This window comes from Heterodontus francisci, chromosome 18, assembly GCF_036365525.1.
Source record: "Heterodontus francisci isolate sHetFra1 chromosome 18, sHetFra1.hap1, whole genome shotgun sequence".
Taxonomy (NCBI): Eukaryota; Metazoa; Chordata; class Chondrichthyes; order Heterodontiformes; family Heterodontidae; genus Heterodontus; species Heterodontus francisci.
Window position 1 is genome coordinate 40005146 of NC_090388.1, and position 144179 is coordinate 40149324.

At 41.7% G+C, this 144179-nt stretch overlaps 2 protein-coding genes across 6 annotated transcripts in view; both read left to right on the forward strand.

The window, feature by feature from the left end:
* bmt2 (base methyltransferase of 25S rRNA 2 homolog) overlaps window positions 1-39940 on the forward strand; it is a 177508-nt gene extending 137568 nt beyond the window's left edge. Inside the window, exon 5 of the mRNA XM_068050577.1 lies at window positions 35314-39940. Coding sequence (XP_067906678.1) covers window positions 35314-35943 — 630 coding nt within the window. The 3' untranslated portion in view covers window positions 35944-39940. The remainder of the gene's footprint in view (window positions 1-35313) is intronic.
* Window positions 39941-57651: 17711 nt separating this feature from the next.
* On the forward strand, window positions 57652-116788 carry tmem168b (transmembrane protein 168b). 5 transcript variants are annotated; one of them, XM_068050574.1, is made up of 6 exons: window positions 60838-60899; window positions 76300-76319; window positions 77484-78738; window positions 81031-81173; window positions 87262-87536; window positions 113288-116788. In XM_068050574.1, the coding sequence occupies exons 3-6, from the start codon at window positions 77602-77604 to the stop codon at window positions 113833-113835; spliced, it is 2103 nt and encodes a 700-aa protein (XP_067906675.1). In that variant the 5' UTR covers window positions 60838-60899; window positions 76300-76319; window positions 77484-77601; the 3' UTR covers window positions 113836-116788. The 5 variants fall into 5 exon arrangements, with proteins under 5 accessions (XP_067906673.1, XP_067906674.1, XP_067906676.1 ...); XM_068050572.1 differs by lacking the exons at window positions 60838-60899; window positions 76300-76319 and adding an exon at window positions 57652-57725; XM_068050573.1 differs by lacking the exons at window positions 60838-60899; window positions 76300-76319 and adding an exon at window positions 57736-57874.
* The last annotated feature ends 27391 nt before the right edge of the window (window positions 116789-144179 follow it).

Below are 144179 nucleotides of genomic sequence, written 5' to 3' on the forward strand. Positions count from 1 at the left end.
TTGAACGCCATCTGCCACTTCTCAGCCCAGCTCTGCATCCTGTCAATGTCCCGTTGCAACCTACAACAGCCTTCCGCACTATCCACAACTCCAGCAACCTTCGTGTCATCGGCAAACTTGCTAACTCAGCCTTCCACTTCCTCATCCAAGTCATTTATAAAATTCACAAAGAGCAGAGGTCCCAGAACAGATCCCTGCGGAACACCGCAAGTCACCGAGCTCCAGGCTGAACACTTTCCATGTACTACCACCCTCTGTCTTCTATGGGCCAGCCAATTCTGTATCCAGACAGCCAACTTTCCCTGTATCTCATGCCTCCTTACTTTCTGAATGAGCCTACCATGGGGAACCTTATCAAACGCCTTGCTAAAATCCATATACACCACATCCACTGCTCTTTCTTCATCAACGTGTTTTTTTCACGTCTTCAAAGAATTCAATAAGGCTTGTGAGGCATGACCTGCCCCTCACAAAGCCATGCTGACTGTCTCTAATCAAACTATGCTTTTCCAAATAATCATAAATCCTGTCTCTCAGAATCCTCTTCAATAATTTGCCCACTACCGATGTAAGACTGACTGGTCTATAATTCCCTTTCTTGAACAAGGGAATAACATTTGCCACCCTCCAATCATCTGGTACTACTCCAGTGGATAGTGAGGACGCAAAGATCATCGCCAAAGGCGCGGCAATCTCTTCCCTCGCTTCCCGTAATATCCTTGGGTATATCCCGTCTGGCCCCGGGGACTTATCTGTCCTCATGTCTTTCAAAATTTCCAGCATATCCTCCCTCTTAACATCAACCTGTTCGAGCATATCAGCCTGTTTCACGCTGTCCTCACAAACGACCAGGTCCCTCTCACTAGTGAATACTGAAGCAAAGTATTCATTTAGGAGCTCCCCTACCACCTCCGACTCCAGGCACAAGTTCCCTCCACTATCCCTGATCGGCCCTACCCTCACTCTGGCCATCCTCTTGTTCCTCACATAAGTGTAGAACACCTTGGGATTTTCCTTAATCCTACCCACCAAGACTTTTTCATGTCCCCTTCTAGCTCTCCTAAGTCCATTCTTCAGTTCCTTCCAGGCTACCTTGTAACCCTCTAGAGCCCTGTCTGATCCTTGCTTCCTCAACCTTAAGTAATCTTCCTTCTTCCTCTTGACTAGCTGTTCCACCTCTCTTGTCATCCAAGGTTCCTTCACCCTACCATCCCTTCCTTGCCTCATTGGGACAAACCTATCCAGCAGTCGCAGCAAGTGCTCCCTAAACAACCTTCACATTTCTGTCGTGCATTTCCCGGAGAACATCTGTTCCCAATTTATGCTCCCCAGTTCCTGCCTAATAGCATTGTAATTCCCCCTCCTCCAATTAAATATTTTCCCATCCCGTCTGCTCCTGTCCCTCTCCATGACTATAGTAAAGGTTGTGATCACTATCACCGAAATGTTCTCCCACCGAGAGATCTGCCACCTGGCCTGGTTCGTTGCCAAGCACCAAGTCCAACATAGCCTCCCCTCTAGTCAGGGAGTTGTGATCACCATCACTGAAATTCTCTCCCACCGAGAGATCTGCCACCTGGCCTGGTTCATTGCCAAGCACCAAATCCAACATAGGCCGACTGGAGGGGAGGCCATCTACATATTGAGTCAGGAAACCTTCCTGGACACACCTGACAAAAACTGCTCCATCCAAACTATTTGCACTAAGGAGGTTCCAATCAATATTAGGGAAGTTGAAGTCACCCATGACAACAATCCTGTTACTTCTGCACCTTTCCAAAATCTGCCTCCCAATCTGTTCCTCCGTGTCTCTGTTGCTGTTGGGGGGTCTATAGAAAACTCTCAACAATGTGACTGCTCCTTTCCTGTTTCTGATTTCCACCCATAATGACTCAGTAGACAAACCCTCCTCGACGACCTCCTTTCTGCAGCTGTGATACTATCCCTGATTAGCAATGCCACACCCCCACCTCTTTTACCTCCCTCCCTCACCTCTTTTACCTCCCTCCCTATTCCTTTTGAAACATCTAAACCCCAGAACATCCAACATCCATTCCTGCCCCTGTGATATCCAAGTCTCCGTAATGGCCACAACATCGTAGCTCCAAGTACTGATCCATGCTCTAACTTCATCACCCTTATTCCTGACACTTCTTGCATTAAAATAGACACACTTCAACCCATCATACTGGCTGCAACTTTGCCCTGTCAACTGTCTAACCTTCCTCACAGACTCTCTGCACTCTGTATCTGCCTGTTCAACAGCTACCCCATCCACTGATCCGTAGCTCCGGTTCCCATCCCTCTGCCAAACTAGTTTAAACCCTCCCGAAGAGCTCTAGCAAACCTCCCGCCCAGGATATTGGTGCCCCTCCAGTTCAGATGCAACCCGTCCTTCTTGTACAGGTCTTGATAAGGCAGTGAATGTTATCTGGCTAGATTTGAGAAAGGTATTTGACCCTGTCCCAAATAGCCAGCTAATTCACAATAAGAGTGCCCATGGGATAGATGGTAAAGTATTAAGCTCGATTGATAGCTGGAAGGTAAGCAACAAAACTGATAGTGTGTGGATAATTTTCAAAGTGGAAACCTGCTGACAGTGGAGTTCCACAGAGTTTAGTTTTGGGGTTATTGTTGTTTATAAATTTAAGAAATCAACTTGGAGGATAGGATATTATCCAAGGTGTTTAAATTTACGGATGCCACCAAATTGGGTGGAATGGCAAATTATGCTAATTAATCAATGTGCAATAATCCAAATGACAGGCCCTGAGCAGTGGGTTGGAAAAAAGAATTCAACACATGTAAGCGTGAAGAATTAGTTTGGTAGAGTATTGGTAGAGTTTCTACTTTGGGCGCAACCAGCAAGCCAGGCACAAATTACACACTCATAGTTTCCTGATGTGATTTTTTTTTGCCCACGTTTACACTCAAACTCATTTGCATATTGCTGAACACAACATCTTCCATGAACCAGCACAATTAGGTGGTGTTTTAGAACATAATTTTTTGTATTAAAAATATTCCTTGATATATTTAGGGGTGGTAACTTGGTGCAGTTTTATGAAGATAGTTGAAAATGGGTTTTTCACAATAAATAAGCATTTTTAATCAGTGTTTAGTCCACCACCTGTGAGTACCCCGATTTTAAATAACTGACTATACAGGACCACTTACTAGTTTCATTGGTGTACCGTACTCAGTTTCTTAGTAAATTATCTTTTTAAAATATTTAAAAGCTTTTAAAAGGTGCCTATTAGCATCTTTGCGTTGAAAACAAAAAGCTTAATTTTTAAGAGCCTCCTCGAAGACCCGTAAACAGGTGCAATTAGCAGAAACTCACCATGATGATTAATTCCATCTGGGAATGTGGCCACTTTTGTGGGCAGGGCCAACTTCTAGAGAACTTTTTTTAAACTAGTGCAAAAGATTGTAGAAATTCGATTTGTGCTGGATGTAATTTGCACTTACAATTTCTTGACCTTTTGCACTGATTTGGATGATATTGAGCATGCACTCTTGCAGAAACTTGTTTTTTTGCCTTCCCGATAGTTCGATAGTAGAGGTCAGAAAACAGCAAGCCTCAAACATCCCTATGGCTGGGCATTGACCATTTTCTAGCACTTCCTTCCAGGTCAGATTCTCTTCTCATAAAGGCACAGGTTTGGCACCCTGACTTTAAAATCTTCTGTTTTATGGTATAACTTGTATACTTTGTAAGATGGATGGCTAATCTTGCCCTCTGGAATGAAACAAAAATCCAATGTCAAACAGAAAGTCTTCCATTTTTAAGGCTTTCAGTGAAAAGTTGAACAGATTAACTCTACGTTTTTCCACCAGTTTTCTCCTCTCAGTTCTGAAGTTAATGACATTGCTGGTGTATAGTTTCATGGGCGACAGCAGCCATTTATTTAAAGTAATTGGCAGAACGACGCGGGGGTGGGGGGTGGTGGTAGGGAGTTGAGGAAAAATGTTTTCTCCCAGAAGCTGGTGAAGGTCTGGAACTCACTGCCTGAAAAGGTGGTAGAGGCAGAAACCGTCATCACATTTTTAAAAAATACTTGGATACATGCTTAAAGTGTCGTAACCTACAGGCCTTCTGATCAAGAGCTGGAAAGTTGGTCTGGGATAGCTCATTTTTTTGTCCAGTACAGACACAATGGACTGAATGGCTTTCCTCTGTATATTTTCTATGTTTATATCTAATAGCTTACCCCTGTATGAATCTAGGTAGCTATATTTGAATCAGCAAGCTATTTGAGTGTAGGGACATCAGATCCAAGTCAAATTAGTTCTCAACTCAACTCATGTCTGTTGGACTGTTCCTGTTCTATTTTGTTTCGTTACTTTAAACATGGACATCAGTTGTAACAAGGGCAGAATCAGATCTTTGTCTTTAACGGGCGAATGTTACACAATCCAACATGAGTACTCAGTCATTAAGAACTTGGGTACCATGTTTCAAAATTCCAGCATGGCCACAGCTTTACTCAAAACACTTATACCAGTTCTGCCTTTTGATCTCTGCATTCTGTGCATCCTAACACTAAACCATAATACATCAAAAGACACACAGTGCAGACTGCAGATATACTTGGAGCCAGAAAGATACACTTCAATCCTAAATCTCTCCCTATGATTCTGTTACCATGGTTATATGGTCCACTTAAGCTCTTCAATCACTTTATTACACTAAACAGTAGCTAACAACATGCCAGACCCTCAAGACATGGATGGGAGACCTTCCCATTCCTTCAGTCCTTAGCCTTGCCTTAGGTTTACTTCACAAAGCATCCCTATTCAGAACTGAAAGTTTTAACTCATCATGCGCTGATCTCACAAACAGCCGAAGACATTGAGATACATGGATAGGTGAACCCACATTTCCACAATGTCCATATGTGATATATTCCAGAAGGGATCACTGGATAGCAACCAGAAATGAAACACCAGTTGATGTCCCAGGGGCACTGATGCTAAATTTCGTATCTGACTGCCACCTTGGCTGTGATTAACTAACTCAAGTTAGACACAGAGTTAAACCCAAGACATTCTAATGTGTTTGTCTTAGTTACTCATTGGCTTTATAAACTCAGCCATTGAAAAAATTCAGTTTGTTGCTTTAAGCCTAAGTATCTGTGCAATCTTCCTGAATTTTCAATTCCTACAGAAATTCTGCCCATCACTTTGGGGTCAGTATTAAAATTTGAAAATGTGTCCCTAACCCATCACGTATGCCCTTGCTGCCATTATTACAGTGGTGGGTAGCATGGTGTGTGTCTTCATTATGATTTTTAAATCCGGCTCCCACAGCGCACCAGGGAGCCTTGTTTAAATTTAACAGCTGCCGGCCAGGTTTCCCAGGGCTCAGTAAACTCAGCAGCTAAATATAGAAGTGAGCGGCTACTTCCAGCTGGTAAGCATATTTTAGAATATTCCTTGTGAGCCAGGAGGAGCAGGAGTGCTCCCGTCAGCCTGTCAAGAAAACCTTCGGCCTCCCTTCTTCAGATTGCGACCTCCCCTCGTTGCCACAGGCAGTCAATGCCCTCAACCCTGAATCTGTTGCTTTCCATTGCTAGACTCTGACTGTCCCACCAAGCTGCAGTCTTTCCCTCACTACCCTCCATTGCCATGCTCTGAGGCTTTTCTATGGCACCAAACCAATTAACAGCCCTTTAAAGATGGGGATCCCGCCTCTGAGAGCTGCCAGCCAATCACAGGGCCAGCAGCTCGGGAGCAGTAGTCACTGCCAGTACTGCAGAGGCCTTGGACCCAAGTCCAGCACTGGAGACCCAGACCTCAGGTAAGTGAGGCAGGATCACTGGAGCCAGTCTGACAGGTTCCAGCGAGGGGGCTGGGGGAGGGTGGGCATTGAGTGAGGGGGTAGAGGTGTCCAGGGAGTTGGTTTGTTGGATGGCAGGGGCCCTCTGTCCATGGAGGAGGGGCCCCCCCACAAACCAGCAGGGAGGTCGCCTTGTTTTACTGGGCAACCTCCCCGTATGGCGGAGGCACTGCCCCCACCCCCCCCCCCCCCCCCCTGCCAGCCGTAGGTTCAATCCCAGTGGCGGAGGGAAGAGGCCCTTAATTGGCTCTTAAGGGTCTCAAGTGGCCTCTGGGTGGGAAAGCTGTCTTCGGTCTATCATGCCCCGACAAAATTGCATTGCGACGGGCCCTCCACCCGCCCATCGTAATTCTGTGGCCTCCACCACCCTGCCCCCGGCCTCCTAGCTCATCTCCGGGGAACCCATGAAATTCAGCCCATAGGGCTGAGAATTTTCTAGTTCTAGGAAACCAACAGTTTCTTGTGCTGATAAAACCTTAGCGTGAAACTCATTTCAAGGCAAAAATTTCAAAATTGATGTCAGAAAGATACTTGTTGTCATTTGGGCTGAGAGGTTGGGAAAGTCAGACCCCTATCATGACAATCTTAGGAGCCAATTTCAAAAGAGTTACCTGATAATTGATCTGTAAGAGAGCTGCATGGAGGAATTTCGAAACTTTTACCAAGCCAAGTTTGGGAAAAATGGTCCCAAAAAAATGCCTTTAGGCAGACCATAAACTGTGAGTTGCCCAGCTTGAATTTTTGCACTAAGTTAGTAAGTGTGTGGAAAATGAAAATAAATAAGTGAAAATGTTCTATTGCTTTCTTTCAGCAAGTTCTTTCTATTTAATTAATTTATCATCTGCACAGCTTGAGTTTGGTCCATCATCTTCCAGGGAGGACAAATGATGCCAACAATATCCTTTAAAGGATTTTACTCATGACAGACTTATGAGGGTCACATGGCGTCTTTTTCATGTTGCATATTGCTGATTCCTGATTGAATTGTCCACCTCTCCTCCTCTTTTCATTCTTGCACTGTTGATCTTTGCCTATATTTCTCAATTTAAAAAAAATGTGTTTATAAGTACTGTAGCAACTAACATTAAATTCTTCACTGTTGACGTAGTGTGAAGAGTTAACAATGCAGATACATTGAGGAATAATTTTTCACAATATATAATAAATTCTCTGCACTGCACTCAAAGCCAGAAAGACATTGATATAGAAATTCCAGAGGTAGTGTATGTAGGATTTAAAATTGCAAATTAATAACATACATTTTACGGTAGCATGCCTTCAATTTGGTGAAACCAAGGTCATTAAAATCCAATGCACATATCAGCGTGGTAGTGTTTATGACTGCACACTGGGGAAAATAGCCAGCTGCAAGTGGGTGGGAACCTGCAGCCCAGAATCCCTGCTGATGCAAAGCCAAGACAGTGAATTTAAAGCACTTCTGGTGGTTTGAATAGAATTGCTGTAATAGACAGTTCTACCATAAACAGCTCATCCAAGAAACATTGAATCTGTAAACTAAAGACCCACAGTTTGGGTGTTATAAGTTTGGGTTATCAGATCACATCTGGATAAATTTAGTATGTGTGTGTGATATAAAATTGGACAATAATAGTATGTATTTTCAGAAAATTCATATATCTAGCACTGTTCTGCTTCTGCACATTTGGATTTAAATGTAATATTTATGGCAAAAGTCATTAAATATTTCATTATTCATTCTGTTGCAGCCAATACTGAGTATCATCCACTATTGCTCCTAATCAGTCTCTCTTGTGTGTTTGTTACAGAAGAAGTTCTGTCAGAACACTTTAATCTTTTAAACTTATTATTGGCAATGAACACTCACGGGTGTAAATTCATTGAGCAAAACATAATTCTAAACACAAGAACCCCTGCTATTCCAGGATACAAGACTTTTATTGCTTTGGGAATTATCAGTAATTTTTACAGTGAACATAACATAAGAAATAGAGGAGGAGTAGGCCATTTGGCGTCTCGAGGCTGCTCTGCCATTCATTAAGATCATGGCTAATCTGATTGTGGCTTTACCTCCATTTTCCTGCCTGCCTCCCATAATTTTTGACTTTATTGTCAATCAAAAATCTGTCTGACTCAGCCTTGAATATATTCAATGCTCACTGGGGAAGAAAGTTCCAAACACTAACGACCCTCTAAGCAAAGAAATTCATCTTCATCTCCGTTTTAAATGGGAGAACCCTTAATTTGAAACTGTTCCCCCTAGTTCTAGATTTCCCCATGAGGGGAAACATCCTTTCAGCATTACCCTGTCAAGCCCCCTCAGAATCTTTTATGTTTCAATAAGATCACCTCTCAATCTTCTAAACGCGAATATGCCCAACCAGCTCAACCTTTCATAAAAAGACAAACCTCACATTCTGGGAATCAGCCTCGTGAACCCTTCTCTGAACTGCTTCCAATGCAAGTATATCCCTCCTCAATTAAGGTGGCCAAAACTGTACACAGTACTCTAGGTGCAGTCAAATCAATGCCCTGTAAAGTTGTAGCAAGAATTCCCTACTTTTATTCTCCATCCCCTTTGCAATAAATGCCAACATTCCATTTACCTTCTGTTACGGCCAAGTGGTAAGGGGTGTGGGTTGTCCCCACTGTACAACTCCAAATTGATTGCAGCAAGTGTTTTTGTTACTAAAGTTTTAATCCCTTTGTGTTTTATTTTTCAAATAAACAGACAGCGACAGGTTTTCTTGTAGTTTAAAACAGAAGATGAACTATTTATTGAGCAATATTCATTCCCGAAATGGTCGCACCACACCCATATACACATTCGCTCGCGCACGCACACATACACGCACACACGTGAGAGATAGGTAGAGAGGAAAAGGGGTAAGTGGTTTGAAGTGAGGTAGGTTTTCAGGGTTCACGGTAAACCTGTTGAATCTTCTCAGAGGTCAATTTCTCTTTTAAAGTTGCAGGCCTGGGTTTTATATATTTCTCTGGTAGTTGGGACTTCAGTCTGGAGACAGGGGATCACCTTCTGTTCTCTGCTGCACAAGTTGAAATGTAGAATTCACAGCAGGGCACCTTTTACTTTTTCTGGATTTCTCCCAGCTCTCAGCTGGACAGGCTTTCATGATGATTGTCCTGGGTTCCTCCCTCTCTCTCCAGAGAGCTACTTTTAAGGCCAAAATGGTGCCTCTGTTCAGAGATACAGATTTCCTTCCCTGTGGTGACCAACAATGGATCAAGATGTGGCTACTTCACACCTTCTTTGTTTCAGAGAAGCCCATTCAATTCAAAAATGTCCCTTGATAGGTTAAGGATGGGTGTAATTGACACCTCTTAGCTTGGATTGTATCCTTTTGTTTGTACCAGATAGTAAGACAGTTTGAATATACAGGGCCAGGTCTTTTGACTTTCGGTGGCCATTCATCGAGCACATTGTCCACTTTTTAAAGGAAAAGTCAATTTTTATAACTCTTCTGTTTGGGTTCAGTTTTGGAGCATAATACCTCCCCCAAAAGGAAAAAAAATGAAATTCTTGGATTTCATATTTATGTTTGGTTTTCTTTTGGTTTAGAAAGAAAGTAGGAAGGTATAGAAGTCACACCACTGCACATATGATATGCACACCTCAATCTTACAACTGCTATAGCTGGCATTGTCTGTAACAGCAATTACTTGTTTAAGTTTTAAATCATACTTTCTTTGGATGAGGCACAATTATAATTGGAACGTTCCCTTTTGAGTGTTGAAGTTTTGCCCCAGGAAAGCTTCTGTTTTGAAAATGTTATGTTTTTTTTTAATGTTTCCCACTTTTTCTGTTCCACGCTTTTAATATGCAAATTTCCATGACTGTATTGTTTCTGGTTGTTTTCAAATTGCACTGTGTACAGGCTTTAACCCCTTAAACTGTTGCTTCCACAACGTATGGGTTGAATAGTTCAGGTTCTGGCACATTAATAATTCTTATCTCTAGGGTGATAGTGGGTGATAAATTGTTTTTTAGCCCCTGTGAGACATCTGTGTTCTCCTCCTCCACTTTGTCCTTGGGAAATTCTGAATCTGTTTTGCTGGGTTCAGTTGGCTTTGGATTTAGAACCTGACTGTTTGATTTATCAGTGGGAACATCCACACTGACCTCAATTTTAGTTTTCTTGTGGCTTTCACAAGTGTTGTTTACGTTCGGGTATTTTACCTTCCTTTTTCCTTTTACTTCAGGGATGGGTTTTTCCCTGATCTGCCTCATGTCCTCTGGGACACTAATGTTTGCAGGTGGTTGTCCAGCTTCCACAGCACTCCCCTGTGGCACTTCAACTAGGTGAGGCACTCCCTCACTCTTGGCTTGTCTGTTTGGGAACTTCCCTTGTCCCTATTTAATCTTTAGTGAAGGTTTCGGCTAACCATTTAGCTGGTGTTTTTCCTTCACCCTCTGCCGCTTTTAAATTTTAGCTCCTTTAAATTCCTCTTGCTCCATATTGGCCTTTTTAAATTCTACAGGTTTTACTTCAGCCTCTTTAATCTTTACTGGCCCTATCATCCCCTGTGGGATTTTTGGGACTTCCTCAGCCCTCTGCAGCTGTGCAGAGTTTTGTTTGTTCCCTTCAGTTTCTCCAGTCTCAGTGGATTGCTCTGGACCTTCTGGATACAATACTGTGCTTCCTGCCAAGTCATTGCCCAGCAATAGGTCAACCCCTTGCATTGGTAATCTCGGAATGACTCCAACCATCACTACCCCGGTGACCAAACTACTTAGTAGGTCAACTTTAACTAAGGGAACCATCAAGCAATTGCCAGAAAACCCTTTTACCAATACAGTGATATTTATTCTGCTTTCGGGTGACATTTCTGTAAACTTGGCTGCCAGTAGTGTTTGAAAACAACCCTAACAATGGTTATCTCTTTGCCTGGTGCCTGGGATACAAAAGGAGTCATTTTTCCTTTTTGTAAAAAGTTCTGTTGGAACCAATACTTACTACTTTTATAGCTACGGATATTGGTTTGACTGCAGTGCCCCGTGTTGGTTTTTTGGAATGCCAACAATCTGTCTTGACATGCCCAGATTTTCCACACTGGAAACACATCGGGACTACCCCTTCTGGTTTATCACTTGGGTTCCTTTTAAAATTTGGAGACTGATCTGGTTTTCTTTTCCTACTCTCCTTTTCTCTCAAGCCCATTTCTGCTTCATCTGCATCCCTATATCTCTTCTCTAGACTCTAGGTAAGAGTTACTAGACTCAAATTTATTCTCTGAGTTAGGGGATTGTGTATTACCTCCTAAGTCATCAGCCATTTTTGCTGCTTCTCTTATCCTCATAACTCGTTTCTCTTCAATATGAGTTCTTATATTAACTGGGATGCTATTTTTAAAGTATTCCAGCAACGTCACTTCTCTCAAATTTTCATATGAGGGCTCTAGCTTCAGAGGTCGTATCCAGTGAGCGAAAGCAATATATTTAATTCTTTCAAATTCAGTGCAAGTCTGTATGGGTCTTTTTCTGGTGTGCCTGAATTTCTGTTGATGGACTTTGGGTACTAACTCATTTGCATTTAGAATTGCAGTTTTAGTTTGTTCATCGTTAGAGGAACACTCTTCTGATAACAGAGAAAAAGCTTCATGAGCCCTACCCAAAAGGGCAGGCCCTTTTAGCCTGTTAGCTATTTTCTCAAATAAGATAAAATATGACTCAACCTCCTCCTCATTAAACCTTGGCATTAAAAGTGAATGTCTCAGTATATCAAAGTTTTGCTCTGAATTGGGGATGAGGTTTGAGTGGTTAGTGGCATTTTCACCTTGTGCTTGTAGCCTTTCTAACTGAAACTTTCTTGCTGCTTCCTCTCTTTGCATCTCTCTCTTCTCGTTTTCCATCTGAAACTTCATCTCTCTTTTCAACTGCAACTGTATTTCTTCCCTTTTCTCTGCAACTGAATTCTAGCTAGAGCTACCTTTTCAAACTCAGATTCCATGCTTTTTTCTTCTGGTTCAGGGTAAGTTAGCTAGACTATTCACCAATTCAGGTTTCCTTGCTTTTTGTTTGAAAGTCATTCTCACCTCTAGCTCAACTTCTTAAATCTTCAATACTTAATTTATTTAACTTATCATGAGATATGTCTCCCTGCTATACAAACTCCTTAGTATTAAATGTGGTCATCTCTTTTGTCTCTATAACACCATAGAGAAAAACAGAAGAACACAAGAAAACTTGTTTGTTTACTTTTCCACAATTTTAGAGGTCAATTTTCCTCCTGTTTTCAAATCTCTCACTTTTTTGATAGTTCAGATCGCAGCTTCGAGCCCCCGTTTGTTACAGCCAAGTGGTAAGGGGTGAGGGTGGTTTCTCACTGTTCAACTCCCAACTGACCACAGCAAGTGTTTTTGTAACTAGGGTTTTAACCCCTTTGTGTTTTATTTTTTAAAGAAACAGACAGCGACAGTTTTTCTTGTAGTTTAAAACAGAAGATGAACTTTTTATTGAGCAATATTCATTCCTGAAATGGTCGCAACCGCACCCACATACGCATTGACTAGCTTATAACAAACGAGGTAGGTAGAGAGGAAAAGGGTTGAGATTTGAAGTGAGGTAGGTTTTCAGGGTTCACGGTAAACCTGTTGAATCTTCTCAGAGATCAATTTCTCTTTTAAAGTTGCAGGTCTGGGTTTTGTAGATTTCGCTGGTAGTTGAGTCTTCAAATTAGAGATGGGGGAATCACTTTCAGTTCTCTGCTGCGCAAGCTGATATGTAGAACTCACAGCAGGGCACCTTCTTTTGCTTTTGCTGGATTTTTCCCAGCTCTCAGCTGGACAGGCTTTTGTGCTGTTTGTCCTGGATCCCCCTCTTGTCTCCAGAGAGCTACTTTTAAGGTCAAAATGGTGCCTCTGTTCAGAGACGCAGATCGTCTTTCCTGTGGTGACCAACAGTGGACCAGGATGTGGCTGCTTCAAACCTTCTTTGTTTCAGAGGAACCTATTCAACTCACAAATGTCTCTTGATGGGTTCAGGATGGGTGTAATTGACACATCTTAGCTTGGAATGTATCCTTTTGTTTCTACCAGATAGACAGTTTGAATGTACAGGACGAGGTCTTTTGACCTTCGGCAGCCAATTTTTCCAGCACATTGTTCATTTTTTAAAGGAAAAGTCAAGTTTTATAACTGTTCAGTTTGGGTTCTGTATTTCAATTGCTGCATGTCACATAAGTGTTACACTTCCTAATTACTTTCTGTACCTGCATGCTGACTTTTTGTGATTTATGTCCAAGGACGCCCAGGTCCCTCTGGACCGCAGCATTCTGCAATCTCTCTTGATTTAAATATTACTCAGTATTTTTTGTTCTTCCTGCCAAAGTGGACAACCTCACATTTTCCCACATTATACTCCATCTGCCAAATTGTTGCCCATTTTCTTAACCTATCTATATCCCCTTGCAGACTCTTTATATCCTCCTCACAGCTTGCTTTCCGACCTATCTTTGTATCGTCAGCAGATTTGGCTACAATACAGTCAGTTCCTTCATCCAAGTCATTAATATAGATTGTAAATAGTTGAGGCCTTAGCACTGATCCTTGTGGCGTTCCACTAGTTACCTTTTGCCATCCTGAAAATGGCCCATTTATCCCAACACTCTGTTACCTGTTGGTTAGCCATATCACCCCCAACACCATGAGCTCTTATCTTATGTAGTAACCTTTTATACGGTACCTTATCGAATTCCTTTCGGAAATCCAAATACAGTACATCTTGTGGTTCCCCTTTATCCACCCTGCTTGTTACATCCTCAAAGAACTCTAATAAATTTGTCAAACATGATTTCCCTTTCACAAAACCATGTTGACTCTGCCTGATTGTATTGTGAGTTTCTAGATATCTTGCTACTACCTCTTTAATAATGGATTCTAGCATTTTCCCAACGATAGATGTTAGGCTAACTGTCCTATAGTTTCCTCCTTTCTGTCTTCCTCCTTTCTTGAACAGAGGTGTTACATATGCGGTTTTCCAATCCACTGGGACCTTTCAAGAATCTCGGGAATTTTGGAAGAATACAACCAATGCATCTACTATTTCTGCAGCCACCTCCTTTAACACCTTCGGATGCAGGCCTTCAGGTCTAAGGGACCTGTCAGCCTTTAGTCCCATTAGTATGTCCATTACTTTTTCTCTCGTGATAGTGATTGTTTCATGTTCCTCCCTCCCTTTTGCCTCCAAATTTGCTGCTATTCTTGGGATGCTTTTTGTGTCTCTACTATGAAGACGAATACAAAATACTTGTTCAAAATCTCTGCCATTTCCTCTTTTCCCATTTTAATTCCCCAGTCTCACCTTCTAAGGGACCAATGTTCCACTGTAGCTACTCTTTTCCTTTTTATATATTTGTAGAAGCTTTTACTTTTTAAAAAATATTTCTTGTTAATTTTCTCTCATACTCCAATTTCTCCCTCTTTATTATCTTTTTAGTCATCTTTTGCTAGTTTCTAAAATTTTCCCAATCTTCTGGTCTACCACTAGTCTTCGCAGCATTGTATGCTTTTTCTTTGAATTTGATACCACCCTTAACCTCCTTTAGTTAGCTGTGGCATGGTGCATCCTTCTGGTAGAGTCTTTCTTCCTCAATGGAATATATCTGTTGTGAATTATGAAATATTTCCTTAAATGGCTGCCACTACTTATTTACCGTCTTACCTTTTAACTATTTTCCTAGTCCACTTTAGCCAACTCTGTCTTCATACCCTTGTAATTTCTTTTTTTTAAGTTTAAGACACTTGTTTCAGACCCAAACTTATCTCCCTTAAATTGAACGTGCAATTTAATCATGTTATGATCACTCTTGTCTAAAGGATCCTTGACTGTGATGCCATCTATTAATCCTGTCTCATTACATATTACTAGGTCCAAAATAGCCTGGTCCCTGGAAGGTTCTCTACATATTGTTCAAAGAAACTGTCCCGAGTACACTCTATGAACTCATCCTCCAGGCTATCTTTGCCCATTTGCTTTTTCCAGTGCATCTGGAGATTAAAATCACCCACAATTATTGCAGGGCATTTCTTGCAAGCCCCCATTATTTCTTGATGTATACTCTATCATACTTTGTAGCTATTGTTACGGAGCCTATAAACTACTCCCACCAGTGACTTCTTTCACCTGTGCAGAAATAAAAACTAATAATTATTAACTGTGTATTATTATTAAAATTAGTTTAAATATATGCTTAAAGAAATATTCCAGGATATTCTAATCTGGAAAGCCAATTGGTGAAGGATAGTACTGGAGTCAGTCTTACATTTATTTGCGGAGTGAAACATTACAAGCATACACCTCCTAACTCAGCCATACCACAGTTTCAATAAGTGCCTCTTTATATGTGCTCAAGTGAAACCTCAATTAATGCCTTCCACCTGCATATAATTAAATACAATTGATATGCAATTAACACAGGATAAGATGATCTTATGATTTTATCCTTAAGAATTTTTGGCTAGAATTTCTCCTGTCCACTCCTCCCAGTGTATTTTTTTTAGGTGAATTGATTTTCTGTTTCAGCTCATTATGTGATGGTCTTTCTGCCATTTGCACTGTGTATCCAAGCCATATGATATTTTGTTACTTAGCCTTGTCTCCTAACCTGCTATTTACTGTGTTTGCAGTGTGACAGTGGGGTGGGGGTTGTATGAAGGTGGGGATTGCTGAGGTCCAATGCTGAATTGAAAAACTATGCACAGGCATGGAAATTTGACCTCACTTCAGAACCTGGCATGATGTGATGATTTTTAGTGGGGGAAAAATTCTACTTAAAAGGTTAAGTCAATGGCTTCATTATGAGGGATAGTTTCATCCAGAAAGGCTGAATATCTTGCTTAGCCTATTGAATTCAAAGCATACAGCAGACTATTTTGACTCATCCTGCTGAGTCATAGCTCTTTCACAGCAATGAACAGAATTCTATTACATCACTGGTGAAACAATGTTTAATATTGAAGAGTAATTTTATTGCATGTACATAAATTTTAAAATATTAGAAGACACATCGCATCCTGTATAAATACCTGATCTCGGGACCACATTCCTGCTGTCTTTTTAACTGGAATTGGATAGATATAGCCAGAGAGCTCACCCCAAAAACAGAACAACAAGGATATTTTTTTGCAATATTCCTCCTAACCTAGTTGTGCCAGTATTTTTCCATGACAAATCTTATTATGTAGCTCCCTTTGACATTCAGCGGTATTCTTCTTCTTTGGCCTCCTTGTCTCGAGAGACAATGAGTAAGTGCCTGGAGGTGGTCAGTGGTTTGCGAAGCAGCGCCTGGAGTGGCTATAAAGGCCAATTCTAGAGTGACAGACTCTTCCACAGGTGCTGCAGAAAAATTTGTTTGTCGGGGCTGTTACACAGTTGGCTCTCTCCTTGTGCCTCTGTCTTTTTTCCTGCCAACTGCTAAGTCTCTTCGACTCGCCACACTTTAGCCCCACCTTTATGGCTGCCCGCCAGCTCTGGCGAACGTTGGCAACTGACTCCCACGACTTGTGATCAATGTCACAGGACTTCATGTCGCGTTTGCAGACGTCTTTAAAGCGGAGACATGGACAGCCGGTGGGTCTGATACCAGTGACTAGCTCACCGTAGAATGTGTCCTTGGGGATCCTGCCATCTTCCATGCGGCTCACATGGCCAAGCCATCTCAAGCACCACTGGCTCAGTAGGGTATGTATGCTGGGGATGTTGGCCGCCTCGAGGACTTCTGTATTGGTCCTGCCACCTGCTGCCAAGGATTCTCCGGAGGCAGCGAAGATGGAATGAATTGAGACGTCACTCTTGACTGACATACGTTGTCCAGGCCTCGCTGCTGTAGAGCAAGGTACTGAGGACGCAGGCTTGATACACTCGGACTTTTGTGTTCAGTGTCAGTACGCCATTCAGTGGTATTACCATTGCCTTACCCCATTAACAAGCTATGGGTCACCATTGATCAAAGACTCAACGGGACCAACCATATAAATGCCGTGGCTACTAGAGTGGGTCAGAAGCTGGATATTCTGTTGAGTGGCTCACCTGACTCCTCAAAGCCTCTCCACTATCTAGAACGCACAAGGCAGGAATCTAATAGAATACTCTCAACTTGCTTGGATCGGTACAGTTGCAACAACACTCAGGCAGTTCCCTTGATCAGCACCCATCCATCATCTTAAACATCCACTCCTTCTACCATTGGTGTTCCATTGGCTGCAGTGTGTATTATCTACAGGATTCACTGCACTGGAAGTAACTTCACCACATGTAGTCCAACAGTTCAAGAAGGCACACCATCACCTTCTCGAAGGCAACTCGAGATGTGCTATAAATCCTGAGAATTAATTTTTTTTTAAATCGCCCCCATTATTACCTGATCTTTCCTGTTAACAACAGTTTGCAATTATATAGCACCTTTAATGTAGTAAAACATCCCAGGATGGACAATAAGGAAATGGCAGACTTACTAAATGAGCACTTTGTATCCATTTGCATGGTGGAGGTAGAGGGCAAAATACCAATAGTACAAGGGAATTTATATATGATAAAATGAGGAACTTAATAGATTTAATGTAAGTAAAGTAATGATGCTTTAGATGCACCTCCAGGATCTGATGGTTTGCACCCCAGAGTATTAAAAGAAATAGGTAAGGAAATTGCAGATGCATCAGTCAGAATTTTCCAGTGCTCTCTAGACTCAGGAATTGTATTGTTGCATTGGAAAATTACAAACTCCATTGTTTCAAAAGGGAGGGAGGGAGAGAAAAATCAGGTACCTGGAGACCGATTTAGTTTAACATCAGTTGGGAAGAGTTTGCTGCAATTTATCATCAGCGTGATTGAGCACTTGGTCAAGTATGAGCTGATTAAAGAGAATCAGCATGGATTTGTGTTGAGTATGTTATGGATGACTAAGCTAGTTGAATTTTATAAGTTGATGACTCAGATGGTGGAGAGAGGAGTGTCTATAGATGTTGGATTTCCAGGAGACATTTCATAAGATTTCATACAAGATTGTTAACAAAGCTAGATCACACGAAATTGGAGGTACTGTTGTGGCACGGGTTGCAAATTGGTTGGGAGGTAGGATACAACGAGTAGGGATAAAGGGAATGTTCTCTGGTGGGATGTGGCAAGTTCCTCAAGGCCTCTGCTTTTCACCATATATGTTAATGGTGTAGTTAGTTAGAGATACAGCACTGAAACAGGCCCTTCGGCCCACCGAGTCTGTGCCGACCATCAACCACCCATTTATACTAATCCTACACTAATTCCATATTCCTACCACATCCCCACCTGTCCCTATATTTCCCTACCACCTACCTATACTAGGGGCAATTTATAATGGCCAATTTACCTATCAACCTGCAAGTCTTTTGGCATGTGGGAGGAAACCGGAGCACCCGGAGGAAACCCACGCAGACACAGGGAGAACTTGCAAACTCCACACAGGCAGTACCCAGAATTGAACCCGGGTCGCTGGAGCTGTGAGGCTGCGGTGCTAACCACTGTGCCGCCCGTAAAGATGAAGGAATAGAGAGAATTATATCCAGGATTACATTTAACAGTAAGTAGTGTAGATGGGAGTAGGAAGTTACGAAGGGGCATAGATGAAGTGAGATGTTCAGTGTGGAGTCATGCATTTTGGATTCGAGAAAGATCAATTGGAATATTTTCTTAATGGTGAGAGACTAGGAGCTGTAGAGGAACAAAGGGATTTGGGTATCCATGTCCATAGTTCACTAAAAACAACTGCATGGGTAAAAAAACAAAATTAATCAAAAGGACCAATGGAATGTGAGCCTTGATCTCAAGGCAGTTGGAATATAAAATGAGGAAATGATCCTGGAGTTGTATAAGACCTAATTAGACCCCATCTCGAATACTGTGTTCAGTTTAAGGCACTGAACATTGAGAATGATACATTGGCCTTGGTAGTGGATATATTGGGACCTGGGCATAAAGGATTAAATTATGAGAACAGGTTGCATAATCTTGGTTTGCATTCCCTTGAATTTAGAAGGTTTAATGATGATCTAATTGAGGTATTTAAAATGATAAAGGGATTTGATGGAGTAGATACAGAGGAACTATTTCCTCGTGGGAGAATTCACAACAAGGCGCATAATCTTAAAATTAGCGAGGCCAATCAAAAATGAAATCCGGAGGTCTTTTTCACACAAAAGGTAAAACTCAGACCTCTAAAAGGCTGTGGATGTTGGGTGATGAGATTTTTGTTAGGTATCAAAGGATGTGGAGAAAAGGCAAGTAAATGGAGTTGAAGTACAGATCAGCCATGATCTAACTGAATGACAGACTACGTTAGAGGGCTGAAGGAGTAGGAAAGCTGATGATCCTTTTATAAACCCGAGGCTTCCACTGCATTACTTAGAAAAGGATTCTCCACACTTAATCCAGAAAAGACAAGTTGGCCTCAGTGTCCTTCTGATTCACTTTCAGATTCAACTTTATTGAGTTGATCATCGGTAGTCCTCTGCCGAATACTGATTTCAATATCCTTATCCTGTTGGTATATTCCTATATTCATGTGTTCCGTTATAACTTTAACATGGCCCCAGAAATGATATTGAGGTACAAAATCTTTGCATCAGTTAAGGATACAGTAACATGACAGACTGCAGACAGACAGAATGCAGACTGGTTTCAATCTCATAATGAAGAGCTGGAACCTGTCATAGCCGCTAAGCGCATTGCACTGTTGAACTACAAGAAAGCCCCCAGCGAGTTAACATCTGTAGCTCTTAAAGCAGCCAGAAGCACTGCACAAAGAACAGCCAGGCGCTGCGCAAACGACTACTGGCAACACCTATGCAGTCATATTCAGCTGGCCTCAGACACCGGAAACATCAGAGGAATGTATGATGGCATTAAGAGAGCCCTTGGGCCAACCATCAAGAAGATCGCCCCTCTCAAATCTAAATCAGGGGACATAATCACTGACCAACGCAAACAAATGGATCGCTGGGTGGAGCACTACCGAGGGAGAATGTTGTCACTGAGACTGCCCTCAACGCAGCCCAGCCTCTACCAGTCATGGATGAGCTGGACATACAGCCAACAAAATCGGAACTCAGTGATGCCATTGATTCTCTAGCCAGCGGAAAAGCCCCTGGGAAGGACAGCATTACCCCTGAAATAATCAAGAGTGCCAAGCCTGCTATACTCTCAGCACTACATGAACTGCTTTGCCTGTGCTGGGACGAGGGAGCAGTACCTCAGGACATGCGCGATGCCAATATCATCACCCTCTATAAAAACAAAGGTGACCGCGGTGACTGCAACAACTACCGTGGAATCTCCCTGCTCAGCAGAGTGGGGAAAGTCTTTGCTCGAGTCACTCTAAACAGGCTCCAGAAGCTGGCCGAGCGCGTCTACCCTGAGGCACAGTGTGGCTTTCGTGCAGAGAGATCGACCGTCGACATGCTGTTCTCCCTTCGTCAGATACAGGAGAAATGCCGCGAACAACAGATGCCCCTCTACATTGCTTTCATTGATCTCACCAAAGCCTTTGACCTCGTCAGCAGACGTGGTCTCTTCAGACTACTAGAAAAGATTGGATGTCCACCAAAGCTACTAAGTATCATCACCTCATTCCATGACAATATGAAAGGCACAATTCAACATGGCTCCTCATCAGAGCCCTTTCCTATCCTGAGTGGCGTGAAACAGGGCTGTGTTCTCGCACCCACACTTTTTGGGATTTTCTTCTCCCTGCTGCTTTCACATTCATTCAAGTCCTCTGAAGAAGGAATTTTCCTCCACGCAAGATCAGGGGCCAGGTTGTTCAACCTTGCCCGACTAAGAGCGAAGTCCAAAGTACGGAACGTCCTCATCAGGGAACTCCTCTTTGCTGACGATGCTGCTTTAACATCTCACACTGAAGAGTGCCTGCAGAGTCTCACCGACAGGTTTGCGGCTGCCAGTAATGAATTTGGCCTAACCATTAGCCTCAAGAAAACGAACATCATGGGGCAGGACGTCAGAAATGCTCCATCCATCAATATTGGCGACCACGCTCTGGAAGTGGTTCAAGAGTTCACCTACCTAGGCTCAACCATCACCAGTAACCTGTCTCTAGATGCAGAAATCAACAAGCGCATGGGAAAGGCTTCTACTGCTATGTCCAGACTGGCCAAGAAAGTGTGGGAAAATGGCGCACTGACACTGAACGCAAAAGTCCGAGTGTATCAAGCCTGTGTCCTCAGTACCTTGCTCTATGGCAGCGAGGCCTGGACAACGTATGTCGGCCAAGAGCGACGTCTCAATTCATTCCATCTTCGCTGCCTCCGGAGAATACTTGGCATCAGGTGGCAGGACCGTATCTCCAACACAGAAGTCCTCGAGGCGGCCAAGATCCCCAGCTTATACACACTACTGAGTCAGCGTCGCTTGAGATGGCTTGGCCATGTGAGCCGCATGGAAGATGGCAGGATCCCCAAAGACACATTGTACAGCGAGCTCGCCACTGGTATCAGACCCACCGGCCGTCCATGTCTCCGCTTTAAAGACGTCTGCAAACGCGACATGAAGTCCTGTGACATTGATCACAAGTCGTGGGAGTGAGTTGCCAGCGTTCGCCAGAGCTGGCGGGCAGCCATAAAGGTGGGGCTAAAGTGTGGCGAGTCGAAGAGACTTAGCAATTGGCAGGAAAAAAGACAGAGGCGCAAGGAAAGAGCCAACTGTGTAACAGCCCCGACAAATAAATTTTTCTGCAGCACCTGTGGAGAGTCTGCCACTCTAGAATTGGCCTTTATAGCCACTCCAGGCGCTGCTCCACACACCACTGACCACCTCCAGGCGCTTACCCATTGTCTCTCGAGACAAGGAGGCCAAAGAAGAAGAACATGACATGTTTTACCTTCGGTCCAGTGCAAAACATTAGTTTACAACCAAGAAATAACAATGATGTTTGATGAGAGGTAGCAATCTGAAATGAGGCTTCTGGGCCCATTTCAGACCCATTTGGATAAATTTGCTTGCTCTAGTTAGAGCTTGCAATATGCAGTTTAGGCTTGGGTGTCTCTAAATTGAAAGCTTAATCATAGTAGTTGCATCGTGTTTTTCTTAAATGCACTAATTACGAGCAATTTTATGTGCTTCACAACATATAATACATTCAACAGTTAGGACCATTATTAAGCATACAAATGGTGAAAAATTGTTTTGTGCATTAAAGTGTGATACTGTTTTATACTTGAACTTTTTTCAATAGATGACGATGCCTTAGCACTATATATATCGCTAACATAAATGATCCAAAATGGAAATAATTCAGTGGCAAAATGTTAATGAGATTTGCTTTTTTAAACTGTGATCATTTTATTTTCCCCGTAATACACGATAACGACTGGATTCTTTTTAAAATAGTGGTATATGTGATTGCAAAATAAATGTTATCTAGAAAATGAGCATATGCAAATCTTCACCTCAGCTGAAAAATGCAGAATGACTTGATGCTTGGTAGTCTAGAGTGTTTAATAGGTGAATCACTTTAATTCTGCTATTAAGGAGAATTAATGTCTGGAACTGAGGAGCTATAAAGGCTGAATGTTTGCAGTGCTCTAGCAGAAGTAAATCTGGCATGAATAAGTTTCAGAATGGAGTAAACGCTGACTGCAGAAACAGCAAATCTCTTAATTTTTCTGATTCAGCAGAGTAATTCTGTATTTTTGCACAGTCTTTATTTTAAAAAAAGGTCAGAGAAAGGGGGCTCTGAGTCCAGTGTCCAATTTAGGGCTCCAATCTCATCTAAAAAGCACCAGAAACCTATCCGATGCCATGTTGATTTGGGTGCTGTAGAATATGTGAATAAGAGGCCTAATGCCTGTTTATGAATTCACATTGCAAATTTATTTTCCCTCAGTAGAGCAGGTGTTGGGCCTGCTCTGTTCAGGATTACCTGGTCTACATATAATCTAACTTGCAGTCTTCAAAGGGACCAGTGGAAGCCACCACCAAAAAGGTAAGTTTTTAAAAATTCTTCTCGTACTGTGTATCCTGGAGGAGCAGGAGTGCTAACATTACTAGAATTGGTTGTTTTATTACTGTGAATTCAGGCCTCTTAAGACGTGATCTGTCTAAAAATTTAGTTGAAATAGTAAAAAAAAAAGTTATGCAGGCTTACTTGCTACTGTATCTGCTACCAGCAAATACATAGTGGATACCATGGAATCACAGTAGAATGCAGTTGGCTGTGGCATATCAGCACAAAGTTCATTTGTTGGTGTCATTATCTTCCCAGAAGTTCGACTGCCATGGATCTCCACCTCTGTCTGTCCTGTGCTGCCCTTACACATTCTGCATAGGTCAACTGCATCCAGTCCATTATATCTGTCATCCATTTTCTTCCCTGCTTCTCTCTCCTACACTTTCCTTCAATCTTTCCTTCCAATAATGGTCTGTATCTACCTTCTGCTCTACTGATGTGACCGAAATAATGTATCTTTCTCTCTTTGATGTTATGCACTAATTTCCTCTTTTCAGCCCTTTCCAGGATTTCCTCATTCGTCTTTCCGTCTGTGTAGGATATGCGGAACATCCTCCGATATGTCTACATCTTGAACTCATTCAGTTTATCAATAGTGTCTTTGTTTGTTGTCCAAGTCTCCGAGGCATATAACATTGGTGACAAAATGTAGCACCTCAGCATTCTTTTCCTCAGATTCAGGGTCAGTTTCTTTGATATTAACAAGTCAGTCATTCTGAGAAAGCTGGTCTTGGCTATCTCAGTTCTCCTTCAGATCTCGCAATCAGATCTTCCATTTTCTGTGATTTTCACTTGTTCCAGGACTTATCCATTTACTTCAGTTTTCACTTCCAGGGTTAGGTTTCTGCTTATCACCATTGTCTTGGTTTTCTTCACATTCATTCTTAATCCATATTGCACACTCCTTGCATTCACTTTGTTCGCAATTTCCTGTAGTGTCGCTTCTGACTCTGCAGTCAGTGCAGTGTCAACCCTGTATCTCAAGTTCTTAATGTTCAACCCACCAATGTTGCAACCTGGTAGATCGTCTGTGTCTCTGAAGGTAGCTTCAGTGTACAGGTTGAACAGTTTTAGGCACATAACACATCCCTGGCGCACTCCTTTTTTTGATTTGGAAACTGTCTGACAAGCCACTATCAATTTTCATCACTACTGATTGCTTCCAATATCGATTCTGAATTACCCCTTTATCATTTGTCAATTTCTAGGTTGTTTAAGTAGTCATTATTTTCTGATGGTAGACTCTATCAAAAGCCTTCTCATAGTCTCCAAAGCATACATACACAGGTTTTTGCACTTCCGAGTACCTTTCAATGACTACTTTCAAGTTAAAGTGCCCTCTCTTGTTCCTTTCTTTGGTCTGAATCCTATCATCTATCTCTGCTTCTATAGACTTCTATAGTCATTTCTTTCCAAAATGATTGTTGAAATCATTTGCATCACATGGCTCCTGAGGCTTATGTCTTGTGCCCTGAACACTCTCGGGCTTTTGGTTCCTTTGGGAGCTTAATGAACATTGACTGCATAGGATCCACAGGTATGAATCCTGTTATGTAAATGTTGTTGCAGAGGTCTGTCAGTATCCCAATGTTAACATCATTCAGGGGTTTCAGGCATTCTGTTGGTAGCTCATCGATTCCATGTGCTTTCTTTGCTTTCATCTTTTTGATCGCTGCACTGACTTCTGCCTCTATTATCTCTGGTGCTTTTCCCTCTGGTGGTACCAATTCACCTCTGTCTTCATCGTCATACAGCTCACTAATGTACTCCACCCATCATTTCTCTACCCCTTTTTGAAGAGAAATTCATCTTCCTTGCTCCTTACACATCCGCTATTTGTGGTTATTTTCTTAACTGTCATACATATGAACATACCAACATACGAATTAGGAGCAGGAGTAGGCCACTCGTCCCCTCGACCCTGCTCCGCCATTCAATAAGTTCATGGCTGAACTGATTTCTCCACATTACCACCTACCCCCGATCACCTTTCGCCCCCTTGCTTATCAAGAATCTATCTACCTCTGCCTTAAACATATTCAAAGACTGCTTCCACCGCCTTTTGAGAAAGAGTGTTCCAAAGACTCATGACCCTCAGAGAAAAAAATTCTCCTCATCTCTGTCTTAAATGGGCAACCCCTTATTTTTAAACAGTGACCCCTCGTTCTAGTTTCTCCCACAAGGGGAAACATCTTTTCCACATCCACCCTGTCAAGACCCCTCAGGATCTTGTATGTTTCAGTCAAGTTGCCTCTTACTCTTCGAAATTCCAGCGGATACAAGCCTAGCCTGTCCAATCTTTCCTCATAAGATAGCCGGCCCATTCCAGGTATCCGTCTAGTAAAATAAAAGCAAAATACTGCAGATGCTGGAAATCTGAAATAAAAACAAGAAATGCTGCAAATACTCAGCAGGTCTGGCAGCATCTGTGGAGAGAGAAGCAGGGTTAATGTTTCAGGTCAGTGACCCTTCTTCAGAACTGGCAAATATTAGAAATGTAAAAGGTTGTAAGCAAGTAAAGTGGGGGTGGGGCAAGAGATAACAAAGGAGAAGGTGTAGAGATAGGACAAGGTCACAGAATAGCTTTGCGGCTGTTCAATTTTCAGTCCGTTAACACCCTATCTGTACTAATGCTTTGTCTTTCAATACACCATTAACATATTGTTTGTCTTTGTTCCACGACCTTCTGGTCAGCTATTCTGTGACCTTGTCCTATCTACACCTTCTCCTTTGTTATCTCTTGCCCCACCCCCACTTTACCTGCTTATAACCTTTTACATTTCTAATATTTGCCAGTTCTGAAGAAGGGTCACTGACCTGAAACGTTAACTCTGCTTCTCTCTCCACAATGCTGCCAGACATGCTGAGTATTTCCAGCATTTCTTGTTTTTATATCAGTCTAGTAAACCTCCTTTGAACTGCTTCCAACGCATTTGCATCCTTCCTTAAATAAGGAGACCATTACACAGTACTCCAGATGTTGTCTCACCAATGCCCTGTATAGCTTGAAGCATAACCTCCCTACTTTTGTATTCAATTTCCCTCGCGATAAACGATAACACTCTATTAGGTTTCCTAATTACGTGCTGTGATTTAACTTTCACAAAGTAAATCTGAACAAATAGCACGCGGTTCAAAATAATTGTTGATTTTAAGAGATTAGATCACATCAGAATTACAGTGTCTTAAAGGAAAAGGGTGGATCTGAATGAATTAATGGGAAAATTAGAATACGAAAGGGATTAGCTTTCATTGGGTCTATTCGTATGCTTGGCTTTTCTTATGTTACTTGGTTCATAATTTTTAAAAGTTTTGAAAGGAGTTTTCTGCACTGTAGTTTTCCCCCCCTCATTGTGCTTTATGGTCTAAAATAGCTACTTTGTGGCAGCTAGGGAGCAGATATTTTGTATAGGACTCTTCCTGATGTGACAGCATAAAGCTGTACTGTAATGATGTCTTCAACAGGAACAGGGGCTATTGGCAGAAATTCTGTACATAATGTCACAATAGGAGGGTTCTGCACAGGAGCTTCTCTCTGAACACCTCTAGCCCTAATGTTTGAGGCATCAGGAGGTTTGAGATTACTGTCAGTTGTAAGTTTTAATCAACAATAGAGTTGTTGCTTTTTCTCAAAATATTGCAATCAAGAAAACTGAAGTACTGACCCTCCTGCTGAGTAATGCACAGCCACATTGAAAAACAGAATAAGTTTTGCAGTCGGTTAAGTGCATTTTTGAGATTGACTCTGCGCTATACATTAGGCAAAATGGGATGTGGTAAATTCTGTTCATGCTGTTTTATACGGAGAAATTATTTTGTATGTGAGAATTTAGTAATAAAACCACATGATGTAAACAGGATTATTGCCCGGTCAAGGATTTGGCCTTTCTGTTACTGATTGCAAAGAAGCACTAGATCAGGTTTGTCCAACCTTTTTGGCAGGAAAGCCGCATTATGATTTTTGCTTGGCCCAGGAGGGCCGGTGAGAAAATTTTGAAAGATAAAGGCTGTGTTCCTGCCCCCCCCCCTCTCTCTCTCTCTCTCTCTCTCTGTGTTCCCCTCGCTCTCTTTGTTCCCTCCTCTCTCTCTCTGTTTTCCCCTCTCTCTCTCTCTCTACCCCCCCTCCGCCCCGCCCCCTCCGCCCCGCCCCCTCCGCCCCGCCCCCTCCGCCCCGCCCCCTCCGCCCCGCCCCCTCCGCCCCGCCCCCTCCGCCCCGCCCCCTCCGCCCCGCCCCCTCCGCCCCGCCCCCTCCGCCCCGCCCCCTCCGCCCCGCCCCCCTCCGCCCCGCCCCCCTCCGCCCCGCCCCCCTCCGCCCCGCCCCCCCTCCGCCCCGCCCCCCCTCCGCCCCGCCCCCCCTCCGCCCCGCCCCCCTCCGCCCCGCCCCCCCTCCGCCCCGCCCCCCCTCCGCCCCGCCCCCCCTCCGCCCCGCCCCCCTCCGCCCCGCCCCCCTCCGCCCCGCCCCCCTCCGCCCCGCCCCCCTCCGCCCCGCCCCCCTCCGCCCCGCCCCCCTCCGCCCCGCCCCCCTCCGCCCCGCCCCCCTCTCCGCCCCGCCCCCCTCTCCGCCCCGCCCCCCTCCGCCCCGCCCCCCTCTCCGCCCCGCCCCCCTCTCCGCCCCGCCCCCCTCTCCGCCCCGCCCCCCTCTCCGCCCCGCCCCCCTCTCCGCCCCGCCCCCCTCTCCGCCCCGCCCCCCTCTCCGCCCCGCCCCCCTCTCCGCCCCGCCCCCCTCTCCGCCCCGCCCCCCTCTCCGCCCCGCCCCCCTCTCCGCCCCGCCCCCCTCTCCGCCCCGCCCCCCTCTCCGCCCCGCCCCCCTCTCCGCCCCGCCCCCCTCTCCGCCCCGCCCCCCTCTCCGCCCCGCCCCCCTCTCCGCCCCGCCCCCCTCTCCGCCCCGCCCCCCTCTCCGCCCCGCCCCCCTCTCCGCCCCGCCCCCCTCTCCGCCCCGCCCCCCTCTCCGCCCCGCCCCCCTCTCCGCCCCGCCCCCCTCTCCGCCCCGCCCCCCTCTCCGCCCCGCCCCCCTCTCCGCCCCGCCCCCCTCTCCGCCCCGCCCCCTCTCCGCCCCCCCCCTCTCCGCCCCCCCCCTCTCCACTCCGCCCCCCCCTCTCCACCCCGCCCCCCCCTCTCCACCCCGCCCCCCCCTCTCCACCCCGCCCCCTCCTCCCCGCCCCTCTCTCCCTCTGTCTCTTCCCTCTCCCCCTCTCTCTTCAGTGTTTTAAAACGTTGCACTGCGTTTCACAACTGAGAGGTGCTGAAGCAGCAAAACGCTTCCCAACTTTGACAGATTCAAGGCTTTCCAGCGGGCTATTTAAAAAGAAAGTCAGACAACCTCGAATCTGTCAAAGTTGGGAAGCACGTTCCTGCTTCAGCATCTGTCAGCTGTGAAACTCTGCAATGTTTTTAAAAAGGCCACTCCGCAAGAAGACGATAAAGGGAAATTTCCCATCTCCTGTCACAGAGCCCTGGCGAGGATGACGACGACCCCGGGTACAGTTTACACCCGCGGGCCGGACGGAAACCTTTGGCAGGCCGCTTCCTGGCCCATGAGCCATATGTTGGACAACCCTGAGCTAGCTCTTTACACCTGTTGAGCTCAAACATATTGCATCTTTGAAACAACTGTAAAGTACACACAGAATATCACCACTAAATGAAGGTAGGTCTGAGCAGCTGAAATGAACCATTCTATTCAAAGCATTGTTTCTTTAAAAACTGTCAGCTCTAAGTTATAACAGATATTGAAGTCTTTTGCCAAATTATCCATATGGATATCCAAGTGACCTAAGTAGTTTGACACTTGATTCCAGTGTTATGCTTTTATCGTTGAAGCCCAGCCATCACCTTAGCATCCTAACCTTTCTTAATAATCCTGAATTTGGTATTTTGAATTCAAGTAACTTTAAACAATGACAGAAAATGATTAAGAATCTGATTTTGTTTATAGGCAAGCATGTAGACAGTAATGCAGAAGATTTTGGGCAACATGTAAATTACGAGGGTAAAGCTTGACTAGGTTATCAACATAATTTGAACTATGAGATGTAAATGCTTCAAAAAGATCTCACAACATGATGCTGAACAAAGTAAGCATCAAATAAATGTCGTCTGTCTTTACAGACCATGACCAAACTGTGAGGTGGAACTGTGTTAATAAAGGGGATGAGAATGCAGGGAATAGGGGAGAGTGGTGCTGAAGCAGGCCATTTCTTTGAATCGTGGCCCCCGAACAAAGATTCAGTGTCCCGAAACCTTCAGTTAATTGAGCTAAGCATTCGTAAACATACTCCACTTGAATGTTATTTTGTGGAAGTGAGCAGAAAGGCATGGCACTATGCTTAATGGGAAATATAGCCAAGTTAGGAATAGTAGCTTTGCTGAGCTTTGATCTTGAGTAGCAGAAACCACAATGAAATAGTTAAAAGTAAAGGCAGAGCGTGTGAGACAGTAAAGACTAGCCGACACTGGTAATTGCCAGGACATCTGTTCTTTATGGCCTGATTGTGTGACTCCCTGTGGTTTGGAACAAATGGACTCCTGTGAATCAAATGATGTCCATCCCTGTGTGAGTGATAAGGAGTGCTAGGCCCCTCTTATCTTCGTGAACTGCCACTACTTGATGTAGCTGCACACTGCACGAAACACTCAGGAATGTACACCTAATAGAGATAGCAGGATGCGCCGCAATTACTTGTCACAAGGTAGAGACAGACTCATGATCCATGTAGGGAGTGAGACCAGCATGGTTATTGATGATTCCTATGCTCTTGTTAATTAGCTTGCTTATCCAGTTTGTTTTATCTTGCTGGTACAAAACAATATTTTATTAGTAACAAGTATGTATTGAGAATGGAGTGTATTGTTAACCTCAGTAACAGATGTACTGCACCCACGTGGGTGAAGTCGAATTGTACTGCACTGATTGGTTAAACAAGGAGGTGTAGCATGAATCTTAATGTATAAACAGTAGTACCTGTATCACAAACTTCACTTACTCTGGGGGGGGGACCCGACAGACTCTGGTGGAGTCAGTGCCGCTGTTCTCAGAGTAAGTCCGCTGGCGACTGCGCAAATAAAGTAATTGATTTTACCTACACATCCGACTCGGTATATTTACTGAACCAGACTGAAGGCAAAAAGAACTGAGATTTACAATTTCATTTCCATTTTATTGAATTTTTATCAACCTTGCTATGGGATTTTCTCTACTTGGTCTAATCTTTACACATATGATTGCCAACTTACTGGTATATGGCAGGCTGAACTTGCACCATCACAAAGGGCAAAAACTGTGTCCTAAGCCAAACCATCTTCCGCTGCTTCATCAATGACCTTCCTCCATCAGAAATGGGAAGTCAGAAGTGGGGATGTTCGCTGTTGATTGGACAATGTTCAGCACCATTCGCAACTCCTCAGATACTGAAGCAACCCGTGTCCAGATGTGGCAAGACCTGGACAACATTCAGGCTTAGGCTGATAAGTGGCAAGTAACATTCCTGCCACACAAGTGCCAGGCAATGACCATCTCAAGCAAGAGAGAATCAAACCATTTCCCCTTGATGTTTAATGACATTACTTTCTCTGAATCCCCCACTATCAATAGCCTTGAGGTTACCATTGACTGAACTGCTACAAGAGCAGGTCAGAGGCTGGGAATTTTGCAGCAAGTAACTTGCCTCCTGTCTCCCCAATACCTGTTCACTATCTTCAAGGCACAAGTTAGGAATGTGATGGCATACTTTGCACTCCAACAACACTCAAGCCCGCTTGGTTGGCACTCATCCACTACCTTCAACATTCACTCCCATCACCAATAACGCACAGTGGCAGTGGTGTGTACCATGTACAAGATGCACTGCAGCAACTCACCAAGGCTCCTTCAACAGCACTTTCCAAACCCGCGACCTCTACCACCTGAAGTGCTGTAACCTGCAAGGCTACGGACCAGGTGCTGGAAGGTGGGATTAGATTGGGGGGGGGCTAGTTTTTTCAGCCAGCACAGACACAATGGGCTGAATGACCTCTTTCTGTGCTGTAACCTTTCTATGGTTCACCTTGCCACCACTGCAAGTTCTCGCCGTATCTTCACTGTTGCTGGGTCAAAATCCTGACACTCCCTTCCTAACAGCACTGTTAGAATCTTAGAAAGTTTAAGGCACAGAAAGAGGCCACTTGGCCCATCATGTCTGTGCTGGCTGAAAAACGATCCACCTATTCTAATCCCACCTTCCAGCATTTGGTCCGTAGCCCTGCAGATTACGGCACTTGGAAGTACATATCCAGACTCTCTTTGAATGAGTTGAAGGTTTCTGCCTCAACTACCCTTTCAGGCAGTGAGTTCCAAACCCCGCCACCCTCTGAGTGAAAAAGTTTCTCCTGATCTCCCCTCTAATTTTTCTACCAATCACTTTAAATCTATGCTCCCTAGTTAATGACCTCTTTGCTAAGTTGAATTGGCCCTTTACTCTCCACTCTATCCAGGCCCCTCAACATTTTGTACATTTCAATCAGATCTCCCCTCAGCCTTCTCTGTTCCAAGGAGAACAACCCCAGCCTATCCAATTTTTCCAGTCCTGGCAACATCCTCGTAAATCTCCTCTGTACCCTCTCTAGTGCAATTACATCCTTTCTGTAATGAGATGACCAGAACTGCACACAGTACTCAAGTTGTGGCCTAACCAATGAATTATACAGTTCCAGCATAACCTCCCTGCTCTTATGTTCTATTCCTTGGCTAATAAAGGAAAGGATTCCATATGCCTTCTTAACGACCTTATCAACCTGTCCTGCTACCTTCAGTGATGTGTGGACATTCACACCAAGGTCCCTCACTTCCTCTATACTTCTCAGTATTTTCCCATTAATTGTGTATTCCTTTGCCTTGTTTGACCTCCACAAATGCATCACTTCACACTTCTCCAGGTTGAATTCCATTTGCCACTTTTCTGCTGATCTGACCAGAGCATCAATATCTTCCTGCAGCCTACAGCTATCCTCCCCGCTATCTACCACATGGACAATCTTTGTGTTGTCTGCAAACTTCTTGATCATGACCCCTACATTTACGTCCAAATCATTAATGTATACCACAAAAAGCAGGGGACCCATACGGAACCCTGCGGAACGCCATGGAAACAGCCCTCCAGTCACAAAAACAGCTGTCAACAATTAACCTTTGTTTCCTGCCACTGAACCAATTTTGTATCCACCTACGTCCTAAGGACTGCAGCAGTTCAAGAAGGTAGCTCACCACCACCTTCTCAAGGGCAATTAGCCATGGGCAATAAATGCTGGCCGAGCCAGTAATGTCCACATCCCATGAATGAGTAAAAAAGACACAATAAACCAAAGGTTCACTACCTCAAAAAGAAAAATCTAGAAAATTAATTTCAATAAAATGGAAGAGTAGGACAAGGTAAATTGGTTTAGGATTGATATGATTTCTTCATACCAAACATGATCAATATACGGAATGGAGTTCAAGTAAAGTAGTGGAAGTGAAAATCCTAGAATCATTTAAGAAATAATAGTGCCCATTCCAGCCAACGTCACCCACATCCCACGAATGAATTTTTAAAAACTACATCTAAAAGTAAATGTGCTGCAAAGCACTAAACATATTTCTGCCACAATTGTACAATATTTGAAAATGAGTTCCTTTAATTTAAAATGACCTGTGTCATTGTATCCTCTTTTTGTGATATTTTAACTGTGCTTTAAAGGATTATCATAACCATTTTTTTTCTGGAAATATTCCAGAAGGAATTACATATACTATTAAGATGTACAGTGTACCTACCATTTTACAAAAATGTTTCACTTTTAGGGTGAAATTTTCTGAGTGTTTATATTCTGTGACAATCGCAAAGCAAAATACTTGATGATTAACCGTGTGAGTTCATAATCTTGTTTTTCAACCCTCTACTATAACAGACATGGTGTAACAAATGCATTGATCATCCCACTGTGTGTATGGGGGGGGAGGCGGTGGCGTAGTGGTATTGTCACTGGACCAGTAACCCAGAGACCCAGAGTATTGCTCTGGGGACATGGGTTCAAATCCCAGAATTCAATTAATAAATCTGGAATTAAAAACTAGTCTAACGATGGCCATGAAACCATTGTCGATTGTTGTAAAAACCCATCTGGTTCACTAATGTCCTTTAGGGAAGGAATTCTACTGTCCTTACTTGGTTGGCCTACATGTGACTCCAGACCCACAGCAATGTGGTTAACTCTTACATGCCCTCTGAAATGGACGAGCAAGCCACTCAGTTGTATCTAACCACTACGAAGTCAATAAAAAAGAATGAAACCGGACGGACCACTTGGCATCGACCTAGGCACTGGAAACGATAACTGCAAACCCAACCCCGTCGACCCTGCAAAGTCCTCCTTACTAACATCTGGGGCCTTCTACCAAAGTTGGGAGGGCTGTCCCACAGACTAGTCAAGCAACAGCCTGACATAGTCATACAGAATCATACCTGACAGACAATACGAAGAAACTCTGAGAATTCTCAACATTTGTTGGGGTATTGTCAATAGGAGTGCCATAGTTGCACAAGCTTACCCCAATTGAAGAATATGATTTGACAAGTAATAATTGTACTATTTGCATAAATAGTGATTGTTGTTCCATGTAACATGGCAAGAGATGACATGAAGATTTATCATATTGCCAGTAGAATGTCATAGCTTCAGTATGGTATTGTTTCTCATTTTAAACTTGTTTACTTTCTAGTAAATGAGCCATGGCCTTATCCACAGTCATGGGAGGGTTGGGAGCTGAGAAGAGTTGAGGTAGTAAGACACTCACAATGGGGGTAAAGAGGCATCAATGGCAGTCGGAGGGAACTATGCTAGCAGGATATGAGATGAGGTAGAGTTGTTGAAAGTTGCAGGAGTGGGGAACTTGAGGCATACTAGTGGTTTCAGGTCCAGGAATAGCTGAACAGGGGCCATAGGGAGTTGGGAAGCATGTGAACAAGTGAAGCATAAGCCACACAAGGTTGAAGGGCAGTGAGTGGCAGTAGAGAAGCATCAGTGGGTGAAGCAACCTGGATCTGCACCGGTCCATCCAGCTGAGTGGTAGGTAACCATGTGGAGTTACATAGCTGGTAATCTATAATGGGGTGAAAAATGAAGTCAAGCTAAAACTTTAAAAGGAGTCGTAAATTTTTTTTTTAAGAAAAGCACTTATCTGGGAGTAAGGGGATCCAACGTGGCTGACGGTCCCTTTTCATGATTGGGAAGGTAAGCAGGGGAATTGCTCTGCAGCACCATCCAGTAGTCAAAGTTTGGAACTGCAGTAGTCAGAGCACCTGCAGTAGTCAGAGCATCACAAACTGCCACATACAGTGAAAAGTTCAATTAGGCTAGCATTATCTACAAGCATCATCGCAAAAGGGTTACATAGAACTTTTCCGCATGTTCCAAACTTAATAAAAGTTTGATGTTTGTAATAAATTCATTGGCCTTAAAATTCAAAATATTCAAAATAATGCAAAATCTTATTACAGCTACTTTAGAACACCCTCAATCTGGTTGGTTGATGCATGTTCATAAACATTTGGAAAATATATTTGTCGTGTGTTAGAACTTATATATACTGCAGATGATATAAAACTTTGTTCTAAAATCAGTTGCAATCAAGTCTTAATAATGTTCAAAAATTGATGAAATTTCAACAGTTATGCAGTTTTAGTGTCCTAATTAGGATTTTAGAAAATGAAATTGTCCTGGTCAGTATCCACTCAGTCCACATCTTGTGAAGTATTTCAATGACTGCAACAGAAATGTAAGTTGTGTTTGTGGATGGTAAAGCATTTCATCGGTCAGACTGTAGGCCGGCAACTGATAATTTATTTCTGTTCTGTTTAAAGTGCTGAAGTGGGATGTTTTCCCTCCCCTTACAAACCTAAGTAAAACCAAATTATTCAGTAAGGTATATAATGATAGAAATCTTTGAAATTAACTATCATTACTACATTTACACATAGGCAGTATGTGAGCAAATCCACCATAAAGCTTACTGTTATGTTTAAAATCTATGGCCTACTTGTACAATTCTGCTTTGAGGTTAAGTGAATTTTAGCAAGCAAGGTGTTGTACCACTCAAGCCTCCGCTTACATGGTGTATGTGTTAAATGGTCGACAATGGAACTCCAAAGTAGTAAAGACTTCAGTGTGACAGATTCTTCAATGTTCCCTGTTCACTAAAATACATTAAATAGAAATTTACTTCTACAAATGGTATTATTCAAATTACTATTTCTTGATGGTAGTTTTCAGTACTATATTAGACACCATGTTTCTCCATCCATTAATATTGTGCTAAAATATTAGAACAAAGTATAGCAAGTTTTATGGAACTCTGTGCTTCATTACATGATAGTTACAAAACAGCGTCATGCACCTCCTTAGAGATTTGGCAAACAATTTTGAAACCACAATGAAATTAATCATGAAAATTCCTTTTTTGTTTTGCAGAGTGTGTACAAATGTGATTTCCTCAACCTTCAGTTGCAACAGCCCCTCCAGCTTGCTCAAGATGCAATAGATGCCTTTCTCAAACAGCTAAAAAGTCCCATTGACTCCCTTCCAGGAGAGCTGTTTCACGTTGTTGTTTTTTCTCTTCTGCTGTCTTACTTTCCTGCCCCTTACCAACGCTGGATCTGCTGTAAGAAAGCCCATGAACTGCTTACACTCCATGGTTTGCTCCTTATAATCACACCTGATTCTTCTCACCAAAACCGTCATGCCTATATGATTAAGAGCTGGAAAATTGCCATTGAATCTTTGGGATTCAAAAGGTACAAATATGTGAAGTTCTCCCATATGCATCTCTTAGCTTTTCGGAAAATTTCTCTGCAGACGACAAGTGACCTGGTCAGCAGAAATTACCCAGAGATGCTGTTTATTCCACAGGATTTCAATAACGTGGAGGAAGATGAATACTCAGACACCAGTTGCCAAGATAGATCAGAAATGGAAGATGACCAGATAGCTTACAGTTTTTTGGAGCTACCTGATGCCCCATATGACTCAGACTCTGGAGAGAGCCAAGCAAGCTCTATTCCATTCCATGAGATGGACGATCCAGTTTTGCTTTTAAGTTAACCGAGGACTTGTAGTTCATTTGCTACCAGAGCTGCTGTGTTGCCAAAATAATTCTACTGCATTATATAACTCTTGTATTGTATACAGAACATGCAGTACAGTTTGCACATAGAAAATGTGAAAAGTTTACAGAGTGGAATACTCTTTTTCTATATCTGTTAGAAAATACAAAGTGTTCAAGGGGTATATAAACAAAACAAACACCTGGTAATGTCCTTAAGGAAGCAAAAACATCGGTGTAAATTGCCGAAGGAAGCTGACTTCTTAAATGATATGGTATGCAAATATCTAATACTGCAGTATCTTTTTGTCAACTTTGTGAATTGAAAGTCAACCTAGTAACCATGATGAATTTAGATGTTTTACAAGCGGCAATGCCATTATATTCACAACTGCAGCAAAACCCACAAAATTATGACCACAACAATTAGGTTGATAGAATCTAAAACTAGGAAAATAACTGCCATAGTAAAAGGCATTTGTGGTACTTACAATTTCAATTCTAATGGGCTCCTTCTGTGCTTTATCGTTCTATGATTCTAAATTTTACTTGAATGATTACATTGTTGCATTCCTATTCAGCTCATATTAGCAACTTACTTGTTGCCAGGGACATTACTTATACGGGATACCAATTCTGGAAAATTGTTGTTGTACCCCTAATTTTGTTGCTTTGTCAAATTTGGATGGAAAAGGCAAGAAAAACTTCTTGTTTGAGAAGTTAAACTTCTGCTGGCTGCCTATAGTTAGGCTATAATTCACACGACTTCTGTGTGTAACTGTGCAGTTAGTCTCACAAAATTCAATGTTAAATTTTCTTGACAAACAATTTGCTCTGTTCAGTTTTTGAACAAACTGGCATTGGTCTTTTTGAAAAGTGTATGCCATCTTGTCCTTGCGATCTTTGGCTGATGACCTTGCAAGAAAAGAAAATCACTGTAGCGAGGTGTGTGGTCAGCATCTGTTGTAAAGTTGTGGTAAGTAAATTGAGGAACAAAACAAGAGCCTCTGCATAATTATGTGCCACAAAAGAGTATAGTTGCCTGAAATTTTTGTCTATTGTATTGTATACATCTGTGAGTAGTCAGTAAATTTTTCTTGTTAGTGTTATTTTCTAGCACGTTGAACAGACAGTTGAGTGCATGCATATTACCCAGTTATTAGCAGATGGTATTTGTCTGAAAAAATTTGCATCTGTACAGTCAAAAGATATGAAACAAAAAGTGTGATTTATTTCCTGATTGGATTATGCTCTTTAAAAATGTACAAGTTAGCTGTTGCCAGTGAAACAGTAATGGCTTTTTCATGGTCATTACAATTGTCCTAAAAAGGATTACATTCAAATTAACAAACTTACTGATGTGACACTAACCTTTTTCACTAAACATATTTTGTTTCAAAAGGCCATCACTGTCACTTTAGGAAAATTGGTCTTAGAACAAGATGACACATGGAAGCTTCAATTTAAATTGCAGCTTTTAAGTTGTGGGCACAAGGGTAAACACCTTTCCCTCTCAATGTACAAAGAATCCTCTATATTTATTGTACATCATGGCCTAGTGGATATGCCTTCCCAAATGATTGTTACCTGCTTCAGGATAGTCTGCTTGTCTTTTTTTATATAATTGACAGCATGAAAAGAGGCCATTTGACCCATAGAGCCTACCTTCACAACTCGAGTAATCTACTGTAACCTCATTTACCAGTCCTTTCCCCTGTATCCTTCTGCATTCTTCACTTTCAAATACTTAACCAGTTCGCTTTAAAGGGTGATATAGTTTGCCACAGCAGCAACTTGTGGTAAAACATTCATGCTGTAATGACTTTCTGCAAGCAAAAATGTTCTAAATTTCTCCCTTCTTTTTGTGATAATCTGAGTCTATGTTGCCTTGGTACCAATTTTTGACAAGTCTCCCATTAGCAATATTCTAGTACTTCTCCAATTACCTTTTGGTCCTGCCAACAACCAGAGTTCTTAGCTGCTCAGTACTGATGCTCATGCTTGTCCTTCAGTAGATATTCCAAGGTCATATATTTGAATGAATGCAATAAACTGCTGGTACCTTTTTAAATAGGTTAGAATGAGATGATGATTGTCCAAAAGAATATGAAAGAAATATGGATCCCTGGAGTTTTTAGTTTGGTAACCTGCCTGTGACATGCAAATCAAATAACATTCAAAATACAATTGCACAATTTCCCAAAGTTCATGTATGGATTAATAAAACAGCTATGTTTGTATTCCTGGTACTTATTATAACTAGCTAACCTCTTGACCCTTAATTCTTGACTGGCTCTTGTACTTAGCAAATGTATCTCAGAGTACATTTAAACTACAACTGTAGCATTGGTTAGCCACTGCTGCAGTTATAATGTAAATTCAGGCTGAACCTCAGGTTATGGTCTGATCTGACGCCAGAACAAAGCAGAGTGATACACCCGAGAGGATTGAATCTCATTCTGCTTTGCTTTGGAGTAGGTTTGGGACTTAAACCAAATTTATACAACACAAAATCAGCATTGGTGCACAGTCAAAACCACTTTCCCTTAATGCTACACTTGTAGTGTAAATCCACCCTAACTTTTACTTACCATCTGCAGCAATTTTCTGAAAATATCAGATCCTGAATATTTTGTAACAAAGTGTATAATCATTAAATACAGTAGCTCAAATATTCTTTCTGCAAATTAACTTAGAGTTGTATAGTACATTTTTCACTTTGACATGTTGCCCAAAGTGTCAAGCTACTGATCCCTACAATTGTGAGCCATTTTAATAACACTAATCGTAATAGATGTTTGCATTTTCATTTACTATTTTTTTCATAAGAATAAGATATTACTGCCTGTACAGCCAGCTTTATCCTCGCAGCATATGAAAAAATTAAAATACTGTAGTTCACAAATAATGTATAGATAATTCAATAACTAATTGATACTGAAATATGTTTTAATAGATCATGCTCAATTTCAATTACTATTTTAATTCATCAATAATTGATGATTTTCATCAATCATCAAAGCTGGCAGTTGAGAACAAATTGAACAGGATTATGTGTTTACTTTTTTCAGACAGTTGTTTCAATGGCAAAGATATAGCCACGGACTGACGCAATGACTCACACAAATTTAAATGGACACATGCATTCATATGGAGTTTTGGTAATTGCAAGTAAAGGTCAAAATCTGGTGGCAGATTAAAGCTTTATTTTTGATCCTACAAAATTACAAGGATTAATCTTTTTCTTAAAAATATGCAGTTTTTGTAAACGTATAATTTTATGTTAAAAAAAACACGAAACAAATAGTTTATAAAGAAAAGTGTGTGTGGGCTAAATGTAATTTTGATGTTTTTAGATTGTAAACTAAAATAGCCTTTTTAATTCACATTTTTCACAACACAATTCTGCATAATATATTTTGTAGTATAGATGTACAACAAAAGTGAAAATGTTATTGAAATGTAAAAGGATATTACTTGCTCGGTATTTCAAAAAATATGACACATTATCCTGTTCACCAGCCAAAGGTTAGCAGGTAAAATGGCATTTTGGAAATGCCACTGTGTGGAATTGTGTCTCAATCTTGCATTTTGTGAAAAGTTTACCTCATAATGAGGTTTTGCACTTGAACCTTGTGACCTGGGTTATAACTATTTTGCTTTTAAGTGAATTTCAGCTGATACTCCATCTGCTCTGATTCAGGCTTTAATCATTTAAATTCGATTTTGTTCTGGTTACTTTCTACTAGGCTAGAATTAAAACTTTGCATTCCTGTGAAGTGTTCAGCAGCCTTATTTTCCATTTTGATTTATATTTTTGTTCTATTGTATTGTTAAACTGTTCATGCTGTGAATATTGACCACTGTAGGCACCAAAGACTGAAATGGCATTTCATTTGCTTGGGTTTCCATTATAGTATGGTTAACTAGGAACTCACCAATTTATTTGAAAAGTGTCAGCATCCATTTACACCTTTCTGGCATGGCCAGACCAAATCCATCTTTGTTGATTTTAAAAACAATAATCTGAAAGTTTTTGTTTCAAAGAATTCCACGTTTTCAGAAAGTAATTACAAGTAACCATAAACCTTGTAAATGTTCATCGTTCTTGGATATTGCATTGCAGCAACAGTTAACTTATTGTAATTGCAATCTGTTAGTTTTCAGTCAAAATATAAAATGAAAATTTACTACTAGGCTGGTTAATAAGAGGTTGTAACAGTCTTCAACTGAATTGTTTACCGTTATAATCTTTTTAGTTATCCTCCTTATAATAGTGTTAGAATATGACTATAATATTGAATCTGTGATTTCCGAAAAGTTAGCAAGTTAAAATTGCACAAATCAAATTATAAGTTTGATATTAAATGATCAAGCTCAACTTAAGCTACCTAACATTGGCTAATGCATACCATAAAAATAATTGTTTCACAGAGACTATAACTTGCAATTTAACACTAAACATGGAAACCCTACTGTGTTAGCATTAATGCCTGAGTATTGATATGATGAATGGTGTGGTTGATACTAAAATGTTACAATAATTTTAAACTTGTTTACTGAGTTTGTCATTACTATAAGCATTTACATATTTCTGCTTACATGATGTATAGGTTGGACAACAAAAAATTTAACTGATGCTTAATGGTACCTTTTTTGGTTATTGCATCGTATCAGCTCTTACTAAAATGAATGTGACTTTTTCTACTGTATGTAAACTTCATTTTTCATACTGGAAGTGCTTAAAAATGATACTTGTTGAGAATAGTCACTTAAAATGGTAAAACTGCATTGTGACATATCCACAATTTTCTGAGTGTCAGCTGTGTAGTTGCTAGGGCAATAAACTGCAATTTACAAGGTACATTGTTGTGATGATTGTATTTTCTTCACTGAAATGCAGAGCTCCTATTTAATATTTGCAAACTAGACATACAAACTATTCCGAGGAGCTGAGATAGTCTGATGAATTGTTTTTGTCTTTGAAAATATGAGTCAAAATATGCAGTCTTTTGTGACGACTGTTGTGACTCACAACAGAAGTGAAATATGAAAATTCAGTCATACCTTGAGTGGATGTGCTGAATCTGTGTCAGAAATAATTTCAAATCTGGCAGTCTTGGTTTGGGAGGATTGGTTTAAATTTGACGAAAATGAATATTATTATTCAGTTAGAAAGTTCTCCCAAGATTATGATTGAAGTTGCAGTCCTGAAACTTGCAACATTTCTTTACCACTGCTCGCCTTGAAGCATTTTCCTATGGTATCATTTAGTACAGAATTCATTAATCAAAAATGTTCCTACATTCTTGAACTTCAAGAAAGATGTGCATTTATAAAGTACATTTCACAAACTCCGATGTCCCAAAGCATTTACAGCCAATTAAGTACTTTTGACACATAGAGCTGGATTTTACCTTGCCTGATCAGCCAGCAACAGAGAGGTGGCGTTGTAAGAGCATGGGGAACTCAGAAGTTAGGATTTCCCCACATGTTCTGAGGGCTTAGCTCCATAACTTGTGTGTATGATATCAGCCTGATTGACAGGCTAGGTTTCTAGTTGGGCAGGAGCATCCAAAGAGGGCTGCAGAACAAGGTAGGGCTGTCCCCCAGCGTTGGGGGTGAGTGTATGGGTGATTGGAGGCCTTGGTGGGTGGGGAGAGGTCAGGCAGCGGTATCAGAGGCCTTGGGTTGGGGGGTTGGTGGAGGGGCAGGTGCTCGGAGGCCTTGGAGGTGATTTGAATGGTTGGGGAGGGTGTCCGATAGCGTGCAGCTGCCTAGGCAGGCACACTGTATCCAGCAGGTCAGTGGAAAGGCACTCACTTACCTCCTGGATCCAATATTCTTGCCTTGGTGCAGCTGCCAGGTTTTCTGAGGTTCAGGAAACCCAATCATCCACAATTAAATTCAAAATGTTGAATAACAATGACGCTCTTGGCTTTTAATATTTGAAGTGCCAACCCTCTTCCTTGGAGTAGATTGATTGCCTCCCACCATTGCCACCCCATCCCACCTCCATTAAAACTGGAAGTGGCCGGGTTGGAGGTAGGTTACTGTTGAGATTCTGATTTTTAACACATTAACCCTCCATCTGACCCAAATACACATATTTTTTGTAGTTAACGTCTTCCCCCACCCGCCACAACCATAGTCACTGCTTTACACAGCAAAGTCCAGCAAAAGCAATGTGACAATGACCAGATAATTTGTTTTAATGTCATTAAGTGAGGGATAAATATTGGGCTAGGATATCAGGAAAAAATCCTGCTCTTCTTTGAAATACTTGTAGGTGGGTAGAACTAAGGATTGGGATTGCTTGAATGGCCAGGTAAAATAAAATTAGTAATTTCGAAAATGGTATCTCATTTATGATCATAATTGAATGATTTTTTTAAGTTTTAAGAAAGCTGTTGATTAGAAATAGTAATAGCAATAACATCAGTTGTTTATGTAGAGTTTTTGAACAGGCCACTGAATAATGTGCAAAGCCAAGAACCATGATCAATAATGATGTAACAATTGATCAAATTCAGTGACTGTAGCAGTTTAATGTTATCATATTTGACCCCGAGAAGAGCTTCTGATCACATTTCCACCTCTAACATTGCCCAACTTGGCCCCTGCCTCAGCTTATCTGCTTCTGAAACCCTCATTCATGCCTTTGTTACCTCTAGACTTAACTATTCCAACTGGTCTCCCAAATCTACTCTCCATAAAGTTAAGGTCTTCCAAAACTCTGCTGCCCATATCCTAATTCGTACCAACCTGCACTGGTTCCGGTCAAGCAACCATTTTGGTTTTAAAATTCTCATCCTTGTTTTCAAATCCCTCCATGGCCTCGCCCCTCCCTATCTCAGTAATCACCTCCAACCACACAACCCTCCAAGATATCTGCACTCATAAAATTCTGGCGTCTTGACCATCTCCAATTTTAATCGCTTCACCATTGGTTGCCTAGGCCACAAGCTCTGGAATTCCCTCCCTGCACCTCTCTGCCTCTACTTCTCTTTCCTCCTTTAAGACAGTCCTTAAAACCTACCTCTTTGACCAAACGTTTGGTCATCTGACCTAATATCTCCTTTTGTGGCTTATGTGAAGCGCCTTAGGACTTATTATTATATTAGGTGCTATATAAATTGTTGCAGTTTAAACTGGTTACATAATTATTAAATTATAATATATCAAATTCATTAATGAGTCATTCTATTGTATATGTAGTGTTACAGTCAAATGAGGAGGGGTTGAAGGGTTTCCCTCTTTTCCTTCTCCTTGTTTGACCACAACAAGTTTAATTCTTAAAGTGGATGTACTGGCCAATTCAGTAGGTGTTTTATTACTTAATTGCTATGATCATAACAAGAACCAACCGGACAGGTTTTCTTGAGTTAACAAAGAAAGATGTTAACTTTATTGTACTTAAACCGAACTAATAATATAATAAACAACGTGCCAACTTTCACTTACACATACTGGAGGTTTACACACACACAAATAGGTTACAGAGTGGGGAAAGGTAGTTTGGTTGAGTTAGAGTCCATAAAAAGGTATACAGTCTGTGGAGTTTGGTGATTTAGCTGGCTTCTCGCTGAATTCAGTGGTCCTGGGGCTTTTAGTTTGGAGAAGTAGATGACTGGTTCGGTAAGTCTCTTGGAGATAGCGATGCGGATGATTTCCTCCAGTGGGTTTTCTGATTGTAGCTGGAATAGGCAAAGGTGGTCAGTTAACAGGCAGGATTTGAAAGCTTTCAAGCTGGAATGGAAAGACAGAGAGGGACCCCCACTTAGGGTCTGCTCATATCAGAGTCCAGTTGCTTCTCCCATGCTGCAGAGAAAACACAAGCTTGAAACCACAGATGGTGAGGGCTTGTCACATGACAGTCACTCAGTGATTCAAACATAGCAGTTCACAGTATTTCTCTGCTTGCTGAAAAGAACAAGCAGTTCCTTTAAACTTCCTGGGTTTGGTTCTTGCTGGGAAGTGCACAGACATTTCATCTCCCTCCTCACAGTCCTTTGCAATGTAGGATACGGTGTTGCAAAATAGGTAGTCAACTTAAGCTACCAGCAAAATCAGCCATTTAGCTGGTCTTTTAAAAAATGCCTTAAAAAAATATATATAAATTCAGATCTCCAGTCAGTGGATTAAAGAAAATTATCATTCAACAAAGTGCATTGGTATAACACCTTCGCACCACGCAAAATGAAATGTGACAACAGGAAAATTTCATATGGGATCACAAATTAAAAAGAAACTGTATACATGCACACCCATCAGTCTCACTGTCATAGCTGTACTCTAGATTTTTTTTCATCCGGAATTGGGCACATACTCAACTGGGGAGATACAACTGCTCTGACTGGGCTCAATCAGCTAGTGACCTCGAACTCGCTGCCCTTGAGGGTGGTGGAAACAGAGACAATCAAAGATTTCAAAAGGAAATTGGATGTGCACTTGCAGAACTAAGGGGATCGAGCAGGGACGTGGGGCTGACTGAATTACACAACAGAGAGCCGGCATTGATTTGATGGGATGAATGGCCTCCTTCTGTGCCCTAAATGACTCTGACTCTATTTGAAACCTTGCCTGTATGAATGAATTATAATAAATGGGGTAGTTTTGGTAGCTGTACCCATTCTGTTGTTTACGATCAACTGCAATAACTTTATGCTTTTGCCACAAATTTCAGTATACATTTTCTTGATATGTTTCTTGATGATGATTACTTAATTTGAGTACTTGACAGTGAAGTAGATTAATGGTTTCAATGTAGGATTTATACAGATTAATAAAATAGAAGAAAAGTGCTTACATAAACCACTTCCACTTCAGCCCTGTGGACATTGTGACATTACAGATGTCCTTCTGTTCAAGAGCCAAGCTGTTCTTTAACTTGGGTCAAAGGCCATAGTGCAAGATACCAATAAGTTTGAAATTAGTAATTAATCATCTTCAATCTTATCCTACATCTCACACCTTTCATCAGCCTTTTTTTTGTTCATCTGATACTGAATGTTACTTTATGAAGAACATTCCTGATCAATCAGCAGCAACAATCATGTTTTATAAATAGCATAGGGTAACGATGGCAACAATTTTGTCACTTGAAGCAACTTAATTGGCGGAGAAAGACATACTTATGATATTACATACAGCATTGAAATTTCTACAGGTTTCTTTATTTTGTCCAAAGAATTTCTTCAACTTCCTTTAAAAAAAAACAAGGTCCTTATCTGTATCTTATGAAATTGATGAATAGTGATCCCACATTGTGACAAGGGAGGAGCTAATACTATGCCTAGTTCCTATACATGAAGGAAATGACTGGGATTTTGCAGTAGAAATGCCATTGAAACTGTCAGCATTTGCTGTCATACGCCTTTGAAACTAACAACTTCTGGAATTCACACACATGCATTTAGACATGGAAATGCAGAAGTTGCTGTCAGTGATTCCACGTTTCTGCACAAGGTGCCCCGTAGAAGTCCCACCAGACTGCAATTAGATAGATATCACTAAACTGACCACAACATGTCCTTTTATGTTATTAGTCTTGCTGTAAAAAAAACCCTTGAAAAAGTTGTACGTTGTTGAATGCAGTATAACTGAGTTAACAGCGTACTAGGTTCATAATTACTGCTGAGCAGCCTCACTGTTCCTGAAAAACTAACTTTACATTGTAGAATGTCCGATTTCTACATTATGAAAAAAAATCTAATTTTTAATGTAAAATGTTAAAATTCAAAATTCTAGCCACCGTTATCCTATGTGTATTTTTTTAAATGCATTTCATGGGATGTGGACGTTGCTGGCAAGGCCAGCATTTGTTATCTATCCCGAATTACCTTTGAGAAGGTGGTGGTGAGCTGCCTTCTTGAGCCACTGCAGTCCATCTGGTGCAGGTATACTCACAGTACTGTTAGGGAGGGAGTTCCTGGATTTTGATTCAGTGACAGTGAAGGAACGGCGATATAGTTCCAAGTCAGGATTATGTGTGGCTTGGAGGGGAATGTGCAGGTGGTGATGTTCCCATGCATCTGCTGCCCTTGTCCTTCTAGATGGAAGAGGTCGTGGGTTTGGAATGTGTTGTCAAAGGAGGCGTAGTGAGCTGCTGCAGTGCATCTTGTATATAGTACAAACTGCTGCCACTGTGCTTTGGTGGTGAAGGTAGTGAATATTTAAGGTGGCGGATGGGGTGCCAATCAAATGGGCTGCTTTGCCCTGGATGGTGTCGAGCCTCCTGAGTGTTGTTGGAGCTGCACTCATCCAGGCAAGTAGAGAGTGTTTCATCACACTCCTGACTTGTGCCTTACAGATGATGAACAGGCTTTGGGAGTTGGGAGGTAGGTTACTTGCCACAGAATTCCCAGCCTCTGACCTGCTCTTGTAGCCACAGTATTTATGTGGCTGCTCCAGTTCAGTTTCTGGTCAATGATAACCCCCAAGATGTCGATTGTGGTGGTTTCAGCGATGGTAATGCCATTGAATGTCAAGAGGAGATGGTTAGAGTCTCTCTTGTTGGAGATCAGCATTGCCTCACACTTCTGTGGCGCAAATGTCACTTGCCACTTATCAACCCAAGACTAGATTTTGACCAGGTTGTGCTGCATATGGACATGGAGCACTTCAGTGTCTGAGGAGTTGCGAATAGTACTGAATATTGTATAATCATTAATTTCATTCTCTATAAATTTAACATGATCAACATGGTGTCTTAATGGCCTGCATCCTCATGTCAGTTTGAATCAATTCATATTGAATGGAGACAAACCTACACATATTTCAACCTAGAAAGCTAACAATAGCTTCAAAAAAGGGGCTATTAGCCCAACAAAAATAATAGCTCAAAAACGCCTGTGAATATACACCTTATGGCACACAAAGACAAGGAGCTGTAATGAAAATGCAATGGGGCATGGGTTTGTCATAATTTAGACTGTTGAGTATAGTTACAATTTATCACTCTTATAGAAGCAGGATGTCCTCAGTACCTTGCTCCACGGCAGTGAAGCCTGGACAATGTATGTCAGCCAAGAGCGACATCTCAATTCATTCTACCTTCCCTGCCTCCGGAGAATCTTTGGCATCAAGTGGCAGGACCATCTCTCCAACACTGAAGTCCTCGAGGCGGCCAACATCCCCAGCATATACAACCTACTGAGCCGCATGGAAGATGGCAGGATCCCCAAGGACACATTGTACAGCGAGCTCATCACTGGTATCAGACCCACCGGCTGTCCATGTCTCCGCTATAAAGACATCTGCAAACACGACATGAAGTCCTGTGACATTGATCACAAGTCGTGGGAGTCAGTTGCCAGTGATCGCCAGAGCTGGCAGGCAGCCATAAAGACGGGGCTAAAGTGTGGCGAGTCGAAGGGACTTAGTTGGCAGGAAAAAAGACAGAAGCGCAAGGGGAGAGCTAACTGTGTAACAGCCCCGATAACCAATTTTATCTGCAGCAACTGTGGAAGAGTCTGTCACTCTAGAATTGGCCTTTATAGCCACTCCAGGTGCTGCTTCACAAACCACTGACCACCTCCAGGCGCTTACCCATTGTCTCTCGAGACAAGGAGGCCAAAGAGAGAGAGAAGAGATAGAAGCAGGAAAAATCCAAAGAACACAAAGGCACCATTAGCAGCAGTAATGGATTTAAAAGGGGGATGTGAGTGTTGATAGTATAAAATTCATTTTCTGCAGGAGTTTATGCAAACTTTGATTTCTGACGCATATGATACATTACTAGCATTTTGAGCCAACTTCTGCCTTTCAAGCCAAAAATAATTTCTCTCAAGGATTACAAATTTTAAATAGGAAAGTAACAGAGAACCTAACCCAGATATACATCATGTTAATTTCTAAACTGAAACCTTTTACAACACAGTTTTACAACCAACACTTAATACTGTATTCATAAGGCAAAACTGGTTATTGATTGTCACTTTCCAGAGGAGGGGAAGGATTACCTGTGTTGACTGTCTGCTTTTTCACTATTTTAAGTAAACCTTTTATTGCTAAATAGCTTCAAGAAAGTGAGTCGAAATAATCAAAAAACTTCAGAACTGAGTTTTGATGAAGGATTATGCCATAACATTAGCCCATTTTTAGAATGCTTTGTATTTCAAATATTTTCTGTTTTAAAAACCTGACAACATGAGGCTATAAATTACTCGTGGTCATAATAGTGAATTAAGACTAAATGCATTAATATGGTGGCTTCCTCTGTCTTCTATTTAATGGGAGCACTGACCTATTTAAAATAATCTCACCATTAAATTAGAGGATAAAGGAAAGAGAAATGAACTGTAATATCCAGCCAGCATTGTCTATTAACACAATCTACACAGTTGTTTTCTTGTGCTGGAATCATTTTTAAAAACACAAAATGTGGTTTGTATATACAGACACAGAGAGCCATACTTTGTACTCTCCAGTGTGGGATTTGAAATCTGCGATATTGTTTATTACTATAATTTCTCACATTTCGTTATGGATATTGATCACATCAATACAGATTGCATGGACTCTCTCTGCTTTGTCAACAATAGCAAAGGGATATCCATAGTGCATATATAAACAAAATGAAAACAGTTTTTAGAGTCACAGAACATAACTGTTCACAAACAAGCCAATAATATCAAACATCAAAGTATTGTTACGACCAAAGCGGGAGGAGTACACTGTTAATTCAGTCCCACTTCTCCACAGGTCACAGCATATCAATAAATTTTCCTACTTACCGAAACAGCCAATTAGATACTCTATTTGTCCTCAGAATAAAGTTCACCAACCAGGTTTCTTTCATAAACAACAACATTTTCCATTTATTATAAAACAAAGTCTTAACCAATAATGAAATAAATATATACGCAAATTGAAATATTAAAGCCCCGTATTTTTTATAACCTAGCCCTCACACAGACTCTCATACATCCAAAAACTGGTTAACTGGGGAAAAAAAGGATTTTGGTTTACAGCTGTAACAAAGAAATAGAAGGAATTTTAAAAAAAAATTTAGTCTGAAAAGATATGGAAGGAAGTCCTTTGGTTTGGCGAGGTGTCCCAAAGTCAAATAGTTGGCGGTCTCTAGGAGTCTTTCCAGGTGAGCTTGATGAACAGTTTGTTTTGGGTAGGTGTTCAAAGAAATTCAACTACAGAAGGCTTCACATAGCTTTCCATCAGGTGTGCAGCAACAGAGGCGTCAGTTCTCACACACATTCGATGCAAAGTTAATTTGAAAATGCGAGGTTTCTGCAAATATTCAGGGATTCTTCAAAATTGCAGGAGTAACAGTACCACTTCATACTGGTTTTTGCTTTTCAAGAGCAGGGATACTTTAAAGAGAGGTAACAGTTTTCTTCTGAACTCCTGACAGGTCCATAGCAAATTCCAATTTCCTGCTTTAGTCCAAATCCCAGCAACTTTTAACAGTTCAAAGTGAAACTAAACTTTTTTAAGCAATTTTCATACTAGTCATAAATTCTCACTTGTCACAACAAAGAATAGCTCTTAAGTTAAACCCACTGTGGTGTTTACTTGAAATCACCTGTTTTACAGTATTTGTATACTTGGTCAAAAGCAGGAACCACTTGTTGACCTTTTTTTTAAAGCATCCATCAAGTTCAGCTATCTCCAGATGTTTCAAAGTCCATTAAATCCTTTTCTTAGTTTTTAAAAATATAGATTCCCAAGTTTTAACACAAAAAATGGAAATTCCATAACAGTATGAAAATTCTAAATATAGGAAGCTCACTGTCATTTTTAAAGTTACTCATCACCATGCCAACACAGTTCCTATATTACCTGATTGTTTACCTTATTTCTGTTAGTAGGATCATGCTGTTTACATATTGGTTGCCATGTATGTGTTGGATGCTGAGTTTCCTATATTAGGACAGTGACCACAATTCGAAAGTACTTAATTCATTTTCCAAAGTATTTTTTCCCTGGGTTTTTTTCTGTTTGTGTCCCTCCCCTGAAATTACATGGAGGTGGGGTGAAGGGAAAAAGTGTTTTATGATCCTCCAATTGGTCTTTACAGTCCTTTGTAGATTTTGGATGTGAAGTGCTTTGAGACTCCAGGAGATTGTAAAAAGCTTTAAATAAATACAAGTTCTTTTATTAACAAACCCTGACAATTCTACAAGTACAGTGACAAGAATGCTCAAACATTAACCCATTTATACCAAGAAACATTCTCCTTATCTCAAAAAACACCTGCCATGGTAAGTCTTCAAATAACACAAATAATAATTGGGGATGCCCAAAAAGGTTTCTGAGGAAAATTAAACATTTTTTAAAGTTGCATTTTAGCAGCTTATTTATAACTTTGGTCAAACACTAAATAAACACATCTGTAATTGTAACTTTGAGAAATCATGGAATAAAAATTCATTGTGACCTGTTTTAAGGCTCACAACTGACAGCTAGTTGCTAACATGGCCAAACTGGGAGGCCCCAGGCTTGACAGAAATTGGACCATGCCTTATTTTAATAATTGTGGTGGGCTGGCAGTGGCCCTCAGCCCTGGGTAAGACCAGGTATGGAATGAATGTGGACCAGCAGTGGCCCATAGTATTAAACATAAAAATAGAGGCTCATGGAATAGGAGGGTCAGTGTCCAACTAAATAAAAAATTGGTTTAAGGACAGAAAACAGAGTGTCCTGGTAAATGGTTGTTTTTCAGACTGAAGGATGGTAGACAGTGGTGTTCCCCAAGGGTCAGTTCTAGGACCAGAGCTTTTTTTTGTGATATATAATTGACTTGTAATACAGAGTACAATTTCAAAATTTGCCAATGATACCAAATTTGGAGAAGTAGCAAACTGCCTACAACAGCACATAGATAGGCTAACAGAATGGGCAGATGGAATTTAATATAGACAAGTGTGAGGTGATGCATTTTGGCAGAAGAGTTAAGGTGAGGCAATACAGACTTAATGGCGCAGGTCTAAAGAGTGTCTAGGAACAGAGGGTCCTGGGGCTGCATATGCATCGATCTTTGAAGGCGGCAGGGCAAATTGAGAGAGTGGTTAGTGAAGCATATAGGATCTTGGGCTTCATAAATAGAGGCATAGAGTACAAAAGCAGGGAAGTTATGCTGAACCTTTAAAAAGCTCTAATTAGGCCCCAACTAGAGTTCTGGTCACCACATGATGGATGTGTGGATCCTTGAGAGGGTGCAGAGGAGACTTATCAGAATGGTTCCAGGGATGGGGGATTTTAGGTACAAGGTTAGGTTGGAAAAGCTGGCGTTACTCTCCCTGGAGCAAAGGAGATTGAGGGGATATTTGATAGAGGCGTACAAGATTATAACAGACTTAGATAAGCTAAACAAGGTAAAACTGTTCCCGTTAACTGATGGTACAAGGACTAGGGAACAGTGATTGAAGATTTTGGGCAAGAGTGGTGGAAGTGGAGACAATCATTGATTTCAAAAGGAAACGGTCTGGGCATTTGCAGGAAATAAACTTGCAGAGCTATGGGTATCGAGCAGGGGAGTGGGACTGACTGAATTGCAAAACAGAGAGCCAGCAAGGACTTGATGTCCTCCTATGCTGCCTATGACTCTATGGCCAAAATTATACATTGAATGGGAGGTCAGTGGTGAGCCCACCTCCGTCGGGCCTGGGGATCCACGCCAGGACTTTTCGCTCCCTAGTCCCTTAATTGGTCTTGGGCATGACTTCTACCTCCTTGAGGCAGGAAGTCCCCACCTAATGGAGCTGCTATCCAATCAGCGGGCCAGCAGCTCTTAGTCCCAGCATTGCCACCTGGAGCAGTGGCCACTGCTGGGACTACACCCAGCCATTGGAAGCAAGAGGAAGGACACCCCGGAACTCAGGTAAGTTTTTGGGGCCCTGCTGGGGACAATTGGCCAGGCCCCGGCGAGGCAAGAGCGGCAGTGTTGTGTGTTGGGGGTGGCCCTCTGTGGGGCACAGGGTACCCGATCAGGAGGGCCCTCCCACCCCAGCCCGCAAGAAGGCCGCCTGGTTTTACCAGGTGGGGTTCTTGGGGCCTTTGCCATCCATCTGCTCTGGGTAAAAGTGGATTGGCTACTTAAGGGCCCTGATTGGCCTGGGGCAGGCAGGCTGTTTCTCGCCACCGTTGTCCCGCGTAAATTTACAGCAGAGGCGGGAAGGCGTTGGGAATGGCCCCCTGCCTCCCACACAATTTTTTGCCCCATCCCCCCGCCACCAGCCTGCTTGTTGGGGGCTGTAAAATTCCAGCCTATATGAAAGAAGCACATTCCAGCCAGGTTCTTGCAGAAAGCAGGCCCTGACAAATTTAGCAGTAGACTAAGTGCACATGAAGTTAAGCCACATAGAGTCATAGAGTTATACAGCACAGAAACAGGCCCTTCGGCCCATCATGTCTGTGCCAGCCATACAGCACCAACTATTCTAATCCCATATTCCTGCACTTGGCCCGTAGCCCTGTATGCTATAGCGTTTCAAGTGCTCACCTAAATACTTCTTAAATGTTGTGAGGGTTCCTGCCTCCACCACCTCTTCAGGCAGTGCGTTCCAGATTCCAACTGCCCTCTGGGTGAAAAAATGTTTCCTCAAATCTCCACTAAACCTCCTGCCCCTTACCCTAAATCTATGCCCCCTGGTTCTTGACCCCTCCTATCTAACCTATAAATGCCCCTCATAATCTTGTACACCTCAATCATGTCCCCCCATCAGCCTTCTCTGCTCCAAGGAAAACAACCCTAGCCTTTTCAGTCTCTCTTCATAGCTGAAATACTCCAGCCCAGACAACATCCTGGTGAATCTCGTCTGCACCCTCTCCAGTGCAATCACATCCTTCCTATAGTTTGGTGACCAGAACTGTACACAGTACTCCAACTGTGGCCTAACTAGTGTTTTATATAGCTCCATCATAACCTCCCAGCTCTTATATTCTATGCCTCGGCTAATAAAGGCAAGTATCCCATATGCCTTCCCAACCACCTTATCCACCTGTGCTGCTGCTTTCAGTGATCTATGGACAAGCACACCAAGGTCCTTCTGTACTTCCTAGGGTCCTACCATCCATTGTGTATTCCCTTGCCTTGTTAGTCCTCCCAAAATGCATTATCTCTCACTTTTCAGGATTAAATTCCATTTGACATTGCTCCATCCATCTTTATCTCCCTGTAATCTAAGGATTTCCTCCTCACTATTTACAACACCACCAATTTTCATGTCATCTGTGACCTTACAGATCATACCTCCTATATTCATGTCTAAATCATTAATGTACACTACAAACAGCAAGGGTCCCCGCACCGATCCCTGTGGTACACCACTGGTCACAGGCTTCCAATCACAAAAACAGCCCTCGACCATTACCCTCTGCCTCCTGCCACTAAGACAATTTTGGATCCAATTTGCCAAATTTCCCTGGATCCCATAGACTCTTACCTTCTTAACCAATCTCCCATGTGGGACCTTATCAAAAGCCTTACTGAAATCCATCTACTGCTTTACCCTCATCTGCACATCGTCACCTCATTGAAAAATTCAATCAAGTTAGTTAGACACAATCTCCCCCTGACAAAGCCATGTTGACTATCCCTGATTAATCCTTGCCTTTCCAAGTGGAGATTAATCCTGTCCCTCAGAATTTTTTCCAATATTTTCCCAACCACTGATGTTAGACTCACCGGCCTGTAATTACCTGGTTTATCCCTACTACCCTTCTTGAATAATGGTACCACATTCGCTGTCTTCCAGTCCTCTGGTACCTCTCCTGTGGCCAGAGAGGATTTGAAAATTTGTGTTAATGTCCCTACGTAACAGCCTGGGATTCATCTCATCTCATCTGGGCCTGGGGATTTATCCACTTTTAAGCCCGCTAAAACAGATAATATTTCCTCCCTTTCAATGCTAATATGTTCAAGTATATCACAATCCTCCTCCCTGATCTCTACACCTTCATCGTCCTTCTCCACAGTGAACACCAATGAAAAGTAATCATTTAAAATCTCACCTATGTCCTCTGGCTCCACACAAAGATCGCCACGTTGGTCCCTAATGGGCCCTACTCTTTCCCTGGTTATCCTCTTATGCTTAACATACTTATAAAACGCCTTGGGATTTTCCTTTTTCTTGCCCACCAGTTTTTACATGCCTCCTCTTCGCTCTCCTAATTACTATTTTAAGTGCCACCCTACACTTTCTATACTCCTCTAGTGCCTCCGCTGTTTTCAGCGCTTAGGATCTTCTGTAAGCCTCCTTTTTTTTCCTGACCCAATCCTCTATATCCCTTGACATCCAGGGTTTCCTGGGCCTGTTAGTCCTACCCTTCACCTTAACGGGTATGTGTTGACTCTGAACTCTCACTATTTCCTCTTTGAATGACTCCCACTGATGTGATGTAGACTTTCCTACAAGTAGGCTCCCCCAATTCAGTACCTTTATTTCTGGTCCATCTTTGTCCTTTTCCATAACTACCTTAAATCTTACAGAGTTATGGTCACTATCCCCGAAATGCTCCCCCACTGACACTTCTACCACTTCATTCCCTAGGATTAGGTCCAGTACTGCCCCTTCCCTTGTAGGACTTTCTACATACTGGCTCAAAAAGCTCTCCTGTATGCATTTTAAGAATTCCGCCCCTTTTAAGCCTTTTGCACTAAGACCAACCCAGTTAATATTGGGGAAGTTGAAATCCCCTACTATTATCACCCTATTATTTTTACACCTCTGAGATTTGCCTACATATCTGCTCCTCTATCTCTTCCTGACTGTTTGGAGGCCTGTAGTAGACACCCAGCCAAGTGATTGCCCCCTTTTTGTTTTTAAGTTCTACCCAAATGGCCTCATTTGAGGAACCTTCTAAAGATATCATCCCACCTTACTGCAGTAATTGACTCCTTGATCAACAGTGCAATGCCACCTCCTCTTTTATCCCCTCCCCTGTCGCGCCTGAAGATTCTATACCCTGGAATATTGAATTGCCAGTCCTGTCCCTCCCTCAACCATGTCTCTGTGATTGCAATAATATCATAATCTCATGTTCTAATCAACGCCTTCAATTCATCTGCCTTACTAGTAAGTCTCCTTGCATTGAAATAAATGCAATCCAACCTTGCATTTTTCCCTTGTGCCTTACCAGGTCTATATTTGCTCTGCCTTCCAGGCAGACTCACTTTCTGTTCTATATTACCCCCTACTGTACCTCCACTCTGTATCCCATCCCCCTGTCAAATTAATTTAACCCCCCCCCCCCCAAAAGAACTAGCAAATCTCCCAGCAAGGGTGCTTGTCCCATTCCAGTTCAGGTGCAACCTGTCCAACTTGTACAGGTCCCATCTTTGCCAGAAACAGACCCAGTGATCCAGGAAACTAAAGCCCTCCCTCCTGCACCATCTCCTCAGCCACGCATTCATCTGCTCTATCCTCCTATTTCTAAACTCACTAGCACGTGGCACCAGGAGTAATCCAGAGATTACAACCTTAGAGGTCCTGCTTTTTACTCTGCTACCTAGCTCCCTAAATTCTTGTTGCAGGACCTCATCTCTTTTTCTACCTATGTTGTTGGTACCAATGTGTACCACGACCTCTGGCTGCTCACCCTCCCCCTCCCACATGTGATCACACTGCAAACGCATATTGTTATGCCTATTTTACAACTAAAATGGGCACAACCATGTTAAATTCTCTACCCACGACTTTATCTTAAAATCTTTCTCCCAATTTCCTGAGTAACCACCAGTGAAGTAAGCTAATTCTAATTCTTTTGTTAACTGTGATTGACCAGTTATCAAATAAAATATTGTAAGTGACCCTTCTTAAAGGGGCACCACTAATAAACTGTAACAGAAACCAAACATTTAAATGGAACATAAATTAAACTGAAATTTAATTCCGGGGCTAATTGCTTCTAACAGCTTCCACTCTGGCTTTACAATCTCTCTGGTTGGTTGATTTCTGAAAGCCTCCAACCCCACCTTCTGCATGATCTGATTGGTTTAAAATGAGAAGCTGTAATCCTATTTGAAAGGGCTGAGTTTTCAAATAAAAGACGAAATGTCAATTTTCTTTCAGGTGGATAATTTGCCAAAGGTGGTAGCTGCTTTCCCTAAGCGTGTATCGAACTCTGCATGAAGGGACAAATTGTCTGTTACCATAGACCCAAGGTAGCAGAATTTGCTAACCATTTCCAGTGGGGTGTTATTTGCTGCGATCAGAGGCAGCGATGCAACACCTTGTCCCATGACCACGGTTTTCTTGACGCTTATAGTCAAGGAGAACAAGTTGCAGACATGGGAGAGACAGTTCATGAGTCTTTGTAGCTGAGTTTCCGTGTGTGACTAGCGCAGCATCATCAGCATAGAGGAGCTCTGTGATCAGGATGTGATGTGTTTTTGTCTTCGCTTTCAGCCTTGATAGACTGTAGAACTTGCCATCTGACCCAGTCTGGAAGTAGACTCCTTCCATAACTGTAGGGAAGGCGAAGGTCAGGAGCATGGAGAAGATGATGCCAGAGTGGGAGCTAAAAATAGGGAAAGCAGCTACCACCTTTGGCTAACTTGCAAAATGCACATGGGATAACACCAAGCTGACCCTTGGGACAAAGCTGATGGTTTATAAGGCCTGTGTTCTCAGCATCTTGCTGTATGGCCATGAAACATGGGAGACTGACAGCTACCAGGAAAAGAACAATAATTTCCATCTGTGCTATCTGCGGCGCATTATGGGTATATCCTGGCAGGTCAAAATCACAAATGCGGCAGTCCTCTCAAAGTCAGAGCTCCCAGGTGTGTTGGCACTAATCAAACACTGGTGGCTTCAGTGGATTGGACATGTCCAGGATGGAAGATGGTCGTATAACCAAGGACCTTCTGTATGGTGAGGTAGCCGGAGCAGGATGACCAGTGGGGCACCCAAAGCTCCGATTGCAAGTGTAGCATGAAGGTCCTAAATGTCGACTATGGCACCTGGGAGTCATTAGCTGGTGAAAGAGGGAATTGGCGACACATCCTGTGGACTGGTGTGCACTACCATGACGACCAGTTGCTACAGCACCTTGGCAACAGGTGCCAACTTCAAAAACAACATCTCACAGCATCACTTGGCAGCTTCACATGCGACACCAGTGACAGAACCTGCCTCTCAAGGATTGTCCTATACAGTCATCAGCAAAGGTGTACCAAGAGAAGGCACCCCATCTAAATGGATTGTTTGTTGCATGTCCATCTAGATGGAAGGATAATTTGCAAGGGGTGTTTGGAAAACTCCAGAAGTCTACTTTAAAAATTGCTGACTCACTACAACTGAAGCATTGCTGCAGGAAACATTTTCCCTTTTTGTCTAAGATTTTCAGCAGCCACAATATTTGGCATTTGAGATTGGGTGTTTGCATTTTATTATTTCCAGTAATCACCGTGCAGAACTTTCCCTAAATCCTATAGTCCTACACTGACACTTTATACAAGTCTGTTAAAAAAAATCACAACTGCACTTTGTTGTAACAGGAGGAATAAAGCAGCGGAAGAGCCTATAATTGCGGGCAAACCGATGGGAGTACAGTGGCGGCTTTTATTTCAAGTGGTACAGCGACAGCCCCAACCTAGCTCCCCGGCCCCGTGTACAGCTGGAGCCCCAGCCCAGCTCCCCGGCCCTGTGTACGGCTGGAGCCCTCACCCCGGCCACATTCGCACCTCTCGCTCGCGGGTGCGTTCTGTCCCGTAGCGGGAGCCGTCCGAGGGGGTGGGGCCGGAATGAAGCTCCTCCCCTGTCTCTCGGGGTTACGGTCAGGGAGATTCCCGGGGACAAACACGGAGCGGCGGCAGGTAATGGGGGTGATGGGACTGGGAGGGAAAGCTCGGGGATTCGGCGGAGTAATGGAGACCGGGCTGGGCTGATTCTCTACCGGGAAAATATTTACTCGAGCATCGAGTGGGCCGAGAGCTGCGAGTCCGCTGAGCTGGTGCGTGTGTTAGTGAGTACAGCCTCTGTTTCCTGACTCCAGGCCCAGGCCGATTAAAAACTCCGTGTCTGACAACTGCACTTACCTGTATTCAAACACCATCTTCACCTCGGGTTTAGTTTTGGTTCTCGTTCCACTCCCGTTTTTCAATCTGAGGTCTGTATCTTTTTAAGACAGGAAGGGACAGGAAATTAGATTTGAACGGCTGATTTCGACCAATATTACACATCAAGGAGGGAAAACACATTTAGGTAGCGCTTTTCTTATCCGAAGTGCTTTACAGTCATTTAGTACTTCTGAGGTATAGTCACTGTGTCATGTAGCAAATGGCATTTCCAACAGTGCAGCCCACCTTCAGTAGTGCAGTTTTAATTTAGATTATACGCTCAGGTCTCTGCAGTGGGGCTGAGTGCTTGGCCTTCAATGTTTCAAATAAATAAAATGTTTGATAATGTATTGACAATTGTTAATTGCATTGTAGTCTAGAAGAATCACCCTGAGATTCTGGCCACCTTTCATTTTAATTCTCCATCCCACTCTGACTTTCATTTCTCTAGCTGCAGCCCCCTACACTGTTCCAATGAAGCTCAACGTAGCACCTCATCATTCAATGAAGTTATCTTTAAGGAAGAGATGCTTCAGGTACAGGCTAGGAACATTCCAACAAGGGTGAAAGGTGGGGGAACCACATACAGGGCTCCTTGGTTGACGATTATGATGAAACAAAAAAAGAGGGTGTATGATGCATGTCAGGTGAATTCATCTTGTGAGAGCCAGGCCATATATAGGGGAGGTGAAGAGGAAAATAAGACTGGCAAAGAGAGAAGATGAGAATAGAATAGTGGTCAACATAAAAGGAAACCCAAAAATCATCTGCTGGCATGTAAATAGTAAGTGAGTAGTAAGAGCAGGAGTGGGGCCTATTAGGGATAGCGAGGGTAATGCATGCTTAGAGGTGCGGGGCAAGGCTAATATACTTGATGAGTCATTTGTATCACTGTCCACTAAGGAAATGGAGGCTGACAAAATATAGTAGAAGCAGAAAGAGTAGAGGCAATGGTTAGGATAAAAATTGAGAGGGGGGAGATACTAAAAAGACTGGCTATGCTTATGGTAGATGAGTCACTTGGTCTGGATGGCTTGCATCCCAGGTTGCTAAAGGAAGTAGCGGTGGAGATAGCAGAAGGGCTTGCCATAATATTCCAGTCTTCCCTGGATTATGGAGGAGGTGCCAGAGGATAGGAGAGTGGCAAATGTGACACCCTTATTCAAGAAAGTATGTCAGGACAGTCCTAGCAACTACAGTCCAGTTAGTTTAACATCAGTGGTGGGTAAGATTTTAGAAACCATAATCAGGGACAATGTCAGCAAGAGAGGTTTGAGTTAATTAAGGATAGCCAACATGGATTGATAAAAGGCAGATCATGCTTGACAAATCTAATTGAATTTTTTGATGAAGTAACAGATAAGGTTGATGAAAGGAATGTGGTAGATGTTTATATGGATTTTAATAAAGCATTTGATAAGATACCACATAAACTGCTGGTTAAGAAAATGAAAACTCATGGAATAGGAGGGTCAGTGTCCAACTGGATAAAAAAAAATTGGCTTATGGACAGAAAACAGCAAACTGTAGTAAATGGTTCCTTTTCAGACTGGAGGATGGTTGACAGTGGTGTTCCCACTGGAACCACTGCTTTTTTGATGTATATAAATGATTTGGATCTTGGGATACAGAGTAGAGTCTCTCAATTTGCTGACGATATTTGGAGGTGCGGCAAATAGCAAGAATGATCAGAACCACCTGCAACAGGACATATTCTGACAGAATGGGCAGAGAGGTGGCAAATGGAATTTAATACAACTGTGAGGTGATGCACTTTGGCAGAAGAAATAGGGAGAGACAATATATGCTTAATGGCACAGTTCTAAAGAGTGTGCAAAAACAGAGGGACCTAGAGGTGCATATGCATTGCTGTTTGAAAATAGCAGGACATGTTGAGAGAGTAGTTAGTAAAGCATGTAGGATCTTGGGATTCATAAATAGAGGCATTGAATACAGAAGCAAGGAAGTTATGCTGAACCTTTTATAGAGTTCTGGCCCCAACTGGAGTATTGCATCCAGTTCTGGTCACCATACTTCAGGAAGGATGCTAAGGTCCTTGAGCGGGTGCAGAGGAGATATGCCAGAATGGTTCCAGGGATGGAGAATTTAGTTATTTGGTTAGTTTGGAAAAGCTGGGTTTGTTCTCCTTGAAACAAAGGAGATTGAGGAGATATTTAATGGAAGTGTACAAGATTATGACAGGCTTAGATAAGTTAAACAAGGAAAAGCTGTTCCCATTAACAAATGACACAAGTACTAGAGGACACAGATTGAAAGTTTTAGGCAAAAGATGAAGGAGGAATATGAAGCAGTTTTTTATGCAGCAGGTGGTAATGACCTGGAACTCGCTGCCCACAAGAGTGGTGGAAGCGAAGGTGATCAATGACTTCAAGAGGAAGTTGGATGGCCACCTGAGAGAAATAGGCTTGCAGGGCTATGGGGATCGAGCCAGGGAGAGCTCCATGCTGGCATGGATTCGATGGGCCGAATGGCCTCCTTCTGTGCCATAAATGACTCTATGTCTTTACAGCCTTCCGGACTCAACATTGAGTTCAACAATTTCAGAACTGCTCCCATTTTGTTTTTCTTTTGGATGGTGGCTCTTGATGATTTCTGCTTTTTCCATTTACTACACCTCTAGACCTATCTTTGTTTCTTGTACAATTAGTTTCTCCTTTTGCCTTGCACCATCATTCCTTTTGTCATTTAATGTATCCTGCCATTCACCCTATCACAGGCCTTTTTTCTGTCCTCTTCCCCATCCCCCCCTTATCCCCTTTCTCTCTACTTGTATAAAACCTGTTACATCTCTAACTTTTTCAAGTTCTGACAAATAGTCATCGACCATTAACTCTGTTTCTCTCTCCAGGGATGCTGCCTGACCTGCTGAGTATTTCCAGCATTTTCTGTTTTTATTGTCCAACATTAAAGGTACTCTTTGCTTATATCTGGCCTTTCCAAATTATGGGGGTGGGGTTGTAATAGGCAACTAATTGTACAATTCCTCTGTGTTTGTGGGTGTACATCTGCATGACTTGTGCATCTAGCTTTGAGATCTGGGCTGCCATTTAAATTTATGAAAGTTTTTATTGTGTATAGTTTTGTGGCAATGTGACACAATCTGCTTAAGTGGACAACGGTCTGATTTCATGGTAACTCTTTCACCAGATATTAAAAAGTTTTAGGTTCAAGCCCACTAGGATTTGAGCATGATCTAAACTTGCGCTTCAATGCAATACTGAGTGAGTGCTGCATTGTTGGATGTTAAATTGAGGCTCTGTCCGCCTGCCCACTCAGGTGAATGTAAAATATTCCATTGTACTGTTCAGAGATGAGCAGGGGAATTCTACCAGTGTCCAGGCCATCATTCCCTGAACCAACATCACTAAGACAGATTAACTGGATAGTTATCTCATTGCTGTTTGCCAGAGCTTGCTGTAAACAAAATGGGCTGCCATTTTTGCCTACACAACAACAGTTGTCTATACCTCAGAAGTAACCCATTGGCTGTAAAATTATTTAGCACATCCCAAGGATGTGAAAGGTGTGAATATAAATGCATGTTTTTTTCTTTTTGTCTTTTACAGGTGCTCATTGAAATCCAGTTTGTTTTCACTTACCTGATTGTCATAGTATAACAAATATATTTACTTATTTCGGAATAATTGTAAATGAAAGTAATGAACCTGTATTTGAAGGTCTTTAATTCAGTGTGAGGGCGTTCTGTGTTATGTAGTTTTTCTAAAGTCTGAGTAGCAGGGTTAAAGTTTTGGTACGATTATTTGCTGTAGAGAGAAACACAAATGCAGGAATTTCCTTCTTTATCACTCAGCTAGAAAACTTCTAATGAATTTGTAATTCTCTGATTGTTAATTAACTTATCGTTGTGAAAATCGTATTTTACTGTGTTCTGTTATGATGTTCTGTGATTTCAGTGCAGTAATTAATAGATTGAGAGTATAGCAGGCTTGGCACTCTTGATTATTTCAGGGGTAATGCCGTCCTTCCCAGGGGCTTTTCCACTGGCTAGAGAATCAATAGCATCACTGAGTTCCGATTTTGTTGGCTGTTCATCCAGCTCATCCATGACTGTCAGATACTGGGCTGCATTGAGGGCGGTCTTAGTGACAACGTTTTCCCTGGAGTACAGTTCTAGGCAGTGCTCCACCCAGCGGTCCATTTGCTTGCGTTGGTCAGTGATTGTGTCCCCTGATTTAGACTTGAGGGGGGGGGCGATCCTCCTGATGGTTGTCCCAAAAGCTCTCTTAATGCCATCATACATTCCTCTGATGTTTCCGGTGTCGGAGGCCAGCTGAATACGACTGCGTAGGTATTGCCAGTAGTCATTTGCGCAGCGCCTGGCTGTGCAGCGCTTCTGGCTGCTTTAAGTGCTACGGATGTTAATTCGCTGGGGGCTTTCTTGTAGTTCAACAGTGCAGTGAGCTTCGCGGCTATGACAGGTCCAGCTCTTCAAAGTGAGATTGAAACCAGCCTGCATTCTGCTTCTCACGTTTGCCAAAAGTGGTCATTGCTGTCTCATAGATGGCATCTCTGATGTGGGCCCACTTGGTCTCTGCATCCCCTGCAGGAGTGTTTTGAAGGGCTTTTTCAAGTGAATTTAGAAACTTATGTAACAGTTGTGGATATGAAATTCTGTTAGTGTTGATGTGCAGGTGGCCCTTCTGCTTGGAGTGATGCAGCTTCTTTGGTTTGAGTCTAACCTTGCTGCACACCAGGGAGTGGTCGTTGTCACAGTCCACACTGTGGAAGCTGCGTGTGATTTGAATGCTGTTTAAAGCCCCTGAGAGGGACGGCATTACCCCTTAAATAATCAAGAGTGCCAAGCCTGCTATACTCTCAGCATTCCATGAACTGCTTTGCCTGTGCTAGGATGAGGGAGCAGTGCCACAGGACATGCGCGATGCCAATATCATCACCCTCTATAAGAACAAGGGTGACCATGGTGACTGCAACAACTACCGCGGAATCTCCCTGCTCAGCATAGTGGGGAAAGTCTTCGCTCGAGTCGTTTTAAGCAGGCTCCAGAAGCTGGTTGAGCGTGTCTACCCTGAGGCACAGTGTGGCTTTCGAGCAGAGCGATCCACCATTGATATGCTGTTCTCCCTTCGCCAGCTACAGGAGAAATGCCGCGAACAACAGATGCCCCTCTACGGTGCTTTCATACATCTCACCAAATCCTCTGACCTTGTCAGCAGACGTGGTTTCTTCAAACTACTAGAAAAGATCGGATGTCCACCAAAGCTACTAAGTATCATCACCTCATTCCATGACAATATGAAAGGCACAATTCAGCATAGCGGCGCCTCATCAGACCCCTTTCAAAGAACAAAGAAAATTACAGCACAGGAACAGGCCCTTCGGCCCTCCAAGCCTACGCCGATCCAAATCCTCTATCTAAACCTGTCGCCTATTTTCTAAGGGTCTGTATCTCTACTTCCTGCCCATTCATGTATCTGTCTAGATACATCTTAAAAGACGCTATCGTGCCCGCGTCTACCACCTCCGCTGGCAAAGCGTTCCATGCACCCACCACCCTCTGTGTAAAGAAATTTCCACGCATATCCCCCCTAAACTTTTCCCCTTTCACTTTGAACTCGTGTCCCCTTGTAATTGAATCCCCCACTCTTAGAAAAAGCTTCTTGCTATCCACTCTGTCTACACCTCTCATGATTTTGTACACCTCAATCAGGTCCCCCCTCAACCTCCGTCTTTCTAATGAAATTAATCCTAATCTACTCAACCTCTCTTCATAGCTAGCGCCCTCCATACCAGGCAACATCCTGGTGAATCTCCTCTGCACCCTCTCCAAAGCATCCACATCCTTTTGGTAATGTGGCGACCAGAACTGCACGCAGTATTCCAAATGTGGCCGAACCAAAGTCCTATACAACTGTAACATGACCTGCCAACTCTTGTACTCAATACCCCGTCCGATGAAGGAAAGCATGCCGTATGCCTTCTTGACCACTTTATTGACCTGCGTTGCCACCTTCAGGGAACAATGGACCTGAACACCCAAATCTCTCTGTACATCAATTTTCCCCAGGACTTTTCCATTTACTGTATAGTTCACTCTTGAATTGGATCTTCCAAAATGCATCACCTCGCATTTGCCCTGATTGAACTCCATCTGCCATTTCTCTGCCCAACTCTCCAGTCTGTCTATATTCTGCTGTATTCTCTGACAGTCCCCTTCAGTATCTGCTACTCCACCAATCTTAGTGTCGTCTGCAAACTTACTAATCAGACCACCTATAAAAGAACCTATCCTGAGTGGCGTGAAACAGGGCTGTGTTCTCGCACCTACACTGTTTGGGATCTTCTTTGCACTGCTGCTCTCACATGCGTTCAAGTCTTCTGAAGAAGGAATTTTCCTCCACACAAGATCAGATGGCAGGTTGTTCAATCTTGCCCATCTTAGAGCGAAGACCAAAATACGGAAAGTTCTCATCAGGGAACTCCTCTTTACTGATGATGCTGCATTAATATCCCACACTGAAGAGTGTCTTCAGAGTCTCATCGACAGGTTTGCGGCTGCCTGCAACGAATTTGGCCTAACCATCAGCCTCAAGAAAACGAACATCATGGAACAGGACATCAGAAATGCTCCATCCATCAATATCGACGACCACACTCTGGAAGTGGTTCAAGAGTTCACCTACCTAGGCTCAACTATCACCAGTAACCTGTCTCTCAATGCATAAATCAACAAGCGCATGTGAAAGGTGTCCGCTGCTATGTCCAGAATGGCCAAGAGGGTGTGGGAAAATGGCGCACTGACACGGAACACAAAAGTCCGACTGTATTACGCCTGTGTCCTCAGTACCTTGCTCTACGGCAGCGAGGCCTGGACAACATATATCAGCCAAGAGCGACGTCTCAGTTCATTCCATCTTCGCTGCCTCCGGAGAATCCTTGGCATCAGGTGGCAGGACTATATCTCCAATGCAGAAGTCCTCGAGGCGGCAAACATCACCAGCATATACACCCTACTGAGCCAGCGGCACTTGAGATAAATTGGACACGTGATCCCCAAGAGCACATTGTACAGCGAGCTCGTCACTGGTATCAGACCCATCGGCCGTCCATGTCTCTGCTTTAAAGACGTCTGCAAACACGACATGAAGTCCTGTGACATTGATCACAAGTCGTGGGAGTCAGTTGCCAGTGATCACCAGAGCTGGCGGACCGCCATAAAGACGGGGCTAAAGAGTGGCGAGTCGAAGAGACTTAGCTTAGGCAGGAAAAAAGTCAGAAGCGCAAGGGGAGAGCCAACTGTGTAACAGCCCCGACAACCAATTTTATCTGCCGCACCTGTGGAAGAGTCTGTCACTCTAGAATTGGCCTTTATAGTCACTCCAGGTGCTGCGTCACAAACCACTGACCACCTCCAGGCGCTTACCCATTGTCTCTTGAGACAAGGAGGCCAAAGAAGAAGAAGAATTATTAATCGATTATTGACCTTGAAGAACAGAGTTGAGTTATTGTAAACGCAGTCATATTTTAATTTCCATGTGGTACTTCGAGTTACTGCATTGAATACAATAAGGCTACCCGTTTACTTGTATCTGTTCCTTTTAAAGTAGGGGGAGGGTAAAGGGCACTCAGTCCTTTTTTGTCTGTGGGAGTGCATCTACCGACACCTGGCTTTGAGATCAAGGTATGAAACACACAATCATAGGCTGAGAATAAGAGATGTAACATCAGTGACCATCATTCTTTTTTGTGATTTCAGCTGAATGTAAAAAGTTCTTTTTAAAGGCAAGTCACCTAGTTTGGGAACAGGAAAATACGGTTACTCCATTTGATAGGGAGTTATTAGTTCTCACCATTAGTAAAGTATAAATTGGACGGGAAATTCTCAGGATTGCATATGTGTAGTTAAACACAGAAATTAGGAAGTTGCTGTTCGAGTTGCCGTGCTTCTCCAGAAGCTGGTTAGGGCTCGTTCATTCCAGTGTAAATAGTTTAATGGTGTGATAATTCTTAATTACTGCCAAACAACCTCTTTGGCACTGAAAAAACATTAGCACATGTGGCATCTCATTTGCTCAGTTTTTAATTATTGGCGATTTTTTAAAAAAGTATTTTTTTCTTACTTTTCCTGTATGTCTCTGTCTCTCTCAATCCTATCTTTCTTTCTATCTGTTAATTTTGTTTTCTATACCTGATTTGATAGTGAACTTAATATTCTAACTATCTTTCTGGTTCAGACTCTGCGCTGCTCATGAACAGTTCTTCAACCTGATCGGTTAAGAAGATACACCGTTGCTTGCCCGTGTCAAACATGTCCCAAAGCCCCTGTAGGGGGCGCCACGCAAAATCTCCTAAAAAGCATTTGGGCAAGTATGTGTAATGAACGGCTGGCGCCAGGCTTTCATCACTGAGAGCAAAATCCAGCCTATTGTTTTCGGTCCACGCCACAAATTCTATTTCCGAGTCACCAATTTCTTCCCCCTCCCTGGCCATAGTCTCAGGCTGAGTCAGTCTGGTCACAACCTCAACATCCTATTTGACTCGGGGCTAAGCTTCTGAAACTGTACCCTACAGCGCAGAGAATGTCTACTTCCATCACTGTAATCTCACTTGCCTCTGTCCCTTCTTCAGCCCATCTGCTGCTGAAAACCTCATCCATGCTTTTGTTACCTTCAGACTCGACTATTCTTGTGCTCTTCTTGCTGCTCTCCCATCTACCACCCTCCCTACACTTAAGCTCAGCCAAAACTCTGCTGCCATATCCTAAATTGCAGCAAGTCTGATTCACCAGCCACCCCTGTGTTTGCTGACCTGTGTTGGCTCCCACTCCACTAATGCCTCAATTTAAAAATTCTTATCTTTGTGATCAAATCCTTCCATGGCCTCAACCACTCCTCCCCCCCCACTCCCCTCCCCAAGTCTTTGTGACCTTCAGCACAGTAATCCCAGAGAACTTTTATGTTCTTCCAACTGTGGCCTTTTGTGCATCCTGCACCACCTTCACCTCACTATTGTTGAACATGCCTTCAGCGATCTGGGTCCTAAGCTCTGCAGTTCCCTTCCCAAACCCCTTTGCCTTTTCACCTGTCTCTGCTTCTTTAAGACACAGCTTAAAACCTACATCTTTGACCACCTGTCCTATGTTTCCTTTGGTTTGGTGTCTGTTTTTGTCTGATACACTCATGTGAAGTGTCTTGGGATGTTTTGCTACATTATATAAGTGCAAGTTGTTATAAATTACTAAGTCTGTAGATCTGCTTCTAATACTAACTATATATTATTCTCAGCCAGTGATAATGTAAAAGTGGCTTATTGCTATATTCTGGAGGTCCTGCAGAGATCAGATGTAGGTGTTTATAAGCAGAAAACATTTCTGAAAAAATGAATGTATAAAATTTAATTGAGATTTCATTATTGTACTAATGTGACAGAATGCAGGGTAATGCCATAGAGGTTTTGGTATTCTTGCAATGAACCAAAATAAAAGGCAAAATCTGTTCAGTAGTTTGTGATTATTTTATAAAGAACTGTTCCCGATGTAGTACTTCAGAATAGTGCCATTAAAATCATGTAATTAATGTTACCTCATAGCTGAGCAATGCAGAACATGGCAGAAATTATTGTTTTCAGTTCCAGAATCATCATTTATGGTGTCTGAGTTAGCTACTGTTCTAGAATAGAGGCTTTAGAAACGCTTCAGATTTTGAACAGCAATCAAACATGTATTCAAAATGCACTTGTTGGCTACTTGTTTTATTTATGGTAACCATACAGATTCATTCAATATGTATTGCAAGTCAAATGGGAAACCAAAATGTGCATAGCTGGTCTCTAGGAGGGCTCTACAGCAAGATGGATCAAAGCAGAAATTAAAGAAAATAGAAAAAAAATACAGTAATAGAAGACAATTATTAGATCCCTATTTTGATTGGTTTTATCCAAGGCTAATTCATCCTAATAGGACATTGTTCGAACTGGGAGATAAACAGCTGTAAGGCAGGTGTAAACTTCATTACAAATCTATACTTGTAAATTCTTTTACTCCTTAGTCCTGGCTTGCTGATGTTAGCTATCGTGTCAATGTTGTTTTGGTTGAGACTGACTTACACTATAGATCAGGGAGTGAACCTGGGAACTTCTTAATTTGTGAGACTCGGTGTCATACGACTGTAATGCATTTTTGCATTGATGTACCTGGATATTGCAGATATCTTTTTTCCAAATTTCATGCAAGATGATTGTGCTGAACCTAAAAAGTTTAAAACAGAATTTTCCAAATCAGGATGCTATTCACAACAGTAACAGCAGTGTCTGATTAAAAAATGCATCAATTAAAAAAAAAACATAATTTAAAATATGGTTCTCATGATCTCATTTGAGATACCAACATTGGAAAACCTACCACTATCAGCATGATGAGATCTCATCTGAATTATCCATTGCTCATTTAAATAACTCCGCTCAAAATAATGTGATGTTAAAAGGCCTTCCTTAGATTCAGGAAACAAAACTTGAAAGTTTTGGACCGAAGGCAACACTTCTGTCGCTAATTTGAACAGCAGTGGCTGTCTTAAAGTCTAAAATGTGCAGTTTTTCTCCAGTCCTCTAGTGCTGATAATACATTTGTGAAAAGAATTTTCATTAATTTTGTGTGACCTACAGAACTGATCATTTAAAAGACATGACCCGGACTTTGCAGTTATAATGACAGTGACACTGTCACAGTTCACTAAATAGTGGGGGGCAGGGTTCAGGTAAGGGGAAATTTAGAAAGTTAATGAGAAAGGATAAGGCAATAGTGCCGGGTAGCGATATGGGTAATGATAACCAGAGTGTGACAGGAAGGGACAGAACGTAGAAACGTAAGAGTGCACCAGCAAATAGGGTCAGAGTCGGGAAAAATAAAGGCTCTTTATGTGAATGCACACAGTATTTGTAACCAAATGGATGAATTGATAACACAAATAGGAGTACGTGGGTATGATTTGATAGCCATTAGAGGCGTGGTTGCAAGATGATCAAGGCTGGGAACTAAATATTCAAGGTTATTTGACATTTTGGAAGGATAGGAAGAAAGGGGAAGGAGGTGGAGTAGCTCTATTAACAAAGGATGAGATCAGAACAGTAGTGAGAAATGATCTTGGCTTGATATAGAATCAATTTGGGTCGAAATACGAAATATCAAACAAAAGAAGTCACTGGTGGGCATAGTTTATAGGCCCCCTAACAGTAGCTACACGAGGACAGAGTATAAATCAAGAAATATTGGGGGCTTGTAGGAAAGGTACTGCAATAATTGTTGGCAATTTTAATCTTCATGTCACTTGGATTAATCAAATTGGCAAAGGTAGCCCGGAGGATGAGTTCATAGAATGTATTAGGGACAGTTTCTTGGAACAATACGTTCTGGAATCAACTCGGGAGCAGCTATTTTAGACTCGGTATGTGGAATGAGACAAGATTAATTTATGGCCTCATAGTAAAGGATCCTCTAGGCAAAAATGATCATCATATGATAGAATTTCACGTTCAATTTCAGGATGAGAAGTTTGGGTCTGAAACTAGAGTCTATGCTTAAATAAATGCAATTACAATGCTATGAAGACAAAGTTGGCTAAAGTGGACTGGGCAAATAAGTTTAAAAGTTAATATAGTAGAGAAACAGTGACAGACATTTAAGGAGATATTTCATAACTCACAACAAAGATGTATTCCATTGAGAAAAAAAAGACTCTGAGAAGGATGCACCATCTGTGGCTAACTAAGGAAGTTAAGGATGGTATCAAATTGAAAGAAAAGATTAATGGTAGGCCAGAAGATTGGGAAAATGTTTAGAAACCAGCAAGGGGAAATTAGAGCATGAGAATAAACTAGCAAGAAATATAAAATCAGTCAGTAAAAACTTCAAGTATATAAAAAAAGTAGGTAAAATAAATGTTGCTCCCTTAGAGGATGAAATTGAGAATTAATAATGGGAAGCAAGGAAATGGCAGAGGCTCTGAACAAGTGTTTTGTCTCAAAGTAGAAGACACAAAATGCATCCCAAGAATAGCAGAAAATGGAGGTAAAAGGGAAGAACTTAAAACAATCACTATCACTAGAGAAAAAGTACTAGGAAAACTAATGGGTTTAAAGCCTGACAAGTCCCCTGGACCTGATGGCCTGCATCCTACAGTCTTAAAGTAAGTGACTGCAGAGATAGTGGATGCAGTGGTTGTAATCTTCCAAAATTCCCAAGATTCTGGAACGGTCCCAGCGATTTGGAGAACTGCAAATCTAACACCTCTTCAAGAAAGGAGGGAGATAGAAAGCAGGGAACTGTAGGCCAGTTAGCCTAAGATCTGTCATTGGGGAAATGCTAGAATCCATTGTTAAAGAAGTAGTAGCAGAGTATTTAGAAAATTGTAATGATACTACTTCGGAAGTTTATTTCAATAGACTGTTTGCCTACGAATGAATGAGACTGCATTAAGGAAAGGATTTATATTTACATAGTGTCTTTCAAGTCCTCAGGACACACCAAAGTGTTCACAGCCAGTTAATTTTTTTTTGAAACTAATAACTTGACTGGTAGAGTCACATTGAGTTACAAAGATTTCCTTCCTGAGTAAAGTACTTCAGCTATTTCCTTTGGCCTCCTTGTCTCGCGAGACAATGGGTAAGTGCCTAGAGGTGGTCAGTGCTTTGTGGAGTAGTGCCTGGAGTGGCTATAAAGGCCAATTCTGGATTGACAGACTCTTCCACAGGTGCTGCAGATAAAATTGTTTGTCGGGGCTGTTACACAGTTGGCTCTCTCCTTGCACTTCTGTCTTTTTTCCTGCTAACTGCTAAGTCTCTTCGACTCGCCACTCTTTAGCCCCGCCTTTATGGCTGTCCACCAGCTCTGGTGATCACTGGCAACTGACTTCCACGACTTGTGGTCAATGTCACAGGACTTCCTGTTGCGTTTGCAGACGTCTTTAAAGCGGAGACATGGACGGCCGGTGGGTCTGATACCAGTGACAAGCTCGCTGTACAATGCGTCCTTGGGGATCCTGCCATCTTCCATACAGCCAAGCCATCTCAAGTGCCGCTGGCTCAATAGGGTGTATATGCTGGTGATGTTGGCCACCTCGAGGACTTCTGCGTTGGAGATACGGTCCTGCCACCTGATGCCAAGGATTCTCCGGAGGCAGCGACGATGGAATGAGTTGAGACGTCGCTCTTGGCTGACGTGCATTGTCCAGGCCTCGCTGCCATAGTGCAAGGTACTGAGGACACAGGCTTGAAACACTCGGACTTTTGTGTTCCGTGTCAGTGCGCCATTTTCCCACACCCTCTTGGCCAGTCTGGACGTGGCAGCGGACGCCTTTCCCATGTGCGTGTTGATTTCTGCATCGAGAGACAGGTTACTGGTGATAGTTGAGCCTAGGTAGGTGAACTCATGAACCCACTTCCAGCATGTGGTCGCCGATATTGATGGATGGAGCATTTCTGACGTCCTGTCCCATGATGTTCGTTTTCTTGAGGCTGATGTTAGGCCAAATTTGTTGCAGGCAGCCGCAATCCTGTCGATAAGTCTCTGCAGACACTCTTCTGTGTGGGTTGTTAATGCAGCATCATCAGCAAAGAGGTGTTCCCTGATGAGGACTTTCCATACTTTGGTCTTCGCTCTAAAATGGGCAAGGTTGAACAACCTGCCCCCTGATCTTCTGTGGAGGAAAATTCCTTCTTCTGTAGACTTGAATGCATGTGAGAGCAGCAGTGCAAAGTAGATCCCAAACAGTGTAGGTGCGAGAACACAGCCCTGTTTCACGCCACTCAGGATAGGAAAGGGGTCTGATGAGACACCGCTATGCTGAATTGTGCCTTTCATATTGTCATGGAATGAGGTGATGATACTCAGTAGCTTTGGTGGACATCCGATCTTTGCTAGTAGTCTGACGAGACCACGTCTGCTGACAAGGTCAAAGGCTTTGGTGAGATGTATGAAAGCACCGTAGAGGGGCATCTGTTGTTCGTGGCATTTCTCCTGTATCTGGCGAAGGGAGAACAGCATGCTCTCTGCTCGAAAGCTGCACTGTGCCTCAGGGTAGACACGCTCAGCCAGCTTCTGAAGTCTGTTTAAAACAACGGGAGCGAAGACCTTCCCCACTATGCTGAGCAGGGAGATTCCATGGTAGTTGTTGCAGTCAATGTGGTCACCCTTGTTCTTATAGAAGGTGATGATATTGGCATCGCGCATGTCCTGAGGTACTGCTCCCTCATCCCAGCACAGGCAAAGCAGTTCATGGAGTGCTGAGAGGATAGCAGGCTTGGCACTCTTATTTCAGGGGTAATGCCATCCTTTCCAGGGGCTTTTCCACTGGCTAGAGAATCAATGGCATCACTGAGTTCCAATTTTGTTGGCTGTTCGTCCAGCTCATCCATGACTGGCAGAGACTGGGCTGCATTGAGGGCGGTATCAGTGACAACGTTTTCCCTGGAGTACAGTTGTAGGTAGTTCTCCACCCAGCGGTCCATTTGCTTGCGTTGGTCAGTGATCGTTTTCCCTGATTTAGACTTGAGGGGGGCGATCTTCTTGATGGTTAGCCCAAAAGCGCTCTCAATGCCATCCTCTGATGTTTTCGGAGTCGGAGGCCAACTGAATACGACTGCATAGTTGTTGCCAGTAGTCATTTGCTCTGCGCCTGGTCGTTCTTTGTGCAGCACTTCTGGCTACTTTAGGTGCTACGGATGTTAACTCGCTGGGGGCTTTCTTGTAGTTCAACAGTGCACTGCCTTTAGCGGCTATGACAGGTTCCAGCTCTTCAAAGTGAGATTGAAACCAGTCTGCATTCTGTTCACATTTGCCAAAGGTGGTCATTGCTGAGTATAGATGGCATCTCTGACGTGGGCCCACTTGGTCTCTGCATCCCCTGCAGGAGTGTTTTGAAGGGCTTTTTCAAGTGTATTTAGAAACTCTTGTAACAGTTGTTGTTAAGAAATTCTGTTAGTGTTGATGCGCAGGCGGCCCTTCTGCTTGGAGTGATGTAGCTTCTTTGGTTTGAGTCTAACTATGCTGCACACCAGGGAGTGGTCGGTGTCGCAGTCCGCACTGTGGAAGCTGCGTGTGATTTGGACATTGTTTATAGAGGCTCGCCTTGTGATGAATGAGGTCCAGCTGGTGCTAACGACGTGATCTTGGGTGTCTCCATGAAACCTGGTGGCAGGGTTTAGTATGAAAGAACGAGTTGTTGATGCAGAGGTTGTGATAGGTACACAACTCCAGCAGTCTCTGTCCATTCTCATTCATCCTTCCAATGCCATAGCACCCAAGGCAGGAGGGCCATGAGTCGCGGTCAGCCCCAACCCTGGCGTTAAAGTCCCCCCACAGGAACAAATGGTCGGTATTAGGAATGCTACTAATGATATTATGGAGTTCCTCGTAGAAACTGGTCTTTAACTTCAGGTGGGGAGCAGAGTGTTGGAGCATAGATGCTGAGTAAGTCAGAGGCGGTGAGCAGTCGGATGGACAGTATGCGTTCCGAGACATTTGAAGATGGCTCTATCATGCTGAGCAAAGAGTTTCTGATGGTGAAGCCCACTCCATGCTGTCTTGGTTCTTCAGAATCCCTACCCTGCCAGTAGAAGGTGTAGTCTTGCTCTCTTAGAGATCTGTTTCTCTCTTGGAGACTATTTCCTGTACAATATTCTATACAAGGCATATGTGTGGCTCAGAATGCTCAGTGGAGCTTATGGTGTATGATAGGTAACTCTGAAAAGTGGAGTATTTGAGCATGGTGCAGAGGTTTCCTTTGTTTAAGGGATTGATGTGAATATTAGGCATCTACTTTTTCTGTTGTTTATGGGAAGGGAACTGGGACAGGAAGAACTGCTGTGATTGCAGCTGGTGTTTGCTGTTGCTGAGAAAAAGTGTAAACATTTATTCAACTCATTGAGTCTCATTAGGTTTTTATTTCATACTTGAGCTAAATTCCATATCATATTGAAAACAATGATCATGGCATTTTTGGTCACCTATCTATATAATTATTAATATTTTAACCAATTCGGTGTCATCTTTTGGATGCGACGTTAAATTGAGGCCCAGTCTGCCCTCTCAGGTCGACATAACAGATCCCACAGCACTGTATGAAGACGAATCAGGAAGTTCTCCTGGTGTCATGGCTAATATTTATCCCTCAACCAACATCAACAAGATAATCTGCGTCATTTATTTCATTGTTTTTTGTGAACCTTGTGTGCAAATTGACAGCTGCATTTCCTACATTACAACAGTGACTGTACTTGACTGGCTGTAAAGTAAAATGTGATGTCCAGAGTTTGTGAACATTTCTGTAAATGTTAATTCTTCAATTGCGGAGCCAATTTGAAACATTTCTATCTGACGACGTTTCCCAAGGCCTATTTTAACTCCTGACAGGAGCAGACAGTAAGCCTGCATTGGAGCCTTAGTTGGAGTCTTGGCAGATTTTAATTGCTGGGCTTCATTTGAATGCTGCTGGTCAGCCATTCTTATATAACAATGTAAAGAAACACCACTCACAACTTGCAGTTCTCTGATGCGCATTTGGACCTTGAATTTAATGTTCGATAGGGCCGCAAAGTTGTGTAGACTAGAACAAAGAATCTTGTAAAACTAACAGATCTTCCATGACGCTGCCAATGTGATTTGTTATTTGAATGAAGTGTAACTGTTTATAACTGTATGCCCTATTAAGCCTGGAGGTGTAATTGCTGTGACATTCTAGCCCAGTTAGTAGCAGGCTATTTTTGAGCGGACCTTCCAAGTCAGTCAGAGTTCAAAAAGGCTTTTTCGTATTTTTCATGTGTGCTACTTTAAATCAATTAATAATTTTGTCAGTGCAAAATATTGTCTGTGCTATTGGCTTTCTTTTTTATAAAAAATTATGACACATTTGTATATGTGTCAGCGTGATAGCTGAAGTGAAACAGATGTACACCAGCTTAAGACTTTTTAAATTATATATGTGCATATTAAAATCTCCTATGGCTTTGCTAACAGTAAGAATATGCTGTTAGATAAAGACAAAGATTAAATCATGCAAAATGCATTCTGATTCTTCTGAGCCTAGGCATATATTGCTGTAAGGCAACAAATTCTAATATTTGCTGTCAGATAGTCAGTGGTGAGTTCACACTGAGTTGTAAATAAATTAATGGAATTCCCATGGTATTGCTCACAGTAAGTCAGGGGATACTCTGTTTTCGAAGAGCAGGAGCATTATACTATGTAATACACAATGTGTTGTTATTTTGCTGTAATGGGCCTATCTCTTTACGGGCATGAGATCTAATTGCTGTAAGATCATGAAGTGAATGAGAAGTTAATTGCAGAAAATCTGGCATTTGAGGTCAAACCTTCTGTTTGCTGGGGCCATTTCGTAGAATTACAGAAACTTACAGCATGGAAAGAGCCAATTTAACCATCATGCCCATTCTGGCTGCTTGAAGGAACAGTTGTGCTTAGTGCCACATCCCGGTTTTTTGTCTTTATTGCTGTAAATTCCTCATCCTCGAGTACCTGTCCAACTCCCTTTTAAAATTATTTATGGAATTAGCTTTCACCACCTTTTTAGGTAGAACCTTCCAGATCCTGATGATTTTTGTTACTCGTTCGTGGGATGTGGATGTCACTGGCTAGGCCAGCATTTATTGCCCATCCCTAATTGCCCTTGAGAAGGTGGTGGTGAGCTGCCTTCTTGAACTGCTGCAGTCCTTGGGGTTTAGATACGCCAACAATGCTGTTAGGAATGGAGTTTCAGGATTTTGACCCAGCGACAGTGAAGGAACGGCGATATAGTTCCAAGTCAGGATGGTGTGTGGCTTGGAGGGGAACTTGTAGGTGGTGGTGTTCCCATGCATCTACTGCCCTTGTCCTTCTAGGAGGTAGAGGTCGTGGGTTGGAAGGTGCTGTCAAAGGAACCTTGGTGCGTTGCTGTTGTAGATGGTACACACTGCTGCCACTTTGCTTTGGTGGTGCAGGGAGTGAATGTTGAAGACGGTGGATGAGGTGCCATTCATGTAGGCTGCTTTTCCCTGGATGGTGTCAAGCTTCTTCAGGGTTGTTGGAGCTGCACCCATCCAGGCAAGTGGAGAATATTCCATCACACTCCTGACTTGTGCCTTGTAGATGGTGGACAGGCATTGGGGAGTCAGGAGGTGAGTCCACGCTGCAGAATTCCCAGCCTCTGACCTGCTTCCCGTCATCTCCCCTCTGGATCCTTTATCAGTGATTTTAAATTTATGACCTCTGCTTGTTGTCTCACTTGCCAGAGGGATTGTTCAAATTGAAAATGACTGGCTTTTTCTTTTTTGGATTTTTTTTTAGGTGTACCTCCTGAGGCCAAGGTCTGTTATTGGAAAAGTTCTCTCGATTTGAAATGATTGATATTCTTTTGAAAAAAGTTTGTGTAAAGAGAAATTTGAATGACAGTGTGATGGGTGCATTTCAAAATTTTTATATAAAATAGACATTTATGATATAGTAAGGAATACAGTGAATAATTTTTTTTATTCATTCATGGGATGTAGGCGTCACTGGCCAGGCCAGCATTTATTGCCCATCCCTAATTGCCTTTGAGAAGGTGGTGGTGAGCTGCCTTCTTGAACCACTGCAGTCCATCTACCGCAACTGTTCACGTTAGACATTATCTCAGAATGTGTTGGCCAAAATGCAATTTGCTCTTGGTATCAAATAATTGTCCATTGTACTACTGTTAAAAGTTATCCAAAATTAATTTAGTTAAAATTGAAGCTAAATTCACAGACAGGAGTTCTTAATTATAATTGTGAACATTCTTTTCATTAGATATACCATAATTTTTTTATCAACAATATTCTATTGTCATTATTATATTAAATCTTCAACTCTTTTCTCCCTACCCATATTATTTTGGCAGTTGATTTTTGGATTAGTGTACAAGCCAGAAACTCTTCTGCAGTGGTTCACTTGACTCCAATAACACTGTCATTTGGTAATTATCCTTTTCAAAAGTATTCAAATATTTATCAATCTTGCTGAGTTTTAAGAAAAACTTAAGAATATTACAGCATCATTGACTCCAGTTTAGCAAGTTTGTAATATTGTCACTCTTATCTCTAAAGTAATTCAGTGTTACAATTTCCAACTTTCCAACCAGCCAGCTAAAATGCACATTGGGAGTGAGAAGGAAGGGTGCTGCCATCCAAAATATCCTACCACATGATGACATAATCTTCAGAGAGATATAATTTTCTGTCAATCATGTGATCTCTCAAAATGCACTGCAGAATGCCCAACAACCATTTCATCTCACCAAAGCTGAAGTATTCACTCCTGGGCATCGGTCATTAACCAGGGTTTTAGTGACTGATACCTGGGAGTGAGCACACAAGTTAGAAAAATTGTGAAGTTCAGTTGCCATTGGCTAGCTTCATACTTATGATGTAATTTTGTTATAGCATTGTAATCTGCTCCACTTATCCATTATTCTGTATATATTGTTTTTCAACAGTGTTATTGTTTTTTTGTAGGACTTCCCACTTTTGAGAGTCTGGTTCTTCAGTGACAAATGGCACCTTAGGAGATCATCGGCATCTGCACTCTGCAGAATCACCCGGAGTTCTGTTAGAGCCTTTTCAATCATATTACATGTGTAAATCACTGCGCTATTGTGTGAGCCACTGTCTTTATGCAGTAATGACTAAACTGGAGGAACTCAACAGAGAAGCAAATATGCATTCCTCAATTCGATATCTTGGCTACTTGACAAATATAAGCTTGCTAGTGGCAATTTGTATGGGCCTATATGTCCGATGGGAGAAAACAGAAAATATATTATTGCTTGTGATATTCATCCTGGGACTTTTTGTGCTTGGTATTGCTAGCATATTGTACTATTACTTCTCCATGGAAGCAGCAAGTTTGAGCCTGTCGCATCTCTGGTTTGGATTTTTGCTTGGCCTTCTCTGTTTTATAGATAATTCTAAATTTAAAACTGATGCGAAAGAAGAAGCTACCAAATACTTACTCTTGAGCAGCATTTTGATTAGAACTTTGTCGTCAGCGGTGGAACGAATTTGTGGATGTGTCCGACACCAACCTGTCCTGTTAACATCTGCAGAATTTCTGGAGCTGGTTGGATTTGCCATAGCCAGCACTGCTATGTTGATGCCCAGCTGCTTGAGTGTTGTCTTACTTGTTCTCGCTTTGGCGATGTTGATTATTGATCTACGGATGAAGTCTTTCCTATCAGTTCCAAACTTGATAGTCTTTGCAGTGATTACATCCCTGTTGTTTTTTCCATCTTTGAAAATTAGCACTAACCCCTTTGCCTTGGCATGTTATTTCAGCCGTCTGATTTGTGACCCACTGCTGGATCTTTACTTTAGTGGCCTATCCATTACTGAACGATGGAAGCCTTACCTGTATGGCCGGACATTATGTAGACGAATCTCCATACTTCCTGTAGCATCCATTGAGCTAATATTCTTTGTTCTTGCTGCATTAAAACTAAATAACTTAGAGCACTGGTATTTTCTGATACCAGGATTTTCTATCTTTGGAATCTTCTGGTTGATCTGTCATATAATTTTTCTCATAACCTTCTGGGGTTTTCATACAAAGCTCAGTGACTGTCAAAAAATCTACTATACTCATAGGATAGATAATAAGAGCCTGGACTGTGTTATGGCATCCAAAGGAATGCGTCATTTTTGCCTGATTTCTGAGCGATTGGTCTTTTTCAGCCTATTATCCACAGCAGTTCTGGGTGCAGTCTCTTGGCAGGTATGTGTTGTAATATTTTAAATTGCCATTCGTGTGTCTGTAAAAAATGATTTACCACCTACATTTACAGTAGTTTACTGGGTACCTTTCACAAATATTTCATGGTGTGAGCCACAGATGTATTTTTATATTAACTTGTACATGCATCTATAAAGGCAGGTACTAGCCTAGTAATTTAATAACTTAAAAAAAATTATGATTAAAATTAAGAGTCTGGTACAGTTATCCTAAGAAGGGGCAGAACGCAGTGTGTTTTAATTAACTTGAGTCCCTATTTTAGCATTATGCATGCTTGAACATTCATTATCCCCATTGATCTTTTATTTTAAATGTATTTGGAAAATAGTTGTGCATAAAGCCTCTTTTTAAAAACTGGATGTTTAAAAATGTTTATAGTCACTCTTGTAGCTAATGAAGTCAATTTGTTTTAATTTATAAATTTTCAGCAGACATCATAAATGACTAAAAGTGAGGTGTTTTTTCACTGAGATGGAGAAGGAAAGGGTGTGATGTCTTGCATCATTCTTCTTCAAATTCTTGAAGCCAGATAAGGTGATATTGGGAGAGACTTAGGAATAGTTCACCTCTGCCTCTGGTCAAAAAATGCTACCGGTCAACAGGGAGTCAGAAGAGTAAAATAAGTGGAGAAATTATTAAAATCTATGAATGGTAATGAGCATGGCAATTAACAGAATAAAAAATCAGTTGCCATTAAAGCTACAAATCCCAAGCGAATGCTTATATCCCTCATCTAAGGTACAATACCTCTGCAACTTTCCTTGGCCTCAGCATGCTATCTGGTGCCCTTCCCTGGCCCTCCATTCACCAATCCAGTTGCTTTTCTGTCATCCTTCTAGTGGGTTTCCATGTCCTCTGCTCATATGTGTGATGGCCTTTCCAATTTACAAATATTGTACAGTTTACTGATCACTGGCATTGGGTGGATTGGTCAGTCCCTAAGCCACATAGAAACTGAATCTGAATTGCCAGCTAATCGTCTGATCTTGGTCTTGAGAAAAAGCACTCCAGGAAAATGGGTATAAATAACACTAAGATAAACAACATTCCACCGTGTGCGGTTTGAACAAGAAAGGTAGGTAGAGAGGTTTTGTCACCTCCGAGCTGCTACCCTTTAGTTGTTCTGTATTAAAAATACACAAATGTACTTTTGAGAATTATTTTCATGCAAAAGCATTTTCATTAATTACATTTGAAGGGGTGCACTTTAATATTCATTGGCCTTGGTCAATACAATTAATTAAAAAATGCAGATTTTGCCCTGACCAATTATTTAAGATTATTGTGTTCAAATGATAGTTCAAATATATTTCAACATTTTTTCAACTGAATTAAGTAGCAAAAAAAGTGCTTTTGTAAATTTGATTTTAAATTTAAAAAGATTGCTTACCAAGATTTTAATTAAATGCTGTTAATTTGAAAAACCCAACCTGAATTTATTTCTGACTTAAAGTACTAAATTTAAGAACTACCCAGGTACTTGAGGTAATAGTATTTTAATTGAATTATTTCCTTTTTAAATAAGGCTTGAATCTTTTTGTAAATATTCCGTGGCCATACATAACAATCCATAAAATATGATAGTACTATTTATGAACATACTAATTGAAATCACTTAGAGTTTCAAATGTCACATTTAAGTAAAACCAAAACAGTTCATGTAAATTGCTTTAAAAGTTTGGTAACACAGCTATGCACTTTTCATAATTATTCAATTTCATAAATTTTGCTGTGAAGATAGGTGGAGTACAAAATTAGCAATATAATTGGCAAAACTATAGTAAGCATCACTGCTGAGCACAAATGTGTTCTTTCTGCTTTCATTTATAGAAAAGTCCTTTTTTTAAAAAAATATCCAATGTGCTTATATAATAAAAATATTGTGGCTTTTATGTAATTATTGTCCATTAGTTACACCACTGCAACTTCATTGCTATAGCAGTCTACCTGCCTGAGGCTGTGTGAGCATGGATACAATTGGCCAGGTGCCACCCTGCAATGATGGATGGATGGATACTCATCTGGGGTGCTGTTTCTTAGTGGTGGGCTGGGGAATGTGGTGGTGTAGAGTTTTTTTTCTGGGAGGTGATGGACATATTTTAAGGTTGCTAATAGTTATAGAACAAGCGTTGATTTATAGTGAAATGTCACTTATATGTGTTTAATATCTAATGATTTATGATATTGATGGTTAACTTTTAGCCTTGTATAATAATAAATATCTTGCTGTCTAAAGTTTTTTACTGAAATATTTTGTCTTTCTATTTTCTGCAGCCATCAAATGGGTCCTTTATGAGTGTGTTCCTCATTGTTTTACCATTGGAGTCCTTGGCTCATGGTCTTTTCCATGAATTGGGTAACTGTTTAGGAGGAACATGTGTAGGATATGCAATTGTAATTCCTACAAATTACTGCAGGTATTGTTCTATATTACAAATTATACTCTTAACCAGAAGAATAGTAACAGCATATATTCTAACATGATCAATTCATTTGCTGCTTGTAATTTTGTAATCATCATAGTGTTTGCTATTCTAAACAGACTGGAGAAGTAGTGGACTGTTGCTCTGTTTTATTATGTTGTATTTAACCATCACTATCTTTTTCTTAAACATTGATCAAAAATGGATACTAAATTCTGTGTAACTAGTATTTACATATTTTACACAACGAGCAAACATAGTTACTGCTTTTAGAAAAGACTTACTATATAAGGTAATACCTTTATTAGAAGTGTGTTACAATGCAGTGGCACATTGAGGAGTTCATGTGGTGATTGTAAAGCTCAAGCAACTTAACATCACTTGAACCCAGAAGTTTGTTCCCATCTTTGAAACACATTCCTATATATGGGCTGGAGGTTACAGCATTAACAGTTGTGTTTCAGAGCTGTAGTTCACATTCACATTTGTAGTTCTCCACACAGTGAATTCAAAATCTCAGCATAATATGGAGAACAAAACCAGAAAACGCACCATAGGTGTCTAAAGGGAAAAGACAGGTTAGCATTTTGGGTGTATACCTGTCTTTAGCTGGTGGTACATTGAAGGCAAGAGCTTCCCTACAGAATTGAAGAAAAATAAGTCTTTCCCTATGCCAACTATCATGTACCCGCTTAACGATCTGCATTACCAGAACCTTGGGAGCAAGTTGGTTGTCTTTTTCTGCTGTGATATACTGCATGACTTAACAAGACCAAGAGAGCCCAAAAAGGGGAAAAAAGCAACTTATAAAAAGAACTTACTCTCCTGTATGTATGCTACATCTAATGATTTGTAACAATAAATAGTTACTCTGTTTTGAAGATCAGTAGGTGAGCTGTAAGTTCCTGGATTTCACACTTATGTGTTTTTTATTGTTGAAAATAATTTACAACAATTTTATTATGTACATTTACTTCTGATAATATACTCCAGGTCTGTGTGCATATTAAATGACCATTCACTTTTGAAACTCATTATAGAGGAATTATCATCAGTCTTGCAGTACTACTGGTACTATTCGATTGAAATACCTTAAACTGGTAACTACTGTAAGCATGAATTAGCATAAGCCTTCTTTCATGTAACTAAATTATCATACATCACTAGTATGGTACTCCATTTATTCAATGGTAGTGTAGACTTTTGAAATGAAGTATGGCCTTTATCTTTTTTCAATTGAATTGTTCATTTTTTTTCTTAATCACTATTAAGAGAGCTAAATCATCCAGACTGTTCAAAAGGTACATGCAGACATGAGTTGTCAATTTGCTGGTTGAGCAGTGAATGAAAGAACACCTCTGGCTAATTTTTCCTCTGTTCACTGGATGATATTGAGAATTTCATGCTTCTTGAAGATGAGCTTGAGTGCAGACATTAAGAGCCATTTAGATTTGAAATCAACTTTCTAGCTGTGTTGAAGTTGTTGGGCTAGTAGTTTAGTGTAGTTTTTTTTGGTTTCCCAATACCTGCTGTTTTCCTAACAGATGTAACTCATGCTGGTTTCAGGGGCACTTGTAGTGTTCTGGTACCTTAGCGAAGCCAAGTGGATATTTGGCTTGGGAAGGGAAGAATATCATGGCCAGGCACAATTCTGACCTGACATTCACAAACGCATACTTTCCAATAGGGTTCACTGCAGCTTAAATAAGAGTGGGAACGTTAGCTGCTTATTTTTATCTCTCTTTAATCAAGGGACACTGAAGCCAGTAGTAGCACCCAGATTTAGTGGGTGAACTTCAAATCTGCCTCAACTTTGGAGAAACAGTCCCTAATTGTACAATGACCTGTGTTATGGCCATGTGGTTAGGTTAGGGTGGTTCCCACTGTTGAACCCCCACCTGACTGCAGCAAGTGTGTTTTGTTATTGGGGTTTAACCCCTTGGTGTTTTATTTGTCAAGTAAACAGACAGCGACAGGTTTTCTTGTTGGTTTAAAAAAAACAGAAAATCACTTGTTTATTGATCAATATGCCTTATTCCGAAATTGTCACAATTGCATCCATTCACACATTTGCTTGCGCACACGTGCGCATGAGAAGAGACAGAGAGGAAAGGGATAAGTGATTATAATTGGGGTTAGGTTTTGGGTGGAGATCATGGTAAACCTGTTGAATTCCCTTGGAAATCGAGTTCTCGTTGGTTGCAGGCCTGAGGTGATTATAGATTTCTCTCAATTGAAAGTTCATTTGAAGTCAGTGGATCACTTCTAGTTCACTGCTATATCGTGTAGATGTAGAATTTCACGGCCGAGCATGCCACTTCTGGTTTGCTGGAAACCAAGTTCTCGATGCTGCTTTCTTTATTTCTGGGTTGTCATTCTCCAGGCTGCATTTTAAGGTAAAGCTGTGTTATTTCTCAGCTCCTGGTAGGAGATGCTTTGGTCTCTTCCCCATGGTGATTGCAGAATACCTCAGGATGTGGCTACTCCACACCTTCTTTGTTTCAGAAGATGATATTCAATTCTGGAATGTTTTAGGTTGGGTGCAATTGCCACCTCTTAACTTTGAAGATTTTCCTTTGTCCCTGTCAGACAGTTTGAATATACAAAGGCCAAACCATTTTTTCCCTTCGGTGGCCATTTTGGAGCATTGTTCACTGTTTGTATAACTCTTCAGATTTTGTCCATAATTTGTATCATCGCAATTCTTATGTGCGTGACACCTGCAACCCTGTTGACTCAAAGATTTCTTCTTGGAGTTGTGGAGCATGGTAAATCTGAAATGTTTGTATTTATTTTTACCCTACACTTCTGAATCAGAAGTCTTAATACTATGTTGCCTGAATTCTGTGGTTGTAATGATGGCAAAACTATCAGTGTTCACCTTTGTTTTACTGTGAAACTAACAGCAACTTCTGGCATTCACGTATTTAAACATTGAAATCTAGAAGTTGCTATCAGTAATTCCCTGCTCCTCCTTCGGGCCCGTTGTTGAAGACAGGTGAAAATCCTTTGAAATCATTTGAATTGACGTGAACTTCCACTTTTACACTATTAGTCTCACTGTAACAACCCTTGAAAAAATTACACCTTTTTGTATGAGGTATAACTCCGTTTTTAACGGTGTACTAAGTTCATAACTAAGTTCATAACTATGGCTAAACAGCCTCTCTGGCCCTGAAAAAAACTAATTTTATGTCAGATTTCGTCAATATACTAATTTCATAAGTTTTTAATTTTTTTAAGGTTTGTTTATAGCTTTTCAGCTTCTACCTTAATCCCTTGTGTATGTCCCAATCATCTATTTCACACTCAGTAAAACCTAATTAAAAGTGAAGGATGATCAATGCAGTTTACTTCCTAGAATGCTATCTGAGAATTCTTAAATTTGATTGACTGCTTATCCTACTTGATGACATTATATTTCTGGATGCCTGGACATCCCCAGTAGTTGGCCCAGCTTCAAACTAACATTGGGAAAGGGGAAGAAAAACAGAAAATACTGGTAATATTCAGCGAATCTGGCAGCATCTGTGGAGAGAGAAACAGAGTTAACGTTTCAGGTCTGTGACCTTTCATCAGTTCTGATGAAAGGTCACAGACCTGAAACATTAACTGTTTTTCTCTCCATAGATGCTGCCAGACCTGCTGTGTATTTCCAGCATTTTTTATTTTTATTTCAAATTTCTAGCATATGCTGTATTTTGCTTTTGTATTGGGAAAGGGGAAACATATGCCACCGAGTTTGCACAATCTTTATGTGCAGCGCTCTTCGAGGTCAGCTTCAAGTGATGTCTCTTTGCTGTTAACTGCAAAAGCTGGGCTAATTAGGTGTTAATCCTTTTTTGCGAAGTATCAAAATTACCAATTGAACGATAACCAGACTAAAGTGCTTCATTTGGATTTGTGAAAATCATAATGTATTAAACTCACTGTAAAGTCATAAATCATTGTGGAAAAATAAAGTATTAAATATTGATAATTGGAAATATAATTCATAAACTAAAATGTGCTTATTCTGGCCATTTGCCTCTGATTTTGCAGCTACACACTGAGGGATGCTGCATAGGAGTTGAACTTGTGAGCTTTAAGGCATAGTGCCACACCAATTCATCTATCCATTAAGCCATAGATAGAACACTCGCTACTGCTTCACTCAGTTTTACCCACCCATGCAAATAGAAAGTGATGCATTGTCTGCTTTCCTAATTCTCTGTGCATTATCAGTACAGTGCTGGAGTAAAGATTGTATTTGTTTATCTGGTTTATTCAGTTGTGTTTTTCTCATAGTTCTTTCTGCTTTATCTTGGCTTTTTAATGATCAGCTTCTCCATACTGACTCAATGTCAGAAACTCTCTCCTGACTAATGTCTCTCTGTGTGCCCCAGCTTTGTATTTCTTCTCTCTGCCATTTTTTTCTCTGCCTTGTTCCCTTTTTCTATTATCTTTACTTGTTGAATTCCTATCTCATCAGTCTCCATCTCCCAATTTGTCAATTTAACTTTAGAAAATTGTGCAGTGTCTGTAGGAATTTGCGAGACAAGAAAGTCAGTCTTTTTGCAACTTCTGTGGGCACAAAGTATTTTTTTGTTGATGGCTTTTTCTTTGAATAGTGGGGGGGGGAGAAGCAAGATCAACAGGAGTCAGCAGAGTAAAGATATTGTTCCCCCAGAATAGAAATTGCATACTTAGTCATAGCTAATGAAAAATATTTGCCAAAATAAAGCACTAGACACAACTATAAGTGTGCAATGCCAGGAAAGATATACGCTATAAATTTCTTAATTGCTGTAACAGTTTCAACAATTTGGGGCATACTATTCCTAAAGGCATCTAATTCTTGGAATATTTTGTTCATATGTTTTAAGTTCCACATTTAAATTTCCTCTGCATTTTTGATTAATGGTGCTCCTAAAAATACCTTTATTTGGATTTGCAGTTCCATTAACTAATACAGCACTTTGTTAACACTTATAGGATAGATTTTCTTCTTCACCTCCTACCCCAGTGCTAGATAGTAATAGCGCACCCAAAGTGTGCTGTTTCTCCAGCGTTAGGATTGCTGAGCTTTCCTATCTGAGACCATTACCTGATCTAGGGCTCCCAGCTCAGGCCTGCCCCCTGGTAGAGGGTACAGAAAAATGAGGTACAGCTGCAGGTTTACCAGGTCTGCAGCTGTGCTTCAGGTCTTGGGGTTTGGGGCCGTCTTGATGCTGATAGAGATCAGCACCCACAAGATTGTGGGTGGGCTAAAATATTCTGGGGAATTGCACCATTTGAGAAGAGTCCTCACCTTGATTCTTCAGGCTGCTGCTCGGAATCTCTGGTGAGCAGAGACCATGGGATGTTCTAGCACCAAGTTCTTTGGACTTGCAGCAAACATTTGAACAAGGAAATACAGAAACAGGCCAGAGACACCCCCTCCTCCCTCACTAACATAATTCTGTCAGACTTGCATCTGTTGCAGGTGCAGCCAAGCTCACCTCCGACTCCCTATTCCTAATTCGTATGTTTGTATGTTCCAGAAAGCCCGATATCCCTTATGGCCTGACCTTTTTAATTATTGTGGGCTAATAGTTAGGAAAATCAGACTCTATGCCTTCTAGTCCAGTGACTATAAATTGAAATTTATTGTACAAGTTTGCTGCAGGAACTCTTGAAATATGGCCTGACCTGTAAGTTTACAGCTCTTGCATTGAAGATGGGATAACCTCTATGAATCTGGTATGGTAGCCACGTACTGTAGTCTGGCATTCCAAACCAAATGTTCATATTTAACAATGGAAAGAAGAATGATAAATAATTGAATAGGAGAATAGGCAAAACTAATGAGACTAGGTGTTGGTTCAATGGAAATGAGTGGATGTGCCATGTATGAGATATATAACCACATATAGCAGTGCTTTCCAATTGTACTATTATGTAAAGTATCAACTATGTAATGAATTAAATGAATTGAGAACAAAAATAAGACTTTTTAATCAAATTTTGAAGTAATAACATAGACAAACTCGAGAATCTAGTTGAATATTTCTATATTTTAGTGTTAATTTTTAAATGTCGTTCATATTTTGTTTTTTTGTAGTCCCGATGGCCAGCCAACACTCCTGCCTCCTGAGCACGTGCAGGAGTTGAATCTACGGTCTACAGCCATGTTAAGTTCTGTCCAACGGTTTTTTGCCTTTCACATGATAGAGACTTATGGCTGTGACTACTCCACCAGCGGCTTTTCTTTTGACACTCTTCAATCCAAAGTAAAGGCATTTCTTGACCTGCGTACATCTGATGGGCCCAGACATGACACCTACATCCTGTATTATAGTGGGCATTCTCACAGCTCTGGCGAATGGGCATTAGCAGGTACTGTAGATCAATGTGATGTCTTTGTTATTGCAGGTTTTAGAATAATAATAGGAAGGTAATTTTCATGTGCAAAATGATTTGTTTAACCCCGAATGCTGAAAGTGCATTACACTTTATAAATATGATATATATATAAAAAAAAATACATATGTTGCAGATTATTGCAATACCCAATTTGAAAACTACAAACGGTTTCTTGCATGATGAATGATTTTTAATCTATAGTCTTAGCTTACTTTCTCTGGTGCAGTTTTCAAAGTGTTGAGGTGAATGACAGCTATGTTGAAAAGGTGCCAGAACAGTGTTCAGTATTTCAGTAACCATGATCCTTTTATTCTTGGGTCGCTTAAGTAGATGTTTATAAATTCAAGCAACCTTATGATATGACCTCTTATTCACTGGAGATTACTTGGATAAGTCAGAATCAGAGGAGCCTGCCATCTAATTTCCATGAGGCAGATTTGAATTTAGTGATGAGTTATCTAACAGGCTGTGCCCTTATGTTATGGAATTCTGACCTTTAATTCCTCTATTCCTCTCTAAAATAATTTTGTCCCTCTAAGCATTATTAGGGACTGTGCTTGAGATATTAAGATAGGTTTATTTAAAATGCCATCCACAATATACATTATATGAGAACAAATGCCAGGGACTAATTTTTATTGGTTTACAAGGCCTTCCTTTAGCTGTGGAGGAATCTTGGTGAATTGAGGAGAGACATAAAAGAAAGTGCTTTTTTAATTGTCATTGGTATATAAAGTGTGACGGAAATTGCACCTGTCAAATGGAAACTTATTAATTTTGTCATATGGGGCACTACTTGAACTTTTTTTTTACTGGACATTGCACATCACCTGTTTAAAATAAAACTACAGAGCTGAACAGCTGAAAATATGGTTGCACATTTGCATTCTGAGAGACTATTGAATAAAGAGACAATAGGAGTGCTCACTGATTCAATTAACAAGATTGGTCAGGGCAATAGTGATAATCAACAATCTTTGTCTGTGTAAGAGCCGGAACTCCACCCTCCACTGAGTGTGTTTGGAAAGCTTTGAAATCACCAACCCTCCCAGACGATGCTTTTACAATCACAGTTGGTCACATGACCTACCTGCTGGCCAGACTGGGGACTTTTTGAATTGTGCCACACAGAAAAGAAACAGACTGCAATTTGAAGACCAAAGAGAAGGAAGGTCTGTCTCTCTCTCTGTTTCTGTCCAGCAAAGTCCCATGAAAGCCACAGTAGCAGTTCCTACACTTCAAGACTACAGACAAAGCATATCTTCGGTCTTCCGGTACCAGAGAAACAAGTCTGAAATTGTGCACTGGGCCCCAGCGAGAATTCCAAGTCCTCCACTTCAATCAAGGACATTGCATCAAAGGCAAAAAACAGTACCTGTATTCCATTTATTACGAACTCCATTTCACTGCCCCCTCCCAATTCTTTCTTCCCCTCTGTATCTATTTGTGTGTGTATTTTTCTCATATGCATGCTAGCGTAGCTGCATCGTGTATTTTAGTCATTTTAACAAGGTTAGAGAGATAAGGCTGATAAACTTACACCTTTCATGTTTAAACCTAAGAAAATCTGTCTGATTGGTTAATTTGCAATTACAATTAGAGACCAGTGAGCAAAGACTCGCTGAGGTGGTAAGCTAACATCACTTTTAAAAGATAAACCCTGTTACAGCCAAACCAGGAAAGGGGCAAGAGGGGAGTCTGAGACCCCTTCCTCACCCAGTTGTAACAAAATAAATAAATTACCGTAGATCACAGCATATAAGATGATCCTGTTTTTCTGGCCCCAAAAGTCATGTTTTTGCATATATTCAGTGTATAAGTTGACCCTTCTTTTCTGCACAATGTGCTAGACTCATATTAGTAGTCAGTCTCACTTTTTTGCCGCACAAATGCATATTTTGCTTACCTTATAACATGGCACAAGGAATCAAGCAGGTGATACGGGCTGTTGTGAAGGTGCACGGGAGTTGAAGATGTGTTCACACAAAGCAGACCCTGCATGGTAAACGACAAAGAGAAATGGGTCCTCCAGCAAATCAAATGAAATATGAAGCTGGTTTCAAGCTAAAAGTCATAGCATTTGCTAACCCATCAAATAACTGTGCTGCAGCGAGGGAATCCGGTGTTAGCGAAAAACTGGTGCGAGGATGGAAGAAGGGGAAATCCACCCTGAAGATGATAGTCAAGACCAAATGCGCCATAAGAACACGGACCAGTCACTAGCCTGATCTTGAGAAGCATGTATCGGAATGGGCCATCGAGAATAGTTGGAATGGTTACATTGTCACTAGAAATTCAGTATTTTATTTACATATATATAAATGGACCAAATCAAGCCCTTAGTCCAGCAAAGATTTCAGAGCAGCATCTAGTTGTTGTAGCTGCTTTATGGAACGAAAATGTCTAGTGTTGCGGCAAAAGACCAAGATTGTTCAGAAACTACCAAAAGACCTGAATACCAAAATTACCAGTTTCCAGCAATCATGAGAAAGCAGCAAAAACACTTTGATAGCGGTTAAAGGTATCTTCGTAGAATTAGTTTATCCAATAAACTGTGCCACATTAATTTAATATGAATTACCGGTGTTATTTCTTTTTTTTATTTCTTTTTATTTTTTTATTTAGAGGTACAGCACTGAAACAGGCCCTTCGGCCCACCGAATCTGTGCCGACCATCAACCACCCATTTATACTAATCCTACACTAATTCCATATTCCTACCACATCCCCACCTGTCCCTATATTTCCCTACCACCTACCTATACTAGGGGCAACTTTTTATAATGGCCAATTTACCTATCAACCTGCAAGTCTTTGGCATGTGGGAGGAAACCGGAGCACCCGGAGGAAACCCACGCAGACACAGGGAGAACTTGCAAACTCCACACAGGCAGTACCCAGAATTGAACCCGGGTCGCTGGAGCTGTGAGGCTGCGGTGCTAACCACTGTGCCGCCCCTTCTTGTCATATTTCAAAATGGCGACCACCTACACTGGCAAACCACACTTTATACTCGGCATATAAATCAACCCCCGTTTTCTAAACAGTATTTGGAGGCTTCAGTAGTCACTTACATGCTGCAATCTACGGGACTTGTATTTACATCAGTTTCATTATTTTAATTCAGTTAAGTTCAAGCATATAAACCCACATCATACACTAGCTATCCACAGTGAATATACAAGGCATATTTATAGTTTACACTATGATCTGGTTGTAATTTTAAAACTAAGATTGACATTTTTAAATAAAACTTGGGGTTGAATATGTGCTATACAGCAATTGCTGTATTCTGTGTGGTGCTGTAAATGCATATGTGATTTTAATGTCTGGCAATGTAATTTGCAGTTTACTAAATTAAAATATTTAATCCCTGCTGGATAAGAAACTTGTTCACACATTCTCAGGAAACTGTCAAATCCCTACTTCTAAAACTCCAAATGTTGGCATCTTTCAGTTGGTCTCTCAATACATCTTTGCTTCAAAACTGCTAAAAGTATTTGCTTTATGTGTTGTGAACTATGCAGTGAAGATGCTTTTAGTTTTACACATTATCAGCTATGATTGAGGGAAGAGTCCACATAAAATGAAAATACATTCTCTATTAGAAAACATAACTCTGTTTAGTTGTAAATCTCTGCCATAGCCAGTCAGGATCAGAGGAAATAGGAGCAGGAGTAGGCCATTCGGCTCGTCAAGCCTGATCCATCATTCAAACAGATCATGGCTGATCATCTACCTCTACGCCATTTTTCCCCACTATCCCCATATCCCTTGATGTCATTAGTATCCAGAAATCTATTGATTTCTGTCTTGAACATGCCCAATGATTTCACTTCCACAGCCCTCTGGGGTAGAGAATTCCATAGATTCACCAACCTCTGAGTAAAGAAATTCCTCCTCATCTCAGTCTTAAGTGGCCTGCCCCTTATTCTGAGTCAGTATCTTCTTAAATAGCCATTAGATATATTTCCCTAAATTTAATTCTTTTTATTTACCCTATGAAGTTGGCTGTTACCTGTTCTATCCTAGTATTAAAAGTACAGTAACGAGATATTAGAAACAGCTACCATCACCAGGACTGGCCATATGAACTACAGTGGTCTTTTCCAGTCCTGTACATTCCTATGTTCTGAGTTCCAAACATCCTATTTGAAATGGCAGATGCTACAATAATTGAACCTGTAAATCAGATTTATGTACCTTATTGTGCTCACATGGGCCCAGTTTTATAAAGAATACAAAACATTTGTAAATGAATAATGCAAGAACACCTGTATTTGTTGTAATAGGTTTGATGCATTCCAGGCCACTATTGACAACTTCAGACAGCAACAGAGCTGTTGAAGCTTTTGTCTTCATGGACCTCATTGGTGCGTACTGCAAAGCCACATGGGACCACATTTAGGGGTAGATTTTCACCCTTAGCAGCCTTCTGACAACTAGCCAGGAGTGTGGGAGACCAAATCTATTTTAAAGGCCTTATTAGCATTTGGCTGGGGGGCTACGAGCAAGTAACGACTGCTCAGGCAGCCTGGTGATACCAGACCACCGCAATATCATGCAGTCTGGCAGGTCTCTCGACTGGAATAAGCTAGATCTGTTGGTAGTTGGGGTGGTGATGGTGACCTGGAGCAGCAGTGGCCAAAGTTGCTTTTGTGAACGTGGAGGAACAGCTCGCCAAGTCACAAAATGCAAACAGGACTAATCAGTAAATAGGACTGAATAGCCTGGACTTTTGAGTGCTGGCTTACCAGATAGCCTGGGCTTTTGAGTGCTGGCTTACCGGAGCTCAAGAGCTGAACGTCAACTGAAGACTGCAGGTCAGACTCATCTGTCTACAATGTGCCCTGCCAGGAGCTATTAGGCTGTCCTGTTACACAGCATCTGCTTGCACTCATGCTATATATTGTTCAGAATGCTGAACTTGATTGATATAAATATAAAATTAAATGAGTTACAGATGGCTTGGCCTGAGTTAAATTTAAATCCATATAGTTGCAAAGGGTTACATTTGCTTCACAGGTCATTTTAGTTTTGATGTTGCCTGTCCCTTTTACAGAAAACCAAAACACACTTGCAAGAAAGAATAAAATACCTCAGAGCATAGATCATGCCATAAGTTTCCCACCATTGTACCTGCCAACTGTGATGGAGAAAAGTGTACAAATCCAAACCTTGACAACCTCATGGGATAGCCTGATCCCTAGTAGTGTAGCTAGGAGCAGAGAGAGGGTTATATACATGGCAGCAACAAAGAGAATGGGTTGTGAATTTCCTTCACTAATAATCTCAGTACTATTTAGCCCCTTCGTTATGAATTTTCTCATGAAGGTAGCTAGTAATTTGAATATTCTCATTCTTGTTTTCAAGCATCCTGTATCCGCACCTAGTACTGTTAGATCATTACAATACAGTTAATCAAATAGTAAAACCCTGTCTAATCTTCCCCCAATTATGTGCCTCAGTTCCCACCTCAGAAGAGCACCACCAACATATTGGTGACCCTTTCAATTTTCCACAGCTACCGCTCTGAATTAGAATAACTTGCTTTGCTAACAGCCAACTAGGTAGTGTCCAAACTAATTTCACACATGAGCCTTAATGGCCAGCAGTCCATCAAGTGAGATTTGAATCTAGAGATGAAAGGCTAGGGTCTCATTTAACCCACTGCATCACAGGCTCATTAACCCAGGATTTTTTGTAAAAGTTAATTTCCTCAATGAAAATGCCAGTGGAAATTTTTCAGGCTATTTTAGCACTACTGCCATTTATGTTGTAAAATAACATTTAAATAATTCAACAAGATATGAATACTAACAAAACTTAAAAATATAGGCATGCCAGATTTCCCATCCATGTTGGTAAACATCAGACCAGTTCACTTTTTACCATTGACATTTCATATCTAACTACTTGACATAAGATCTTGGGTCTTAAACTTCAGGTCAGTGATGTGAGAATGTATCTTACTCAAAATAAATAGAATTACAACTACCTTATCTTGTCGATAAAAACTTCATTTATCCTCCTAAACAAAAAAGTGTACAAAGTGAATTGGGCTGTAAGATTCCTTGAGTTGTGCCCTCCAGCACTGGCCCTGCCAAGAGCCACAAGTTTATTTATTCTTTCATGGGATGTGGGCGTCGCTGGCAAGGCCAGCATTTGTTGCCCATTCCTAATTGCCCTTGACAACTGAATGGCTTGCTAGGCCATTTCAGAGGGCAGTTAAGAGTCAACCACATTGCTGTGGGTCTGAAGTCACATGTAGGCCAGACCAGGTAAGGATGGCAGATTTCCTTCCCTGAAGGACATTAGTGGACCAGATGGATTTTTGCAACAATTGATAGTTTTATGGCACCATTACTGACGTTAGCTTTCAATTCCAGATTTTCTTAATTCATTGAATTTAAATTCCACTCGCTGCATTTGTGGGATTTGAACTGATTTCTCCAGGGCATTAGCCTGGGCCTCTGGTTTACTTGTTCAGTGACATTACCACTATGCCACCATCTCCCCCAAGATTGATGGGAGGGCAGCTCATTTGCATTGGTCAGACTACCTGTGGGAACGGGGTTCCCAGCCTTTCCTCTCTCTCTCCCCATCCCTGCCAGTGATCATTTCTGAGCGAGAAGAGCCAATTTGCAGTATTTCAGTAAAACAATTGAAAATTCTTCAAGGTCACCGGCTGCTTACCTGGCGATCTCCCTTTCAGGCCCTCATATGCTTTTGTGCATCTCCACTCACAAGGTATACTTGCTGCTATTATGCCAGGTCCCCTTCCAGCGTGAGGAGGGAAAACTCCCAATTACGAAGTACCTGCCCCAGCTGTATCCTCTGGCATCATTTGCCTTGTAAGGGGCAGACAGAAGTTCCATCTATGACACAGAATCTTCCAGAAACAGTAGTGACCTGGCATAATGTGGTGTCTACCAATTTCCTGGGTGTTCTACAGGAATTAAAACAGCAATCTCTGGTATTTCGGCCTCTTAGCATTTTGCACAGAGAACAATATCCTTTATAAGTCCATTTTAGCAAATATTACCAAATACTAACATTTTTTTTTGCACTGCAAAATTAAATAATTCAGTAAATTGAATTTAGCAATGTAAATAACAAAGTAGGAATACAGTGCTTAAAAGTCTTGAATAATCAGATGATTCTATTAAAAGAAACAACTTGAATTTATAAAGCACATTTACCATTCTCAGAACATCTCAAAGTGCTTCGCGGCCAGTCAGTTACCTTGTTGTGTAGAGAATCGTAGCTCATTTGTGGACAGAAAGGTCCTACAGGCAGCGGCAAGATAAATGACCAGTTAATCTCTTTTTTGGTGTTGGTTGAGCAATAAATTGTTCAGGATAACTTCCCTATTCTTCAAATAGCTCCATGGACTTAAATATCCAATAGAACATCGTGGACAGGACCTTGGTTTAGTGTCTTGGCCAAACGAAGGCACCTCTGTCCATGTGGGACTCACTCGTTAATGAGCTGAAATGTCAACTCAGATGATATTCATGGTAGTGTTATGAAAGTGCTTCTAATTTTTAATATTTTTTGAGGACTCGTGTTTAAAAATTGTGGAAATGGATTCATTGGAAAGACTGAAGAGAATCCATAGATGCAGGACTTTGTTTTTTTTAATGGTCACAGGAAGGACTTGAGATTTTGTTTAAAAACAAACCCTTACTGGAGTCACATGTCTTAAGCAAAGTAAACAGCAGGAGCCTTGATGACTAGGAGAGTTGTTTGCAGAGAAGAGGCATGTTAAGTTTTATGGTGGTCAAGAGTTGGTTTCGTTTTGGCTCTTGTTTTGAGTCAGTTGGGGGGTAAACCTGCTAAGAAAGAAGCAACCAGCTCATCTTTTTTCACCTCTTTGAGAAATCCTGAGAATCCAGTGTGTATGCTGGAGAAATTGCCACATTTCTCCTGAAAAGCCTGCCAGACTAATCCTCGACGTCGCCTGAAGAGAACTGCACCAAAAAGATCCAAGTGACAGCTGCTTATGAGTATCTGGATGCCAGACTAAAAGGGTCAGTGGAGAACATTGCATATTTTATCCTTCAAGAATTAACAAGTATTTGCCCAAAGTATTTTTCTTGTCCTTTTTGTAAAAAGATCTCTACAGAGAAAACGTCTTTATTTTTTCTTGAACTGGTGTGTGTGTGTGTGCACGCATGTGTTGGGTTAATTTAGAAGGGAACTTTCATATTTCAACCTGTGTTAATAAGCTTTGCATCTGTTTTGAATATGTCTTGTTTTATAATAATTCAGTAATTTTGTTGATTATTAAAGAAACCTAGTTGGTGGATTTTATTCTGAAACTAAAATAGATCAAGTATATAATTGGCCGTATTGGTAACTGGGTAAAATATTTAAATATATGTTGTGACCCGTGGAGAAGTGGAACGAGAGAAAGCCAGTGCACCCCTCCAGCCTCGGTCGTAACAGGAAAGGGAATAGAATAACAGCAGTACAGGGAGCCTAAAAATAAATCAATGAGAGTAGCTGGGTCGATTTAATATAAGTGCAAAACTGGTGATGGGGAAAATAATGGGATTTAAGAATGGTTTGTACTCCAGAGTATGGTAACATAGTGGTTATGTTACTGGACTAGTAATCCAGAGGCCCAGGCTAATGCTCTGCAGACATGCGTTCGAATCCCACCACGGCAGATGGTGAAATTTGAATTCAATTAATAAATCTGGAATTAAAAGCCAGTCTAATGGTGACATGAAGCCATTGTCGATTGTTGTGAATAAAAACAACCCATCTGGTTCACTAACTGGTCCTTCAGGGAAGGAAATCTGCTGTCCTTACCTGATCTGGTCTTGATATGACTCCATACCCACAGCAATGTGGTTGACTCTTAAATGCCCTCTGAAAAAGCCTAGCAAGCCACTGAGTTGTATCAAACTACTACAGAGTCTAAGAAAAGGAATGAAACTGATCAGAACACCTGACATCAACCTAGGTACTGGAAGTGACTATTACAAACCCCACCCTGTCGACCCTGCAAAATTCTCCTTACCAGCATCTGGGGGTTTGTGCCAAAATTGAGAGAGCTGTCCCACAGATTAGGCAAGCAACAGCCTGATGTCAAGAACGTGCTATGCCGAATGTTACTTTTTAATCCACCAGTTGGAAACCTAAATTAAACTTTCTATTTAAAAAAAGGAGAAAAAGAACTGAAAAGGCAGCTAAAATGCCACCGCAATTTACATCAAAATACCCTACATCCCAAAGTATAGAGGTGGAGACACATGTCTGAGTAGCCCTCATCAAGAACAGTGGCTTGAGCAGTTTGAATGAGCTGACCCGGGGTATCGCCTCCATTTGCAAGACATTCAAAGCCATCTTGGAATATTAACAACAGTGGAGATGAACCTCAAAGAGTAAACACTGAAACAATAGGATTCGAGAGAGACTGGAATTCTTAAGACTGGAACTCGAATAAATTGTAGTTTATTCTTTTTACTTAGATTGGTTTTTGATTTTTAGTACAATAAACTAACATAATTCTTGTTTTAAGTCAAGAAAACCTGTCTGGTTTGTTTATGATCATAGTACCTAAAAGGGTTAAACACTCACTAAATTGTTAAGTACATCCACTGTTTAACAGCAATAAACCCTCTTGCAGTCAAACAAGGAGAGGGACAAGAGGGGAGCCTTTCGACCCCTCCTTACCTGATTGGAACACTGACTTAGGCATACTCACGGAATCATACCTTACAATGTCCCAGACACCACCATCACCATCCCTGGGTATGTCCTGTCCCATCAGCAGGACAGACCAGAGGTGGCAGCACAGTGGTATGCAGTCAAGAGGGAGTTGCCCTGGGAGTCCTCAACATTGACTCCGGACCCCATGAAGTCTTATGGCACCAGGCCAAACATGGGCAAGGAAACCTCCTGCTGATTACCACCTACTGCCACCCTCCCTGCCCCCTCAGCTGATGAATCAGTGCTTCTCCATGCTGAACACCAATTGGAAGAAGCACTGAGAGTACCAAGGGCGCAGAATGTACGCTGGCTGGGGGACTTCAGTGTCTATCACCAAGAGTGGCTCAGTAGCTCCTAAAGGACATAGCTGCTAGATTGGTTTTGCCGCAGGTGGTGAGGGAACCAACAAGAGGGAAAAGCCAACTTGACCTCGTCCTCACCACCCTACCTGTCACATGCATAAATCATGATAGTACTGGTAGGAGTGACTAGCACACAGTCCTTGTGGAGACAAAGTCCCTTCTTCACATTGAGGGTACCCACCATCGTGTTGTGTGGCACTACCACCGTGCTAAATGGGATGGATTTCAAACAGATCTAGCAGCTCACAACTGGGCATCCATGAGGCGCTGTGGGCCATCAGCAGCAGCGGAAAAGTATTCAACCACAATCTGTAACCTCCTGGCCCAGCATATCCCTCACTCTACCATTACCATCAAGCCGGGGGACCAACCCTGGTTCAATGAAGAGTGCAGGAGAGCATGCCAGGAGCAGCACCAGGCATACCTAAAAATAAGGTGTCAGCCTGGTGAAGCTACAACACAGGACTACCTGCATGCCAAATAGTGGAGGCAGCATGCGATAGACTGGGCTAAGCGATCTCACTACCAACGGATCAGATCTAAGCTCTGCAGCCCTGCCACACCCAGTCGTGAATGGTGGTGGACAATTAAAACAACTAACAGGAGGAGGAGGCTCCACAAATATTCCCATCCTCAACGATGGGGGAGCCGAGCACATCAGTGCAAAAGACAAGGCGGAAGCATTTGCATCCATTTTCAGCCAGAAGTGCCGAGTTGATGATCCATCTCAGCCTCCTCCTGAGGTCCCCAGCATCACGTATTCCAGTCGTCAGCCATTCTGGTTCATTCCATGTGATCTCGAGTAACAGCTGAAGGCACTGGATAGAACATAAGAACATAAGAAACAGGAACAGGAGTAGGCCATTCGGCCCCTCAAGCCTGCCCCGCCATTCAATAAGATCATGGCTGATCTGCGCCAGACCTCAACTCCTCTTTCCTGCCAGCTCCTCATAGTCCTCAACTCCCCGATATTTCAAAAATCTGTCTACCTCCTCTTTAAATACTTTCAGTGATCTAGCCTCCACAACTCTCTGGGGTAGAGAATTCCAGACATTCACTACCTTCTGAGAGAAGAAATTCCTTTGCATCTCAGTTTTAAATGAGTGTCCCCTTATTCTGTAACTATGTCCCCTTGTTCGAGATTCCCCCCCACTAGTGGAAACATCTTCTCAACATCTGCCCTGTCAAGCTCCCTCAGAATCTTGTACGTTTCAATAAGATCACCCTTCATTCTTCTAAACTCTAATGAATAAAGGCCAGTATATCCTTTTTTAAATACGGGGACCAAAACTGTACACAGTACTCCAGGTGCGACCTCACCAACACCCTGTACAGTTGTAACAAGACTTCACTATTTTTAAACTCCAACCCCCTAGCAATAAAGGCCAAAATTCCATTTTCCTTCTTAATTACTTGCTGCGCCTAACTTTTTGTGTTTCATGCACAAGAACACCCAGATCCCTTTGTGCTGCACTTTTTTGAAGTCTCTCTCCATTTAAATGATAGTTTGCCTTTTGAGTCTTCCTACCAAAGTGTATGATCTCACTTTCCTACATTAAACTCCATCTGCCAAGTTTTTACCATTCATTCAGCCTATCTATATCCCCTTGCAGATTCCTTATGTCCTCATCACAACATGCCCTGCCACCTATTTTTGTATCGTCAGCAAATTTGGATATATTACACTCTGCCCCCTTCTCCAAGTCATAAATATAGATAGTAAATAATTGAGGCCCTAGGACTGATCCTTGTGGCACTCCACTAATTGCGTCTTTCCAACCTGAAAAAGACCCATTAATCCCAAATCTCTGTCTTCTGTGAGTTAACCAATCCTCAATCCATGCTAATATATTACACCCAATACCATGAGCTTCTATCTTGTGAAATAATCTTTTATGTGGCACCTTATCGAATGCCTTATGGAAATCTAAATGCGCTACATCTACCCGTTCCCCTTTATCAACTCTGCATGTTATATCCTCTAAGAACTCTAACAAATTTGTCAAACATGATTTCCCTTTCACAAAACCATGTTGACTCTGATTGCGTTAAGCTTTTCTAAATGTCCTGCTATTTCTTCCTTCATAATGGACTCCAGCATTTTCCCAACGACCGATGTTAGACTGACTGGCCTATAGTTTCCTGCTTTTTGTCTCCCTCCCTTCTTGAACAGGGACGTCACATAAGCAGTTTTCCAATCCACTGGGACCCTCCTGGAATGCAGTGAGTTCTGGAATATTTTGACCAATGCCTCCATTATCTCTGCAGCCACTTCCTTTAAAACCCTTGAATGTTGGCCATCAGGTCCTGGCGACTTGTCTGCCTTTAGTCCCATTAGTTTGTCAAATACTCTGTCCCTCATGATAGAGACTGTTACAAGATCTTTCCTCCCATTAGCTCCTTGCTTGTCTGATATCTGTGGGATGTTTGTAGTGTCCTCCACCATGAAGACTGATGCAAACTATTGGTTTAAATTATCTGCCATTTCCCTGTTCCCCGTTATCAATTCTACAATCGCATCCTCCAAGGGTCCCATGCTCACTTTAGCTACTCTCTTTTCATATACCCGTAGAAGCTTTTGCTGTTTGTTTTTATATTTCTTGCCAATTTAATTTCATAATCAATTTTCTCCCTTTTTGTTAGCTTTTTAGTCATCCGCTGCCGCTTCCTCAAAAAAATTTGCAATCTTCTGGCCTCCCACTATTTCCTCCGCTTTGTATGCCTTAAGTTTTTGATTGGATACTCTCCTTGACCGTCTTTGTTAACCACGGCTGGTTCATCCTTCTCATCAGTCCTTTTTGACCATGATAAGTTTTTGCTGAGCGTTTTGAAATATCTGCTTAAATGTCTGCCACTGCTCATCATTGACTTTCCCCTTAGTCTATTTACTCTGCCCGCTTTAGACAACTCTTCATACCTCTGTACTTGCCCTTGTTTAAGTTGAGGACGCTGGTTTGAGACCCGAGTTGCTCACCCTGAAACTGAATTTGAAGTTCTACCATGCTGTGATTGCTACCCCCAAGAGGATCCTTAACTACGATATCTCTTATTAATCCTACATCATTATTTATTACTAGATCTAAAATAGCCCGTTCACTGGTAGGTTCTGCAATGTATTGCTCTAAGTAACAATCCCTTATGCACTCTACAAATTCATCTTCCATGTTACCTCTGCCAATCTGATTTGTCCAGTCAATATGCAGATTAAAATCACCCATGACAATTGTAGCGTCTTTCTTACACGCCTCCATTATTTCCCAATTTATACTTTGTCTTACTGTGAGGCAACTCTTCGGGGGCCTGCAGATGACTTCTACCCGTGATTTGATCCCCTTGCTATTCCTTATTTCTACCCAAACTGATTCCACATCACAAACTATTGCACCTATATCACTACCAGCACCGCACTGATACCTTCCTTTATTAACAAAGCTACCCCACCTCCTTTTCCTTTTTGCCTATTTTTCCAGAACGTCGAATACCCTTGAATATTGAGTTCCCAGTCTTAGTCACCTTGCAACCATGTCTCTGTAATAGCTAGCAAGTCATACTCATTAATTTCTATTTGTGCATTCAACTTATCTATCTTGTTACAGATGCTGCATGCATTCAGATAAAGAACCTTAAGCTTTGACTTTTTGCCATTATTACTCATTCTGGTTCTAATTTCTGCTGCACTCTTCTGCTTATATTTTCTGTCCCTTCCTGTCACACTCTGATTATCGTTCACCTCTTCACTACCCTGCACCTCTACTCTCTCGTTTCTTTTTGATTTTTTAAACTTCCCTTCAATTAAACCCTCCCCCCACTAATTAGTTTAAAGTCCTATCTATAGCATGGTTTTGTGAAGGGGAGGTCGTGTCTTATTAATTTGATTGAGTTTTTTGAGGAAGTGACGAAGATGATTGATGAGGGAAGGGCGGTGGATGTTGTCTATATGGACTTTAGTAAAGCCTTTGACAAGGTCCCGCATGGCAGACTGGTGCAAAAGGTGAAGTCACACGGGATCAGAGGTGAGCTGGCAAGATGGATACAGAACTGGTTCAGTCACAGAAGACAGAGGGTAACAGTGGATGGGTGTTTTTCCGAATGGAGGGATGTGACTAGTGGTGTTCCGCAGGGATCAGTGCTGGGACCTTTGCTGTTTGTAGTATATATAAATGATTTGGAGGAAAATGTAGCTGGTCTGATTAGTAAGTTTGCGGACGACACAAAGGTTGGTGGAGTTGCGGATAATGATGAGGATTGTCAGAGGATACAGCAGGATATAGATCGGTTGGAGACTTGGGCGGAGAAATGGCAGATGGAGTTTAATCCGGATAAATGTGAGGTAATGCATTTTGGAAGATCTAATGCAGGTGGGAGGTATACAGTAAATGGCAGAACCCTTGGGAGTATTGACAGACAGAGAGATCTGGGCATACAGGTCCACAGGTCACTGAAAGTGGCAACGCAGGTGGATAAGGTAGTCAAGAAGGCATACGGAATGCTTGCCTTCATCGGTCGGGGCATAGAGTATAAAAATTGGCAAGTCATGTTGCAGCTGTACAGAACTTTAGTTAGGCCACACTTAGAATATTGCGTGCAATTCTGGTCGCCACACTACCAGAAGGACGTGGAGGCTTTGGAGAGGGTACAGAGGAGGTTTACCAGGATGTTGCCTGGTCTGGAGGGCATTAGCTATTAGGAGAGGTTGGAAAAACTCGGATTGTTTTCACTGGAACGACGGAGGTGGAGGGGCGACATGATAGAGGTTTACAAAGTTATGAGCGGCATGGACAGAGTGGATAGTTTTTTAGTTTTAGTTTTAGAGATACAGCACTGATACAGGCCCTTCGGCCCACCGTGTCTGTGCCGACCATCAACCACCCATTTATACTAATCCTACACTAATCCCATATTCCTACCACATCCCCACCTGTCCCTATATATTTCCCTACCACCTACCTATACTAGGGGCAATTTATAATGGCCAATTAACCTATCAACCTGCAAGTCTTTGGCATGTGGGAGGAAACCGGAGCACCCGGAGGAAACCCACGCAGACACAGGGAGAACTTGCAAACTCCGCACAGGCAGTACCCAGAATCGAACCCGGGTCCCTGGAGCTGTGAGGCAGCGGTGCTAACCACTGCGCCACTGTGCCGCCCATAGTCAGAAGCTTTTTCCCAGGGTGGAAGAGTCAGTTACTAAGGGACATAGGTTTAAGGTGAGAGGGGCAAAGTTTAGAGGGGATCTGCGAGGCAAGTTTTTTTTACACAGAGGGTGGTGAGTGGCTGGAACTTTCTGCCAGGAGAGGTGGTGGAAGCAGGTACGATAGCGACGTTTAAGAGACATCTTGACAAATATATAAATAGGACGGGAATAGAGGGATATGGGCCCCGGGAGTGCAGAAGGTGTTAGTTTAGGCAGGCATCAAGATCGGCGCAGGCTTGGAGGGCCGAATGGCCTGTTCCTGTGCTGTACTGTTCTTTGTTCTTTGTTTGTATAGCCCTAGTTATACAATTTGCCAGGACACTGGTCCCAGCATGGTTCAAATGGAGCCCATCCCAACAGAACAGCTCTCTCCTTTCCCAGTACTGGTGCCAGTATCCCATGAATCGGAACCCATTTCTCCCACACCAATCTTTGAGCCGCGCGTTTACCTCTCTAATCATATTTACCCTATGCCAATTTACACGTGGCTCAGGTAGTAATCCAGAGATTATTACCTTTGTGGTTCTGCTTTTTAATTTAGCCCCGAGTTGCTCATAGTCCCTCAGCAGAATCTGTTTCCCAGACCTACCTATGTCGTTGGTACCTACTTGGACCACGACAACTGGATCCTTCCCCTCCCACTCCAAGTTCCTCTCCAGCCAGAAGAGATGTCCTTAACCTTGGCACCAGGTAGGCAACACAGCCGTCGGGACTCCCTGTCCTGGCTGCAGAGAACAGTATCTATTCCCCTAACTATGCTATCCCCTATTACTACTACATTTCTCTTTTCTCCCCTCATTTGAATGGCGGTCTGAACCGCAGTGCTGTGGTTAGTTTGCTCATCCTCCCTGCAGCCTGTGCCCTCATCCACACTGGGAGCAAGAACCTTGTACCTTGTTGGATAAGGGCCAAGGCTCCCCCAAAGCTAAATTCTGGATCCCCATACATGCCTCACTCGCAGTCACACCCTCCTGTCCCTGACCACAGTCCAAATTTGATGTAATTAATCTAAGAGGTTTGACTGTCTCCTGAAACACAGTGTCCAGGTAACTCTTCCCCCTCCCTGATGTGTCGCAGTGTCCGCATCTTGGACTCCAGCTCATCAACTCTGAGCCGAAGGTCCTCGAGCAGCCAACACTTGCTGCAGATGTGGCCACCGTGGATTGCACTGGCGTCCACCAGCTCCCACATACTAGAGCTGCAACGCATCACCTGCCCAGCCATCTCTATTCTATTTAATTAATTAATTTGCTTGTTAAATATTTTAAAAGTGGATTTCTTAACTACTGTTCAGCTTTAATAACGTCTCTTGATTTAAACCACTTGGCCAAAAAGAGACACGGAAGAGATATTCACCAATCACCTACCTCTTTTCCTGTGACATCACCCTTGGGCTCTGATAGGTAGAAGGGGCTCTCTGCCGCCGGTTTTAATCTCCCACCACTGCTGTCCTTCTCAGTCCATAGACAGTTACTTGCCAATCAGCTTCTTCCCCTGTACCGTGGAGGCTGAAAAAGCAAAAAAGATAAAGAAAGAGACTAAAGAGCACCTCCTTCCCTAAGTCAGGATACTGCGAAGGCTATGAGTCCTGACAACAGTCTGGCAATAGTACTGAAGACTTTTGCTCCAGAATTAGCCGCGACCCTAGCCAAGCTGTTCCACTACAGCTGCAGCACTGGCATCTATCTGGCAATGTGAAAAATTGCCCAGGAATGTCCTGTCCACAAAAAGCAGTACAAATCCAACCCGGCTAGTTATTGCCCTTTCGGTCTACTCTCGATCATCAGCAAAGTGATGGAAGGGGTCGTCGACAGTGCTATCAAGTGGCACTCGCTCAGCAGTAACCTGCTCAGTGACGCTCAGTTTGGGTTTCGCCAGGGCCACTCAGATTCTGACCTCATTACAGCTTTGGTCCAAACGTGGACGAAAGAGCTCAACTGCAGAGGTAAACTGAGAGTGACTGCCCTTGATATCAAGGCAGCATTTGACCGAGTATGGCATCAAGTAACCCTAACAAAACTGGAGTCAATGGGAATTGGGGCTCCGTTGGTTGGAATCATGCCGAGCACAAAGTCAGATAGTTGTGGTTGTTGGAGATGAATCATCTCAGTCCCAGAACATCACTGCAGGAGTTCCTCAGGGTAGTGTCCTAGGCCCAACTGGCTTCAGCTGCTTCATCAATGACCTTCCCTCCATCATAGGGTCAGAGGTGGGGATGTTCACTGATGATTGCACAATTTTCACCATTCGCGACTCCTCAGATGCTGAAGCAGCCCGTGTCCATATGCAGGAAGACCTGGACAACATCCACGCTTGGGCTGGTAAGTGGCAAGTAACATTTGTGCCACACAAGTGCCAGGCAACGACCATCTCAATTTTGAGAGAATCTAACCATCTCCCCTTGATGTTTATGACATCATCATCGCTGAATCCCCCACTATTAACATCCTAGAGGGGTTTACCATTGACCAGAAACTGAACTGGAACAGCCACATAAATACTGTGGCTACAAGAGCAGGTCAGAGGCTGGGAATTCTGCTGCGTGTAACTCACCTCCTATCTCCCCAAAGCCTGTCCACCATCTACAAGGCACAAGTCAGGTGTGTGATGGAGTTCTCTCCACTTGCCTGGATTGGTGCAGCTCGAACGACACTCGAAGCTCAATGCCATCCAGGGCAAAGCAGCCCACTTGATTGGCACCCCATCCACCACCTTCAACATTCACTCCCTTCACCACCAATGCACAGTGGCAGCAGTCGGTACCATCTACAAGATGCACCACAGCAACTTGTCGAGGCTCCTTCGACAGCACCTTCCAAACCCACGACCTCTACCACCGAGAAGAACAGGGGCAGCAGATGCATGAGAACACCACCACCTACAAGTTCCCCTCTAAGCCACACACCATCCTGACTTGGAACTTTTTTGCCGTTCCTTCACTGTCGCTGGGTCAAATTCCTGGAACTCCCTTCCTAACTGCACTGTTGGTGTATCTGCACCCCAAGGATTACAGAGGTTCAAGAAGGCAGCTCACCACCACCTTCTCAAGGGCAGTTAGGAATGGGCAGTAAATGCTGGCCGAACCAGTGAAGCTTGCATCCCATGAACGAATTCAAAAATTAGTAATCCAGAGGCCCAGCCTAATCATCCGGAGACTTGACTTCAAATCCCATCATGGCAGCTGGAGAATTTAAATTCAATCAATTAAATAAAATCTAGAATAAAATGCCAGTATGAGTAATGGTTGCCATGAAAACTACTGGATTGTTGTAAAAACCCATCTGCTTCTCTGATGTCCTTTAGGGAAGGAAATCTGTCATCCTTACCTCGTCTGGTCTTTATGTGACTCCAGAACCTAGCAATGTGGTTGACTCTTAACTGCCCTCTGAAATGGCCGAGTAAGCCACTCAGTAGTATTCAAGAAGGTGGCTCACCATCACCTTTTCGAAGGTCATTAGGGATGGGCAATAAATGCTGGCCATGCCAGTGACACCCACATCCCGTGAATGAATAAGAAAAGATGGGTGAAGTAATTGCATAATTTTCCAAAGCTTTCTACTTCAAGCACAATTCCTGAATCTAGCGTCAGCCAGCCTGTTAACTGGAATTGCACAACAAGATGTAACAAAACTAATTTAAAGAGGTTATGCACAGAAATCAATGTGATTAATAGCTACAACTCTAAATGAAAAGCTAATCCAAACTTTATCTGACTTGAGGAAAAGCTTTATAGTTTTAAACTATCAATCACTTTCCACAATATCTTGCAAAGAAATTTGGTTATATAGGTTGCACCACACGAGTGGCAGAGAATGCTAAATCTGCTTACTAAATTAAAAATGAGTGCAAATTATGTTGTATGATAAGAAAAAGCAATTATACACCCTAGAATGTGCTTCTGGCATAATGGTGACAGCATGACAGCATTCTAAAAATAACTAGCTTTTCTCCATTCAGTCAGTGTATGGTTTAGCTAAACATTTGATGGTTTTGTTCTGTCTGTGTTTTTGTTGTGCAAGTTAGAATACCCAAACTAAGCAAATTGGCTAATGACAGTGTTTTGATTTGAAAGGGATCATAGAACACAGCTATTGTTGTAAAGTCTTTTATTTTTGCATGTGTTTTTTTTTCATTTTTCCTGAAAACCTCTTGCATGTCTACCATTCCCTTCAAAGCAGTTGAATCCAGGCATTCATAGACATTTCCCTAATGTCACCCTGTAACAACTAGATATGCTTGCCTTGGCCTCAGATTTTTCTCTTCCTCCCCATGTCGAAGTAGCACCTTCCAGTTGAGCACTTTCTATAGATGGCCCAGCTGAAATCAGAAGACCGTCCTCTGTAGAATCCTGAATGAGACCTTGTTTCATATCATTTCATGGTAGAAATGTTTTGTGATATTGGTGCACCAAATGAATTGTACAACCTTAAACAAAAAAATCCCTTATATGCTGAGACAAATAGGTTAATGTATTTAATGATTTAATGTGCAGTGGAACTTTTTAGGAATACGGAGTATTTGAAGATGTGGCACAGCATATGGGCATACAGGTAGCTTCTGCAATCTCTTCCATAGTATAACCTTTGGGCTTTTTAAAAAAAAAAATGTAAAGGTTACCATGAGCAGCTGTTAGCGAAAAACAGTAAGTATAAAGGGAATTATGCCTTACTGTAACGTAATGGTTGCACTCTTGACATTTTGAAAATAATATCCTTAGGGAAACATTAACTAAAGATGCTCCCTGCTCATAGTATTAGCAGCCCAGATGTACTTGGAATATAAAAATCCTAGAGCACATGAAAGATGAGATAACCAAAGTCATGCTTAAAAATTATTAATTTAACAACATTGTGGTTGATTCAAATTGCAATTATATTTTTCTTAAAGTCTGTCTTGAATCTTTTTGAAAAATGAATTGCAACATAGTCACTTATTACTGTAATTTATTCCATGTATTGTCAGAGACTGAAGACGGGTAGCCTATTGTTTATTGTATGTGGAAACAAATGTGTTTCCTTGAGACTTTATTTAAAATTACATTTATCATTTCTTATAGCCTTAGCAGTAAACATTATGTGTAAGCAGTTACAGTTCATCACTAGAATTCCAATATAAACGTATTCCTCATAATCTGTTTTCGAAAGAAGCATACATAGTGAAAGATTACAAATGTCTATTCATTGTAGTTGGTTTGCAAAAACAACATAAACTTGAATCTGGAGTAAATAGAACTAACATAGCGTATTGGCAGACTGCCAGGATAATGAAAAGGTAACTGCTGCATCAACAGATCACTTCATTTGAAATTTTATATCTTTTGTTCCCTAGGTAATGGGGGTGACTTAATTGATTTAGCAGGGAGTAAGAGATTTCAGTCAACCCTTTCTGTAGCTTAAGCTTCAGTTTCAGTTAATTCCAGAGCTAACCATCATTTGAAGTAATTTGCCTCAATTAATACGTTGTATCTGACAAAACAAAAATGGTTACAATGTAATCCTCTTATTGTATTCTACCAAGCCCAGGCACAAACAATGTCTTTAAGCCATAGGCCATGCAGAGAAATAAATGGAATTTCCCCATTTATCTTTGGGTAGAAACATAACTTTGTTGATTCTTTCAATCCTGACTGTACAAATTGTTAAAGAAAGCTCAAGATCCTTATAGGTTACAAGTCAGGCACAAAGTCCTAAATGATTCATTTTGCATGACAAGTGTTATTGTGAGCAAGACCCCCGAAATGATAGTGTTCTTACAAAGCGCCAGATGCCAACTTGTTTATTACCCCACTACCTGTCTCAAGACTGTATTGGTTGTCTCATTTCACAATATGTGATTTTCAAAAGACCTTCGATAAGATGCCCATAATAGACTAATGAATAAGGTCAGAGAACGTGGAGTCAGGGGACAAGTGACCGAATTGCTAGCTGACTTCAAGACAGAAAGCAGTGAGTGGGAGTAAAGGGTAGTTATTCAGAGTGGCAGAAGGTGGGAAGTGGTGTTCCCAAGGATCAGTGCTGGGACCACTGCTGTTCACAATTTACATTAACGATTTGAACTTTGGAATCAAAAAGACAATTTCTAAATTTGTGGATGACACCAAATTAGGGGAGATAGTCAATACTGACCTGGACTGCAACAAATTACAGGATGAGATTAATAAACTTGCAGAATGGGCAAATAAAATTCAACACAGATAAATGTGAACTAGTACATTTTGGTAGGAAGAATAGGGAGGTCACATTATTTGAAAGGTATGCGTCTAGGTGGGGTAGAGGAATAAAGTGATGTCAGAGTACAAATATACCAATCACTAAAAGTTGCGCCAGAGGTTAGCATGGCCATAAAAGAAGCAAACTAAGCATTAGGCTTTATTTCTAGACAGATAGAATTGAACAGTAGGGAAGTTATGCTAAACCTGTATTGAAACTTGGTTGGACCACACTTAAGAGTACTGCATGCAGTTTTGGGCGGCATATTATGAAAAGGATATTGAGGCACTGGAGAAGGTGTCGAGAAGATTTACAAGGATGATACCAGAAATGCATGGGAAAACATCAGGAAAGGATGAACAGGCTGAGTTTTTCTTCTCCCGAAAAAAGGCTTGGGGTGATCCAATAGAGTTCTTTAAAATTATGAAAGGTTTTGATGGAGTGGATACAGAGAGAATGTTTCCACATGTGGGAAGAGGCCATCAATATAAAATAGTCACCAAGAAATCCAATAGGGAATTCAGAAAAAACTTCTTTACCCAAAGAATGGTGAGAATATGTAACTTGCTACCACAGGGAATGATTGCAGCAAATAGGAGATACATTTAAATGGAAGCTAGACAAGCATATGAGGAAGAAGGGAGTAGAGGGTTACGATAATAGATTTAGCTGAGGAAAGATGGGAGGAGGCTCAAGTGGAGCATAAAAACTGGCCTGGACTGGTTGGATCAAATGGCCTGTTTCTCTGCCGTATTATCCGATGTAAAATAAGTCAACAGACATGAATCAAACATCCTGCAACCTACGTCCTGCACTTCAGCAGAAGCTAAACAGCACAGTCAGTTAAATTGTATCTTGACACATTAAACCCGAAGGCATCCTGGGAAAGAACAACTTTTACAATTTTATTATTTCTAGCCACAGTTCAAATCCACAAGGCATTCATAAGTAAAAAGAGAGCAAATTCCTTAAATCCTAATCCTATGTTTATATGTATATATCTATGACTAGGATAGGGTATCTTACAGCACTGTAGCACCCCATTGTGTCACAAATGCTGTCCCAAGACCTGATACTTTTAGGCACAGCTATTCATGGTGGTGCTTGCGCCATCTGTCATGCTGACATGTTGAAACTTGGATAGCAGTGGTCAGTTCCAGTAAGATGCAGCTTGTGTACTTGTGCCACTGTTGTAGCTCTTTACCTTTTAAGTTGAAAGTCGGCAGCATGAGTACACTAACAAAATCCTTGATTCACACAGCAGTGACTCTTTCTCTCAAGTGTAAAAACACTGATGCTGCGATTGATCTGTCAGAAATCTGTATTCCTGTGAGTTGCTTTAGACAAGGATTAACAATTATTGATATATACTGGGCTGTGACTAGCTTTCCCACCTGACTGAAAGAGGGAGCACATTAGTGACATCCTCAAAGGAAGAAAAATAAAATATTGGAAATATATTTTATCCCTCTGTGTCTAAGATTTACTAATGCTATGTGACCATTCTGTTTTTCAATAGGGCTCATTAAGAAGTAAACTGAATTTGGCAGTTTCTATAGGAATTGTTAATCTTGCGTGTCCATCTCCACTCAGAGCTCTGTATTGACAGTATAGAATGCAGCCGCAGTATAAATTACAACTGCTGGAGAATTGGGGTTTGAGGCGTCATTGTCTACAATAGTGGCATTGCTGCTGGCCCAGCAACATACTGTCCTAGTAACAGAAATATGTTTGAATAGGAGAAGAATATTGATCCAGTTAATCTACTTTTCCAAACTGGTTTTCTTACTGTGGTTCTGAAACCAATGACCCTTGATCCCCTTTGCTAATTGGCATTCATCCAGTCCTTTCTTAAAATTTACCGTGAGGAAACATTGTTTACAGACTTCATTCTCTGGAGAAGAAGAGGATGAGGCTGATTTGATAGATCTCTTTTTAAGATGTGTACAGAATTTAGATCCAAGTACTTTCTTGAGCACAGAAAAGGAGATACAGAACTATTAGTTCCACAGTCATGATAAGGAAACAATAGGCCAAATGGCTCCCTTCTGTACCATCATGACTGTATGATTCTATGAATTAATAAGTGGTTTGGAAGAATAAACTATTTGGACTAATAACCTTTTCCTTTCCATTTCACCACCCTGCTCATAAATCATTCCAAAATTCTCCCACCTTCTTAATAAACAATTGTTGCCTAGATTTCATACATTCTGTTTTACACCCCTAACTTTAGTGTGTCCTCAAAATGGAATGCAATACCATTGAATGGGAACATTCCATAGCTGCTTTGGATTTAGTGCCAAGTACTGCACTTCAGGGGTTGATACTGGAGGTTTTGATGAGGCATCCCATAAGGGCAGGTTGTAGATAGCTAAGGAGATAATTCAAAAGGGATAATGTTGAAGCTGTATGTGGCCTGTGCCCAGCAAAAGTAGTTGACTGATTCTAAATTCTTCATGCATGTTAAATCTTAAAGACATCTGTCAAGTCCTCCTGTCATCTGAAGAGTAAAGTTCCAGGGTGGACAATCCATCTTCCTTCTAATGTAGCCCACTAACTTCAGTAAGCAGCCTCAGAGCATTCCTCTAGGCTCCTTCCAGTAACAATACATATTTCCTCTAATACAGAGGTTAAAACTGAACATGGCTCTCACCAAGGCCAGATACAATGTCAACATTATCTCTTTAGACTTACCTTCTTAGCCATGTATTTTATTTGTTTTTTCACTATCCATGGACATTCAACTGACAGCTTTAACTAACTATTGACTAAAGCTCCCAGATCTCTTTCCTGCTCTGTTACCTCAAAACATTGACATTTAATATGGACTCCAACTTTTCCTTCCTCTACCATGAGTGCAAATATTCAGGTTAACCTCCAGTGACTTCTCTGCCCATTGAAATAGTCTGTCCAGATTATTTTGGATTATTTTGGTTTGCTTGATTGAGCACTATCCAATTTGATGTCGGCACAAACTGAGATATCTTGGATAATATTCTAGCTACCAAGTCATTTATAAAAGTTTATAAACCAAAACGGCCCCAAATGGACTCACTGGCTGCCAGTTTATACTCTAACCTTCCATACATCACCTTTTTTCTGTTGGGTCTAAACTAATGCTTTTCCATCTACCCGATGGGCATACACCTTGTGAGTCAATCTGTTATGTGAGGTGGATCAGATGCCTTTCTGAAATCCAGCTAGGTAACATTCACTGCTTCACTATTATCCACTGGATTTTGTAACCTCCTTAAACAGCTCCAGTATATTAATCGGACATAACCTGTCCCTTAGTTGTGCCATATCAAAACCTCTAGTGTCACCCTTTGAAGTGTGGTACCTGACTCATGTTGCCAGATCAGAAGAAGCTTTGGAATGTTATCGTTCAATGGTATTGCACACCATTTTGAGTGCAGTAAGTGTGTGCTTTAAGCATAATAGTAAATGTTAGTTTCTCAACTAAATTGGTGCATGCAAGGATCCCTGAGAAGTCTAGCATTTTTTCTTTTTGGGGGTGTTGGGGGGAGAAATGTGCTTTATTGAAAGTATAATTTTTTTTTCTTTTTGAAATGTCTAAGTATTTCACTCTGGTTTTAGTCCCAAGTGTCAGAGAAATCTCAATCTTTGGGCTGAGTTTTCTTAAGGAAGAAATAGGCTTTGAACTCCTGCATACACAGAATGTGCTGCTGCAAAGCTTGAGAAATTTAAGACCTTTTCTCAATGAATATGAGTAAAGTATTGGTACATCATTACAAATCAATAGTCAACTTGCTATGTATATATTTGTTCGCTGTTGACAAATTCTATTATTTGTGTGGTCATGGTAAAGGCAGTATGGGTTCATACAGCTGTTCTGTGTATATGTGCACACAAAATATCTAACAGGATTTGACCAAACTATCAGCACAGAATTGTTGTATCATCCAAAAACTTAACTACATCTGAAATATTTTAGAAATCTATTAATGTATGTCAGAAGTAGAACTTAAAGCAACCTTAAGTTTGAAGCAATTGTAAATCATATTGTCAGGTGAAACAGGACTATGGACATTTGTAACAGTAAATGAAACTAAAGCAACCTCTTAACCAGAGAATTGCACCTTCCATTTGGATTGCTAATTGCATGTCAAATGTTCTGAATAGCATTGAGATACCATATCCAAATAAGTTGTAACAGGCTTAGTTGAACCTACTGTTTCTGAGCACTATTCTTCTGATTATTTTTGATCAGGAGGAGAAACCTTGAGGCTGGAGACAATTGTGGAGTGGTGGAAAGAGAAGAATGCTGACTTCTGCTCCCGTCTGATAATTGTTTTGGACTCTGAGAATGCTCTTCCGTGGGTTAAAGATGTAAGAAGAATCAGTGAAACTTTTGTTGCTGTACAAGGTGCAGAACTGGCCAAAGAAGTTAATATTGAGGAAGCAGACCTTCCACAGTTAGGTGACTTTACTAAAGACTGGGTAGAATATAACTGCAACATTGACAACAACATTAGCTGGTCAGATAAAGGAAGAACAGTGATGGCTGTTTATGGTATATCTAAATCCTGGAGTGATTACACTCTTCATTTACCAACAGGAAGTGATGTTGCCAAGCATTGGATGATTTACTTCCCTCGTATCACTTATCCTCTGATTCACTTGGCAGACTGGTGTGGTGGGCTGAACCTTTTTTGGATGTGTAATGTTTGTTTTAGATGTTTCAAAAGGTTGAAGATGCAGTGGTTCCCACCCACAGTCCTGGACACAGGGCAAGGGTTTAAACTTGTGAAATCATGACAATGTTGTCTCATGTCGAATACTTAGAACTTTGTATTGCACTTACAGGCATCCTTCCAAAGATTTTGGTGTAAAGGTTTGTATAAAAGTTAAAGGGCTACAGGTGCTGAAAAGTTATTGATTTATCCCAAGCTTGCATTTCTTAAACTCAACAGATTTCAGGGTTCGTCAGGACTTAATACCATTTTTAATTTGTATATATGTGCTATTACATACTGCAATGTTTCTAATACTATATAAAGTGAATACAAGGAATTACTGCATTAAGATGGCAACCGTTGCAGTTATTTATAGTGCACTGAGTTCAAAGCCACGAGCACAAGTAATGTTTTGACAGCAATTAAAATGGAAAATAATAAATATTGTTCTAAGATATCATCATTACCCATTAGAGCAGGAAAGAGGACATATGGCTACCAAATGTTGAACGTGCCAAACCATAAAGTAAATTCTTCAGATAATATACTTTATCAAAAAATGTATTTGTTATTTACATCTCTAACTTAAAACCATTGTTCAAAAGCTTAAATTGCAGAATATTCCTTAAATTTGATTGTCCAATTTTATATTCTTTCTCTCAATTGACTTGCTTCTTTGGATAGTTTCACCAGATGTAAAAATAACCTGAAGAGTGCAGTAGTGTTGATACAAGACCAAGAGAAACTATAACATGTCATCCACCTTAATTGCAGTGAAAATGACTTTTGCATGTCGTTCATCTGTTGGAAAGTTTTCTGATATTTTATAAATTTTGCTACTTTAAAGCTAATGTACAATGCTCATCTTTGGCATTGGCCTTTTGTTCAAGATCATGGTGGTCTTTTTGCCTAATGATGCCATCCAACAAAGCAATTCATTCAATAGTTGAGAGCTGAGTAAAACTGTGAATATTCAGTTTAAAGCCTTTTGTGCTATACTTAGGTTTTTAACTAAGATATAACAAATCCCATTAGTTGTCAGAATGTAATTATTTGCTGCAACCACAATGTGGAGATTTCCTTAATTCATATGCAATACCATATTATTGTTACTGCGATCAATATCAAAACCTTATGTTGTGCGTGACTATGGATTGTGTATGAAATGAAGAGGCATTCTTTTAAAGCCACCTACTGTCTGTTTCATTATCAACTGTATCTCAAAATAAATGTTATTTCTAGCCATTTTCTAAAATCTTTCTAATTGAGCTTACTTGCATGCAATTACTTATGTTCATTTATAAACCAAAGCAGGATGCACCTTTGGCTTAAATGTATTATTCTTTTGTGATGAATTACTTTGATTTTATCTTCTGTTATATTATTTTGCCACATTTTGATTTCTGGCATGTGCATTATTTTACTATCTGAGAATTTATTTTTCATTTTTCATTGTTCTATAGCTCCCTATAAAATCAACCAATAAACACCATGTTTGCTTCTTCTGTTTGCTATAAACATCAAATCACTTTAGACATTTTATTTATGGATCTTCCACATCTCCCTGAGCTACAGTCCCTTACAATCTTGCTATAAAGTGCTACTTCGGAGCTAGTTATATAGCACCTGAGTTTGCAGTGTCAAAGGGGTTAGATCTAGTGGTAGGGAGTGACAAATGAGATATTGGCAGTGAAGCTGTGATTTTGATTACATCATATTCTAAATGACTAGAATAGTTTTTTTCATTCCTAATGTTCATTCTCATCTTTGTGGGTAACTGAATTTATCAATTTTTGTCTGATTATGTACATGTGAAGCACCTTGGGACATCATAAAGGTACTCTATAAATGCAAGTTGTTAATTATTTTTCTCCTCATCCTTCCTTTCCTGAGGTTCATGCTGTGATTGCCAGTGTACGTTTAAACTGCAAGGCTTATAAGAGCATAATCATATTCTCACTCAGTCTATGGTGGGTGCTGTAACTGATTCTCACCCCAGTCCCTCCAAAGCCCTCAAGTACAAAGGGAAATTGTATCGCCTCCTCACTCCTGCATGGAGTTTTGTGTGTTGGTAAAAGTCACTCTTAAGGTCTCCATGTATTAGATATATGAGGGCAAAGGAAGCAATCTGTAGGCATTTTGCCCATGTGACAGTGACTTTAGTTAATAATTCAATAATTTCTCCAAATATCTTTCTCTTCATAAAAGGAAGTGTTTAACTTTCGCAGCATAGCTGAGATTGATAACTCAACATTTAGAAGATCTTGAGCCTGAACCACAATTCTCCACTCTTTGGTATAAATTAAGGCAGACAAATCTGAATGTTGAGTAAGAGGAAGAAAGAAAGATTTGTTAGGGTAAGGACCCAAAGTAAAAGCAAAATACCGCAGATAATGGAAATCTGGAATAAAAACAGAAAGTGCTGGAAATACTCAGCAAGTCAGGCAGCATCTGTGCAGAGAGAAGCAGAGTTAATATTTCAAGCCTGTGACCTTTCATCAGAACCCAGAACTCTGCTTCTCTGTCCACAGATGCTGCCTGACCTGTTGAGTATTTCCAGGGACCCAAAGTGATGGTTGAAGAAAAGGATTCTGAAAGCACAGAGGGAGGCTGATGGGGCAGAAAGGCAAAGACTTTCAGAGGGCAGGTATATTGTGACTAAACAAGTAGCTGCCCATAAATAAAAACAGAAAATGCTGGAAATAGCTGGCAGCATCTGTGTAGAGAGAAACAGTGTTAACGCTTCAGGTCGATGGCCTTTCATCAGAATTCTGAGTATTTCCAGCATTTTCTGTTTTTATTTTTCAGTATCCACTGAAGTAACTGCTCCTTGTTGAGCAGAGGGCAAGAGCAGCCCAATGTTGAAACTTGCAAAGTCAGTAAGTTAGGGTAAGGCAAAGCCTTAGAATGAATTGAAAACAAGTATGAGAAGCCACTGGGACATGGGGAGACAGTGGATGTTGAAGAATACTGGAGTGACAGCAGTACAGGAGTTAGTGCAGATGAGGATGCAGACTTGAGAGATGTGTACAAGTTAAGGTGGGGGGGGGGGGTGCGGGGGCTTGCTAGGACAGCATTGGAGAACATAAGCTTTGAGGTGCTGATGGAATTGACAAGAGTTTTAGAGGTGGAGAGACGGGAAAACGTGGGTTCTGTTACAGAAGTGGGAAAAAAAATCAAAGACCAGAGGCACGTAGGTGCTGAAGGGAGATGAAAACAAACTCGAGAGTATTTTGATTCATCCTGGTTTTGATGTCAGAGAAGCAGTTGAAAAATAGCAACACCCTTTGGTTCAATGGAGGAGGCAGGTACAATTAAGATGGCTATAGACAGAGCTAAGCAATCCTACAACCAACAGATCAGATCAAATCTCTGCAGTCCTGCCATATTCAGTCATGAATGCTGGTGGACTATTGAACAACTAACCAGAGGAGAAGACTTCACAAACATCCCCATGCTCAATGATGGGGGGAGCCCGGCACATCAGTGCAAAAGGTTGAAGCATTTGTGACCATCATCAGCCAGAACAGCCAAGTCAGTGATGATCTCAGCCTCCACGTGAGGTCCGCAGCATCACAGATGCCAGTCTTCAGTCAATTCAATTCACTCCGCATGGTCAAGAAATAGCTGAACGTACTGGATACAGCAAAGGCTATGTGCCCCAACAGCCTCCTGCCTATAGTACTGAAGACCTGTGCTCCATAACTAGCTGCGCCCCCTAGCCAATCTGTTCCAGTGCAGCTACAATGCTGGCATCTACCTGACAATATGGAAAATTGCCCAGGTGTGCCCTGTCCACAAAAAGCAGGACAAATCCAATCCAGCCAATTACTGCCAGATCAGTTTACTCTCAATCATCAGCAAAGTGATGGAAGGTGCCATCAACAGTGCTATCAAGTGGCACTTAATCAGCAATAACCAGTTACTAATACTCACTTGGGTCCACCAGAGTGACTCAGCTCCAGAACTCATCACAGCTTTGGTTCAAATATGGACAAAAGAGCTGAATTCCAGAGTGAGTGACTACCCTTCACATCAAGGCAGCATTTGACCAAGATTTTTTTTATTCGTTCGGGGCATGTGGGCGTCACTGGCTAGGCCAGCATTTATTGCCCATTCTAATTGCCCTTGAGAGGTGGTGGTGAGCTGACGCCTTGAAACGCAGCAGTCCTTGTGGCATCAAGGAGCCCTAACAAAATTGAAGTCAATGGGAATCGGGGGAAAACGCTCCACTAGTTGGAGTCATTCCTCTTACACAGGCAGATGGTTGTGGTTGCTGGAGGCCAATCATCCCAGCCCCAGAACATTGCTGCAGGAGTTCCTCAGGGTAGTGTCCTAGGCCCAACCATCTTTAGCTGCTTCATCAATGACCTTTCCTCCATTCTAAGGTCAGAAGTTGGGATGTTTGCTGATGATTGCACAGTGTTCAGTACTATTTACAACTTCTTAGATACTGAAGCAGTTCAGGCCTGCATGCAGCAAGACCTGGAACAACATTCAGGCTTGAGCTGATAAGTGGCAAGTAAGAGTTGTGTCACACAAGGGGAGAGGTGGCGTACTGGTATTGTCACTCGATTAGTAACCCAGAGAACCAGGTATTGTTCTGGGGACATGGGTTCAAATCCCACCACAGCAGAAGGTGGAATTTGAATTCAATTAATAAATCTGGAATTTAAAGCTAATCTAATGATAGCCATGAAACTATTGTCGATTGTTGTAAAAACCCATCTGGTTCACTAATGTCCTTTCGGGAGGGAAATCTGCTGTCCTTACCTGGTCTGGCCTACATGTGACTCCAGATCCACAGCAATGTGGTTGACTCTTACATGCCCTTGAAATGGCCGAGCAAGCCACTCAGTTCAAGGGCAATTAGAGATGGGCAATAAATGCTGGCCTGGCCTGCGACGCCCACATCCCATGAAAGAATATATTTTTAAAAATACAAATGTCAGGCAATGACCATCTCCAACAAGAGAAAAACTAACCGTCTCCCCTTGACATTCAATGGCACTATCATCACTGAATCTTCTACATCAACGTCCTGGGGGTTACCATTGATCAGAAACCTAACTGGTCTAGCCACATAAATACTGTGGCTGCAAGAGCAGGTCTGAGGCTGGAAATTCTGTGACAAATAATTCATCTCCTGACTCCCCAAAGCCTGTCCACCATGTACAAAGAACAAGTCAGTAATACTCTCCACTTGCCTGGATGAGTGCAGCTCCGACAACAATTGAGAAGCTCGACTCCAGGACAAAGCAGACCACTTGATCGTCACACCATCCACCACCTTAAACATTCAATTCCTCTACCACTGATGCACAGTGGCAGCAGTGTGTACCATCTACAAGATACACTGCAGCAGCTCTCCAAGGCTCACTTGACAGCACCTTCCAAATCTGTAACCTATACAACCTAGAAGAACAAGCAGATGCATTGGAACACCACCACCTGCAAGTTTCCCTCCAAGTCATACACCATCCTGACTTGGAACTATATCACCACTCCTTCACTGTCACTGGGTCAAAGTCCTGGAACTCCTTAACAGTACTGTGCACCATATGGACTGCAGTGGTTCAAGAAGGTAGCTCACCACCACCTTCAAGGGCATTACACATTGACAACAGAATGCTGGCCTTGCAAGCAACACTCATCCTATGAACCAACTATTTAAATTAGCATCCTTGTGGAAATTGGTCCCGTATTTCCAAATGCTGTTGTAAACGGGTGGCATGTGAAGAGGAGTCCAGGATGGACCCTTGGTGTACACTAGGGGTCGGTGTGTGGGCAGGAGAGAACCAGGTGGAGTCAATATAGTGTCTGCAGTGCAATTGATATGATTGGAACCAGGAGAGAATAATACCAGGAAGAGACATTCGAGGAAGGTGGAGTGATCAACAGTACTGAAGAAGGCGGTTGAAGTCAAGAGGGGTGAGGAAGGACAGATAAATAAGGCAACAACCACACTGGATGTTGTTTGATTTTGACCAGTACATTCTTAGTACAATTGGTAGTCAGAAATCACTTTGGCAACTCTCAAATTGAGTGAGGTGGGATTATAATTGTGAAGCAATGACAAATTGCAGGAAAGGAATGTTGAAGATAATGGAGTGGTTAGGAATTGATTTCTTAAGGGAATTATAATGGTCTTGAATGAGGTAGGGATTTAAGAAGGGGTGAAGAGAGAGAAAACTGGAGGAGAGACAGGCAGAAGCAACAATGAAGACATGTAAGTGAGTGAGGGGAGAGACCAACATGAAGGGTGTGGTCCATGGATTCCAAGAAATGCAGAATAGTTTGAGAGTTGGGCATAGTATTTGATCATCATTCTACCTGACTCAGAAAATTGATGATCATATATGACGCACTCACGAGTTACCACAAATATCCGGCCCAATGTTCAAAATACTGGGACAGCTGATAGATTGTGCTCCAATGCTCAGCTTTTAAGATTCAGCTGGTCATTGAAAACCTGCCATTCAATTCCAGATTAGCACCTCTGTCCTTAAATGCAGTTAGGGTTCTAAACACATCAACCATGATTACAAAACAAAATACTGTGGATGCTGGAAATCTGAAACAAAAACAGAAAATGTTGGAAATATTCAGCAGATCAGGTAGCATCTGTAGGGAGAGAAACAGAGTTAATATTTCAGGTTGATCTTTCATCAGAATTGAGGATTATTCAGGATTAACTGCTTAGCCAAGCCATCTGATTGATCTGACTGTATATTTTTAAACACATTAAAATTTCAAGTAATTGGAAATACAGGAACTAAGATTGTTAATTATGTCTTAAATAATGCTATAAATGTGTTAGACTATAATCTCTGCTGAAAATATTAATGTTTATTTTTTAAAATGTACAGAGAAATTTTATACATTATGCAATGAAATCTATAGTTCACTTTATGTGCTATATTCAGAGTTATGAATATCAGTCATGCCTCTTTATAGAACTGCAATCCAGTTTTCAGTTCATATAAAATATATCATATAGAATAACAAAATTCTGTTCTTAGAAACTAGTGGCAAAATAAGCAATGTTTAACAATTCCCTGTGAAGCATTCTTTTTATAGCAAGCAAAAATGTAAAATTATAAAATGTTTCAAGGTTACTTTTTGAATGTATGGAAACAGTAATACATTGAAGGAAATTCAACTGTGTTATGCAGGAAGGATGCTCCTTTTGTGACACTCTCAAAAACAAGTGTTTGGTGGAAAGTCAAACAAAATCCCATAGTAACAAATCTACAAGTTTCTTTTCATTCCAGTAACAGTAATAATCAGATGGGGTGTTCTTCATTGCAATACCAACCTGGTTGTACTGAAATAGTAATAATTTGTGTATAACAAGGAACTGAAAGGATCTAATTTTTGAAAAAAATTAGATAAAACTTACCTTTGATTAAGTGTACAACAACCATTTTTTTTAAAGTTGTCTTCATAACTATACAAACAAAGTTGTTAATTGAATATCAGTAGTTCTATGGTGAAATTGGTATATGGATATAAAACTTTAACTGATGTGTGTGCTTTCAGTACTTAGATACAAAGTGAAGTTAAGAATATTAGTAATGCGGGAGAGAGTCAGGTATTGGCCACTATTTAGAGGTTGTGCTATATTCAGATTAGACAAACATCGATTAGAGGTTTGTGAGCATTCAAGGGTTTGTGATGGGGAAAACGTTTTAGGAACAGGTTTCTAAAGAATGGTTTAACTATTCCAGGTAGACAGCAGGGAAGTGGAAGGTGTAGTCGGACACCAGTCACCCAGCATTGATTGCTGTGCACATTCCAGGTACAATCACTGGCAATCAGGCTGGAGAGAACAGTGTTACTTTCAAGCTCTGTGTGACAACACTACACCAACATATAGTGGCACTGTAGGGACAACCTCTGAGTTTAGAATATGTACAGCGTTAGAACTCCCCACAGCTCAGAAAACACACTCCTAACGCTCCCAATTGTTCAGAAAACATATTGTGCTCATAATGCCCACCGTCCAGACATTGCAAAACACGAACACTCTCTAGGGTTCAGACAACACACAGCATTCATCTTAGTTCAGACAATGTACAGTGTTCTTATTCCCAAGCACAGGCAACACAAGCGTTAACACTCCACAACTCTCAACACTAACACACATTTGGTCTGGCTAGCTCATTTGTCTTAGCACCGATTGCCCAACAGAAAAAGAGCCTCCTTCCTCCTGTTCACTTGGTCAATGAGCATCTCCACCACTAGCAGAGAATCTGGGGGCTCTGGTCTGTCATATTGCTTGCTGCTACACTATCTCAGTGCCCGCTATCCACTGCTGTAAGAAATACCTCCGTTTTAGGTAGTGGTTGCTCTGCCAGATTTTTCACCTCAATCAGCAAGCTGTCTGTAGGGAGTGGAAGCTCAAGAGATTTAGTTCAAATTAAGCAAGCCATGAAAATGGCATGGGCCCCACTTGATTTCTTCAGGCAGATATAACCTGTGTCCTGTTCAATTATTGTTTTAGATGAAAGGTGCCTCTGCTATTGCTTCTGGTACAATGTGCATTGCTGATATGATATTGATTCTGTTCCCATGTGTAGTCTTACTATTGATTCTTGTGTATGGCTGGTACAGATTCTGCTGCACTTGGTATTGCTGATATAGTCATCTGAACAAAATAATTAATGAAAAGTCTTTGAAAATGTGTGAAAGAGCTTGATTTACAAACGACCCATTCACCAAAAGTCAAAGTAATCTCAAATTCTTCAATAAACATGAATTGAAATCAGTAAACTTCAGATATACTATAAATCTACTTTAATTCAAATAGAAAACCATTCCATTTACTGTTGCTATCATCCTTTAGTCGACGTTTTCAACTACCATCGAAGATGAAGAACCTATTAAAAACTTATCCTAAGTTGGAGAGATGCTACTGGCCAGACATATTCTTTATGTATCCAACAATAAAGAACAATGTACCAACAAATTTACAAAAGGAGAGTGCACATTGCCCAATAAACTGGATCCTACATTCCTAATGTAACAACATCTTGCATCTATATAGCACCATTTTACATTTATTCACAGGATTTGAGCGCTGCTTGCAAGCCAGAATCTGCCATCTATCACCAATTGCCTTTGAGAAGGTGTTGGTGAGCTTCCTTCTTGAACTGCTGTAGTCTGTGCAGTGTAGGTACTCCCACAGGGAGGGTCTTCCAGGATTTTGACCTAGCGACTATGGAAAAATGGCAATATTTCCAATGGCACTTGAGTTACACTTATCAGCCCAAGCCTAAATGTTGCCCAAGTCTTGTTGCATGCGGGCACAGGCTGCTTCATTATCTGTGGAATTGCAAATGGAACTGAATATTGTGCAATCATCAGCGAACATCCCTACTTCTAACCTTATCGTGGAGACGAAGTCATTGATGAAGCAGGGGAAGATGGTTGAGCCTAGGACACTAATCTGAGGAACTCCTGCAGCAGTATCCTGGGGCTGAAATGATTGACCTTCAACAACCACAACCATCATCCCCTGTGCTAGGTATGACTCCACTTTGTTGGGTAGATGCCAGTGTTATTGCTGTGTTGGAACAGCTTGGTGAGAACGTGGCCAGTTCTGGAGCGCATGTCTTCAGCACTGAAGCCAGGATGTTGTTGGGGCCCATAGCATTTCCTGTATCCAGTGCCTTCAGCTGTTGCTTGATACCAGATGGAGTGAATCAAACTGACTAAAGACTGGCATCTGTGATGATGGAGGCCTCATGAGGAGGCCTGACTGAAGATGGTTGTCAATGCTTCAGCCTTGTCTTTAACTCACATGCTGGTCTCCACTATCATTGAGGATCGGGATGTTTGTGGAGCCTCCTCCTCATTAATTGTTTCATTGTCCACCAACATTCATGGCTGGATGTGGTAGCACTGCAAAGCTTCGATCTGATCCATTAGTTGTGGGATCGCTTATCTCTGTCTATAGCATCTACTTTCGCTGCTTAGCATGCATGTTGTCCTGGGTTGTAGCTTCAACAGGTTGGCATCTCATCTTTGGGTATGCCTGGTACTGCTTCTGGCATGCTCATCACTCCTCATTGACCTAGAAGTGGTTCCCTAGCTTGATGGTAATAGTAGAGTGAGGGATACACCAGGCCGGAAAGTCACAGATGGTGGTTGAATACAATTCTGCTACTTCTGATGGCCCACTGGGCTGGTGTGCCTTTGTCTTGTCTGAATCAGATACCTAGGTGATCTGTCCAGTTTTATTCTTGTTATATTTTGTCGTAGCAGTTTGGTACAATTGAGTAGCTTGCAGAGGATAATTAAGAGACAACCACATTGCTATGGTTCTGAAGTCACATATAGGCCAGACAGGGTAAGGACAGCAAATTTCCTTCCCTAAAGGACATTAGTGAACCAGTTGGGTTTTTACAACAATCCGGTAGTTACATGGACACCATTACTGATATTAGCTTTTTACTCTAGTGTCATGAAAATCCTACATGCCAAATGGCAAATATTAATTTCATCAGTTGGAATCTTGCCCTAGACTTTTGCTGGAAATTCTTACAAATAACTTTTTATAAAAAGTACACTGGCAGCCAAGATGGCCACTGAAATTTACATTTGAAACACCAAAAGGCTAGATGGGAGACAACATGACTGACTCAACCTAGCCAGAACAATGGGGTGCTCTCTGATTACATTACCTAAAATGGTCTTATCAACATGGTCATCAGGAGCCATCAACACCCAGTGACTTTGAAAGAGCCAACCCCCACCAAGTGTGACTGGACAGCTTGAGGGGTAGAGCCTTGAATCTTAGGGAAGATTCCAGAAGGACCTCATTAACACCACAAAGAGGTTTTGTACTGTCATGTGACTGCTTGTGCAGCTCTGGGGAAACTACAAGTTTTATCACACAGAAAGCAGAGAAGAGTAACTGAAAAGCCATCCATGGAGCAGCTCTGTCTCTCTCTCTCTCTCCAATAAAGATCCAGAGAAGACCCAGCTGCATCTGGTAAAGTCTCTCTCCAGTCAAACTGCTACAGCCAAGGACTAGGGGACAAGGATCAAACCCCCTGTTCTGCTTTCCAGAGCCCTGAGAAGCAAGCCCGCAACCATGCATGTGGCCCAGCGAAGACCTCAGGACTACAATTTCAACTGAGGACTCTGGGACTGATAAACTGTATTTAAATTCCATTTATTCCGGACTCTACTCCAAAGACCAAAGCTGTTTTCCCTCTGTAATCTATTTGTGTGTGTGTGACTTTTGTGTGAATATGTGCGTGAATGCGTAATATATTTTAGTAATTTTAACCAGTTTAGAGTGTTAAGAATAATAAACTTACATCTTTCTTGTTTAAACTCAAGAAAACCTGTCTGATTGGTTCTTTTGTAATTACATTAGAGGAACAGGCACAAGTGCTAACAGGTGTTAAGTTCAATCGCTGTGTTAAAAAAGGATAAATCCTATAACAGTCAAACCAGAGAAGGGGCAAAATGGGAGCCCGAGACCCCCTCCTCATCTGGCCGTAACACTAGATTTATTTAATTAACTGAATTTAAATTCCCTCGCTGCTGGGAAACAATATGCATAGAATGTCAGTGCGTGTGTGACTACTCTTACTGGTCCACTTCTCGCAATAAGATTACTTTTCTTCAGTTAGTTCCAAGAAGCAACATAGTTGAGCACGTAAAAGATAAAAAGAGATAAAATATGTTTGCACTTAAAGACAGCATAAAAGTTGTGAGTTGTGCATTTAAATAATTAAGATGAAATGGATTTTGCTCTGTGATCCTCGTCAGATTTTGGGATAAAGAGATAACGTGAAAGTAATTCGATCTGTGCCACCCTCAAGCATTTTCTACTATTACATTACAATACTTGATCTGGGCTGGTATGTGTGCAACCCAAATGGAGAATAAATAGAAGAGATGGTATTTTCCTCAGAGTTGATCAAGCTTTTGAGATACATTTTCATGTTTCTCTTAACCTTTATATCATCCTTACTTCCATTTGGCCTCCTGTGCTGTAAATTCTACGATCCTATTCTATTTGTGTTCTTTTCAACATTGCTTCATCAGTTTATCACTGCATTAAAAATAATTAAAATTCAGAAAGACTTCTGCATCCACATTAATAAATACAAACAAATCTGTCAAATCTTATCATCGCAGGAACTAAATTAGCCAAACTTTGTAAAGTTGCTTCATTACGCAAAATCAACTGATTACCTGATCGTTTGGGGTCACCTTGATGTATCATTTTACAGTACTTAATGGACGTACTCTCACAATGAAGGTGATCTATTTTTTCCTCTGATCACCAGAAAAGGTGTAAACACCCTTGATATTCATGTTTTAATGTACTGCTGGTAATCAGCTAATCTGGATAATAATCAATATTTTGGAACAATTTATCTAGTTAATTAATGCAAAAGAGAAAAGTCTCATTTGTAAGATATGATTGTGATTTGCTCAGAATTAAATCATGCAGAAGCAGATTTAGCTCCATTCGATGGCAAAGTTAATGAGTAGATGAGCAGGTCAGAAGGCATTATGTTTAATTCATGATCTGTGTTGAGTTAACTGATATCAACTGGATAGTTATCAGTTACAATTGGCCTTAATGCCTCTATGGTGGGAAGGGAGAAATCTGCCTGGGCTCCTGCTAGGCATTACTATAAGAGAGATTACCCTTTTTTAAAAATTAAAAGCCATCTTATGTTGGCAATTTTCATTTCCCATATATTTTTGTTGGTAGCAAGACATCTTCATTTGGTGATAAAAAGTCGTTAATGATTCATCCAAAGCAGGTAAAGGAACATTGAGCTGAATTTTGCAGTCAGTGTCAAAATAACACTGATTTCAAAGAAAACTGCCCACAAAGATCGAGTGACCTCTAAGGCTTGGATTTCCCCAATCCCCTGAATCTGGTACCAAGTCCAGCAAGTCACCAGATATCCAGCAGAAAGTGATGTCAGTAAGAAGGGTAAGCAGCCAATCACATTGAAATATTCTTAGTAAGTATGCTGTGCAAGAACTGCACATAATTATCAGGAACAAATGTGTCACTCTGCAAAAAAGAGTAAGTTGAAAGATTTATAAGTATATGTAATGTCCTAATCAGTATGCAGGTATATGAACAAACTGAAGCAGCTATTGTTAGATGATGTGCCTTACAAAAGAATCATTGTGCTTGATAAGGTAACATCATCAGGAATTTCTGAAAGCAACATTTTTTGTTAAAGGGGTCAAGCACCAGCATCAAAGATGGATTATGCTGACTTCATATTAACAACTGCACTTCAAAAACAGATCAAAATACTGTTACTGTAGGATCATACTCACTTGTGTTTGTGCTGCTCTTTGTGATGTCACTAATCTATTATGGTGACAGCTTACACTGTTCTGGATGTTACGATGAAAGCATTCATTTCTCCACCATTGGCTTGGCATAACCTGTACAATACATTTCAATATTGTTGCTAAGTAATAGGTCAAAAGTTGAAACCCTAGCAGAGAATCTTTAATGCCAGCTGTCAATTTAAATGTCTTTGAACCCTAGCTCCTGTGGCACCGAGGCAAATGTTATCAGGAAGAATTTTCATGATATCCACGACTATTGCAGCTGACTCACACATTAGTTTAATGTCAAAGCTTGGCTGGAGTCCATCGTTTTTGGAGTGCATTTTCCTTGTTGTGAATTTATTGCACTAAAGGGGGAGGGTGCTTCGAAAGCAAAGCAAACCAAAAACATGACACTGCCTTTTTAAAGGCAAGTTGCTCTATTGTGCAATTGTTCAAAACAGTAGAGCAGAACATTATTTAATCAATAAATGCACATTACTTGATGTATTGAATAACAAATTGTTACTTTGTATTATTTTTGAAACTGCCTTCAGTTATGTTTATTTGCTAATAAAGATTTCCTCATCTGCATCAGAGATCAGAGGGCTGTTGTAATTTATTTTCTGCATTGGGAAACAAAATCACTACCTTAAGTCAACGTAAACGTTCTTGTTTTATGTTGCAGTCTTGAATGGTCAATGCCTGTTTAAAGTTTAAAAAAACTAAACACTATTTGAATATTCAAATAATGTCACTGCTTCAAACAAAGCTGCTGTGGGCTGCACTGATAATTTTTCTGTCCTGTGCCTGTATTATGGTGAGGTGTGAAAACTGGGTATGAATTTATTTGGGTACTTTTGTATCAAATAGTTCACATGTAGGTTTTCTAATAAGATATCACAACACTGCAACCTAATACCCACTGCTGAAGAACCCTTTCTATTGCACGAGGAAGATGTCTCATGAACTCAGTTCCAAACATACTATGAAATGAAACAGCTGAATTTGTGCCAATCACCAGATGCTGCAGCCAGATTAATCCTTAAATCTTGTTCTTATAAAGTGAAACACTTGCATATCCTGTGTCTTTTTTTTTGTTACTGTCAAGTGAGGGAGAGGTCAAAGGGCTTCCCTCTTTTCCCTCTCCTTGTTAGACCATAGTAGGTTTAATTCTTTCTTAAAGTGGATGTACTGGTCAATTCAGTAGGTGTTTGATTACTTTGTTGCTGTTATGCTCAGGTGATAAATGTGTCTAGTGTTCCCTTTCAGCCTTCACCTGGTCTTACTGTAACAGGGTTTTATTTTTAAACACACTGTTTTTAGCTCCCCCTTGGTGAATCCTTGTTCACCAATTATAAGGTAAAGAAATGAGCACAAACGGGCTTTCTTCGGTTTAAAGAAGAAAGGTGAAATTTTATTAAACTTAACAAACTCTAATTCAATTGATGCCTATGGATACATGGCACACCCACGCTAGCATGCATATGCGACACATGCAAACAGAGATAGAAAAGAGCAGAAGAAATAAAGTGGAAAAGTTTGAGGGAATATCTGAAGAGTTTTTGGTTACGGGTCTTCGAGCTCACTGTCTAGTCCTTATTTGCTTTTTGTTGGGGCCCAGTATTCTGCTTAAACCTTGTTCACTGTAAGATACTTTTCTCTCTTGGGGTTCATGTGTTTTCAGTGGACTCCGAAGCTGTTGAGAAAGAGATGGGAGCAGACAGGAGAGAGATGTTCTCAGTCCAGGAGTAAAACTGCCTTCTGCCAATTAAAACAATGTCTCTACAACTTAAAACTCCCCAAGTTGGCCAGCAGGGTGGTCATGTGACCGATTGGTTTGACCAGGTCTGTTCTGTGTATTGTATGGGAACAGGGGATAGCGCCTTTGTTCCAACACTGTCTGCTAATATGCAAAAATGTCTTTCCAGCCAGGGGCCTGGCAATTCCTTGTAACAGACCTTCTCTTCTTCCCAGCAACAATTTGAAATTTAATGTCCATGTGGTAAAATTAATATGCCTCATTCTTGGCAGGTGGGGGCCTGCATGACAGTTGCTATGATCATAACAAGAACCAATTGGACAGGTTTTCTTGAGTTTAACAAAGAAAGGGGTTAACTTTATTGTACCTAAACCGAACTAATGAAAATAATAAACCACACACCAACTTTCACTCAGACACACACACACACTAGAGGTTTACACATACACAAATAGGATACGAAGTGAGGAAAGGTAGATTGGTTGAGTTAGAGTCCATAAAAAATGGTATATAGTCTGTGGCATTTGGTGATTCAGCTGCTTCTATCTAAATTCAGTGGTCCTGAGGCTTTTAGTTTGAAAAGGTACATGACTGATTCGGTGGGTCTCTTGGAGACAGCGATGCAAATGATTCCCTCCAACGGGGTTTCTGATTGTAGCCAGAGGTGGTCAGGTAACAGGCAGAATTCAAAGCTTGTAAGCTGAAAATGGGGAGAGAGAGAGGGACCGCTACTGGGTCTGCATGCGTCAGAGTCCAGAAGCTTCTCCTTTCAGCTGCAAAGAAACACAAACTTAAGACCCATAGATGGGGAGGGGCTTATCACATGACAGTCACTCAGTGATTCAAGCATAGTAGCAGTATTTCTTCTTGCTAAAAGAACAGGTAGTTCCCTTAAACTTCCTGGGTCTTGGTTCTTGCTGGGGTATGAGCAGACATTCTGTCTCCCTCCTCACAAGCCTCGCAATGTTAGGATACAGTGTTGCAAATTAGATGGTCATCTTAAGCTGCTAGCAAAGTCATCTTTATTATCTCTTTTTAAAATTTCTTCAAAAAATATAAACTCAGATCTCCAGTCAGTGGATTAAAGAATATTATCATTCAACAAAGCAATTTGCACTGATAATATGGTCTATTAGGTGTCTAGCCTTATTTAAGAGTCTTCAAACCAAGCTGCTGATAAATCCACACAGGTAGGATTTATGTGGAGAGCACAATTTCTCACCAGATGGGTACTCCTTACCCCTTATGAAAGTTTAGAGAGCTAGGACGTAGCATGTCAAAGCCAAGACTTAAGGACTACATCCTAAAAGGTAAGTTTAAAACATTAATTTACTGTGTTTCATCTTTGTGGAGTATTTCCAAAGAGCAATTTCACAGGTGGACCTTGTTTTGCTGCAACTGTTATCAGTGAAATGTGCCACAATGAAATGGCTCCCTCTGCTGACATATCCTCATCTTAATGCTGGAACTTAGTTCTGTTCTGGAAATGACAACTTGAAAATGAGTCACATTTTGCACCCAAAACTAAAATATTCTGTAAAACAGCATCACACCTGTGTAGAGTTCAAGCAAATCTACTGATATAATTAATGCCTGTGCAAATCTTTCATTAACATGGCTATTTGAAATAGCAAACAAAATTATTACATGGCGCTAGAGAGGAATGTTTTGTATTAAGCACGTTAACACAGTTGGGTCTGTTTTGCCATCTGTTTATTTCGTTTAAAACATTCTACTACAGGAAGGAGAAAATTATAAACGTAAGTGTTTGATCCCCAACTGTTCAGTTTATTTATAGATCCAAGAAATTAGTGGATTAAAAAAATCAGAAGTATGTGTTTGAAAAGTTCCTTGCTTCTCCATAAGTAATTTTAAATAATTTGTTTTGCTGAGCATTAAAATATCCATTTTAGTCATAATTTATGGCTTTTTAAACACACTCATGTGTTCTCCATTCAATTGATTTTTTAAAGTTTATATTTTAATAATCTGTCCACAAATTAATGGTTATATGTTTTATTCATTTGCATTGCATAAAATTTCATCCACATTAGAAAGTTTACAGTATATTTCTTTCCTTTCTTCTTATCCTTAATTAGTAGTTGTATATCCGCCGGTAATAGAATTTGTTTTTTTTACATCTATTGTGTGCTTGTCATAGTTGGAGATATGACATTTTGAACCTTTCACTTAGAACCTGAACCAATAGATAAGGTTACAACATCTGTTCACTTGACAATACGGACAAGGTAATTGCCAACTGCAATTATCTAAGCCGTGCCATCTTAATGTATATTACTCTGCAGTGAAGCACAATTCACAGTAACTTGAAAAATCTATATTAGTCATTTCTTCCTACACTATCCAGAGACACTGGATGCTTGATCTTTATTGACATTTGTAGCAAAGTTTGAGTTTTGATTCAGATGGGTTTAGTTAAATCTCATTTTGTTCATCCAACTTTTAAAAACAGTATTTGAGAACGAGGCCTTGTTTTGGCACAGTACGTACATTTAAACCTTTCTTTGGGTAAGACCATTTCTCTCTGTACCATTAATGCTATCAGAATGTAATATTTACTGGTGTCATGAAAAAGTGCTGAATGATGATTTTAATTCATCGGTTGGAAACCTACATTAAACCTTTAAAAGGAAAACTAGACTCCTAAATTCAACTTTTTAAAAATCTGTAGCTAAGATGGCCACTGCAATTTGCATTGAAATACCTCACATTCCAAGGGATCGAAGTGGAGACATATGTCTGAGCAAGCCTTCATCCAGAACAATGACTTGAGCAGTTGAATAAATTATCTGGTATCGCCTTCGTTAGAAAGACATTCAAAACCATCTCGGAACATTAACCCTAGTGGAGACAAACCTCCAGGGGAAACATTGAAACAATGAGACCTGAGAGAGATTGAAATTCTTAGACTTGGATCTCATTAAAGTGAAAAAGAGAATACACTGAGAAAATCATGTGATATTTTGTCCATCGCTGTGAAAACTTGGAGTTTCTTTTGGACACAAGAGACAAATTTTGAGTGCTAACTAGTGCAGGACACCAGTAGTCGGTCTCTCTCTCCAGGTCATACTGAAAGTTTCGCACCCTGTCTGCGGACTGCAAAACATCCAAGTATATCATAGCTGCAGACAGAGATTCTGGGGAGAAAGTCATCTACACGATTGTCGCCAGGTGGCCACCTCTGTCAGCCAGGAACTTCAGGACCACAAATTCAACTAGAAGACAACTGAATTACCAGACTCTACAGGCTGTATATTATTTTATTTGTTCTGGACCCTAATCCAACCGATCTATTCTTCATCATCTGTAACATATTGGTATGAGTGTGATTCCTGTGTGTGCATGTATGTGAAAGTTGGGGAGTAGTTTATTATTTTTACCTAGATCCGGTTTTGATTTTAAGTACAATAAACTAACCTCTTGTTTTATGATCATAGCACCTAAAAGGATTAAACACACGCGGAATTGGTAAGCACATCCACTGTTTAAAAGAAGTAAACCCTGTTGCGGTCAAACAAGGAGAGGGACAAGTGAGGAGTCTTGCAACCCCTCCTCACATGATCATAACACTGGACTCAAATTCATTGGCAACAAGAATGGAATGAGTAGATTATCAATGTGTTTCTGGTGATGAATTTGTACAAAATTTGCTGGAAAATGGATTAGAATATATTGTAGTGGGCATAGCGGGGAATCAGAAGAGGTGTAGCCAATGACATGTACCTGCCGAGAGATGGAGATCAGTGTTCGCGACCATATGCATATTAATTTTTGTTTCCTATTTCAGAAAAATTTCCAGTGCTGTGAATAAATGAAACTGGCACTATGGGAGCCAAAATTGCAACTGTTTAATTGGTTTATATTTGGCATATGCCAATTCAAAAACAACAAAAAAGACCTATGGTATGCATGCAGGATAATGTGCAGCAAAACACTATCCAAGCTAAATACCACTTTACACATTTGGTTTTCGGACATGATAATACAAATTTAAATGACATTTTGTTAAACTCCATCATGGCCATCTCTGATCAATTCCTTATATCACTCTCGACCATACTGCCCTATTCCCTCCCAACCTTACTTCCTTTTCTGTCCACCCCTGGAAAAAAACTCTTTCCCAATTCATTTACATTTGCACTTTCAAGCCTTTGGCCAGCAATTCACCATGACATTTCTGCAGCTACTGATCTGCTCAATCACACTCTCAGCTCCTCCTTTAATTTCATAGTCCTCGGTAAAACCATTACTCTTTCTCACCATGGTCGTTCCTCTGGTATGGCCCTCATCCCCACTCCTTTAAGTCCAAGGAATGCAGACATGAATGTTTATGACTGACAAATGGTTTAGCCTTTTATGCCAGATCTGGCTGGACCACATAAAGCACTATCGGGTCCTGTTCTCCTCTGACAAAACTGCTCACAATTCCAGGACCATCCTTTGACGTGGTTGACTAGACCAGCCCCCTCCAATGCCTCTTGTCCATCATCCAGTTGGCTGGTACTGTATTTGCCTGATTCTATTCTTATCTATCCAATCCTAGCCAGAGAATCACCTGCAATGGGTTCTCTTCCTACTCTCACACTGTTACCTCTGGAGTCCCCCAGGGATCTATCCTCAGCTCCTCCATGTTGCCCCTTGAGAACATCATCCAAAAACATGTCAGGTTCCACATGTACGATGATGACACCCAGCTCTACCTTACCACCAGGTATCTCTTGACACCTCCACTGTCTGTAAAGTGTCAGACTGCTCATCCGACATCCAGTACTGACTGAGTAGAAATTTCCTTTATCATTGTCATTGTCTTGGGTCCAGCCACAAACTCCATTCTCTAGCCACTGACTCCATCCCTCCAATTGTTTGCAATCTTGGTGTCATATTTGACCCCAAGAATAGCTTCCAACCACATACCCATGCCATCACTATGATTGCCTGTTTCTACCTCTGTAACATTACCGGACTCCACTCTTGCCTCATCTGCTGAAACCCTCATTCATGCCTTTGTTATCTCTAGATTTGACTATTCCAATGCACTCCTGGCCAGCCTCCCATCATCCAACCTCCATAAACTTGAGCTCATCGAAAACTCTGTTGACCATATCCTAACTTGCATCAAGTCCTGTTCACCTGTGACCCCTGTGCTCGCTAGCCTACATTGGCTCCAGGATAAACAACGCTTCAATTTTAAAACTTTCATCCATGTTTTTCAAATCCCTCTATGGCTTTGCCTTTCCCCATCTCTATAACCTCCTCCAGCCCTACAACCTGTCAAGATAGCTGGGGACCTCCAATTCTGGCCTCTTTCACGAGTCATGGTAAATGGTTGTTTTTCAGACTGGAGGACAGTAGACAATTGTGTTACCCAAGAGTCAGGGCTAGGACCACTGCTTTTTGATATATATAAAAGACTTGGATATTGGAATACAGAGTAAAATTTTAAAAATTTGCTGATGATACCAAACTTGGAGGTGTGGCACAGTGAGGATGATACCAATCGACTGCAACAGGACATAGATAGGCTAGCAGAATGGGCAGACAAGTGACAGATGGAATTTAATACAGAAAAGTGTGAAGGGATGCATTTTGGCAAAAGGGATAGAGAGAGGCAATAATAACTTCTGGATTTCCATGTTATTCTGCAGTAATCAATGAATAACCAACATGAGATAAACCACAAACACAATTGAATGATGCTCTATAGATAATTATAGTTTTTTAAAAAATTAATTCAAGGAATATGGGTATCACTGGCAGGGCCAGCATTTATTCCCCACCCCTAATTGCCCTTGAGAAGAAGCTGGTGAGGTGCCTTCTTGACCACTACAGTCCACATTGTGAAGGTATTCCCACAGTATTATTAGGCAGGGAGTTGCAGGATTTTGACCTGGCGATGATGAAGAAATGGTGCTATATTTCCAAGTCAGGATGATGTGTGTCTTGGAGGGAAACCTGCATGTGGTGGTATTCCCATGCGCTTGCTGTCCTTGTCCTTCTAGAGGCTAGAGTTCATGGGATTGGGAGGGTTAGATAATAATTATTAATTTAGGCATTTAGTCTGGAACTCCAATTTGTGCATTCCTACATCAAAACTGTGCCCAACAGATACCTATAAAGTGCCCACAAATTCTTCATGCATTGTCATTGATTGTGGGAGAAATGAAACTAATAAATAAATCAGTGAGTGGGAGGCCTTTATTTCATTTAATCAAACAGGTCCTGGATGATTGGAATAATTGGTAAAGAAAACATTACAAAAAGCATGTCAGTAAGTGTGTAATTGTTAACAATAGTGCTTTTCCCATGAATGGAATTATTAGCATCACTGAATCAGCAATGTTGGCATGCATTGTTTCAAAATAAATATATTCTAGTTTTAAGGTTTATTCTTTAGAATGGTAATAGCCCTTCGGTTCCTAAGATTGTGCCAAATCCTGAAATCAGCCAGAACTAATAATATTTGTAAATGTTAATTACATTTACATTTACAAGTAATATCCCAATAAAGCATGCATTTTATTATAACTGAACTGGAATGTATATGTACAAATAATTACTGCATGAGCTAGATCTAAACAGCTCTCATTCTGCCAGGCTCCACCCACAACTGCCTGGTCATGTGTAAGATGACATCACTTCCTCTGGTGATCTTCACTTGCATCTTTTTATAGTGGGCCGTTCTTAAGGTAGTTGCTTCCTAAGATCGTCCCACAACAATAACTATTGTTTTCTATTGGGTAATTCACTATTTTATGAAACCCCAAATTATCCAAAACTCTACTGCTTCTATCCTGTTTCACACAAAGTGCCATTTGCCCCTCACCTTCAGCATCACGGTATATATTGGCTCCTGGTCTTCCAATGGAATAAACTTAAACTTAAAGATCTTGGCTACGAAATTCAGCTTCATTGTCCCACTGGTGCCAGCGCTATGGAAGCCTGAAACTGTAAAAATTGTCAGCCAATGCTTCTGGACAGGGCGCCAGTGTGGGAATGTCATGCGTGCACCGGAAGCATGCAGAGTGGATAGATCGTGATGCCAAATAGTGTCTAATACTGCTTTGGTGTCCGATTGGCCATTTTGGATCTCACAGGTCTTGTTAACACCTTCTCTTAAAAGCTCCAGGCTCAACACATGATCAGCTGCGTGAGGAACCCATTCACTTGTACTATTTAAAGGGATCGCCATGGGACTGCCAGGTGAGTGCTTTTGACTTTCTTGAGCTGCTGCAGAGTGAGTGGATGTACTGTGTTCAGTGTTGTGCAGGAGTTTGGAAACGTTTTTGGATTCAGAAGGGAGTAATACGAGACTTTGACAAGGAGTTTGGTGGATTTTGAAGGCCTGTCAGCAGAAGGCCTGCTATCACTAATGGGGGCTTTAGTTGCAGTACCTCATGGGCTGCAACATGAAATTGAGATGGAGTACAGGTAACAAAGAGGGAAGTTGTGCCCAGTGGGTAGAGGAGGAAGGCTCTCACTAGAAGGCTATACCCATGAAGGGACTTCAGGGATCACTTTTTTTTTATTTAGAGATACAGCACTGAAACAGGCCCACCGAGTCTGTGCCGACCAACAACCACCCATTTATACTAACCCTACAGTAATCCCATATTCCCTATCACCTCCCTACACTAGGGGCAACTTACAAAGGCCAATTTACCTATCACCTGCAAGTCTTTTACCTCTACCTCCATGAAGGGGTGGTAGAGACAGGAACCCTCACAACATTTAAGAAGTATTTAGATGAGCACTTGAACTGCTATAGCATACAAGGCTACGGGCCAAGTGCTGGAAAATGGAATTAGAATAGATAGCCGGCACGGACATGGTGGCCGAAGGGCCTGTTTCTGTGCTGCATAACTCAATGACTCCACCTCAGCTGGGAACAGTGTCTGAGGTGGCAAAGTTTCAACAAGAAGACAGTCACTGAACTGTGCCACCTCCTATGACTAGATCTACAGCCGTAGAGCAGGGACAGAACGGCGCTTGCCAGTGGCTGTGCAGATCACCATTGCCCTCGATTTCTACATCAGCGGATCCTTCCAGGCAGAAGCCAGTGACATTACCAACATCTGGTAATGTCTGCATCGCTTCACAAGGGAGGTGACATAGGCACTGTACGCCAGGAAAGGGGACATCATCGTCTTCTCTCCTACCAGAGCGAAGCAGGAGGAGCAGGCACGAGGCTTTTCCAGATCATCAAGATTCCCAATGGTGCAGGGAGCATTGGTGCAGACTGCTGCCATCATGGCTGTGGATACCTGTGCACAAAGGGACTTGCAGGCTCTCACAGCAATCCGTGCTCCGGCAGGTTACTAGGAGTATCAAGACTCCGCCCAAGGGGAGTGGCAGTGGCTCCATGGTGTATAAATCTGTTGTCCTCTCCCACATTGCCCTTGCTGTTGCCTCTCAGCCAGCCCAGACTGCTGCCATCCATGCTGAAGTGGTACAGTCTGAAGCCAGGCCCTCAAGGCCCAGACCTGCTCAAAGGCATCCAGCAGTCTCCCCCAGTGAAAGTCAGCAACCTTCTACTAGCCATGCTGCATGCAGCCAGTGGGGTAGCATTGTGTAGGAGCACTAGACCAGGCAAATGCACCCCCAAGATAGGCATTAAGGGAATATACAAGGGTGAATAGTTGAGTATTGTATGTATTATTGGAAAGGTTGTTGGATAAAATTTGTATAGAATGTTTTTTTTCCTGGTGTCTTTTATTTCAGGATTTTGGTCAAGACGACGTTTGATGGTATGTAACAGAGGGGTGGAAAAGTGGGGAATTGTGAAGCAACAGTGATGTGGAGACGAGATTTTAGGGAAAGCCGAGTCTGAGTAGCCAGTCGTGGGAAGAAGTCTGAGCCTGCATTGTAACAAGCAGAGATCTCATGAACTCAGTCTGAACTCCCACTGCAGCACTTAGACATTGGGTGGCTTCTCCCTGTGCTGCAAAGCAGCTGAGACCACCAATTGCTGCATCATGGCTCGGTCTGCAAGTACTGCCATGGAGTTGGCAATCACTTCCACACTGGAAAGGATGGGCTCCAAGTTCTGTGTGAAGCCCTGCGCCAAGTAGGAGCTAGATTCCTCCATGCACACACACTATCCATGCCCTCTGGTCTGGCTGCAGCCCACTCGTGCCCAGTGATTCACCATGTGCTGATCCTCTATACTACCCTCTAAAGTATGCGCAGTGCAATGCTGGTATCTGAACTCATGGCTGTGTGTGTCAGATTAAGTAACAGTGCTTCATCATCAGATGTCTGCTGTTGTTCGTGCCCTTCATGGTGAAGCGGCACTGGCGGACAGGTGGCAAGTATTGGGTATCTGAAAGTGAAAGTGCAGAAGGGGAGGGTTGGTGTGAGGAAGGTGGGCTGGGGTGGGGTGGAAAGTAAAAGGTCCATGATCACACCATCTTCATGACAAATAGCAGGATGAGGGTGAAGTGGGATTTGAGAAGGTGCATAGGCAGGAATATACCTTCAGCCTCAATGTTCTCGGTGACACTGGATACAAAAATCTCAGTGACTGCTGACCTATGATATGGGCCACCATTTCCTTCAAAGGGCTCAGGAATTGCAGGCAAGTGAAGGAAGAATGTCAGTGAGTATGTCGCAATGTGTTTGGGTGATGTGCCTGCCATAGCTGAATAGCTGAAGGTATGTGGAAGCTGCGAGAGGTAAGTGTGAGGCTCGCAGCAGTGCAAAGTGTGCGAGGGTGAGGTGGAGCATCTGAATGTTAGGCATGAGTCCTGACTGATGATGGGTGATTGGTGGGGGTGTGGTGCATTGAGCAGTGCGAGAGGTTGGTGGTGTGATGGGTAGAAGATGTCATTTGAAGAATCATTCATTGAATTTGACTACTCGTGTGAGATTGTTGAACTTTTTCCCAGCACTGGAGTCAGGTCCTCAGGGCTAGGCTACGGGAATTGGCATCCATGGTTACCTGTTCCCATTCCCTTTGGAGGGTATGTCTTGAGGGCCTCCTGGCCCCTCTCCTCCTCCTGGGAGCCCTCTTCTGGCCTATTGCTACATTTTGGTCTCCATCCTTCCCTCAAACACTTTCTGTCACAGTTCCAGCAGCTGCTGTATCCTGCGTGTACGCTCACTTTTAAGAGTGACAGATTGCCTTTAAGAAGTGAGTAAGTAAGTCATGCTCGTCACACACACTACTGGGACCCCTGCTGAGTGTGCGGCCAGTCAGCAGCACATTTCATGTTGGGCTGCACGCCACAATCATGGAAATGAGCAGATAGCACGATGTTTGTATTATGATTCCTGTGCCTGCTAATAGGCCTAATTAAATTTTTGGTGCCTTGTCTTTAAATCCTTCCATTCTGGTTAACACTGTATTTTTATAATCTCCTCCCAAAATCTTCATTCCTCTGATTCCAACACTGTTTGCCTCCCTCATCCTCTTCGCCCACCTCTGGCTGCAGACCCCTTCAGATGCTTCAGTCCTACTACCAAACTCCCTCACAAAATCTCATCACCTCTCCGTTTGCCTTTAAAAATGTTCATGGAACATATTTCTTCAAAAAAGTTTTCAGTTACAGCCTCCTAATCTTTCCTTTCTGGTGAAGCTCCTCAGGACATTTTTTAATGTTATAACTTCAATATAAGTTGTTCTCAATTAAAGTTAGAAAGAAGATTCCTGTTTATCATTGTCATTAACAATCTGAATGAGGACATTAATTGAGCCATTCACAAATCTGCAGATGCCACAAGGAGTTGGGAATTTAGACAAAATCAGTAGCTTGCACTATGCTAATCCTTACTCTCTCACCCACACCTCATCCCCAGTTCATTCTAGAAGTCTTCTTACTCCACTTCACTTTGGCGTTCTTTATTCCATTCAATCCCAAATTCCTGTTGACATTCTTCTTTCCCTCAATAGTTCCTGCTGGTACTATTTATCTCTTCCCAAACCCCTCCCTGCCCCCTCCCAACGTGACGCTGGCACTCTTCTTTTGCTTCCCTCTCAACAGTCCATGCTGGTATTGCTTTTCTCTGCCCACCTCCTTTCTGTCCTACCTCCCTGGTTCACGCTAGTATGCACCTCTCCTTCCTCCCTTTTGCCAGATTCACCATGGAACCCTCTACACGAGTACACAATGGCACTCTCCATCCCATCTGTCAATTCATGCCGGTACTATTCTTCTCTCCCCTGCATCCTGAGTTCCTGCAAGTATCAGATTGGTTCAGTAGCTGTATTATTGCCTCTGAATGAGAGTTTTAGGTTCAAACCCCACATCAGAAGATGAGCACATAATCTAGACAGGAACTTCATTGAGGTACTGAGGGATTGTTGCACTATCAGAGGTGCCATCCTTTGGTTGTGATGTTAAAGCGAGATCTGTTCCACCTGTTCAGGTGTGAGTAAAAGTCCCATGGCATCATTTAAAGAAGAACTCAGAAGTTCTTTTGGTGTGCTGGCCAGCATTTATCCCTCAACCAATGCCATTAAATCAGATTAACAGGTAATTTATCTCATTGCAGTTTGTAGGCCATTGCTTTGTGCAAATTGGTTGCTGTACTTACATTTCAAAAGTAGTCAATTTCACTTCAGAGGTAATTCGTTCACAATGAATTGCTTTGTACCAAGACATCCTCAGAAGGGAAAGACTCCATAATAGGCAAGTTCTATCTTTTTTTGGCACTCTTTTCCTTTCTGGTGCTTTCCTTCCCCAATTCTCCTCTCTCCCTTAAATGAAGCTGCTGCTTTGTGGAGGCTGAGGATGGGAGGGGAGAAAACCATGGTGTAAATCAAATTTCTTTGAAGTTGAATAGTTGTACATAGACTAAACAACAATGATTACTCAATAATGCTTGGCCTTACCGCTGATGGTCAGTCCTGTAGTTCAGAAAGTTACACTGTATTACGGTTTTACTGCAGTATTATGATTCTAAGCACCAATATAACAATACTATAAATTTGGGCGACTAGCATGCAGGCCCCCACCTACCAAGAATGAGGCATATTAATTTTGCCACATGGACATTAAATTTCAATTTGTTGCTGGGAAGAAGAGAAGGCCTATTACAAGGACTGCCAGACTGCGGCTGGAAAAGACATTTGCATATTAACAGACAGCGTTTGGAGGTCATAGCACCCATTCCCTGACATTCAACCCACAATTGACTTTTGATCACCAGACGTTGAAGGTGGGGAAACTCACATTCCAGGCTGACTGCTAAGATGGCCAAATACACAAACGGACATGGTCAAACCAGCTAGTCACATGACTAACCAGCTGGTCAACTTGAGTTTTTTGAATTTGTATAAACAGTTTGGGCAGAAAGCTGTTTGCTCCTGGACTGAGAAGATCTCTCTCCTGTCAGCTCCCATCTCTTTCTCAAAAGCCTCTGAATCCACTGAAGACACATGAACCCCAAGAGAGAAAAGTCTCCTACAACGAACAAGGTTTAAGAAGAATACTGGGCCCCAACGAAAAGCAAGATCTACCTACAATCAAGGACTCTACAATGAGTTCAAAGAACCGTAACAAAAACTCTTCCGATATAGCCTCAAACTTTTCCACTTTATTTTTCTTCTCCTCTTTTCTGTCTCTATTTGCATGTGTGTATTGCATATGCATGCTAGCATGGGCGCGTCGTGTATCCGTAGGTGTTAACCGAATTAATGTTTAAGTTTCATAAAGTTCAGCTTTTCTTCTTTAAACCTAAGAAAGCTGGTTTCTTTGCCTTATAATTGTAAAGCGGTGAACAAGGATTCACCAAGGGGGAGCTAAAAACACAGTGTGTTTAAAATTAAACCCAGTTACAGTAAGACCAGGTGAAGGCTGAAAGGGAACCCTCGACCACTTTCTCACCTGGTCATAACAATGACATTTGAGGAATTAGAAAGAAGCAACATGACCCAGATTTGGTTTTCCTGGACAGATTACTGGGAAGAGGCCTAGACTCAGTCAGTAAATACAACTCCAACATAGGCCGGAGGGGAGGGGAGGGGAAGGCAGGACTGGAAACAGGTGGCGCTGTCACTCCTGCTCCAATCCCTGTTCTCAGAGCAATCTTGTGCCAGCCTGCCAATGAATGGCTGGAAGTGGGGATTGAGGCAGGGCCTTGTCGTCAGCTGAGACATTTGGACTTGCTGGCACAATCTTTAAAAAGCTGTCAGCACCAGAATGCTGCCTCAGACCGTTCTACCCAGCAGTTTGTGACCACATTTGCAGCAGCCTCCGGAGACAAACAGCCAGTAGTGTGGACTTGCCGTTGGGAGAGGTAGAAGAGGACACCAATGTGGTCTTCTGACGCTTCCCCATCCCAAGGTTGCCTCTGCAGGTGTCCATGAGGCTGCTGCTGGCTATTTCTGTGTGCCCACACCTCCTGCCCTCTCAGGTTCTCCTCTTCGCTGGAGGACCCACCTCCTGAATGGACAATGCCCATGGCACTTAGGCAGGGCCAGTCTGCCAGTTGCTTCCTCAACACTGGCCACACCACCCCCCCTCTCAGCCACCTCTCAATTGACCCCTGTGCCAGAAGCTTGATGGCACCTTGGAGGCTCGACCCCAGATCCCTGGCTTCTCAACTCTTCTATCTCCACGCTAAATGCTCTGACCGTGCTGTACCAGTCTTGCTGCGAAGGCGAACTCCCTGACCCCATGGCTGCCAAATGCAGCAATGACCTCAGCTGCCGCCCTGTTGCCACCCTTAAGTACCTGCCGCATCTCCATGCCCCGTGGCCCCGTGCACGTCTCGTAAAATTCGAACAGGCACATAAAATACTGTGCAATTGGGTCTTCAACAATCTTAAGATCTCAATTGCCGGTTCTGAGAAAATGCAGGCCAGTATAAACATCAATGTAAGCACTATTACATATTATGTTTGCCAATAGTCCTTGCATACATTTTTTACACAGCTAGTTAGCAATCAATTTTTACCTAATCAAATAATTAGTCATAGAGTCATTTACAGCACAGAAGGAGGCCATTCAGCCCATCGAGTCCATGCCGGCTCTCCACAGAGCAATCCAGTCAGTCCCACTCCCCCACTCGATCCCGTAGGCCTGGACATTTATTTCCTTCAAGTGGCCATCCAATTTCCTTGTGGGCAGTGAATTCCAGGTTATTATCACCCGCTGCGTAAAAAAAATGTTCTTCCTCACTCAGAATCAAGATATAAAATACAATAGGAGTCATACCAGATTCGCATCTTTCAAATTGGATACAAGATAGCTATCATTGACCTGTTGAACTTTGGGAAAAGCACCAATGTGGTGTCAAGACATAGCATAATTTGCCTAAAAAGCTTAGAGGCCTTTTACTCAAACTATTGCAGTCCTTGTGATGATGGTACTCTCACAAGACCATTAAGTAAGGATTGGACAAAGTTATTAATTTCTATACGTAATCTTGTTGCTAGGCACTGTACACATTTAAAACATCCACTAAGCCTTTGAAAAATAGGGCATAAGTTGTGTGTTCTGAGTAATTCTAATGAATAAAGGCAGCTATGAGTCAATCAAATACCACCCAGGAAAACAAGTAAACTAGAAATACAGACCAGAAACACAAAATGACATTATTCCTTGAGATGGAAAATCTGCGTACTCAAAATAGAAGAACTACTTATAAATTATAGACAAAGAAAACGCATGCAACAATGTGCCTGAATAATATTTTTATATGTATGCCTTAGCTAGCAGCTTTGTGACTGATGGTTTGCTTGAACACAAAAATGCCGTATTAAAAATATACACGGGCCTAACTGCATACTTGGCAGTGCAAACGCAGAATTTATAGCAGGATTGCCAAATCAGAAAAATGTAGCTTTGCTATTATGCAAGGGTTTTTCTTGTGCTGCTCATTGGTTTCCATTTTAAGGCTGGGCAGGTACAGTGCTTGTGAGCCCCGTAACAGGTGGAGGCCCAGCTCATCTTAATGGCTGGGCCATATTTCCATCGGTTTTCTTGGTGACCCACCCGACAACCTGTCAGGTCCATCACTTGGCCAGCAGGTGGGAGTCAGGGATTCAGTGGCAGGAGGCTGCAGCCAGGAACCCGTGGGCATGGTCTTGGCAGTCAGTTATATGTGAGTGGCATGCCAGGACATGATTGTGAGGGAGCCTGAAGCAAGGAAAGCACAAGGCTTCCTTGTAAGGCCCAAAAGAGAACTCATGTTCCTCCTGACCCACAAGGAAACCTCAAATAAAATTTTAAAACTCACGTGCTGGGCCTCCTCTAGTACAGGATTCACCTCCCGGCAGGTCTGGCCTGACAGAGCAGCCATCACTGTTCCTCCACTCGGGCCTTCAGTTAAAATTGCAGATCGGATCCCGATAACCTTGGGAAGAGGGACTG

Coding starts and splice junctions, on each gene's coding strand:
- tmem168b (XM_068050572.1), top strand. CDS start 77,602: ATGTGTAAATCACTGCGCTATTGTGTGAGCCACTGTCTTTATGCAGTA. Junction 78,739..81,030: donor TGGGTGCAGTCTCTTGGCAG/GTATGTGTTGTA, acceptor TATTTTCTGCAG/CCATCAAATGGGTCCTTTAT. Junction 87,537..113,287: donor TGGCGAATGGGCATTAGCAG/GTACTGTAGATC, acceptor ATTTTTGATCAG/GAGGAGAAACCTTGAGGCTG.